Source organism: Panthera tigris, chromosome B4 (genome assembly GCF_018350195.1).
Source record: "Panthera tigris isolate Pti1 chromosome B4, P.tigris_Pti1_mat1.1, whole genome shotgun sequence".
In the NCBI taxonomy this organism is placed as follows: Eukaryota; Metazoa; Chordata; class Mammalia; order Carnivora; family Felidae; genus Panthera; species Panthera tigris.
The window spans coordinates 26,003,886-26,148,064 of record NC_056666.1 but is presented as its reverse complement, the minus strand read 5'-3'; the positions used below and the strand labels follow the sequence as shown (position 1 = coordinate 26,148,064).

The 144,179-nt window shown below is 40.8% G+C and overlaps 2 protein-coding genes and 1 long non-coding RNA gene across 13 annotated transcripts; 1 reads left to right on the top strand and 2 right to left on the bottom strand.

Annotated features, from left to right (window-relative positions):
* Positions 1 to 11,505: 11,505 nt before the first annotated feature.
* BAMBI (BMP and activin membrane bound inhibitor) lies at positions 11,506 to 17,622 on the bottom strand. The gene is made up of 3 exons (XM_042991312.1): positions 17,544 to 17,622; positions 14,016 to 14,303; positions 11,506 to 13,562 (listed from the first exon to the last, which is right to left on the bottom strand). The coding sequence occupies exons 1-3, from the start codon at positions 17,617 to 17,619 to the stop codon at positions 13,144 to 13,146; spliced, it is 783 nt and encodes a 260-aa protein (XP_042847246.1). The 5' UTR covers positions 17,620 to 17,622; the 3' UTR covers positions 11,506 to 13,143.
* A 33,776-nt stretch (positions 17,623 to 51,398) lies between these two features.
* Positions 51,399 to 139,031, bottom strand: WAC (WW domain containing adaptor with coiled-coil). Of its 11 annotated transcripts, none has more exons than XM_042991311.1 (14): positions 139,010 to 139,031; positions 137,556 to 137,592; positions 135,783 to 135,978; positions 89,125 to 89,231; positions 83,323 to 83,438; positions 82,645 to 82,757; positions 78,023 to 78,331; positions 65,171 to 65,440; positions 63,668 to 63,790; positions 62,596 to 62,744; positions 59,700 to 59,818; positions 58,025 to 58,211; positions 56,628 to 56,755; positions 51,399 to 54,610 (listed from the first exon to the last, which is right to left on the bottom strand). In XM_042991311.1, exons 3-14 carry the CDS (start codon positions 135,919 to 135,921, stop codon positions 54,541 to 54,543), a joined length of 1,830 nt encoding a protein of 609 aa, XP_042847245.1. In that variant the 5' UTR covers positions 135,922 to 135,978; positions 137,556 to 137,592; positions 139,010 to 139,031; the 3' UTR covers positions 51,399 to 54,540. The 11 variants fall into 11 exon arrangements, with proteins under 11 accessions (XP_042847245.1, XP_042847239.1, XP_042847240.1 ...); XM_042991305.1 differs by lacking the exon at positions 139,010 to 139,031 and adding an exon at positions 138,599 to 138,883 and having other exon boundaries at positions 135,783 to 135,996; XM_042991306.1 differs by lacking the exon at positions 139,010 to 139,031 and adding an exon at positions 138,599 to 138,883.
* On the top strand, positions 139,011 to 139,829 carry LOC102959895. The gene is made up of 2 exons (XR_446363.2): positions 139,011 to 139,200; positions 139,511 to 139,829. It is a non-coding gene; the product is annotated as an uncharacterized LOC102959895 (long non-coding RNA).
* The last annotated feature ends 4,350 nt before the right edge of the window (positions 139,830 to 144,179 follow it).

Below are 144,179 nucleotides of genomic sequence, written 5' to 3'. Positions count from 1 at the left end.
CAATGGAATATTATTCAGCCATAGAAAAGAATGAAATCTTGCCATTTGCAACAAAATGGACGGAGCTAGAGAGTATAATGCTATGTGAAATAAGTCAGAAGAAGACAAATACCATATGATCTCACTCATATGTGAAATTTAAGAAACAAAACAAACAGGCAAAGGGAAAAAAGAGAAACAAACCAAGAAACAGACTCTTGACTCCACTGAACAAACTGATGGTTACCAGGGAAGAGGGGGGTGGAGGGATGAGTGAAATACGTGATGGGGGTTAAAGAGTACACTTACCATGATGAGCATCAGGTGATGCAAGGAATTGTTGAATCACTATTTCATACACCTGAAGCTAATATAACACAGTATGTTATATATACTAGAATTAAAATTTAAAACTTATTGTTAAAAAGTTTACCAAAACCAACTAATTTCTGCTTCTTTTGGTTAGGAAGGTGGTTTATAGGAAGGTAAGAAGCAAGTGGAAGTAAGAGAAAGGATAAGATTGCGTATTTACTCCATTTCTACGTCCTTTCCAAGAGTCAGAAAGAGGAAAGTTGACAGAGCCCTTTTTTGAATCCCCACAATAAGGGGGTCGTCGGAGAGGAGAATAAAAATCCTCTCCCCACAGCTGCCAGAACAACATATAAAATATGGAATCTTGAAAAATAATAAAATAACACAAAATGAATAAAATGCGGAACGTTGAAGAATAAGATAAGATATAAAATGTGGAATCTTGGGGCATCTAGCTGGCTCAGTTAGTAGAGCATACGACTCTTGATCTCGAGGTTTTGAGTTCAAGCCCCATGTTAGGCATAGAAATTACTTTAAAAATAAATAAATAAAAATAAATGTGGAATCATCCCTCAAGGAATTAAAACTGCAATGAAGAGAACGAATTTCTTCTCATCCCCCAAGCCCCAGAAACAAGCAGGGCAGAGAATTCTCTCCTGGTCTCACTGGGACGGATGAGGCAGGACTCGGCAGAGAGAATGTGGTTAGGGTTGAGCATGGCTTTGCCTTCCTAAAAGGCAGAGACAAAGCGCCACTGTAAAGTTTCCATTCAGAAGTAAAATCGTGTGAATCTGGTTTTATTTTTGCCACAAGTTTTCAGTATCTGTTGGAAGAAAGATGATCCTGGGCAGAAATCCTTGCCCATTGCCTTGGGCAAGTCACTTAGCCACTCTTCCAACTGTGAAGCAGGCAGCAGACCCCCTAAATTTGCAATCATTAAGTACCACTTAAATATCAAACATCTGGTCACAGATCAATAAGCAATATGAATATTCCTTCTTGCTATTCCTAACCGACAAAGTCTACTTATCTTAACATTCCAGCTAATTGTAGAAAATTTTCAAAAACAAAAGGCAAATTTATTGTCACATAATATTTGTCTTAAGTAGGGGAAAAGTACAAAGATGAAGGTTATTTTTAAGCACAACTTTCACCAGGGTTTTTTTGGGGGGGGGGGTTGGTGAGGAGGGAGGTTATACTTTTTTATATTGTTTCATTTTATTCAAGACACTAAGGGCAATCCTCGTGTTTGTTTCAAGCTGTACCCAACAAAGCTTCTCCCACTTTTGTTAATTACACTGTTTGGACTTTTCTGTCTTCTCTCCCTACCCACCCAGCTCAAATTCTAAGCCTGAGGTTTATTGTAAACGTAAATTTAATTACAAACAATAATCCAAACGGGTAGTGCTTTTTTATTGGTTGAAGAAAAGGACAGATGGTCTTACGCATATAACTGCTGTATCCACCACTTTCTGTCTTCTTAAAGCAAACTTTATGGCTGGCTACTTATAAATATTAGAGAAAGGAGACATGATTAAAACCTATATTTTAAAAAGTAATAGAGGGGCGCCAGGGTGGCTCAGTCAGTTGAACGTCTGACTTCAGCTCAGGTCATGATGTCATGGTTCCTGAGTTCAAACCCCAAGTCAGGCTCTGTGCTGACAGCTCAGAGCCTGGAGCCTGTTTCAGCCTCCCCCACTCACGCTCTGTCTCTCTCTCTCTCTCAAAAACAATTAAAAACAAATGTAATTAAAAAATTAAGAAGTAGGGGCGCCTGCGTGGCTCAGTCGGTTAGGCATCCGACTTTGGCTCAGGTCATGATCTCCCGGTTTGTGGGTTTGAGCCCCCACTGGGGCTCTGTGCTGACAGCTCACAGCCTGGAGCCTGCTTCGGATTCTGTGTCCCCTCTCTTTCTGGCCCTTCCCCCCCCTCTCAAAAATAAATAAACATTTAAAAAAATTAAACAGTAGTAGAATTAAAAATATAAACGAAAAATGTGGAGGGGCGCCTGGGTGGCTCAGTCAGTTAAGCGCCTGACTTCGGCTCAGGTCATGATCTCAGTTCATAGGTTCCAGCCCCGCATCCGCTCTCTGCTGTCAGCCCAGAGCTCGTTTTGGATCCTCTGTCCCCCTCTCTCTCTGCGCACCCCACCCCCCGCCCCAAAATAAATAAACCATAAAAGGAAAAAAAAAAAAAAGAAAGAAACCTATGGGAACACAGGAGAAAAAAAAAATTATCTTTATTTCAAAGTAGCATGTTCACAGTAATTCCTATTTTCGAGTGCTTTTTCCCAAGGGCAGCAAAGGGGCTTACTAGCACTCTAGAAAAGTGGTGTTGTGACCGTCATTTTAAGAACAAGGATGAAGCTGGAAGAGGGCGCGACTTACTAAATCTCACTCGTCGGTACCGAATCTTTGAACCAAGGGCTCCTTTGGCAAAAACTGCTGGCTGACTGTTCATCCCCGTTGGGCGGTGGGGCGGCGGAAGCCAGAAGAATGGGGTCAGTAGAGCTGCGGCTGCAGCTGCCGCAGATTTTATTACTCACCTGCCTTGCGCCAGGCGTTGGGCGACGGGGCTCCTCGAGGAACCCGCCAGAACGCGCAGGGAGGCTGTGCAGCTTCTGCCGCTCAGGCCCCACCCCGGCGCGGGGGAGGGGAGGGGGGAGGGGGGAGGGGGGGCAAGTGCCAAGTTGGAGCGTGCGCTCTCCGAGGAGACTGACAAGCCCCCTCCCTAGCGGCGGGCAGCATGGGCCAGGGCGCGTGTGCGCACCCCCACCTCGCAGCTCTCCCAGGAGCCCCACCGTGACGGCCCAGAGGAGACACCCCGGTGGCTCTGGGAGAAGCTCCCTCTTCCATTTTCCTCGTCAAAGGCACCCACTCAGTTTCATCGGAGCTGTATCGTGTTTTTAGTCTAACCAAAGAGTGGATGCTCCTCAATTGTTCTGCCTGCGGCAAGAATTAGAGGAGTTATAATTGGGGAAGTTCAGATTTCAATGAGAGCTATCAGGCAAGGGCCTTGGAGGGATGGACAGTGACTTGTGGGGTCAAAGGGCCCCAGAGAAATTGCCAGTATATTCTCAGTCCCAGGTGTAGTGGCCCCTTCTCTGCATCACCTTCCTGGGCCTGAGCACCCCAGTTTACCTCATACCCCCTAAGTCCCTAAGTTCCAACCCCACGTTCTTAGCAGATAAAGAATGGCCACCAGGAAAGGTAAGGCTATGTGTGTCTGGGGGGTTGGTGAGGTGACGTACAACGTGATTGTTGAATGTGTAGTCAAGGCTGTATCTAGACAACCAGTGCTCCAGGCCCAGGCAGGCAGGATCACCCAGGTCTGGTCCAGGACCTTGACGTCACGGCACAAGGTTAACGCGAGAGAGCTTCCCAATCAAAGCCTAAGTCAAGAGCGACGGTCCAATCAAGTCACTGGAAAACAAACCGGCTGGGCAGAAAAGCAAAAGCCAAATACGTGATCAAGAGAGAAAGGACATGAAGCCAGGGCAAAAGGGGTCAGAACCAGCTTGAGGCAGAACCCAGAGAGACGGCGTGAGCTGTGGGGAGCCATAGACAGGCAAGAAACCTCAAGTCTAAAGGGAGCAGTGGAGATAGGACGCTATCCTCGGCCAGAAAGCCCATGACCAAGGCGGTCAGAAGAAACAGGGGAAAGGGAAAGACCCAAAATGAGTGGAAAGGCTTAAGATTAAGAGCTGGTCAGCTGAGAAATGTGTCTGCAACTGGCTTCCGTGTCTCACTCAGCGAACATCCTCAGCAAGTGTCAGGTGGCTGCTTTCAGATGCTGTGCTCACACGTGAGGCACACAGACAAATTCCCGGGCTTGCAGAAGTCCCGCCGATCTGTCACTATCTCAGGGAACACACACCAGAGGCTAACATACAGGAACACAAAAAGGCGCAGAACCATACGAGTCACAACATTCTTAGTAAGGAATAGGAAATGACAGGAAGTGACAAATCAGCTTTATTACCAAAGCGGAAGGTCGCCTGGGTGCTTCAGTCCATTGAGCCTTGGTTTCGGCTCAGGTCATGAGCTCACGGTCTGTGGGATCGAGCCCCACATGGGGCTCCATGCTGTTAGCACTGGGCCTGTTTGGGATTCTCTCTGCCCCTCCCTCGGTCTCTCTGTCTCTCTCTCTCTCTCTGTGTCTCTCTCTCAAAATAAATAAGTGCACTTTAAAAAAAAAAAAGGCTGAATTGTGTTTTTAGTCTAACACATTTCTTGGAAGCACAGATTATTGAAAGAACCTTCTTTATGAATGCAGTCTGACACAAAATTCTATTTCGCCTCTCGCACTCCTGTGCGGGTGACCTTTGCAGGCCCTTCACCCGAACCCCCAAGCAGCAAGACAGCCGCAGTGCTCCTGCCGCCTGTACTCAATGCAGTGAACTGTGGCTTGGCCCTCTGTCAACTAAGTCAGCAGAGCAAACTAACACGCTCGACAGGTGTGTATTCATTAACAGGATGTGCAAAAACAGGTATTTGCTGGAACAGGGAGCAGATAACGTGCCCTTCCTGATTTGGGACAGTGTTAGCACAAACTGTCCTGTGCTGATGTTCAGCACGATAATTGTTCCTAAGGAGCAGCATTTTCCTGCAAGGGATGTTGTCGTTTCAATATTTTCGCCTCAACGTTGAGTACTTTCCTGCTGTCTAGAGCAAAATATAAGCATGGAAAGGTGAAATTGAGCAAATGAAAGACACTCACAAATAAAAGAGATTAAGCATCGCTAAATCTTTGAATCTATTCAGTCCGTAAAGTAAGAGTGATGACCGCTGACCACCTGTGTGTCTTTTCTAGACGGTTCGAGGGCCCTTAAAGGAATAGTATCTCGTAGGAACGGCTAACGTTTACAGCTTTGCAAAGAATCGAGCTAAACCTTTGTTTGCATCGTCTCATTTAATCCCCCCAACAACTCAAAGTGCTGATAATATTATTATCCCCATTATGTAAATGAAGAAACTGAACTTGAACCCAGGTCCCTCTGAGGGCAAAACCATACACACCCACGGCGGCTATAAAGACTCTAAAAATGTTAGGATGAGCACTTCGAACAAAGGCTTTTGACTTAAAAAGTTCATACGAAGACACAAGCCAGTGAGAGACTCAATGGCAGGTCTTTCTTTTGGCCTAGGAGGGAGGTGCTTTTTCCCGGAATAGGTATGAAGACGAAGCCAAAGGAAATGGCCGATTTATTTTTTTCCAGACGAGGTATTTATGTGATGGATATTCTGAAGACAGGAGTATTTTTCCTTTCAGTTGTTTGCTGTTCTGGTGGCTCAGCCCTAGCCAGGGGACCTAGAGAAACTCCAGAACGTTGTGAGCCCATGGCTTCCCAGCAGGTTACCCCCGTCTGGGTCAGTCTGGGGACCAGCAGTGCACTTCCGCCCCTGAAGCCCAACCTGAGTTAATGACAATGCTGGGGCCCTGCTGGACCTAATTCAATGCTGAGAGCCATGAAAAAAAGAGCTCCATAAATCTTCTGCCCACGAAGAAAAGGTCGGGCTTCCCGCTTTGGGATAAACAAATTCAGCATTTCAAAGCAACCTGTTAGCTACTCACCACAATTTGCATACAAATGCCAACAAACAACCTCCCATTGTTAAAACAAGCCGCTTAAGGCGGTCGGACTTTATTGCCCACCAATAGCGTTTGTCACAATCCAGGAGGGCCTTGCAAGATTTACCTCCTAACCTGCTTCACAATCAAGTGTCAGGCTGGGAAATGACCCTTGACATTTAGCAATCCCGGATGGACAGACAATCCCCCCTCCCTTCACCCCCCCACCTTAGTCTCCAAGCAGCACCACCTCCAGGCTATGTCAGCCTGTGAATTCGGTAGCCAGAAGCGAAGAATCCCAGGGGAAAACGAGCTCCAGCGCGATCAGTGCTGCCCCGGATTTTGCACAGAGAATAGGTACGTTTCCTCTTTCCTGCCAAACAGTTTGCGTTTGAATGTTGACAACACTGCTGCTTTTAAAGAAATGGGGCTGCTCTTTTCCACACTTTATTCATATTTTTTTTTAAGGTTGGTAAGGAAGAATACATTTTTTAGATGTTTTGTATTTATTTTTGAAAGAGAGCGCACGCGAGCATGCAAGGGGGAGGGGCGGGGGGGGGGGGGTGAACAGAGGATCCAAAGCCGGCTCCACGTTGCTGACAGCCCCAAGCCCAATGCAGGGCCTGAACTCACGAACTGTGAGATCATGACCTGAGCTGAAGTCGGCCTCTCAGCGGACTGAGCCACCCAGGCACCCCATACTGGTATTTTTAACACACGCTACCGGAAGCCTGTTGACGGTTTGATCCAGCGCTCGTAGAAAATATAAATGTATGTTTATACATTATTATATAAATATAAATATAAATAATATAAATATAAAATACTTTTAATAAATAAAAGGCTTATGGGAAACTAGAAACAATAGTTAGGAAGTCATGATCATCCCCCCCTCCCCACGCACACGTTTTTTAACTTGCACTTCATTATTTAAAGTTACCTACGCAATAAGTAATTTTCTTGAGAGAACACTGATAATCAAAGAAACATATATAAAGGCTCAACTATAAAAGTACAAATGGATGCATAAGAGCCATTTGGATTTTGAAGTAAAAGGTAATCCTTTAATGAAGATGCTAGGTGTGTGGAGAGGGGTGGGTAATGTGTAACTAACCTTTGGTGTGACCTTGAATGCAGGACGCAGCAAGATATTTGTTGCTTTTATTATAGCCTCTGGTGAGAGGTTCAGTTCCGGAGGAGAAAAAAGGATCCGCCCAAGTTACCCCTGTGTGGCTGGGACAAGCAGGTTGAAGATGAAATAGCTTGCGGATTTCAGGTTCTTCACCTATTGGCCCAACAAAACTCTCAGCGGCTTATTTTTTTTAATTCCTTGGAGAAACACCGTGTGATGACAACTTTGGATACTTCGGAATACCTAGAATGAAAGTACAATTCTTAGCTTGATGGAGAATAAGGATATGCTTCTAGGTGAAAAGTAGTATCCTTAAATCAGCTTGGAGATGGGCACCAAGTTTAAAAGGTGGGGATGCATTTGACCTTAGCAATGCTTCATTAATTTTCAGATCCATTTCAATTGCTTCTCCTTAACTCCCTTCATGAGCAACTTGTTTTCCTTTGGACTTCCCATACGACATTGTAACTCTTTAACACAATAGTTCAGGAGTGCCTGGGTGGCTCAGTGGGTTAAGCATCTGACTCTTGATTTCTGCATAGGTCATGGCTCAGGTCATGAGCTCACCCTTCGTGAGTTCAAGCCCCACATGGGACTCGTCACTGACAACATGGAGCTGGTTCGGGATTCTCTTCTCTCCCTCTTTCTCTACCCCTCCCCTGCTCGTGTGCTCATGCTCTCTCTCCCCCTCTCTCTCTCTCTCAAAATAAGCATTTTTAAAAATATTTTTAAAAATTAAACGATAGTTGAAAGAGTGGGGAAACCAAAGAGAAAGACAGTTGTTTATTTACTGACAGCCTGGATTCAGATGCTTACTGCAAGACATCTCATTCTCCCTTCACTTCATTCTCTCCTTGGATCACAGCAATTTACAAAGGCTATTGGTCTCCAGCCCCTCCCCACTGGGAGCTCACAGTTTAATCCCCAAATCCGGGTGAGAAATACCCCATTTATCGAGGCAACTGTGAGTGAAAGTCTTGGGTATCAAAATCACATCCACTAAATGTAGTAAAAAAAAAAAAAGGAAAGAAAGAAAAGAAATGCCTCGGCGTGGACTCCCAACACTGGAAAAGTAAGAGACTGCTTTTAGAAGTGTGGTGTTTTTCCACTGTCCTCATCAGTTCCCCAGGGAAATTCCAAGGGGAAGAGACCAGGGATAAAGAGCTTTCTGTATTTCTCTTGGTTTTAACTGCTAAAACAATTTTTGTTCCATTAGGTTTGTAATATGAGAGCTTTCACAGTGAATTTACACAACAGCCTCTGACTTTATTAATTCATCACAACGAACTTAGTCTTCACGTGTCTAAAACAAATTGCTGACTTCCCACAAATTCCAACATCTGCTTACACACTGCCTTGAAAACTCGTTCAATGGAAAATGAGTCCAGGATTTCAAAGACTGTTCAGCTAGCATGGCACATATGTATACATGCTATATACATACGTGTATTTATATACATATAAACAGTTATCAACTCCGCTCTTCAGGATTCTGCTCAGGGTAATCCAACATCAGTCTGATCTGCAAGATACAGGCTGCTAAACGCAATCTGAAATAGCCTCCAACAGGCCGGCTGGCTACTAGCTACACTAGATGGAAGGAATCTCCTAGAAGTCTTGAGGAATGATGGATGGATGCCTTGAGATATTGTGTAATTGCTTATCCAAAGTGTCTCCCAGGATAGCTCATCAATGCCTTTCCTGGAATCCCTTTTAATATTCATAGAATGGCGAAAGTTTGTAGAAATATGGCTGGCAGGCCTCCCCCATAATACATACTTTGAAACTCTCCAAAGCAGATCCATTGGAAAATCGCCACTATCCTGCAAGCAGTATGCCCCTAGCTGGCTACCCCCGTCTCCGACACCTCCCCAGGTCTATCTCCAAATTTCCAGAATGGCAGACAGGTGAATTACGCCATCACACCCCAAAATGGGCTACAGCATTAGTCGACTAGCCAGGACATGTTCAGGGTCGAAAACTGTACTCCAAAGAAAGAGTTGTCAAATTTTGAAAGCGCGTTTAATTTTGTTACTTCATTGGATCTCAAATTCTCAGATCAATTCTTAAATCAGCCGAGTGAGGACAACATTGACAGAATGACGAGAGGGAAGAAGAGTGAGTTGGTGTCTAAAACAGTCCTTTTTTCCATTACACTTGTGACCCACAGAGTCACTGACTAAATTAATTTCATCTAGGGAAATGAACTGGATTTTTCGCTAACTAGGACACCCTTCCCCACCCCACACCCCGCCCCCCACAACCCCAAATAGGTACATAAAACCAAAATGTTATCAGTAGCCACTAGATTAACCCAAAAGGAAACAATTATATATCTCATTAGTAGATGAGAGGCTAAAAGCAATAAATTAAAAACAAATATTAAAAATGCTATATGCATTCTGCAGTTCAGCTCGAGTATGCACGATCCGAAATACTACAGTCAGGTAAATAGCCACTGGAAAGGCAATAGCTCTCAAATTTTGAGGAATATTCTGTTGGGCCACTCTGGTTCACCCAAGACCCTCATGTATATTAATAGAAATAACGACTATACCTCCATACAATAATCTTATAGAGATTATCGCCCCCATTTTATGGGTAACAAAACTGAGTACTCAGAGAGCTTAAGTAATTTGCCCAAGTTCACACAGCTGGTAGAGACAATGGCAGCATTGGAACCCAGGCTGTGAGACTCCAAAGTGCACTTGACCATTACTATCCTGTATGAGTTGGGCCTCATCGTTCCGTGTAACTTTCAGAGGCTTAACGTTATTCGGGCGGAGACAGAGAAGAGGACCAATTAGAGGTTATAAGGAAAAAAATCTGTCCTGGCCCCAAAAAGGCTAGTTCCAGACTCATGATACTAGATGTCACTGCTTTCAAGCTTTTAGCCTATAATCAACCCATATTGAAACCAGATTTACGAGCTCTTCAGAGGAGAGCTTTGTGATTTTCTAAAGCAGACATGTTTGGTATTTTAGAAGGTCAAACCCCCTATGGTGCCGTGTTTTTAATAAAATCAGTTCAGCAGAAATTAGAGACACCCCAGTCAATTTCTAGGAAGCCTCTGAACCATTCAAAATAAGGGGGAGGGGGGGAAGAACATAAAAGACATAACTGCGTACAGACCCATTTTTTCCAAAGGGGTAGAACGTAAGGGGTGTAGATATAGAAACATCATGGCAAATTTGGTCCCATTTGTCTCCGGTTTGGGCAAATTTCCACTTGGAAAAAATATTACTTTTGGGGGGAGTTCTATGTCAATATTAAACAAGGGCTGATCCTGGTCAGCCCGGCCTTGTACTGTCACCTCAGAGTAACAGTAAACATCTCTATGAGGGAAAAACCAACAAACCAGTCATCACCTTTCTTACATCACCGAATCAGGTAGGTAGTTATTTCATGAAGGGCCCTTTATCTCCGCGCTTGGCAACTTCCACCCTCTCAGAGGAAAGCAAAAGGAGCGCCTATATTTAGTTCTTGGTAAAAATCAAAGTTGAGAAACCTGTAATATTTTCGTCGAAAGGCTAAGTTCTGCCCAGATCTGACTTTTAAGACTGGTGGCTAGGGCATGTGCGAATACAAGTGAATAAATATCTCATTTAGTATTTATGAATACTAACCATGAAGGGGAAAGGGCTCGTAATGAGGAAGAGACACAAGGCCAGTCTCTTATGCGGCTAGCACCTTAGCACCTGGGACACCCAGTCTGCCCACGAGGGCGGGGGGGCCACAGGGCCACCACCCCACTGAACGGGGAGGTGTCAACCGCCTCGTGAGTTTCCAGAAGGAACAAGAGGCAGCGAACACAGAACACGGAAGTGGAGACATTCGACGTTCACCTTCCGCAAAATGTGATCGCAGCACCCGCCGAGACCCAGGCCCTTCCTGGAGGATGGAGTTTCCTGGTTTCCGAGTGTTTCAAAACAGAAGACTATTTTTTATTCTTTTTTTTAAAGATTTATTTCTGAGTAATCTCTACACCCAATGCCCGCAACCCCGAGATCCGGAATCGTATGCCCTACCAACTAAGCCAGCCAGGCACCCCCAACACAGGAGTTGAAATCCTTCGTTGCCTTATTTAAGGAATTGCCAAGTTCCTGGTTAACTGGTATTTGGAAGAAATGAGGTGAATAGAGAATAACAGCAGGGCCAGCAGGGGAAAACTAACTACACAGAGCTAATACAAACACTGCCTACCCGGAAGAATCGCCGAGCTCGTAGGATGCTGTGCATGAAAGGAGAATGGCAAAGGAGCGGGAAGTCTTCATTTTCAAGCTGCGAAGCTCCTGTAATTTGATCTGGAGTACAAGTGCAGGTGAGGGTAGAAACCCCAACGACTGGCAACTTCAGTGAAGTCTCTTCCCTAGACAGGTGTGCATAGTTAGGCCCCACAATTCTGTGGCTCCCTCAAGAAGTGCCACTCCTAAAACTTAACCCATTTTATAAACTGTAAACCACGCGTGCAAGAACCGTAATTCTCAAAAAGCACAATACGAATGCTGTCATTTATTAAAATGTGTATTTATTCCATAGCCTACTTTGTATGGGGCTGTGGTCTACCAATTATTAAATAATCTAGGTTACTGTTTTTAGACTAGTCATTGCAACTCAGATTCTTCCATGAACGTGGCTACTGCATCTGTCTTCAGGGATCCAAATTATGCTGATCATAAAATATTCCCCCAAATACGCACACACGCAAAGAATCCCTTAACACTTATCAAAGACAACCCCATACTCAAATATGCAGACTATAGGTTAATTTTTAGCAGAAGTTTCAAATATACAAAAGAATCGAGGGGAAAAAAAAAATCCTATGTGGCAAATTCTTCTCACGTGTAAGATAACAAAGACCTATTTGGGGGAAAAATATGCAAATGCAGCATGGGTTTAAATTCAGCCTGAGAAGTGTTGCCAGACAGAAAAGTCCAGCAGGAATGGAAACACAGTCTATCAGTGGCTGAAGTCAATGTCAGGGGCAGGGGGTCCCAGTGGTACTGTGTGTTCTTTAAATCTCAATTGATACAAATAACGTTCACTGTTGAAACCCTTTCTAAACATTGAGAGGTAAAAAAAAAAAACAAAAAACAAGTTAGCGTAACACTGTGTTGAAGGAAGGTTTGCAAACTAGGAGCATGATACAATCAAGTTTGGCTAATTTGGGGTCCACAATATTTAACGTGATTTGACACAAAGTTAACCGATAAATTAATCAACAGCAAAAGGAGACAATGACTAACTTGGACTAGGAGAAGAAGTTTCCTTTAGTGGGTTTGGTCTGGCTTTCCTTTTGGGGTTGGAGGTAGACACATTTTAAAAAGAAGCATTCCAGAGCATCTGGAGTAAGCTGAGAAATATTACCTTTGCTAAGGCAACTCCAGATACTGATCCATCTTATCTGACCTGGTATAAGTAAGTCTAAGATTTCTCGCAGATGAAACCTAAAAACCAGAACTGTCCTAACAAAAAACGGGGGGCGGGGGGGGGGGGGGGGGTGAGACACTGAACGATGGGCAGTACACATTTGGAAATTTTCCACGCTGTGAGAAGATTACAAATACACAAGGAAGAATGAACAAGATCTTGGTCTTGTTTCAAAACAAAAAAAACAAAACAAAGCAAAACAAAAGTCAAGCCCAATCCTAGAGTGGAGACCTTATCAGAATCAGCAACAGTAGAATCAACAACAGATCTTCGTTTGTGGAATGAACGTGTCGTTTCTTACACTTCCCACTTAGTTTGTTTTTAATTTATGACAAGACACGGCTAAATTTCAGACAAAAAATATAGATATATTTTTTAAATCTTTACAATAAATCAGGACGTCGGAGCTGACACAGAGCACATGTCAGTTTATTTAGGTGCTCGATTCCAGCTCGCGCAGATGCAAATAACCCTGGTAACAGTTGAGTGCACAGTCCTCTCTTTGCTTTTTCTAATTTTAAAGCAAAGAATACATCTGACTGCCTTCAAGTCTGTGCAAATAATCCTTCAGAAGAAATATCCAAGATTCTGTCCGCAGAGGTCGTTTGGTCTCTCCCAGATGATGACGTGAGTTTGTTTTTCTTCAGATAAAGTGCTCCTGTCCAGCAGAACTCAAGGCCTTCAAAGCGTCCGAGAACTTGGGTGCGGATGAGGCCCTGTCATACGAACTCCAGCTTCCCGTGCCCGCTGTACATGCCCCAGTGAACGAGCGAGAGGATCTTGTCGTTGCTGAGGTCCGCCTGCCTCAGTTTGTCACAGGTCAGGCAGCAATTCTCGTGCCCGCTCACGGGCACCATGCATTCCAAGTCCAACTTTGCCACCTGCCCCTTTTTGGAATGGTGTCCGTGAAAGCTGTAATGCAAACGCGACAGCATCTGCTGCCGCTGGTCCTGCAGTCTCTTGTTCTCGCTTCGAAGCATCCTCAAGGCTAACATGATAAGCAACACTAAAATCAGGCCGCCGGCGATGGGAACAGCGATCACCGCTGCCCGGAACCACAACTCTTTGGAAGAGGTCAGCTCCTGCACTTTGGTGATGAGGTTCCTGCTCCCGTCGTGCCGATACCGGTTTCCTGGTCCTGAGGGAGTACAAGGAACGAGGAGACTGTGTTAACCCCTCCTGTGGACTGGACACTTATGATCATCTATCCGTCTGGCACGACGCACCCCATCTAAAAGAAGCTTACAGTGACCTCGGCAACTTTCAGAAAATGAATGTTGCAAACACGATGCCCAGAGGCTTATAAAAAAACAGGTGTTTAGAGACTGTCGTTACTGAAGAGCAATGGTCTTCTGAGGTCTTGAACGTGTAGAAAAACCAGGCAAAGCCCATCGTGTAGACAGACATCTAATGCTCAGGCAGACATAAAAGCGACTCAACAGAGATGCATCTTTGCACCCAGCCATGCCTCTCCCTCCGGTGTCTCTAATTACATTCACAGCAAAATCAACAGCAGCAGGCACACCAAGTCGCGGCTGCCACAAGCCCGTAGATCAGGCAAGCGTTCTGGTTAGAAAGGGCTTCCACCTACCTGAGGCCTCCCCCTTGGGAGGAGCCAGGACGTCCTGCAGCCCTCTGTAATTGCACATATCTTCATGACAGCATCCCAGCGTGGGCATGGTGGTGCCAGAGTGGTTCCGTGCCTGTTTGGCTTGGCAGACGTCCGCTGTGCTCGCGAGAGAGTCCAGGCAGCCATGGGTGAGCGGGGAATTTGTGTTCTGGGGATCGAGAAGTCTAGAGAAGCAGGCGCTCAGCTCAGATTTACACATATAGCCAGTGGCCACACAGTGGGCAGCATCACAATAGCATCTGATTTCACCTGAAAACAAGGAGAAATTGCGTCACACTCCTTCAGGGGGCAGATAATGCATCCCCCTAAGCAACTGCTAAATCGCCAAGATCAAAGGCACTAACTTTTAGAATATTCAGCTGAGCGCCTACAATGGCAGTCCCCGGTAGACTGGAAAAGCCCTAGGTGCTTAAGTTTCAATCCAGTTCAATGTAATTTTAGAAATGTATTAATCCCAATTGCAGAGTATCAGAGTTCAGCCACGTCTGATGAGTTAGCAAGGAATTAAAAATACTACTGTTGGTTTTGAAGGAAAACAATCATCACGATAATTTCTACCGTAAGGTAAATTACACTGTTTATTCATCTTAATCCTACGTGACCATACAACATAAAAATGCTAGGCTTTTTGATTTTGTCAGTATAAATATTTGATCGGAACTACTGAATTGTTTACTACCTTAAAGGGCTGTGCCAAGATTTAAGAGCTTTAGCTAACACCTTATAAAGTTATTAACTAGAAACACAACAATCTAGAAATTGCTCCGGTCAGGAGGTTTTAAAACTATGAAACTGGGCAGCTATTTGCAACCTCTCTAGAAAAGGCAAACTTTGCCTATAAAGATCTTTTCATGCAGAGGAGCTTTTAGTCAGTATATTGTAAAACAGGAACTAGGCAGTTTACAATTAGTGGTTTGCTTGCCAAAGTCAATTTCTTTCAGCCCAAATGGAAAGTCATAAAACTGGGGGCGGAGGGGGGGGGGAGAGCGGGAGGAGGGGTGGCGGGTATTAAAAAAAAAAAAAAAAAAAGGCAAAGCTAACTTCTCCGCCCCTTAACTCCCCAGTTTTACATGTAATTCAACATGGGATCTAAAAGGGGAAACGTTGAAACTGAAAATCCTCCCCTGGTTGAATGAAAAATCCTTAAGGAAACCTCAAATTTTTCTCCAGGAAGTGATTAAAAGTTTCCTTTATAAAACTTATTTGGGGAGTTGCAAGTCACTAGTAACATTTTGCTGCATGCGCGCCCTGAGGCTTTTAGCATCAATTTCTAGTTGAAATAATCTGGGTCTCCGAGCTATCCCTAATACCATAGCTGACAGTGGACTCAGGTCACTGTCGTATGCCACAACTAAAGCTACTAGAACGGAACTCAGTTAGGCACACTACCCCTTCCCGGCTTCCCAATCTGAAGTTCTGTCTAGTTACTGAAACCTGTGCTCTGAAATTAAACACCAGGGACTGTGGCTTTATAGACCTCTTCCTACCCTCTCCTTTCTTCCTCCTCCTCTCCCTGAATGCGAATGCCTGAGTAAGGTGTCTCATTTAATTATCTGTCCAGATTCCAGGCCACCGTATGGTGTGCTCAGTTTTCACCAGAGGCTGCTAATGCTTCGGTTCTTAAAAAAAAAAACACAAAAAAACAAAAAAACAAAACCTGCCAGCTAAACACAGATCTTTGGCAATGGGGAGTTTTTAAACCGTCCAAAGCTGGAGGTCTTTCTCCTATCCTAAATCTGCGCTCCCTGTCCCGGGTCTGGGCCCAAGTCCCTTACCGGGGAAGACCTTGGGGCTGGAAACCCGCTTTGGCTGGGTTTTTGTCTCCTCTTTCCAATCTTGATGTTTTGCATAAAGGTCACCACTCCTAGGTGGGGAGGACTACATATCCCTAGTCTAACAAATTCCATGTATAGATTTAAAGTAGAAATAAAACAGATGAAAAGTCCATTCTGATCCTATTCACCTCACTCCTAACACAGAAAAAGAAAAAAAAAAAGTTAAATGTTTATGAGAGCCTATTTAAAATGCTATATTTGCCATGACCTAAAACAGTCTAATAAAATTTTGACAGGTAACTACGAAAGTTCTAACAACTTTTTTTTTTTAATTGGAGCCACATTTGAACAAGTTGAATGGACTTTTGTATTACTGTATTAAAACTATATTTCTGTCGTTTCATAAAGTTTCTTCCTGTGGCATGCGAAAGGCCCAAAAAGGGGACTGGTATTTGAAAACAGTGAACAATGCTCTTCTGTTCCCCCCCCTTTCTTGTTACTGTATGTAGTGATTACACAAAAATGTCTGCTTTAGTCAAGATGGCTACAGGAGAGACTGCTGGCTTCTTTTAAAGCTTTTGAAGTCCGCAGCAGTCAGAAATCTCTGATCCCCTAATTATATCATTATCAGGCACATAGTTTCGGTATCTGTGACTTCATGTCAGCCTCAGTCCCTCCCTGTTCTGCCGGCCTTTGATAGGGCCAGGAGGCTCCCCTCTGCAGGCTACCAGGGCTGTTATTTAGGGTTAATTACACCCTTCCTTCCAAAATAAATAAATACTGTAGCACATCATCCTTGCTGGGCTAGCTTATCCTTTAACCTCATGCCTGCTACATGGCAATTAGAGAAGGGGGGTGGTGCAAAAGCGAAATAACGCTTCCCAGTTAAAAAAAAAAAAATTATCTGTTCACACAACTATTCATGGAGTTGGGGAGGGGGGAGGTGAGGGGAGGGTAACGCTGAAATCTAGGAGTTCTGGTTATTTCGACCTGAAAGGCGAAAGCCTGCAGGGGGAAATAAAGACCCTGACCTGTGCCTCTTTTTCTTTCTTTTCTTTTGTTTTCTCTTTCTTTTTTTGGTAGTGTGTAAAATACGAGGTGAGCGGTAAGTGGGACCGCTGACAGAGCCTACTCGTCCCAGCCACCGCGAAGCCACACAGCACACACTCCTGCACAGAGACACACACTTCGAGCACCTACTCTCGCACAGGGAGTCACGCACACTCGCTGGCTCACAAAGACACTCACACACACAAAGCCACAGTGGCGGACAGGGCCGCACGTGGAGACGTGCGGGGACACCCCCACACTCCAGCGCGGTGCCGCCCGGCCGCCCCCGCCCTCGCCCTCGGGGTGCGCAGGGAGGCGGCGGCCCAGCGCACTCCACCGCCCCGCTCCCCGGCTGCAGACGTTCAGAAGTTCGCTACGGACGGACTTCCAAAAACATTGTGACAAGCACTTGCCCTGAGGTCTGACTCCACCTCCACGCGCCGCGCCCGGGACACCCGAGGGGGCGGCCGCGAAGCCACCGCCGCGACTTCTAAGAACAGGCAACTTGTCGCGACCTGCGGGCTCCAGCGCGGGAGGAAACCTCGCCCGCCGCTAACAAAGCCTTGGCAGCCGCCTTCAAAGGCCCGCGGCGGCGGCCGCCCCGGGACCCCCGCGCGCCCCTCCCCGGGGAGCCCGCGCCCCGGGCCGGCCGGCGGGCACCCACCTTTGGTGAGCAGCACGGCCATGGCGCAGAGTTCGAGCTGCAGCCAGATGAAGATGTAGCTGGAATGGCGATCCATTGACGCCCCCCACGGCCGCGGCGCCCCCGCCGGCTCCCGGAGCCGCGGCGCAACTGCAGCCTACGACTCCCGGAGCGCGCAGTGCATGGGTGCTGCCCGGGGCGGCGGGCGCCGTCAGCGACAGGGCGAGGGCCCCGGCCGCGGCCGGAGCATGGAGCGCGGCTTGAGGGGCGCGGAGGAGCCCAGACGACTTTCGCGACTCGACTCCGCAGCCAGCGACTCCTCCGCTCCGCTCGGCGCTGCACTCCCGCGTGAGCTACCGGCCTCGATCCGCGTTGGCCGGGCACTCCGCGAGGGGAGAAGCTCCCCGAGCGCACGAAGAGACCGCCAGCCGCGAGCTCCAGCCTGCGCCCGCCTCAGCCGGCCCGGATCCGCGCCGTAAATAGCGCCCCGCGCCGGGAGCCGGCCAGACACCGCCCCGCCCCCGGCCCCGCCCCGGCAGCGCCAGCGCCGTCCGATTGGCCGCCAGGCTCCAGTCAATCATCCCCGCGGCGAGGAGGCGGGCCCAGAGGGGGGTCAGGAGGGACCTGCCCCGCGGCTCCTGGCGGCGCCGGCGTCTAGGGCCGCGGGCTGGGAGGCTGCCGTCTCCCGCGCTCCCCCTCGCGGATGCCTGCGCGTCCGTGACCTTGTGGAGGCGCGGGGTCGATCCCAGCCTCCGGGTCTGTCTCTGGCACTCGACACCGAGACCCTCACAACTCAGCCTTGGGCCGGCTTCTTTTTTGTTGCCCCCGAAACACGCGAGAGACCGCGCGGCCGCCTGCGAAAGCCCTCCCGGGCCACGCTGCGCGCTTTCGGAACCCCAGGGACAAGTGGCGGTCCCCCGGCGTGCGCCGACGGCCAAGGCGCCCCTGCCCAACCCTCCTGGCTTGCGTGTGGCCAAGGAGGGGGTTCCGTCGGGAGCCCGGAAGGGGGGCGGCCGGGCGCTAGGGTCTGCTTTCTGCCTTCCCCCAGCCGCCCTCCCTCTCAGCGCATCCGCCTCGAGCCGCCTGCCCTGTGATCAATAAAGCCCAGACAGACAGACTGTTGATCAGTGGGAGCCGCTAAGTTCTCCTGGGTAGACAGGGGACGAGTAGCCGGCTAGAGACACTTAACGAAAATTAGCAAATCCAAAAGCACCCGGCGCCAGCGAGACGACACTGGCCGAGACTGACACTCAATTAACCACCCCCCAAACAATCGCAGGCAAACACACCGGCTGACTCTGATCAATATCAGTCCCGCAGTGATCTCCTTTCTGAGATACTAATTCATTTATTAGGACTTGCAGGGCTGTCGGCCCCAACGTACCCAAAGGCGTTCCTGGAGGTTGTGCTGTTTTTTTGTTTGGTTTGTTTTTGTTGGTTTGTTTTGTTTTGGTTTGGTTTTTTAGGAGGTGAAATTCAACTTAAAACTCTTGATCCGAGGGAATGCTCTTGTATCCCTTCCCCCCATAACCTGAGATTAACAAGTCAACCATTTGCGAAATTTCCTTTTAGGATCAGCCAACATTTCCCTACCTGATAAAAATGTCAAGGCAGCGGGGGGGGGGGGGGGGGGGGGGGGGGGGGGGAGGGGGAGGAGGAAAAAAGCATTTAATTCTAAGGTGGGAGATGTAAAGTCAAACCCTTTAGGACTATTGTACAGAAACGACCTTGAAGACTAAGAAAAAAATGTACATGTCTGGAGGACCGAAAATCAAGGTGAACCTTGTAAATTAAAGTTATTGAAAGTTCACAGAGGATACAGGATACAGTTAATGAAATTGCCATTAAAAAATAATGTTTATATGCAGAAAAAATAAAATAATTTCATAAGTTGATGCGCTGTCCATTACTTCACTAGATCAAAATTGCATCTAAAAAAGATGGGAGAAGTTTTAGGGGGAAATTAACCTGGCTGGAGCACCAGGTAAACTGCAGGCATTTCTCAAATGGTGGGTTGACCCTTGCTCCTGAGGAGTCTGATTAGAACTGCCTGACATCTGCTTCTTTGACAAGTTAACAGTTCTAAGGGGTTCACGAGACAGTACTTTTCACATAAGGACGCACTCTTTTTTTAACTCTAGAAGAGTCCATCATTAGCTAAAAGGAAGCTTTTAGAGTATATTCATTCAACTATCTTGAAGCGCCCACTATAGGCCAGGCTCAGTGTTTGGGGTTATAAAGATGTCAGAACCTAAACAGTAAATCACTAACAATGGAGTGGGGCGATGATAGAGATTTATGTGCACAATGTTATGCTGCATAAAGAAGGAAGAGATAACTAGACAGGAAGTTAAAGAAGTCCACGAGGTCTGCTGGAAGCAGTGACATCAGGCATGACTCCTAAAGAACAAAGAGAGTTGCAAGGAGACCATTACAAGCATAGAGGACCATGGGAACTTAGGCATGAAATTTATTGACTGCATTGGGGGATATAGGTGGTAAGTAGGGGATAGGGAGTTGGGACTTCGAGCAATTCTTTGTTGTTGGAGCATAAAATGTGAAGCAAGGAGTGGGCAGAGATGCACCAGGAAATAACTAGATTTACCTGTAATGCAAATAAATACTTGTTTAATGGAAGGCAGTCTGGGGGATGTGTTGATGAAAGTTCTATTGTAGTGAACGCTTTCTGAGTGCCTTTCAAAGAATATCCGATTTCTCTGTAGTGGGCATTGGCAGCCAGACCAGGGGCCTCTGTCCCTCTAGCCATAGGTAGTCACATGATCCCAGTTGGGCCAATTAAGTTCTCTCTCCTCTATCTTTGGCCAGAGATGCTGGTCAATCTGTAGAGGCCAATTCACAGGAGACATACAAATTCTGAATCCACCTGTGTGCAGAGAAAAAGAAAAATGACAAAGATGTAAGTCCAAATGGATTCACAGTCACATGGTGCCACTTCGGGTCCTTAGGTTCCATATTAAGGTTAACTCAGGCACCTTGGTAAGTCCCCCTCTCCCCCTTTTTTAAAAAATTTATTTATTTTTGAGGGAGAGAGAGAGACAGAGTGAGGTGGGGGAGGGGCAGAGAGAGAGGGAGACACAGAATCCGAAGCAGTCTCCAGGCTCCAAACTATCAGCACAGAACTCGACAAGGGGCTTAAACCCACAAGCAGTGAGATCATCACCTGAGCTGAAGTCAGATGCCTAACTGACTGAGCCACCCAGGTGCCCCTGTAAGTTCCCCTTTTTACTTAAGGTTCTTTTACTTTCAACCCAAAGGGTGTGAACTATAATACTTGTATTTTATTGAATTCATTTTGACTTTCATCATTCCAGGATATCTACTTTTTTTGTTTCAAACACAGAGTAAGAATGTATGATCCATTCTTCAGACAATGATTTCAGCTCTTTTGTTTTTATTATTAGTTTAATGGGCAGGCTTTTTAAATGGCCAGAAATTAGTTTTAAGAAAAACAAGTCTGCGCTTTATCTAATGGTTTTGGAGCAGACGTGGACTTTTCAACTAAGTGAACAAGAGTGTTTGAATCAATGTGGAAAGTAAAAATTATTTTATGGATAATATGTCAATTATAAGGCCATATTCATAGTTGAGAGAATAGGTAACAATTTTAATTCAATTTAAGACTCAAGCAAATTGCTTCTCTATAGAATTTTACTTGCATTTTATGAATAATTCAGTTATTACTTTCCTACACATAGGTCGGTAAGGAGAAGAGAAAATAGTAAAAGCTAATGTCTTTTGGAAATTTAAATTAAGAAATGAACTCAGTGGCCAAAATTCTTTTCACTCTTATGAAGGGAATTACGAAAATATAAGCTGGAATCAGCTATGCATGCCTGAGAACAGAAAGCTGATTCTAGACCTAACAATAATATTAAAAGTTATAATAGTTTACTATTATTACCTTCAAAGAGTGTTCTAGATACGTTTTATCCACAGACATATGGATACGTATTATGTACATTATATATATTATATATAAGTATATAATCACAACATGCTGCTATGACACATTTGTATGGTAGTTCTACACCACAGAATAACTTTCTAAATTTTATTTTTTCTATTAAAAAAAAAAAAGGTGGTGTATGTTCAACCCGTTTTGTTAACACAGCTATAAATACCAGTCTCTGCTTACTCAAATAATGCCATTGTTTTCCAAAGTTATATGTGATCCCCATTTTCAGTAATGACTCTCTCTTCACAATGCAGATGAAAAATAACTCTTGGTACATTTTGTTCGGAGAGAAACCGTTGTGTTCATGTCCCTGGCTAGCATACAAACAACTCTTACAGTCTAGGGATAGAATCTAACATTTCTTCTACCAACTAACAATCCACAGAGGTTAGATAACACTTCGAATTCCCAGTAGCAGCTTTTTAAAAAAGTCATTTGTTCTCAGTAGAAGTTAGGAGTTCAGAACTCAAGTTTACTTTCATTGGAATGAAGTCAAAGGTGAGTGATTAGCCCAGCCTACAGGAATGGCTGTCTAGTGAAGTGTTTTTGTTTTCGTTTTTTTGCTTTGTTTCCCCCCTTTTTTCCAAAATGAACTGACTGCAGAGTCCAGGAGGTAGTGTGATAGAAAAAAGACTTAAGGCCACATTCTGAAATGCCCATCTTCCTGCAAGCTAGCAAAAACACTATGGGGTCTTACAAATAAACCTTGCAGTGTCTGTGGAGTTAAAGTTTTCTTAAGAATTTTATTTCTTTCTTTCTTTCTTTCTTTCTTTATTTATTTATTTATATTTTAGAGAGACTGTGTGAGCAGGGGAGAGGGGCAAAGGGAAAGACAGAGAGAATCTTTTTTTTTTTTTTTAATTTTTTAATGTTTATCTTTGAGAGAGAGAGAGAGAGAGAGAGAGACAGTGTGAGCAGTGGAAGGACAGAGAGAGAGGGAGACACAGAATCTGAAGCAGGCTCAAACACAGCGTCTGACACTGGGCTCAAACCCACCAACTGCAAGATCATGACCTGAGCTGAAGTCAGATGCTTAACCCACTGAGCCACCCAGGCACCCCAAGAGCGAGAGAATCATAAGCAGTGCAGAGCCCTATGCAAAGCTTGATCCCATGATCCCGGGATCATGACCTGAGCCAAAATCAAGAGTCAGATCCTCAACCGACTGAGTCCCCCAGGTGCCCCAGTTTTCTTAAGAATTGTGAAAGCAACTATGTTTAGAATACAGTAAGAAATATCCCTGGTTAAAGAACATTACCTTATGAAGTTAACCATGAGTATTATTTATAATCCAATAGCATCAAATATATTCTGTATGATCCTTGACCATAAGCCATAGCCTTTGTTCTATTCATTTATGTTAATGTAATTAAGCCAGTAAAACTTTTAGAAATTATTCAATAGCCTGCTAGTTTTGCCTACCTGATGTCAAATAACCAGGTTTTTTCCCCCACTTTGGTTCTTATAACTAAAATGGTAAGTCAGTCCTTTAAAACAGAGAAATTACCAGGGCACCTGGGTGGCTCAGTTGGTTAAGCATCTGACTTCAGCTCAGGTCATGATCTCAGGGTTCATGAGTTTGAGCCCTGTGTCAGGCTCTACCCTGATAGCTTAGGGCTTGGAGCCTGCTTTGGATTCTGTGTCTCCCTCTCTCTCTGCCCCACCCCTGTCTGTGCTCTGTCTCTCAAAAATGAATAAATGTTAAAAAAAATTTTTTTAAACAGAGAAATTACCTTAAACAAATTGCTACTTAATTGGAGGAACATTCTTGACCCTGAATGCTGCTCAGTAATGCAGTGAACAGTATTGTTGAGTTCTATCTCCTTAACTGACAGTACTTTGCTTATGTTCTTTTGAATTTTTTTTTTTAATGTTCACATTCAGGGGCACCTGGGTGGCTCAGTCGGTTAAGTGTCTGACTTCGGCTCAGGTCATGATCTTGCCGTTGGTGAGTTCAAGCCCTGCATCAGGCTCTATGCTGATCTCAGAGCCTGGAGCCTGCTTCAAATTCTGTGTCTCCCTCTCTCTCTGCCCCTCCCCTGCTTGCATTGTCTCTCTCTCTCTCTCTCAAAACTGAATAAACATTAAAAACAATTTTTTTAAACATTCACATTCAAACCTGAATTCAGCTTTGATATTTTCATTAGACAGCCAACCATTTAGACTTTTGCTTGAACAGAATTCTTGTCCTCCCTGATATTCAGGGAAGAACTTATAATGCATTCACCCCCATATCCAATAATCATCCTTTGTTCCACCTGGCCACCTAACAAACAAGTTCTGATTCTGCTGTGAATTTGTTTAAATGCAAATAACTCTCCACTGTCCCATTCCTAGTTTCATGTCACCTACCTATATATTTAGCCAGGCATCTCAAAGACATCATTTGAAATATGCACATTTAGAGTACGCTGTTCAGTCAGACTTGCTTAATGAAAAGAAAGAGAGACCTACTTAAGATTAGTTGATTCAGGAGGGGTTTCTTGTACAGATACAATAGGCTTATTGTAGGGATACAGCTAATTGGTAATTGATAAGCATTACTTATCTTGCTGGGAAGCCAGTGTCCATGGAATGGGAAATGAGAAGATTTGGGTCTCATTTTCTCAAGGTTGTCTCTTCCCACATCTCTACTGGCGAGCCGGCATCCTTTCGTTAGCTCTAGTTTTTACTCTCTCGTAACTTCTGCTTGCGTGGTTTTTTCCCCCCGCCAGTCGTAAGCATCCCTTACACAGATGCAATGCTCCTTCTGTCCCTGTGGCACACAACCTCTGCCCTCTGGCTTCTGGATTTCCAGCTCCTAAGTGAATCTGACATGCAAGTTACACAGGCTGCTGTTCAGCTTACGGAGAGACCAACATGTGCACTTTGCAGTCTGTTCGGCTAGGGTAGCGCTCCTGGCTGATATAAAATGTGTCTGCTGCCCCTCATCAAGGTTGCGGGCCAGGAAGAGCAGGAAGGGTGGGTGGACAGGCTGGCAACATAAAGCATAACATATACCTGCTTATATTGTAGCTATGATACACGCATATAAAGTTTAACTTGCTATAAAAAAGTATGAGTGAGTTCCTTTAAGTGATTAATTTAGTGTGAATTTGCCACTTGAGTGTTTTGCTGTCATCAAAAATAAACTTCATGGGGCACCTGGGTGGCTCGGTGGGTTAAGCGACCAACTCTTGATCCCCGCTCAGTTCTTGATCTCACCATCATGAGTTCAAGCCCGGCACTGGTCTCCATGCTGGACAAGAAGCCTGCTTAAAAATGATAGATAGATAGATAGATAGATAGATAAAATAACCATGTTACCAAATGAAGGCAGCCCATCTATAGAGCCTAAGACTCAGCACCTTTCCAAACAAGGACAGAAGGACCATCTTTAACTCTTGGATTATGTTTAATATACAACAATCTTGAATATCCCGTCTTTTTAGTTGACTGCGGCAACTGAAAGAGCTTTTCAGTTTCCTGAGAAAGATGGGTCGTTGGGGTGAATAATCACCTGGCTTATCCCATACATGTAGTTTGGATATTCAAGGCCAAGGTGCCGACATGTCTATGAGCAAATGGTGTTGCAGTCTATACGTAATAGGTGAACAAAACGTATCAACTCTCAACTAAACAGCCAGAATAGTCATTTGCTTCCTTACAGTCCTCCCCCTCTCCCCGCTCCACACCATACCGCTTAGCTTTTCCTCATAAAATCACAGGAATATCATAAGAGTTTTCTAGAGAAGCAGCATGGTTACAATAGTTACTATACTTCTCTTTTCATTCTGGCTCCTCGAAGAGATTATAAATAAAGACCGGAAAAATACCTCTACTCTGCTTTCTATTCCCTTTGATGCCTTTCACAGTGTCATCCAGAATAAATTTCATTTTTTATTGAATTAATGTCAACGAGTGAATTCTGAATGGAAATGATAGAACGTTGTGGACGAGGAAACAACAATCCCCTGGGAGACGGAGACCTGAATTGGTACCCATGCTCCACCATTCAGGGTGTTATCACCAGCAACTCAACTGCTCCCTCTGTGGCCCTGTTTCCTGTCCTAGAAAATGAGGACCGGAGTGCTAGGTGGCCTGGCTGTCTCAGAGATTGCTGAGGGAGTAACTTGCGATCCCATCATGTTAGCCGTGAAACGCTACAGAAACGTTCAGTGATTTTCCTTGGAAACAACGAGTTTATCCAAATCTATTTTTCACTCATTCGAACACGTTTACGGTAGCGTCGGGACTTTTCAGCTGGTTTCAGGATTCTCTTCTCCCCGGAGCTGGAAATCTGAAGTAGAAATGAGGGCACTGCCAGTCCAGTCTTGGCAGGGTGGCGATATCTCTGTAAACACAGCATGGATCTTGGCCAACACAGGTTAGCTCTCACGACGGCTGCTAGTCTAAGAATCAGCAGAGACAAATTGGTCGGCTAAGTTGTCGTTATACGAGAACCGTAGCTGCTCACTAAAGGAGGAGCCCTAATTCATGCCCCTCGTCATCGGGCAAACACAAAAAGTATCTTCTACCCTGTAACTGGGCTCCTTTGGAAGATTATCCGTCTCCAAGTCAATTGCATTTTTCAAAGAACTCTGGTGTTGCTTCCTCACTGTCAGAGAGAAGAATTTCCCAGTAAAATCCTGATTGATTATGGATGTATTTGCCATGAACTGTCCCATGAGCCATACTCTTTTTTATGCATCATCAGCAAGGTTGCTGAAGAGGCTCCTGCCCTCCAAATGCTTCCAATCCTGCCATCCTTCTTTTAGGTGACTATCTAATTTTAACAAAGTTTTGTAGAAAGAGGGGAGGAAGAGGGGGGGGGGAGGGGTGCGGCTGACATTCCTTTTGTCCTAATCCTTGAAATCATCCTGTGGAGACCAGCACAGTTTTCCTGGACATAGGTGAGTTCCGGCCCCTGATTGATGTAGGTCATGCAGAGAAAAGAATCCGTGTTTTGATTTTATTTATTTACTTATTTATGTATTTATTTATTTATTTTGTCAGAGGTAATGTACAAACAAAAGCCCCGTCAGGTCTAAAATCTTCTTGTTTCCAACACTCAGCCCAAGTCCGGCAAGAGTCAGGAGATAAAGGCAGAGGGTGATGGGGATGGGCGGTGGCCAAGGGGGAATCTTCCACATTGACAGATCCAGGGGGTTGGGGCGGGGGGTGGGGGGTGGGGGGGTTAACTCCAGGCCCCGCCCATTTGCCCTGGTTCCCAGTTTCTTGGGATGGAAGCAGAGGTACCTGGGCCTAAGAGGCCCTCTGAAGCTTCGGTAGAAAGAAGCAAGAGCACAGCAGCAGCAGCAGCTCCATTTCGGGCCAATCAATGGGACTCCGTGTCGGCTCCAGGGAGCACCCCCCACCCCCGGCCCCGCGGGGACACTGTCCCGGAAGGGCAGATGGATAGAGGGGAGGGCGAGGCTGGGGGTGGCGGACCAAGCCGGACGGACGGGGCCGGGAGCGGGAGAGCGAGGCGGAGAAACCGGGAGACGCAGCCGAGCTCCCTGGGGGGAAAGCAAACGCGGCAGAGAGGCACCAATTATTATAATTGGAGGTAATGGGGCCGAGGCGCCAAGCAGCCCCGCTCTGTTTTACATCACCCAGCCCCGACCCGGACGCACCCGCACCGGCGCTCGGCTCCTCCCGCGCCGAGTCCACGCCCGCGGGGCTCTCCGGGCCCTTCCCCGCCCGCCCGCGTGGCTCTGCCGCTGCCCCGCCCGGGGCCGCGCTCGAGTTCAGGTGCGCGCCGCCCGGCCGCGCTCCCCTGCCTGACTCACCGGCCGGGTCCTCGGCCTCGCCCCGCCGCCTCTCTCACTTGTGTAGTCACACGACACGACACAAGTCCAGCGACACGGACTTGTCCCAATAGTAAAAGGGGGGCTGTGGGGGGGGGGGGGCAAACCCTTCTGGTCTGGGCAGATTCCCCCCAGGCTAGGGTGGGTAGGGCCGGAAACAACTCTGTCCTCATCATCTCGCTTTGATCCCACCATTACTACCAGCATCACCCCGGAACTTAAGTGGGGTCTTGGAGATAAGCCACGTGGGAAACAAAGCACATGAACATAGGGTGTGGTTGGGGCCAAACATCGTTACATCTCGCTAGAGCTGTTTTGTCACTGATCGGACACGACCAGGAGAATGGTCTCGCAGACCATTTCGAGGTTCGGTGAAAGACAGCTTCAAAAATGAAATCAGGGTGGAACACAGCAAGTGACATTACCTCCTCCAGCAAGTCAAATAAAAATTACTGCTTTTCAATGGGGCGCCTGGGTGGCTCAGTCGGTTAAACGTCTGACTTCAGCTCAGGTCACGATCTCGCTGTCCGTGAGTTCGAGCCCCGCGTAGGGCTCTGGGCTGATGGCTCAGAGCCTGGAGCCTGCTTGAGATTCTGTGTCTCCCTCTCTCTCTGCCCCTCCCCCATTCGTGCTCTGTCTCTCTCTGTCTCAAAAATAAATAAACGTTAAAAAAAAAATTTTTTTAAAAATTACTGCTTTTCAAGAAATGCTTTGAGGAGGCCTTCACAAGGCAGCTAGGTGACCCATCGGTCCTTTAGAAGCGTTGTGTCTTCAAAACAGATGTGAATAATAACACAAGGTTCCGGCAGGGCAACTTGGTGCCGATACGTGTTAAAAAGTCCAGCTCCAAGGGATGACTGTTGTACTGGAGGCTGCACTGATCCGACCATTTCAAAACGCCTGAGCTCAAGGCACAGTGTAGCACCTTAAAAGGCCTTTGATGAAGGAGAGCAATCAGGTAAGTAATAGCACTTAATACCACATCGAACGATAAATGTGAAGGGAAGACTTTCAGTGATTGAAAAGAGAGAGAGACTTGCTTGTATAATCGCAGAGGGCGTAACAAGGACCAGGGGGTGCCAGCTACACCCGCCAGAAGTCGCCAGGGAGAGTTCAAATAAGGAAGAACTTCCTAGCAATAATGCCACCCGGAGGCGGACGAGGCATCCTGAAGAGACCGTGTGGTTCCCAAGTGCGGGGATGAAGTCCCGGGATGGGGGTGTGAAGTAATTGTTGGAGCAGGTGACACTTTGACGTCCCTTGCAACACTGAGATGCTCTAATTACAGCTACAGCTCGAATATTAAAGACGACGACGCTGTGTCATTTTCCAGAAGTAAGAAAAATGCGGGGCGCTGGAACTCATCTAAAGAGTAAGGACCTAAGAGTGAACTCGGGCTGCCCAGAGCTGTTCAAGACTGAGGCTGTCCCCCTGATGGGGGGGGGGGGGGATTGGGGGGGAGGGAGGGCTGAGGCTCAGCTGTGACTCTCAGACTTGGCTGTGTACCCCGAAGCTGGCTGTGACTGCTTGAGGGGGTGCCTCTTTCTAATGTACAAAATGAGCCTAGTATGAGCTAGTCACAGTCCTGAGACCCAGCCCTTACTAACGTTAACAAGACTGGTTCACAGGCAGGAAATGATAGCCTCCAAAGGGCAGATGGCCCACGTGAGGACAGCTACGTAAATATAGATGGTCTTAATTCAAGGCTGGGATCCGTGCAAGACCAAGGAGAAAATCTCAAAAACCACTTTCGACTGATTCAGATTCTCCCCACCCTGTACTGCCTGTGTCACCAAAAGGCATTCTATATCCCTTTCCTGACAAGTGTCTGAACAATGCCTTCTGCCCATCTTCTTTCGGTTGACTGCTGGACAGATTTGACTTTCAATGGGAATAAAGACAAATTGTGCCCGCCAGGCCTTTGCAACCTTCCTCGTAAGTGATTTCATATCATATCCTCATTCCAGACCAAAAAAAAAAAAAAAAAGAGGAAGGAGAAAGAGAGAAAGAACCCACGTAGGTCTCCTGTCTTTCTTCATGATGTAATTGTAGATTTATTTTCTCAGCTTTTGCTAGCACAGTATTTTAAGTTCCTTGGTAAGTACCCCTCGAGGTGTGCCTGGAACTGGACTCCGAAACCAGGAATAGATTCACCATAACTTAGCCTAGAACCATAACTTAGCCTTCTCTTGAAAGCATTGTCCTCCCCAGTATCCTTCCCAGGTGTCCTGCACATCACATGGTCCTGAAGCAAGAGTAACAGCTCTGGGAACAGGGCCTCTGTTCCCCATCACCAGACCCTCTCTTTTATCACACATTTGAATTCTTACCCATGTATCCTTAAAGTGACCTAAACTAATGTGTTCTTTTCTGGAGGAAAAAAATGGGTTAAAAAAAAAAAAAAACTCCCACCAGGGTAACCCTTTTTCCCCAAGCCAGCACTACATTATGCACATCTGTTGTCACTTTTATTTTTCGGAGAGTGGATTGCATTGGTCCTTGCAGCCCAGAGTCGGTTCCCCTGTCGGGTGGACATCCCCCCCGGGGGGCGATAGGGAGCTGGCCGGTGGCGTGTCTTTCTCGCCCCCTTGTGGTGAGAGGGAAGTAGCGCCCAGCTGGGAAGACAGGAGCTGTGATTTGCTGTCGGGGCAAGTAGCGAGGTCACCGAGGGGAAGATTCCGAGTCAATATTTTAATAACTGTGTCTCAGTGTCATGTGGTGACCTCAGTAAGAGGGCTGTGAGCCCTATTTCCAGAATCTTCTTAGGGCTTTGGACAACAATGAACAGGCTTCTCTCTGTGTGTAAGGCCAGGAGAAGGTGGTGGTTGCAACTCCAGGTAAGCCGTGGACAACAACAGTGACCACTGTTCTAAACAAAACACCCTTGCCTGTGTCACCCACCGGCAAGCCAGGACTCTCCCCGCAGAGGAGTCCATACTCTCAAAGACTTTGGTTCATTCCTTGGTTTCTAACATTTTCCAATGGAACTGTGTTAACTGAACAGAACCACCACAGAGCATGACTCCTAATCTCTAAAGTCTAAATGTGTGCATTGTTTCTACAAATCCACAGACTTTTTTTGGCCAGCTCCAGCTTTAAAAAGCAAACAGACAGAAACCCTCCACGCAGATGAGTTAAACGAAAATCCCCTCCCCTCCTGATCTGTATTCCACCAAAAGATGGGTGATGGACGTTTCCCCCAGAACCAAGCATGGCAGTATTGTATCGAAGTCTGGAGCTACCCGACTCTTCCCGCCTTGGGGCATGAAAATCTGACTCTCATTTGGGTCAAGATCAAAGCCAAGGGTCTAACAGGATAATTCAGTCTCCAACTCTACACGAGTTGCCAGTCTCGACTGCTGAAATTAACCAAACAGTTCCTCTGGGTACTAAGAGCTGCATGAGGCCACGCCAGCCACTGTTTATATTAAATCATGAAAATGATCACTTCCGTCTCTGATTTTACAGCGGAAGAAACCAAGAGAAGGCTACGTGGCTCTCCAAGGTCACACCAGCTGCACTGAGACTCAGGGCTCAGGGCACGACCTTCTGGCCCATCCAAAAGGTGGGAAGGTGTGAGGGGCCATTGCATTCACTGGTAAATCGGGGTCAGTTTCTCCTTGAACAAAGATACAGAAGGAAATTTGTTAGCGTTCTGAGCTGAGATTCCATAGAAACATTTCGGCCATATTATAAGGTAAAATCACCTCTTGCCAAATGGAGTAATTTGAAGGAGACTGAGAAAAGGAGGAGAGAAAGAAAGAGAGAAAGGGAGGCATTTGACTGCTGAGAACAAAGGTTGTTTATAAGTGGGTTGAATCACTGCCGCTCCCAAACCTCTCTCAGGTCCTATGAGCCTGAAGAGAGGATTTCTGGGAATGAGCTTTGGGGTCATTCTTGGGCGTCAGTCTTTGCTGCAGGAACCAACCTGCCTAGGCAGCTGTCAGTGATTGCTTTCCCCGATGGCTTGATTGTATCTGCAGGCCCCTTCTGCTCAGAACTTGGCCATCCTCTGCGGAAATCTTCTATGGGATCCCTGACCTTCACCCTCAGTGCTCGTTAAGTGCATAAGCAGAAACATCTAGGAATCCCAGCCTTCCTACCAGCCAGAATTTTCACACCAATCAGGGAAGTGGCTTCCATTGGAAGAGACAGGGCCTCCGAAGTCCATACCTCATTTGTGTTTTGAGGACAATGGACGGGAGAGCCACCAATTACGAAGAACGTACAGATAACTTCATCTTCCAGACCAGGAGCAAGGAAGGCAGCCATGACTTCCCCTGGAGTCCTGCCCTCTGGGCTGGAGGTAAGTGGGTCTAACCAAGCCGAGCTTCTCCACCTGACTTTGCTTCTCTGTGCTGGACCCCCTTCTTTGAGTAGCAACTGCATGGCATTTGTGATCTGGACGCAAGAGGGAAATGGGACGGAGGAGAAGAGCACCGGACTGAGTCGTCTTGACATCACCTCTCGGCCTGGTTTGGGGTCAGATCTCGCTTGACCCCTCAGGGCTGCAGAATCCTCAGCTATGGAATGAGCCAACCGGACAAATGGCGTCTCACGTCCCTCCTGGGTCTGGAATTCTAAGCCTCCTTTGTCCTGCCCGCTCACATTGTGAAGGATGAGTAACAGGCTGTTAAAGGGGCCCTTGTTCTTGGTTTCTGCAGAGGCTCTAAGACCTAGTTCAATGGTTCTCAAACTTGAGCAAGCAGAAGAATCATCTGGAAGGCTTGTTAAAACAGATTCGTGGGTTCCTCCCCCAGAGTTCCTGATTCAGAAACGCTGAGGTAGGGCCTGAGAATTTGCATTTCTACTAAGTTCCCAGGTGGCTGCTGATAGGAGACCACACTTCGGGAACCTCTGGCTGAGCTCTGTAACGGAAGCACCAAAGTACCGAGGCTCCAAATGACAGACTGACGTACGGCTCAGAGAGCTTGACCTGCCCTGCCAGCCAAGAGGGAGGCTCTTTCAGACAGACACCCAAACCGACCCCTGTTGACAGGTCCCTAAATAACCTACAACCTGTTTCCTAGAGTTAACCCCATGGAGAAGGATGTAACGGTAAGCATTACAAAGCCAAAGAGCTTTGGCTTTACTTCTTTTGTTCCTCCTGGCAATCCCGTGATCTGGATAAGGAAGATGTTACCATCCTGTTTCAGAGGCTGAACCCGCAGTTCTAAGTGGTCACGTGTTTGATCAGTATCACACAGCCCAAGAGCAGCGGAAGGGGGACTCAGGACGGGTCATCGAAAGCTTTCGAGTCTTCTCTGTTCTTCATGCTTCACCAAGCTGCCCATGAGTGTACTCTTTTGGGTAATTGGGGCACTGTTTCTACCCAAATAATCACTTCCTTGAAGTGCTAATTAGGTATCGCTTTAACACACGCAAAGCCAGATGATTCAGAAAGCTGTTTTCTCCCGCTCCGTTGCCATAACGCAGCAGAAACCTGAGCCGAAGGCCCTGACTCTCGCTCAGTGTGGCTTTCCAACAGTCTAGGGAAACGGTGAATGAATTTGCATCGTATTTCAGTCACCGCCATTAGTTGTACCAGATAATTTTTCTGCACAACCCAGCGTCCTAGACGAGGACTCCCCGGATAAGACGGACACAAGGCCGCTTTCAGCACTTAGCTCTCAGTTTTGATTTTAGAATGTCTGATCACTTGCTGGATTCCTTTCTGTCGTCAGTTAATGCATTTCACGACAAGTCCTCGGAGAGAGTTGGCAGTCTGGTAGTATAGAGTGATGGCTGCTAGCGGACAGAACGAGGCCGCACCCCTTCACCGTCAACAACGATGAGCTTCCCGAACAACGTGACTGAAGTGGTTCATCAGGCTCATTCTCCATCACCCGTCCTGGGAGCGCTGCCTGAGAAGAGTCTTTCCTGCCGAACACTCCGGTGCAGCTCTAGGGAAGTCCGACCTCCTTCTTAGGGTAAAGGAACGAAAACCCCCGCGTATCCTGTTAAATGCTTCCCCCGGAGGACACACGGACTCTTACACCGATTCGACTGTGCTTATCGTTTTGTCAAACAGTGACTCTTGGAACAGAGCTTTTGCAAGAGAGATTAAAAACCTTGCTCACCTACCCCGAGAGCCTCAGCCCAGAGCAGGGGCCTGCCGCCCTTGTGAGTGATACTGGGAGGTGGGGGGGACACGGGGAGTAGGTGCTGCCCAGTGGGGAGCTCCCAAGCCGCAGGGCACCGAGTTGGGCTTTCTGCTCTTACACCCAAAACCTGGTCCACCAAAACCGGATCCCTTGAGACAGGTGTCTAAGGACAGAGGGATGGAAAAATATTGTTGGCCTGCTGGCCTCCATGAAAGTTGGATGATTAGTCTCCCAGCACCGGCTGGAAGGAGATGGGCCTGGGAGAGCAGCAATGGCTGTGCAGAGCAAGGACAAAGGCCGGATTTGTCTGCACTTGGAGGTGAGCAGTGCTGGCCATAGGGGGAGGGGCAAAACATGCATTACAAAGTTTTTAATAAAAACTTAAGAGAGTCTTGGGGCGCCTGGGTGGCTCAGTCGGTTAGGTGACCGACTTCGGCTCAGGTCATGATCTCGCGGTCCATGAGCTCGAGCCCCGCGTCGGGCTCTGCGCTGACAGCTCAGAGCCTGGAGCCTGCTTCGGATTCTGTGTCTCCCTCTCTCTCTGCCCCTCCTCCGCTCATGCTCTGTCTCTCTCTGTCTCAGAAATAAATAAACCTTAAAAAAAAAAAAACCAAAAAACTTAAGAGAGCTTTGCCAACGTTCCTAAGTTGGCAGAAGGGTTTTTAGCAAACTGAGAGCCACCCAGAATGGTCAGCTGGTCTCTCCCTTGGGATCTTCCTGGCTTGGACTTGCCCCACGCAAGCGACTACCTTTCCAGCTAAACTAGGTGGGAGTCATGCCCCTTCCTCCACTATTACATTGGTCCGAGATACAAACTACTGGCATCTGAGATAACGGCTCAGTAATGCTTTTCCGCCCACAAACCTCCTGACCCCACATCCACCTAACACTTTTTCCCTGGGGGCCGATGGAGGCCGTGGCCTGGGGACGCGGCCGCTGGCTGTGGGCACACTCTGGACTCAAACACTCACTGGTACGCTGGCCAAGCCAGGACTGGGTCTGTGGCTCCTGTAGACTCCTCCTCCTCTGTCTCTTTCACCGACCTCCCTCTCCCGCCCCCCTCCCCTCCCCTTTATCCCTTCCCCCCACTTCCTTCTCCCCACTACTTCTCTTTAAGTTTGTTTAACGTTTATTTATTTTTGAGAGACAGAGAGACACAGTGTGAGTGGGGGAGGGGCAGAGAGGGAAGGAGACGCAGAATCCGAAACAGGAAACAGGCTCCAGGCTCTGAGCTGTCCGCACCGAGCCCGAGGTGGGGCTTGAACCCACAAACCACGAGATCGTGACCTGAGCCGAAGTCCGATGCTCAACAGACCGACCCACCCAGGCGCCCTTTTACCCGCTACTTCTTTTTAAATTATAGTGGATTTAATGGATCGATTTGTTCAGAAGACACTTGGTTGAAGTCTTCAAATCTTCCTAAGCCTCCATTTTCTCATTTTATAGATGGGAATAAAGGGGCACCTGGGTGGCTCAGCCGGCTAAGCATTTGACTCTCGGTTTTGGCGCAGGTCGTGATCTCGCAATTTGTGAGTTCGAGCCCTGCATCGGGCTCTGCGCGGCCAGGGAGGAGCCTGCCTGGGATTCTCTCTCTGCTCCTCTCTTGCTTGTGCTCACTCTCTCTCTCTCTCTCTCTCTCTCTCTCAAAATAAATAAAAATAAAGATGGCAATTAAATAACCATTTCACGAGGTTATTGGGAGGAAAAAAATGAGACATTATATGTAAGGCACATGGCATAAACGACTATCCAGAGTGAGCCCTCAATGCATTTGGCTGTCATTACTACTTTGGTTACCTGATAAGGGAAAATCTTAGGATTTGAGGTTCTTGGCCAGAATCTACACGTTGCCTGGGTTATATGATCTAGGAAGTTACATGATCTATGATTTTGATGCCAAAATATGTCACCTGACTCAGTGTCTCCTCCACTCCCGCTTTCTCACCGATGAAACAGAGGTCACAATAATTCCCACCTCCTAGGAATGTTGCAAGGATTAAAACTAAAACATCACTGGAAACTCTGTTTGGTGAGCTGTGAAGATTAGTTCCCAGAAGGCTAAGGGACTGAAACCTGAGGACAGACCATGGACGGGAGAATGAGATCGAAAGAAGGATACCGGAGAAGACCCTGAACACAGACTTCTCCTTCTCGTAATTATGCCCAAAGGCTGCCACGGCTGCCGGAAAAGTCTGGCTCTCCAGATGTGGTTCCATCTGGGGCTTGTGTGCTGGGGCTTGGTATGTTCCATAGGCAACATTTTAATATTATTTACTCTTTTTTTAATGTTTTTGACGTTTATTTTTGAAAGGGAGAGACAGAGTATGAGCGGGGGAGGGGCAGAGAGAGGGAAACAGAGAATCGGAAGCAGGCTCCAGGCTCTGAGCTGTCAGCACAGGGCCCGACTCGGGGCTTGAACTCACGAACCGTGAGATGGTGACCTGAGCCGAAGCTGGGTGCTTAACTGGCTGAGCCACCCAGGCACCCCTATTTGCCTTTTTATTTATTTATTTTTTTTAAAGTAATCTCCACAGGGCACCTGGGCAGTTCAGTCAGTTGAGCGTCTGACTCTTGATTTCGGCTCGAGTCATGATCTCGGGGTTGGTGAGTAGGGCACACGTCAGGCTCCGTACTGACAGCGTGATGCCTGCTTTGGATCCTCTCTCTCTCCTCTCTCTGCCCCTTCTCCGCTTTCTCTCGCTCTCTCTAAAAAAATGAACAAACTTTAAAAAATACAAGTAATCTCCAGGCCCAACTGGGGGCTAACACTCATGGCCCCAAGATCAAGAGTCACCTGCATGAACTGAGCCAGCCAGGCGTCCCTGATGGTGCTTGCTCTTTGAATTGAGATGCTGCACACTCACTGCTAACATTCCCCGGGTTGCTGACAAACAGAACACAGACAAGGCCAAACGCTGCCAGCCTGTGGCGGGAGGGGGGGGGGCAGGGGTAGCGGGCTGCAGGCCCCACTCCCGCTACAGGACAGCCCCTCCCCACCCTCAGTCCGTCAGCACCGGAGAGCTGAGCTGGGGGTGTGGGGGGGGGGGGGGCTGGAGGGCCGGATAGTGATTTTCCCTAAAGCCTGTCCCTCCTCTCAGATGCCCACCCAACAAAAGATCTACTTGGCAAAACATACGGACACTCGCTGTCCTACCCAGACCTGACCTCTGAACACGCGAGAAAATGGATAAACACAAAGGAGTGAGGTTATCACCAAGTTCAATTTCTTGTGGAGCCACAAACGTCACCGCGTGTGTTGAAGTCGGATACCCTCTCTGCTCCCCGCCCCCACCCCCCCCCACCCGCCCCCACCCCCGCCCCGGGCTTCTCACTAATAACATTAGGAGCTTGGGCTGGAATGTCAACTTGAACTTTTAGCATTTGTGGCACAACCATAACGCAGTTTAAGCACACTTGTTTTATTTGATCGAGGGCTCAAATTTACTATGCACTTCCTGAGGCCCCTGGGTTAAAACCACATGATCTAATGCAATGAAAACCAGCAACAACAAAAAAATATATTCTTTATTTCCAGTAGCACAAGGCCAATTGAATGTACCCAAAGCGTACTTAGACAGTGTTAATCAGCCTAAAGACTAAATGGTTTTCTCTCCTTCCTTCGTGTCCACACGCCCAACTCAGAAGCACCCCCACGTCCACACACACAGTCTTCCGATGGCACACAAACATACGTGATTTTAGGAATAACCAAACGCCTCTGGAGGCTAAAAGGTAGTGTTCATAGTGAGTGCCCAAGGAGGTGCCCGAATCGTTTTGAGGCAGATGAGACCAAAGAGAAAAAAGTTCAGTAATTCATTCTAATTCTACATCTCCTGCCAGGAGTGTGGGGTATAAAGAACTTTATAATACTCTTGAGGACATCAAGCCAGAAAAGCAGCCAGGAAGGAGTTGCTGCTTGATTTGAGTTTCATTTATTTATTTGTTTGTTTTATTTTTTTAATGTTTATTTATTTTTGAGAGAGAGAGAGAGAGAGAGAGAGAGAGAGAGAGTACAAGTGGGGGAGGGGCGCAGAGAGAGGGAGACACAGAATCCGAAGCAGGCTCCAGGCTCCGAGCTGTCAGCACAGAGCCCGACGCAGGGCTCGAACTCACAAACAGTAAGATCATGACCTGAGCTGAAGTCGGACGCTCACTCAATTTACTGAAATACCCAGGCGCCGTTGATTCGAGTTTTAAAGCAAGGACAGGACCTGGTTGATAAAAGGGAGAAAAGATGACATGGCAGCAGACGAAGTCACACAAAAGCGAGGCAGGTGTGCACAAGTGAGCTCAGCGTGTGGGTCCTCAACAGATATGAATGGTCACGGGCTGTGTGCCAGGAACCAGGCATCTGGGATGCCTCAAGGAACACAAATATCTCCTGGGACTTACATTCTCATGAAGGCAGACAGACAACAAAAAACAGCCAAGGAACATATAAAGGTGCCAGATGGTAGTAAGTACAAAGGTCCTGAGGTAGAATTATATGCAAATAGTGAAAGTATGCATTCCCAACAGGGGAGACATCCTCCTAAGGGGGTGAAAAGTCATTCTTGGGAGGATGATGAAAATCTAATTCTTTAAAAAAAAATTTTTTTTAATGTTTATTTACTTTTGAGACAAAATGCGAGCAGGGGAGGGGGAGGGGCCTAGAGAGAGGAAGACACAGAATCCAAAGCAAGCTCCAGGCTCTGAGCTGTTAGCACAGAGCCTGATGCTGGTCTTAAACCCACGAACCGTGAGGTCGTCACCTGAGCCGAAGTTAGTCGTCCAACCGACTGAGCCCCTCAGGCACCCTGAAAATCTTACTCTTTTAATGTATAAAGCACAGATACAGGGGTGCCTGGCTGGCTCCAGCCATCCATCCATAGAGCATGCGACTGTTGATCTTGGGGTTGTAAGTTTGAGTCCCACGTTGGGTGTAGAGATTACTAAAAAAAAGCAAAATCTGAAAGAAAGAAAGAAGAAAGAAAGAAAGAAAGAAAGAAAGAAAGAAAGGAAAGAAAGAAAGAAAGAAAAGAAAGAAAGAAAGAAAGAAAGAAAGAAAGAAAGAAAGAAAGAGAAAGAAAAAGAGAAAAAGAAAAAGAAAAAGAAAAAGAAAAAGAAAAAGAAAAAGAAAAAGAAAAAGAAAATAGGAAGGAAGGAAAGAAGGCAGGCAGGCAGGCAAGCACAGAAACGGGCCGGATAGTGATTTTAAGTAAGTTAAGTTACTTTAACTTTTTAAGTGATTTTAAGTAAGTTAAGTTATTTTAAGTAAGTTAAGTAAACATGTATATAGTACAGTCATACCTCAGAGAGATTGTGGGTTCGGTTCCAGACCAACCACAATAAAGGGAATATTTATCTCAATAAAGCTAGTCAAATGAATTTTTTGCTTCCCAGAGCACATCAAAGTTACGTTTACACTATCGTGTCGTCTGTTAAGAGTGCAACAGCATTGCGTCTAAAAAACAACGTGTATGGGCTCATTAAAAATTACTTCATTGCTAAAAAATGCTAGCCATCGTCTGAACTTTCAGCAAGCCGTGATCACTGATCGCAGATCGTCACAACAAATATCGTAGCAATGAAAAAGTTTGCAGTATTGTGAGAATTCCCAAAATGCGACACAGAGGCACGAAGCGAGCAAATGCTGTAGAAGCTCGACACAGGGCTGCCACGAACCTCCGATGTGTAAAAGCTGCAGTAGCTGCGAAACACAAGAAAACAAGATGTGCCCGTATGTCCGTGGTATTAAAATGTCATGGGGTGAGGGTAGGGCTGATTAGGAAAAATGTCTAAAAAAAAAGACATTTTCCTTTTTGCCCCTGACGGGGGCAATAATGAAAAAAAGTTGCAATACGCCGAGGTACAGGAACAGCGAAGGCGGCTAGAATGGAGGGAACAAGGGAAAGAGTGAAAAAGAGAGAAGAACAGAAAAATAATGGGGAGCAGTCTTATAGGTCATCATAAACCCTTCCCTTTTTCCTCTAAGAAAATGAAGGGCATTGCAGGCTTTTAACAGAGGAGTGAAGTGACTTAACGTGGCTTTAAAAAGAATCCTTCTGGCTGCCATGTTGAAAATGGACTTCAGGGAGACCAGTTGGAGACCATTGTTATGGCGCAGGTAATGGCACTTGGTCTGGGATGATAGAGGCTGGTGGAGCCGGAGTGGCTGTGGAATGTAGTGGATTCTGGAGATACTTTAACGACAAGACTGACAGGATGTGCATGTGTTGAATGTGGGGTGTAAGAGAAGGAGAAGGGCCAAGTAAGACCCCAAAGTTTGGCTGGAAGAACTGGAGAGAGCTGCCATTGTCCTAGAGGGGGACCCCCGGGAGAGTTAGGGAGGGGACTGTCAGGAGCTTGGGTGTGGTATGTTAAGTTTGAGATGCCTGTTGTATATGCAAACACAGGTGTTGAGTAGCGAATTGAATTTCAGAGTCTGGAGTTCAAGAGAGAGAGACCCAGGCTGCATACGTGAGACATGGCGGTGATATTAAAAAGAGAGTGAGGAGAGGAGGTGCCTGGCTGCCTCAGTCAGTGGGGCGTGTGACTCTTGGTCTCCGGGTTGTAGGTTCGAGCCCCATGCTGGGTGTAGAGATTGCTTAAAAAACAAAAAACAACAACAACAACAAAAAAAACCTTTAAAGAAAGAAAAGGGAGCGGGGAGGTGAAAAAGACAAATAAAAAGAACAGAGTAGACCAAGAGAAAAGTCATGCAACAATAGATCCAAACCCAAATGTATCAATAATTACATTAGGCATTAATGAATTAAACACTCCAACTGAAAGGCAAGCTCTGGGGTGCCTGGGTGGCTCTGTTGGTTAAGCGGCCGGCTCTTGGTTTCAGCTGAGGTCACGATCTCATGGTTCGTGAGATCGAGCGAGCCCCGAGTCAGCTCTCTCAGCACAGAGCCTGCTTGGGATTCTCTCTCTCCTCTCTCTGCGTCTTCCCCACTTGAACTCTCTCTCGTAAAATAAATAAATAAACTTAAAAAAAATAAAGGGCAAGCTTTGTCAGATAAAGATTTTACATATGTATGTATTATGTATATATCTGGGTTAACTACTTAGACGTGCCAATTAAATATACAAGCACATATGAACAGAAAGCAAATGGCTGAAAAAAGATACGCTATGCAAACAGTAAGTATGAGAAGGCTGGAGTGGCGGTCACCATCCTAAATAAACTCTAAATGAGGAGATGGGACAATAAGGTTCTGAAAACTAGAAGGATGTGTTTTCCCCAGCTCCGGTCTAGGTACGTCACAGTTTTTTGGCTTTAGGTCCAAGCCTGATTCGGTTTTCTAGATAAATAAACCCTCCCAAGACCCGATCGTGTAGCTTTGCTTGAGCAGACCTCCTCATCTGACGTCAGCAGAAGGTCTGCCAGAGTGAGGACTCCACAACTGAGGCCTGAGCTAGTATTTGTCAGGCGCATACAGGCTTCGGGGATGGGCCTATGCTTCTGGAAGGAAGATAGGGCCTCAACAACTATGCTGCTCAAGGGTCACCGGTGATAATTATTTGCCAAGGCACAAGTAGTTTCTAAGTACAGTATCATCACAAAAGTAGTATTTCTGGGGCGCCTGGGTGGCTCAGTCGGTTGAGTGTCGGACTTCGGCTCAGGTCATGATCTCACGGTTCGTGAGTTCGAGCCCCGTGTCGTGCTCTGTGCTGACAGCTCAGAACCTGGAGCCTGCTTTGGATTCTGTGTCTCCCCCTCTCTTTCTGTCCCTCCCCTGCTCATGCTCTGTCTCTCTCTGTCTCTTGAAAATGAAAAAAAGGTTAAAAAAATTTTTTTGAGTCATATTTCTTTTTTTTTTAATTTTTTTGAATGTCTATTGATTTTTGAGAGAGAGTATGTGAAAGTCAGGGAGGAGCAGAGAGAGAGGGAGACACAGAATCCAAAGCAGGCTCCAGGCTCTGAGCTGTCAGCACAGAGCCCGACACGGGGCTTGAACCCACGAACCGTGAGATCAAGACCTGAGCCGAACTCGGACACTTAACCGACTGAACAACCCAGGTGCCCCAAAAGGTAATATTTCTGACTTCTCCTCCAAGTGACAGGTGTCAGGGTTGACTCGTTTTGCCATTTCACACACATTTCTCACCTGCCTGTCAGTTTCCACACGCTCTTCTCTCCCCGCCCCCCCGCCCCACCCCCGAAACCCATTTCATTGTTAACTCAAATAGAGCGAGAGACAGGCCCTCCATTCAACAGGACACCAGGCCTGGCCCTTGGGCTGACCCCAAGGAGGTGCTACCTCCGTCTACATCCCTTCTTGGGCCTAATGACCTTCACGACCCAGAAGGTCTCCCTCTCATCAGACCTACACATTTTACAGAATTTTTGAACTCCGTTTCCTGTCCGATCATCCTTAGGACAAAGAACAGTGGAGCACGGCCGGTGACACCCCTTCAGGTATCAGAAGACCACCGTGGGATGTGGTCTGACCCTTTTCATTGCGTTAATCATTCCAATTCCTTTGCTACCACGTTAATCACCACTGTGGCTGTCCCTTGACCTCTCTTCTAGCTCCGGGGATCGCTCCCGTCTTGCAGAGTTCAATGCTGCGTGCCGTCCGGTCTGGGAAGGGTCTGACCAGCACAGAAAACTGGAGACCCCGCAGCTAACTGGCCCGCCCTGCCTTCCCCTTAGCCGTTCTGGGCTCCTGGCGTCCGGGGCTACTGTTCTTTCCCCCTGTGCCACCTGCCTTGAGGACTCTGGTCTTTCGGAGCTGTGAGGGGCAGAACTGTTGGCAGAGGTCGGGAGACGGGGAGTAAGGGAAGAGGGAAGTTGGACGTGTCCTGCACAACACGAACCCCATCTGTTTTACTTGACCAGACCTTAACTTTCGTGTGGAAAACCCTGCATCGTATCTGCCCCAGAAACGGCCTCTTCTACTCAAAGCACAGGTGGGAAGGCAGGTCCCCAGCTGCAGAGGTAATTTGGGGTCCACCGTCTCAGACTTCAGGTAGAATCTCCAGAGCGATGGGCAGGGGCGAGGCGGCCCGAGGCAGGAGGGGCGGCTAGGACTGCCTCTGCCGGTTTCATCCGCATCCACTGGGCCCTGGCCACGCCGCGCACGGAGGACCCACCGGCCTGGCACCCCCAGCCTACCGCCAAGGCGACTCCACCCACCAACGTTTGCAGCAAGAGAAGCCAGGGCAGAGCTCGGCCCCCAGAGCCGGGAAGACCCAAGGGAGGCCTCCCTCCCACATTCCAGCACCCCACCTCCGTCAGGGAGCACCCCGGGACCACTGGAGGGGTGCCCTTCCCCAGGAGACGAGGTGCTGCTCCCAAACACTTATTTAGCTCTTCAGCAGGACAGCCAGAGGGAAGTTGCTGGAAAGGTCTGCATCCTATGGAAAAGCAGCACAAAGCCCTGAGTTCAAAATAGTTCCCCCAAACAGCCTGTAATTTCAGGTTATAAAAATGTCATCGAGGCGTGCCTGAGTGGCTCAGTCGGTTAAGCGTCCGACCCTTGATTTCAGCTCCGGGCATGATCTCACGGTTTGTGGGTTCGAGCCCCATGTCTGGCTCCACACTGACAGTGAGGAGCCTGCTTGGGATTCTCTCTCTGTCTCTCTCTCTTTCTCTCTCTTTTTTAGAAGTTTTTTTCAAGTTTGTTTATTTTTGAGACAGAGAGAGACAGAGCATGAACAGGGGAGGGTCAGAGAGAGAGGGAGGCACAGAATCTGAAACAGGCTCCAGGCTCTGAGCTGTTAGCACAGAGCCCAACGCGGGGCTTGAACTCACAAACCGTGAGATCATGAACGGAGCCGAAATCTATAGTGGGACGCTTAACCAACTGAGCCACCCAGGTGCCCTGCTTTTTTATTTTCTCTTATTTCACAAGCCTTGCTTTGCAGTCCGGCAGGTACTGGGGACCCCTGTCCAGAGCAGCCTTCGGCACATCAGGACAGAAGAACCCAGCTGCCCCCTCATACCACGAATCCTCTCAGTTCTCGCGGGCCCAGAGGCACAGATGAGGCAGCTTCTGGGGTCACTCCTGGAACATCCTTAGTTTTAGGGGAAGATTTTTTTTTTTTTTCCTTTCCATAGACTGAGAAACTTACCAATTGCTTGTGGCTAACACAGTGCTGAACGCCCACAAAATACTTTAAAAAAAAAAATCCGTTTGCTTGTTTCGTTTATGTATTCACTAAATGTTCACTTATTTACAAAGTCGTCTGCTTTATGCCAGGTATTATACTTAGGGAGACAGAGAGAGAGCACAAGCAGGGGAGAAGCAGAGAGAGAGCGAGACGCAGACTCTGAAGCAGGCTCCAGGCTCTGAGCTTTCGGCACAGAGCCTGACGCGGGGCTCGATTCCACGAACCCTGAGATCATGACCGGAACCGGAGTCTGATGCCTAACCGACTGAGCCCCGAAGTGCGTTCATTAAAATAAGTTCTCTGTCATTTTCCCCCTTCCTGCCTCTTCAGGGTCTGCCTGCGGTTCTAACATTGACTTTGAAAACGTAACCGTTCTCTTGCTCCCTACCTAAAGTTTCTTGGGGGGCTAGCTCACCAGTTGGGGTGAGCTGGCTGACGGCAGCCCAACACCGCCACCTGGTGGCGGCAGCAGGCGTGCCCAGGCCCGCGAAGCACCCAGAGCGGCCACCAGACACAGAAGCTACCGGCCCTGATTCCCCCTTGTCTTTGTTTCGGTTTGCTTTTCGGACTGCAAAAGAAACACGCTCCTTGTAACACTTGCGAGTCTGCTTGGGAAGAATGATTCTAAAAGCTCGCTTCTACAGTGGGAAGCCAAGTCGGCCCTGCTTTGACCTCTATTCCCCTAATTTTCCTTAACCCCCAGTTCCATGAAATTGTACCTGTCCTTGTGACAACGGTGTCCTGGTTATGTAGGATAACAGGCTCGCTCTTAGGAGACTCACTTTGAAGGGCGTAGGGGTAAGTGCCGCAGCGTCTGCGTCTGGCTTTGAAACGGATCCGGGGGACAAAAGAGAGCCCAGGTATTGAATCCAGACGGTGGTAACTTTTTGTATGTGTGACGGTCTTCCAATATAAAGTCACAAGCATCACTGGAGTGGGAGGAGAGAGATTAGGCAGGGCTCACGGGTTAATATCCAAATCTAGGAATGTGGCCCACGCGCATGCGCGCCCTTCCAGGTGAGTAGTGAGTAGAATTTCTAGAGGCTGGGGAGGGCTCACGGGCAAACTGAATCTTGTGGGACAGGATTCCAGCCTACACCCCCCGGGGGTAGCATCAAACCTTCTTGGACATAAGGAATTTTCCTCTACTTGATAAACCTCAGTGGTTCCAGCCCAACCCAACCCAAGTTGACCTGACACAGCGTGGGACAGAAGAGTTGCATACTGTGGTCAATTAAGTGGAGCGAAATTTGCTACCCAAGAATACGTCGCTTGGGCCTGAAGGTTAGTTCGAGCTAAAGGGAATCGAAACCCAGCAGATCCAGGGAAAGCCTTTTAGCAGCGCTCAACGACGTAAATTTACATGAGAAAGGAGACCTAGACCTGGAAGATAGCCTTACCAGAGAGATGTCTTTTTCTTAATAAACTTACCTGCCCCACAGGGCAAACTTTGCTTTCCAAACGTGTCACCTTCCCTCCGTAGGTGGGGGGAACCCCCACCCTTTGCCTTAATTCCGGATGTTAGATAAGCCTCAATTACCAGACTGCCCTCGGAATCTCCCGTCTTTACAGGGCTCCCATACTTACAAAATTAAAATTTGGTTTTCTCCTGTTAATCATTTTTTTTTTAATTTACATCCAAATTAGTCAGCAGATAGTGCAACAATGATTTCAGTAGATTCCTTAGTGCCCCTTACCCATTTAGCCCATTCTCCCTCTCACACCCCCTCCAGTAACCCTCACTTTGTTCTCCGTATTTATGAGTCTCTTCTGTTTTGTCCCCCTCCCTGTTGTTATATTATTTTTGTTTCCCTTCCCTTATGTTCATCTGCTTTGTCTCTTAAAGTTCTCATATGAGTGAAGTCATATGATTTTTGTCTTTCTCTGACTAATTTCACTTAGCATAATACCCTCCAGTTCCATCCACGTAGTTGCAAATGGCAAGATTTCATTCTTTTTGATTGCCGAGTAACACTCCATTGTATATATCTACCACGTCTTCTTTATCCATTCATCCCTCGATGGACATTTGGGCTCTTTCCAGACTTTGGCTATTGTTGACAGTGCTGCTATAAACATGGGGGTGCATGTGTCCCTTCGAAACAGCACACCTGTATCCCGTGGGCGCCTAGTAGTGCAATTGCTGGGTCGCAGGGTAGTTCTATCGTTAATTTTTTGGGGAACCTCCTTACTGTTTTCCAGAGTGGCTGCACCAGCTTGCATTCCCACCAACACTGCAAAAGGTATCCTCTTTCTCCACATCCTCGCCAGCCTCTGTTTTTGCCCGGATCTTCTTTTTTTTTTTTTAACTTTATTTATTTTTGAGAGAGAGAGAGAGAGAGAGAGAGAGCAAGTGGGAGAGGGACAGAGAGAGAGGGAGAGAGAGAGAGAGAGAGAGAGAGAGAGAGAGAGAGAGAAGGAGAGAACCCCAAGCAGACTCTGCTCGGTCAGCACAGAGACGGACGCGGGGCTCAATCCCAAGAAGTGAGATCACAACCTGAGCCGAAATGGAGAGCCAGACTGAGCCAACTGAGTCACCCTTTCTTTTCCATTTTTATGCTCAACCAGGAAACGTTAGAGCCTAGCAAAAGGAATCAAAAACAAAGTGGAAAAGAACAACAAACGAAGGGGCTGAATGAAGGCCCCGAAAGTGTAAGTTGGTGTCTTTTTCTGTAGGGTGTGGAGGAGGGGGAAGGGTACAGGCGGAAGGCGGATTCGAAGGGCCTGGCCAAGCCGATGGCACCCAGAGTTGGCCATCGATACTGAAGCTAATCACTCCGGTCACTTGAAAAATTCTTGTTGTGACCATAATATTTAGCTAAAGCAAATGTTTGCACATCTTGGCAACTTCTATACATAACTGGATAAACAACCGAAGGACACAAAGGCAGGGAGAGAGGATTTTGTAAGCAAGCTTCTCTCTACCCTCACCTGCACTTTTTTGTCACAAGACTTCTCTCAGGGAATTCATATTGTGTTCAAAACTGGAAAAGCTTTGGGGCATCTGGGTGGCTGCGTGGATGAAGCGTCCAACTTCGGCTCAGGTCATGATCTCGCGGTTCATGAGTTCGAGCCCCGCGTCGGGCTCTCTGCTGACAGCTCGGAGCCTGGAGCCTGCTTCGGATTCTGTGTCTCCCTCTCTCTCTGCCCCTCCCCGCTCACACTCTGTCTCTCTCAAAAATAAATAAACATTAAAAAAAGGAAAAAAAAAGAAAAAAATTATTTCCAATAATTTGTACGTTGATTTTTCCAGGTGAACATAGGTATCATTCTATCAAATTCCCACCAAAAAAAAGTTGGTACTTTATTGAAATTACATTGAATATATTGAGGATTTTGACATTTTAAAAATTTTATTGATTGATTGATTGATTGATTGATAGGGAGAGGGCATAGAGATAGGGAGAGAGAATCTCAAGCAGCCTCCAGCCCAGCACAGAGCCTGACATGGGGCTCAATCTCATGACCTTGAGATCATGACCTGAGCCAAAATCAAGAGTCAGATCCTTAACTGACTGAGCCACCCAGGCACCCCTAAAGTTTTTTCACACAGGCTTACGCATATCTTCCCCTCTCCCAGTTTTACTGAGAAATAGTTGATGTATAATATTGTGCAAGTTTCAGGTGCACAATATGATGATTTGAGACATGTATATATTGCACTACCATAATAAGATTTGTCTCACATGATTTTGGGTTTAGTGTGTGTGTGTGTGTGTGTGTGTGTTTTCGGTAGTTAGAATATTTAATTTCTTAGAAACTTCCAAGTATTCACTACAATATTAACTATGGTCACTATATTACACATTAGATGCCTGGACCTTATTCATCTGATAATTGCAACTCTGATCAACATCTCCCAAATTTCCTCACCCCTCAGTCCCTGGCAACCACCAGTCTCATCTATTTCTATGGGTTCAGCTTTTTTAGATTCTACATAAAAGCGATACCATACAGTATTTGTCTTTCTCTGACCTATTTCACTCAGCATAATGCCCTCAAAGTTCACCCATGTTGTTGCAAGTGGTAGGATTTCTTTCTTTTTTATGGCTGAATAATATTCCATTTTATAAATACATTTTTTTGGGGGGAGGTCCCTTCAGCCATTGACACTTATTAAGCACAACACAGTAAGCTTCACATGGCTGTCTTGTTCTCACTCCTCAGATCTTAACTCAAAAGTCATGCCTTAAGAAGTCTTTAAGGGTTTTCCTAAACGCATGATCTAAAATCGCTAGCAATCCCTCCCTTGTGGGTCTCTAATTTAGTACCTTGTTTTATATTCTTCACAATTATTTCTGCATTTATCATGCATTATGTATTGAATTCCGATTTTTTTTTTTTTGCATGCATTTGCTTTTTCAACTTATTATTGTTCTGCCTTCACTTAAATGGAATGTCACTAGAGTGAGAACCTGGTGTACCTTGGTGCCACTTTATTTCTTGATCAACTTTGGACTTTCTGACTAAAACAAAAATGAAGGCACTTATATTTCCTCACATCTTCTGACCATTTCCCGTTTTATTTCAACATTGCCACATTTTACTGAATTCATGCACTTTTCCCATTATTCTGAGGTTGCATATGTAAATTGCTTCTGTGTCATCAGTAATGCTTTTATCACCATTCACCACTCATCTCTTAGCTTTTGTCAGTTGTTTTCTTCAAGGACTCAAGAGTTCAATAACAGTCTTTGACCCTTTCATGTTTGGGAGTCACTGTTGCTTTTATATTTGAACAGCTTACTAAATACAATATTTGGGTCCCAATACATTTTCTTACACATTTCTTAGAACTTCATAGACGTGCCTCCATTATTGTCAGGAAAGGTGGCTTGAATTGACATTCTTTCTTCCCTTTGTCTGCTGGTAGGGTCAGAGGTTATGCTGGGGGTTTGCCCTCAGATTCATTTTTCTCCCTTCATTCTCTACCCTTCTCAGCATTGCAGGGACTGTCCCAAGCTCTCTCGTCCTCTTGCTTCTGAGTAAGTTCTGCCAACGTAGGCAGAACTAGAGGACAAAAAGAGGGAAAGTCGGGGTTTCTCCCTCCCTCTGCTTCACATGGCATTTGGTCAGAAGCTCTGTCTTTTCCTTGGATCCTGCTCCCTCCCTCCCTTCCCTCTATCTTCCCAGGTCTCTCCTGACATTTCCTCGAATAAGGCTGCCTTGTTTTCATTCGCCATTAGTTTCAAACTCTCTTTTGAAATAACTAAGGTGACCTCTATTTTCTGACTGAACCCTCACTAATTTGGGGATCATTTAACGTGGTAAATTATACCAAAATTTTCTATTTTCCGTTCTCTCCATCACCTTTCAAAGATCATAGAAGTTTTGTTTCTTTCATTGTTTTGATGTTTGTGGAGAAATATTTTGCCTCTTTAAATACTTTTGTTAAGCGTTGGGTGAAATTTCATCAGCTATCTTATCCTCCAATTCCATTGTCAGTGTTTTTACATGCTATCTTTGGAAGTTTTGGGCTTCTGAAACTGGCATAGAGAGATGTAGCCTGAGACTGCACTGGTGTCTTAAAAATTAGAGCTCATGTCCAACCATGGTAAAATTTTATCATTTTAACAGTTTTAGTTATTAAGATGATATTCAAGGCATCAATGAAAAAAACATTAGGCAAGAGGCTTGTCGAAGCTTCAGAGTGACTCTATTCAAAGCTCTAGTCAATAATTTCAAGACTTTATTTTTAACTAATCTCTACAACCAACATGGGGCTTGAATTTACCCCCAAGATCAAGAATCACATGCTCCACTGACTGAGCCAGGCAGGCTCCCCTAATAGTTTTTTTAAGTTTATGTATTTTTGAGAGAGAGAGAGAGAGAGAGAGAGAGAAAGTGTGAGTGGGGGAAGGGCAGAGAGAATCGCAAGCAGGCTCCGCATTGTTAGTGCAGAGCCTGATGTGGGGCTTGAGTTCATGAACCGTGAGATCACGACCTGAGCTGAAATCAAGGGTTCGGCGCTCAACCGACTGAGCCACCTAGGAGCCCCCTCTAGTAACAAACTTTTAATTTAAAAAATATTTTTGAAAACATTATGCCTAAAAATTAAATACAAGTTTGAGCAAACTTAACAGAGAAAATATTTAAAATGTGTATTTCACTCACTGATTCATACAAAAATTCTGAGCAGCCACTATGTGCTGACCTTTCTAGGTTTGGGAGGTAGGCAAAACACAAAAGACCCGATTTTGTCCTTGCATTCTGCCTTTCACATCCAAGGTAATAATCCTGTAACTACCTAAAAGGGATAAGGAAACGTATTGTGATGCTAACACAGCCACACAGGATGATCAAACTAAGCGATGGTACCCACCTTAAAAAAGGAAAAAGATCCTGTTTATAAAGTGCATACAATGGTGTCAAGGGCCTGTCAATCTTAAATCTTCCCACCTGTCATAAAGGCAGGCCATTCCCACACCCCAGCCATTTTCCTGTAGGATATATACACGTGGTACAGATGTTCTGTGACACACCTTAGTGTGTGGTCAAGTGTTTTCTGCCTACACCCTTGTCCTAAAAAGTCGGAACGGATTCCTTGGATGTAAAGGCGTCATCCGAACCAAACAGGCCTGTGAAAGCATCCCTACCTTGAGGGGCCTCTAATGATTACTGGTTCCATTGATTAAACGTCTAGAGACCACATTTCACAATAAAAACAGGTACGGACTTAGGTTTTGGTAACCAATAGTAAGTTGCAGTAAAGGAAAGAAAGGAAGGTAGGGAAGAAGAAAAGAAATGAAGAAAGAGAAATGAAAAAAGCTAGTTGCTGTTTCATGCCTATCTCCCAAGGTGTAAGGACCAAAATCAAAACCCTTGAAGAAAAAGTTTCTTTACAAATTGTAAGTTGATTTTTTCCACAGCCCTTTTTCTTAATCCCTTTCAACAAGTATTTCTGGGGTACTTCCTATGTATCAGACACTGTTCTCTCGAAGAAAATGAACAGTGACGGTGTTCTTTTAGATGGGAGGTCAGAACAGGCTTCTGTGTATCCTTCGAGAAGAGACTGAATGGGCGGCAAGCTGTACAAGTCTCCAAGAACAGAGCTTTCCAGCCAGGTATTTTAAAAACCCTGAGGTGAGACTGCAGGGAGAGGGAGAATCTAGTGGGTATTCAGGGCCTTGAGCACAAGCTACAGGGAGAGGTTTGGACTTTGTTGTATGTGAAGTCATCGACCAGAATGATACATGCTTCTCATTTCTCTCTGGCATAGAGAACAGACTGGGTACGTGTGGTGGTGGTGGTAAGCGGAGTAGGCGATCATGCCAGCAGTCTGGTTGGTTCATAGATGATCGTGGATTGGAATAGAGTTGTAAACATGGAGGTAATGAGCGCTCAGACCCAAAATATATTTTGGAAACCAGGTTTGATGGATTAAATACAGGGTGCTAGACAAAGGATGCTTCGTCCGTTTGGGTCTCAAGCAATGGGGAATGACGGGATCAATTACTGAAAATGGGGACACTAGGGAGTGAAGTCTGAGGCACAAGGCTTTTGTTTTTTTTTTTTGAGAATTTGCCATGTTGAGGCAAGTATCTACACTGACTGCTGTTTGGAGCTGAAGGGTTCAAGACTGGAGGTTAATGTGGATGAAACTGACCGAAGATTGGGATTCTCAGAGCCAAGGGCCAAGATGACATCACCTAGGCAGACTGTACTTTCAGGGCACTCCCAAAACTCAGAGGTCAGGAAAAAAGGGTTACAGCAAATTAGAAGAGGATCTCAAGACCTCAAAAGATTAAGCTAAATTTTTCATCACAATAGTGCAATTAAATTATATGGAAACTACTGAATCGTAGTAAAACTTTTGCAGTAATTTGGTATTTTCTTACTCAAATGCAAATTATGCATTCTAAGACTAAGACTTTCAAAAGACTGTTCTGAAATAACTGCACAATATAGTCAAAACATATTTATTACTTTGAGTGTCATTTTGTACACTTCAGTACAAATACAAGAATATAGCCATATATACAGGTATTGAAAAGAAATCCGTATATTCAAAACCCACATCTAAATACAGTAGCTTTAAGTCCTCAACTACAATAGTTCCGGTTTGCAGAATAAATTACTTTGTGCCCCCCCCCCTTTGAAATAATCCCTTAAAGCTAGTTATGTTTAAACAATAGATTGTTGGAAATGGGATAACAATTCACTTTGCAAAGTTTTAAGCACCTCCTTTCCAAGGTTTCAGAAGTGTGAAATGTATATAAAATTGAGAAGATAAAACCATTCGTTTGGGTTATTAAAAGAAGCATCAGGTCTTTAAAAAGAGCTGAAGAATGGAGTTTTCAGTGTGCTTAAAATCTGGAGTCATAGTCCAAGGTTTAAAATGAAAAATTAGTCAAACTAGTTAAACAGAAAACAATGTAAAAGTAGGAAATCTGGTTCTTCAGGGTAAAGACTTCCTAACAGACTCACCTTCACAAAATACGTTTTATGACGACACCAGTTTTTAAGGTTTGAATAGAAGACTGCTAATGTCCTTTTAAAATAAAAACCCTGAGGTTTCCTAGGGACTCTTTGCATTCCTATTTTCAAATTATCTGAGCCAAGGTGCCCATCAAAATGAGATACGTGTTCCAAGCCATGGCAACAGGCCGACTGTATGAAGAATATTCTTGGGTATCATGCCTATCTTAAGAAATACTCCCTGGTTATCTCAAGAAGGTTTGTAGCTGGACACAATGTATTAAACGCAATGATTGAGATAATTTACTACAGAATAATAAGTGAATCAAATATTGTAAAAATATTTCCACAAAAATTTTAATTGTTTAAAAATTCACCAGGAAATTTCATATTAGGCATCTTCTCATATATATATATATATATATATATATATATATATATATAAGCAATTCATTTAGGGATGTAAACATTTTTTCAAAGCAAATGAATAAGGTGACATAGATCCATAAACTATTAGCAAATAAAATTCCAATTTACCTTAAACCACAAGTCAAGTTGCCATCTGACCAGGAAACATTTGCCTACTACATCACAAACTGCTCACTTCTTTCCAGGAAAGATACAGGACTCCATCAGTTAAGAGTTCTCGCTTAACATTGCCCTTTGGAGTTTCATTTACATGCACTAATCAAGCCCAGCAAATGTTAACAATCTTACAGGTATGAACATTCCATGAGGATATAATTTGACAGTCGTCTTTTCTTACATTTTTAAAAGGAAGCTCAAGTTACAACAACAACAAAGAAAAAATCAGTTTCCAGTAGAAGATTGTGATTCCTCTTAATTACACTGGAACATTTATGTATTTTCGAAAGTATCATCCATACTATCACTTACAGTTTACTTTTTTAAAGTTTACTGCAAGGTTTGAGCATTATCTTCTATACTTTAAATATGCTTGAAGCACAAGAGCAATTTTGGAATTTTCGTATCCCAGAATGCAACAACATGTCTAACATCACAAAATAAGCCCTTGGTGCTGGCAGTTCTGAAAGCACATAAATACATCTGCCTTAATAGGAAAAAAGTCTCTAAATCGGTTAAGATTTTTGAAATTGAAATTAAATTTTCTGCACAAAGAAACCCTTGTGATTTGATAGAATACTGGCAGTGTCATGCTAAGGCCATGTGACCAATATTTTAGAAAAGAAAAAAAAAAAAAAAAGCCAAGGTAATTTTATAGTAGCAATAGTTTCTTTTTTTATTTTAATATACTTTAGGAAACAATATACAAAGCTGAGCTTTCCCACCATTTCCAGGTAACAGAAGGAAGCTCCAATGACACAAATTTAGCGTTTTGTGATGGCTAAGAACAGCAGTCAGCACCAGACTTGAACAGTTAGCTACAACACAAACATCCTTCAAAATGAAATGTCATAATAGCAAGACAGGTTAAACCAGGGTTTATAACAAATGACAACCACTTGGGAAGTGACTTAATCATTCTTGTTGAATTTCTTAGTTCATTAAATATCTTATACACAATTTCCTGTTAATATGCTTTAAACAAAACCTCCCTTAAGGAATTATTTCAATTAAGTATAAATATTCAACAAGAATAGTTTTGATAAAGAATCCCCAGGTAGTTCAATTTCTAATATGCATTGACCGAAGGAAAAGAAAAGTAACAATTTTTGTTTGTTTTAACATGTTTATTACAACAGATACAATTCACATCTGACTAGCTCTGTTTCCTCTTTCCCCTCCCACAACCATGTTCATTGGGCCATTTCTTTCTAGTTGAGCAATCAATGTACTTTCAGCACACATGCCCAGCAGTACTTTTAAGTCCATTCTTACAGGGTGCAAATGGATTTCAATAATTTATACAAACAAGTGGGTTATGCTCAATCACTGCAATTTTAAGCTACTGTACACGGGAATGAAAAGGTTATAGAAAAGTGCCATAGCAACAGTGCCTTAAGAAAGGAGAAAAAGAGGAGCCTTAAAAAAAAATGGATAAAATCAGATCGAGGATTTCAGAGGGAAATGGAACACACTGAGGAAATGAAAAACATTTCTCTGCAAAACAAATGGAGAAGCACTGCTCTTGATCAGGTGCAAGTGTGGAAACAGTTGTTTCATGATATTTTGTACACTGCCCATATGGTTCAAAATCGTATCCTTAGACACAGATCGCCTGGCGCTTGCACTGAATTTTTGAAAATGCAAGATTTCTGAATGATAAATTAACCCCCCAAAATTTTTTTTAAAAAAGCTAATTTTGCAGACAGGTTTACATGTAAAAGGCTAGGTATTTAGCCACCTCAGCATTGATTAGTTTTGGATGTCTAAGCTCTGTTACACATGGCTTCCCATGGCTTCACTCTACAAAACATATTTACAACGTGAAGAATACATCTACAAGAAATCTACATTTCAAGGGTTTTACAAATCAATCTTGTATCTTTCCCCTGAATTGACTCTCACAGACCCCATCCCCTTGTCATTTCCTTTGCCCAGCTTAACGGTCCAAAGTCTACTTAAATGCAGCTCAAAAATGTTAAGATCGGGCAATAGAGATTTACAGTTCCTGTACGCAAAACCATGTGCAATTATTCACATCTTCACACCATGAAGGAATTCTGATTTTTTAGCTTTTCGAGTTCCTTAATTTGTTGTCTCAAAAATAGTATCCTGAAAAATAAAAGAAGGCATTAGAACTCATGTAATTCATACAAATGTTACCAAAAACCACATTTTTAACTACAGATATTATCTTAAAAAAAGATAAAATGAGTAACCGCAGTTCAGACTAAGTAATTAAATATGGGTTTGTTAACACAAAATGACCAGTGAGTATATGATACGTATTAAAGTATTATGATGACAAAAGTTAGAATGTTCCTAGCATCCTAAAAATTCCAATTAATTTGAATATAAAGATTAACAAAAAATTTTTTTAAGTTTATTTTGAGAGCGAGAGTGCGAGCGTGTGTGCACAAGTGGGGGGTGGGCAGAAAGGGAGAATCCCAAGCAGGCTCTGCACTGTCAGCACAGAGCCTGATGCGGGGCTTGTACTCACGAACCAGGAGATCACGACCTGAGCGGAAACCAAGAGTCGGGTGCTTAACTGACTGAGCCAGCCAGGTGCCCCGATATCAAGACCGACTTATAAAATGTACTTTGTTTACTGTATCATCAGAGACCCACACACAAGAGGCAGCGGAGATTAAATAGGAGATAAACCTAGACTGCATGACTTCTGGGCCACAATCCAGTAAGCCTACAATTAACTAGGTGCAGGAGGCTAATCGTTTTGAAGAACAATTCCCAACATAAATACAGACCCTTAAAAACGGAGCCACGTCACAGTCCAAGTGACACATAATATTTAAAATAAATGTTAGTAAAACATCAACTCCATGGGCAACTAGATTTCCAGGAGCTTCGTGAAACTGTCCCCCTTCTGGCCCTCTCTTCTGTGAAGTGGGCCATTTACCGCCCGTAGCAGTGGACTAGGCATGATCACAAGAGGGACGGGCTGGTATTTACCCGTGTACACTTGTGTCAACGGTTGAGGCTGCAAGTTCCTGCAAGTCAAACCGTCTATCTTACCAAGCCAAAATGAAGTCAAGCTTTGTGTCTATTAGAAGTACTTTCAGAGCAACCCTAGAGTACACAACTGTCAAGTGATATTCAAAATGTACCTCCAGATGCTTTAGTGACTGCAAGATGCGTTACTTTTCCAAGTTGAGGATAAACTCCAATTTAGTGTTTACTAAATATCTGTGGTTTCATGTTAAGAGTAACTCTACCTATAAACCAGTGACTTACACAGACAGGATGTGAAGCCATTAAAAGTTTGTCCTTCATTCTGTAATCGGCATTTAAAAAATATCTATACTATTTATTGGGATGTAGGTATCCTTACTGGAGTATGATACTAGATTAAGAAATAGGAGACAGGAAGAGTTTAAGTGAAAACAATTCAGAAAATAGATATACTTGTTGGGACAACTATAGTCTTACTGTAATTCCCAAGGGATCCGCAGATGATCCGAACACCATGTAAATAATGATTTGAAATTTCAGCTGAAACAAGCATCCTCAGAATCCCACGCTCAATTAAAGAAGAGACCCTTGGTAATCAGCTGCTGCCAACATTTCACTTTTAAAAAATATTTTTATTTTTTAAAAATTCCTGTATACTTAACATGCAGTGTTGCAACATTTCACTTCTTTTTTCTTTTTTGAGAAAGAGAAAAAGCGTGCAAGCACAAGTCGGGGAGGAACAGAAAGAGGAGAGGGAGAATCTTAAGCGAGGTCCATGCTCAATGGGGAGCCCCACTGTGAAGCTTCATCTCACAACCATGGGGATCATGACCTGAGCCGAAATCAAGAGTTGGCTTAGCCAACTGAGCCACCCAGGCACACAAACATTTTATTTTTTTAAAACTTACTGTACCTTACAGAGTCCTAACATAAGGGGAAAAGAAGTCTATCACAGCATTTACCATGGGTTAGAGAATTAAAATCTAGATGCCATTACCATTCACCAGGAATACTATTAAACTATAAAAATGCAGTTACAGTATTATGGAACATGATATAGCAGAAGGAACTTTAAATTTCAGAAGTGAGATGTGGTTTATATTCTTCACGTGAAGATATACAACGCTCACACAAAAATGGATTTCAGTGAAAAACTTACCTTTGCTCTCGCAAAGTTGCTTGAATTTCACATACTCGGACTAAAGATCTTAAATTTTTTAATTCAGTACAAATTTCTGACATGTGAACACTTCCCATATTATGGGCTTCTTCTCGCAATCTTGATGCCTATAGTTAAAGAAATACAAATCGTGGAAAATATGTCACAATCACATACCAAAAAAACATCAAACTGCTGAGTAGAACTTTAAACCAAGATTACAAACTAATCCTTTTATTTTTTTAAAAGTTTATCTTACTTATTGAGAGAGAAAGGGTGCGTGTGCAAGCAGGGCACGGGCAGAGAGAATCCCAAGCAGGCTCTCCATGTCGTGCTGCCACAGGCCTCGATCTCACAAAACCAGGAGATCATGACCTGAGCCAAAATCAAGAGTGGAACGCTTAACTGACTGAGCTACCCAGCCGCCCCTAATTCTTTTCCTTTAAATCCACACCTCTCTCTCTCTGCCCCTCCCCCACTTGTGCTCTCTCTCTTGAAAATAAACATTTAAAAAATAGTAATAAAAATAAAATTGAATTGAATTAAATTAAATTAAAAAAAAGAAAACCCATCGCTAATGGTGGAAAGTACTTTTCAAAGATTTCCCCTTCAACTGCTTGAGAAAACAGTATTTCCAATTTCAGTAATGCACAGCACTAGGATAGATCTCGTGATTTGTGGTTAATAAAAAGATGCTGAGTCAGCTCGAGTAAAGTTCAGGTGTAACACTGATAAAAGGGCCTCACTGTTTTCTTGTGTCATAAGACACACAACATTATCTCTCTGAACTGAGAGAAAATTTCAGACAGTCAGTGATCTGCTCAAAGGGAGAAGCCAGTGGCAGTTACCTGCACTGTCCAAAGGTCCCTCACTACAAAGCAAAACTGTTGCCTCACTTCTAGTTGCTAGTCTAGTGGAGAGAACGACGGAAGACTAGCTACATGAACGGGTTCTAAATATCAGAGTGGCCAGCTGAGTGGAAAAAACACCATGGCTTTGATGTGAGCTCCATCATGATTTAACTGGGTGACCTTGATATAGAATTTATTTGGTCGTAAGGGACTCATTGGTAAAATGGGAAAACTCCTTACCTGTACCGGTTAACAGTTTTGAGAAGTGGAGAAAATAAAGGACTCAGCACAGGTGCTAACTGCTGAGTATCTGATAACGGTAGCTGTAACAGTAATTATTTTAATAGGATAAAAAGTCACCTCATAAATACCCTATAGTTATTTATCAAATATTTTATAAAATGACTACAGACAATCTAATTAGAAATCAGTTATTTTAAAATGTAGCTTAAATTCAGTGATTTGGATTAGATTTTCTAAAAGGAGAAGTTGTATTTTCGTCACTCACCCAAAGGTAAAACATCTTCTGTGAATCATGCAACATACCTGCTTCTCTGCATGATCTGCAGGCCATCCTTGAACATGTTTTATGAGATTTTCATTGAAGTGTGCTGCTAGCGTAGGTGTTAATGAACATGTAGGTCGAGCAGATGAATTCTGTGGTACAACTGTTGCATTTGATGCATTACTACTAGAAGTATGATTTGGACCAGGTGATGGACTTCTCTGGCTACTGGAAGAGAAAACAAAGTTGAATGTGTAGTATGTTTAAAAAAGTAGGTATCCTAGAAAGTGTCAATACCTTCTACTAATTTACAGATATCCAAATTCCTAAGAAAAATTTGTTATTTGAACATCAAATAAATAGAATTTAAAATCCAAACTGTATTTATATCGTGTATTCCTCTCCACACTTTAGGGGGAAAAAAGAGCCCTTTTAACACTAATGTCAGTTAAATTTAAACTACCACTGCTCTCTAAATTTGACAACAGAAACTGTTGATTTCGTATACCAGAGACACTAATAAGAATGTTAGAAACGGTCCAGTTTTAACCGTTGTAGATACAAGGAACTGAATATTCTATTTTACATACATGTAGATAATGGAGGGGAAAAAATCTATTGCCTTTGTTTAACATCAGAACGAAATACTCAATCAGAGGGTAGATAATGTGAAGCAAAATACAGGCATTTTATTGGAGAGCAATGAAGGAGTTTAGTGGCAAAATAAGACCAAAAAAGTAACACTCTGAGATTGGTTATCTTCTTTTAAAACTGTATGGTTTGGGCTAGGGTTTGGGGATATGGTGGTGAGAACCAAAAATTTAATCACCCAAGTTGATTTCCTACCTGCTTCACCAGACTTGGCTCTGAATGAATTTCAGTTATTTCCAAAAACTAAATCTCCCAAAGGATGAAGAGTTTTCATCACTGAGGATATTTAAAATAATACTGCCGCCTCTAAAGACAATTTAAAAGAAGAGTTTCCCAAAAATGTTCTGAGCAATGGCAACATTGCTGGAGTAAGAAGACAGCTTCCCAAGGTGATTATTTTGAAGGGAACAACTCTCATTTGGATGTATAAGTTCTGAAATGCTTGTTTAGAAAACAACAATAAAAACAACAGTTGAATTATTTTGCCACCTCATAGCAAGAAATAAAAATAGGAAAATCAATCAAATGAAAATCATTTAAAGTTGTATTTGTTAATTAACAAAGAAAGTGACAACACAACACAGCCCTATCTGACAAGCAATCCACATAGGGGTCAGAGTTAAAGCTATCAGGAAAACCTGACACAGACCAGTTGGGAAATAAATACTGGCCCGAGTCTTAGATGTAACATTTTTGGCTTCGTCAATACACTCAAAATCTAAAACTGCTATGAGGTTAAAAATGATGTCATTTCCAACAAGTAAAGTATTATACACTCATGTGCCCTCTTTATACAAGTATCACATATTGTTAATCCCATCATATTCCACTAAGTAAAATTCTAAAGAAAGGAATCACTTTCTTCAAGAATAACCCAGCTTCAATACTAGAGATAAATCACCTAGTTGTAATAAGATTTCCCTTTATAAATCTTATAATGCACAAAACAAAGGCTATCCATGGATTCTTCCAAGATCAAGTTCTATTACACATATATATTTATAATATTCAAACAGTGCAGCATGCAATATTAAGGAAAAAATGTTTCAACACCTATCAACTTACTTTGAGCGCTGAAGACTTCGAGGAGAGACAGGTTCATGACCTTGCTGCTTGTCAGCAGTTACAGGCTGCTGTGTGGCCGATTGTGAAACCGGTCCTTGCTTAACTACTGGAGTACTAACCTGAAATGTCAAAATCTGGTGAGATATCCTTCTATCACATAAGACAAATACCATGGAAACTAAATAAAAGCAAAAGTACTATCAACGAAAAGTACCTATTATTTCTATTCTTTAGTAATTTGTTTAAGATAACACAAACTGTCCTAATTCTGTTTCATAATAAAATTAGTATTAGCGATACAGACATATTTAATAGTATAAATCATGGTAATTTAAGGCCCCCAAATCCACACACCCCTCCAAATCTGGTTGAAAAATCTTAAACTGTGAAAAATCTAGAGATTTAAAGAAGTGAACTCAAGTAAGTTCCCCAAGTTCATGTAGTTAGAAGACAGTCAAGTTCTGAGACTAGGATCTAATTTCTTCATAAAACAGCCCAAGGCCGTTAAAGACTACTTTCTGGGTGCCTGGGGGTTCATTTGGTTTAGTGTCCAACTTCGGCTCAGGTCATGATCTTGCGGTTCGTCAGTTCGAGTCCCGCATCGGGCTCTGTGCTGACAGCTCGGAGCCTGGAGCCTCCTTTGCATTCTGTCTCCCCCGCTCTCTCTCTCTCTGCTCCTTCCCCCTCCTCTCTCTCAAAAATAAATAAACATTTAAAAAAATTATTTAAAAAAAGACTACTTTCTTAGCACAATAGTCTAAGAAACTAGTTCTCCTAATGTTGTGCCTACTGTTGTGGAAAGTTTTCTTTCCAATATGCTAAAATAGCTTTTCTGATTTACTGTTACTTATAGATCAAGAAAAATTAATGTTAACACATCACATAAAATACAGCTGGCTCAAATTTCAACATGTGCAGAAAATGTATAGTTTGGCCTATATATTGGTATAGGTATGGCCCATGCAAAATTCAACTGGAGTGGTCTTCAAAGAGATGTTACCCTGTAGAGGTGGAACAAGAAGAGGTCCATAATTGTCAGTGGCGATATATATACTATGCAGGTTCAGATGCCACTGAGAGGGAAAAGAAGTAGTTTTAAACATAAGCCCCAAATTAAGGCGCAAAGGCAACAACAGCCATTTGTGATTAAGTCACATCCTCCGATAGCAGTTATTTTTTTCTTTTCTTTTTTTGATTCATTTTCTCCAAAACAAATCTGTGGATAGCCTGGCAAACTTCTGAATGTAAAAGAACATGTCCTTTTATAAAGACCATTTTTAGAAGATCTATAGAATACCCAATGTCCACTTAAAAAAAAAAACAAACTTGAAAAAGTTTTTTTTTAAATTTTGTTTTAATGTTTATTTTTGAGAGAGAGAGAGAGGGAAAGAGAGAGGGAAAGAGAGAGAGGGAAAGAGAGAGGGAAAGAGAGAGAGAAAAAGAGAGAGAGAGAGAGAGAGCGCGCGCGCGTGGGGGAGGGTCAGAGAGAAAGGGACACACAGAATCTGAACTCACGAACCGGAGATCATGACCCGAGCTGAAGTCGACCGCTTAACCAACTGAGCCACCCAGGCACCCCGAAAAAGTTTTTGAATGCAAAAAATTGATAGCCATATGCTTAAGGGATTTGAAATGCTAATTTTATAACTGACTATAAAACTAACACTACCACTTCCCTTTCAGTCATCATTTATTATACTCTTAAGACACCACCCTGAAGTTAAGTTTTAAGCTCTAAGGATAAGGCCTAAGAATAAGGTCTCTTTAGCTGAAACTCACAATTCTCCCATGAAAATACAGGCAAACAATAAGAAACTGCACAATAAACTAACAAGTTTAAGTCAGAATTTTAAAAACTCAATCCAGATTGACCTTAAAACATGCATAAAGGACTGAAAAAGGAAGGGATAAGCCAACAGGAAGACCTAAGCTGGCCTACCATCAATTTCAAGTTATGGATCAAGGCACTTTTATTTTTAGGCTTCTGCTTATGATTTTATTTCAGTAAAAAATTCCTTGGCATCAAGGACTGAAAACAGCCCGCTTTTTACAACAACTAAAAAGAATTTCCTAAATTTACCATTAAGAAAAAACAAATGCAATTTGTACATACCAACTTCCAAATCTCTTAATGTGTTGCTGGTAGTAGGACTACAAAGCCAAGAATGAGCATGGACTGGGATTTACTTATGAATCTGTAGGCAAGACTCAAATGATGTAGTACAAAATTGGGGTGCAGCACTGTTGTTGTTAAATATATTCCAAAAGGAACAGACCAGCAACTTTCTAACTGTGCCCTGAGGAGCCATCTAGAGAAAATTTCTCCTGGACAAACACAGGCAGTATAGCTTAGTAAAATGGGTTCTGTGTTCAGAAAGACCTAGGTCTCAAATTCTGAGTCCATCACAAAAAAACTAGATTTAACTGAAGGCTTAGTTTTCTTATCTATTAAATGAACCAAACAGTCGTTGATTCTCATGTGACGTTAAATATATACGTTAAAGGCATTAGCACAGAAACAGACTCATCTCTGAAATAAAAGTATGGGGTAGGAGGAGCCACTGGAAAACATGTTCTCTCCTACCTTTTAGAGTTAAACAATTCTACAAACATTAAGACAATTAGCATATCCTTCTTTATCCCACTCTCCAGGTCAGAAATCCCAAAGCGAGTAAGAGAACAGAATCAGTGTGTAAAGAGGAAGCACAGATGAAATTCCCTAATCTAGCCCTCAGTTTACCAAGTCTAACCTGCATCTATTCTCACCCCTCATTCATTCCACCACTGCCTACGTTCTCAAAGAGAGCTTTTTCGACACTACAGATTCTAAAACATTAAGTTGGTTTTTCCAAAAGTGAGTGGTTTCTTTTCCAAATTTCCCTCAAAAGCGACATACCTTTGGCTGTGATGAAACAGGAGGAGTACTAATCAAAGGTTTGATAGGGACTGTGTTAGTTTGAGGTGTGCTTATTCTTGGAGACACATACGATCTTGGGGACGATGCATCAGAAGTTAAAGACATTGGAGACTGATTAGATGGCTGGGCTGTAAAAAAGTGAAGCAATTAATTTCAAAGAAACCAAAACCTCTGCAATGTATGTGAAGAGGTCTTTCCATCTCTTCACAGGCCCCCTGCCCCCCAAAGAGAACACTTAACACTTACCCGAGAAAGTCAAGAACCTGAAGTACTCACTGGGGCCACATGGACTACATTAGCCGCGGATTAGACAGGCACACCTAATGTGTGCCTCCCCTAACCCCTTTCTTAGGCTGGAGCAAGAAGGTAAGCCTGAACCTGTTCTTACATGGGAAGCCACCCTCACCATCCTTATTTCCTCTTTCTTATTCTACACGTAAGCCTGGCTATCCCCCTGTATCTCCTGCTTCATGAGGCTAACCAGAGGAATAGAAGTCTTTTCACTATTACATTTCAATTTCAGAACAAGTATTCCTGCTCAGTTTATCAATTTTTTGACCTGGGGTCGGGGGACAAGTCAAAGTGACCCTTTCACTTCTCTTTTTTCCTATGTATGTCCCTCTCCATTGAATACCTCCACAGAGAAGAGAAATGGCTGATTCAAGACAAGACTTGAGCATTTCTGTATCCTCTGGTCAAAACCCATCTACCATCAAAGCTGAAACCAAACGTCAACTCTTAAAATACATTCAATGTCTCACAAAGATTGAGGGCATCAGTTTACATTTATCTTTGGAGTAAAATATTTCACTGGCAACTTAAATTCTGAATTAAATATATATAACAGGTTTAATGGCAATACTGCAAAACAAATGTCAAAGCTTGCCTCATCTCAAAAAGAATCAGTAAGTAAAAATACTGTATATACTGGTGTTAAAAAAAACCCAAATCATTATTATAGCTAACTTCTTCAAAGACTAAAGAAAAATTTGCTATGAAACCCTCCTCCAAGTTAATATGCAATTCTCGTGATACCTAAGAATATGAATACCTTGTGTAGAGAGCTGAGCAGCTTGAGAAATCAAAGAAGTTATGTTGAAAGCGGATGGTCCAGCAGTAAGAAACTTATGAATTATAGACTGCAATGAGGCTTGTGTCACAGCTGCTGTAAGAACTAAAAACATATTATACCTTAAATTAAAATAAAAACACAGAAGCATTTATGGCATTAGTAGTAACTTGAAAACTCAAAAGAACCCACAGAAAACTACAGTGTTTCAAACTTAGAACTCTAGAAGATAGGAGTAATAAAATGGATCTAGAAATGTGAAATGACAAGACAGAGGAAAAGAAACTTAATCAGTTTATAGCAAAGGAAAACAGTAGTTTCCTTCACACTAAAATTTAGGTGTTCAGTTAAAGAAACTCCTCCAAGACTTGATAAAAACAGTAAAGCATGTTCCCGGGAATTTGCTTATATAACCAGAAAACTGTTCATCCACTGCTAAAGTGCTCAGTATGTTACTTGGAATTAACTGGATAAATAAATGGTAGCTATATCATGCAAATGCTTTATTAGACAAGCTGACCATTCAAATCCTGCACTGATACTCCAACAATCTTTTAAAGGCAGACATTAAAAAGCTAGGTAATTTAGGAATACCATGTATTTTCGACATACAAGATTTTTTATTGTTGGCATTTTTTTACGCTATCATTTCTTCAAACTGTTGAAAAGCCCCACAATCCCTAATAACACAGTTACCTATCACACAATAAAATCAAAATACAGAAAAGTACAATAAAGACAGAAGATTATTGACCAACTAGCCTGAAATAGCTACATGTTTAAGATAAAGGAAGAAATTAACCACTTAACACTACTATTAAATATATTCTGGGACAACAATGGACACAAGTCAAAACTGACTATTTTAAACAGAAAATTTTGCAATGCCTTTAGGACTGTTTGAATGGTTTGTGAATTAAAACTACATCCATTTTTATTCAGACTTCTTTGAGGTGACTACCTAAATAAGTAGCATGCTGACAAGCAAAGTTGGAATACTGCAATTAACTAGAAAAACAAGAAAAATGTTATTTCTCACCTCAAAATTTTTTTCAAGTATTATAAGGAACTACCTGAATTCCTACTTTTATTAATTAGCTTAATATCTCAAATAATGTACTCCTATACAAGAGGTTTTTTTGGAATTCAAGAATTTTTTTGAAATTCTAGAATTCAAGTATTTTCATATCAGTTTTTGGAAATGCTGTTTTTACTTAAAAAAAAAAAAAAAAAAAACAAAAAAAACAACTCACCATACACATTACGCAAACACAGAACAGCTCATCTCCACTAACTACCAGGTACACAGCAAGTCTTAAATAATATACAGAAAAAATCCAAATATTGCTAATGCAATTACAATACCAAAGGCCTTGGATTATGGGGGATATAAATCCTAGCAAATGAAGTTCAAATGTGAATTTCAAAATGAAACAAAGACCAATGCAAATGAATTTTTAAAAAGTTTTGACTATGAAAATTTACCTTCATTTATTTTGGATATGTCCACATTAGAATTATTAAGTTGCAGTGTGGCTTGCAAAGCAGGAAGCAACTGTCTAAGAAGGTTTGGGTCCTGGAGTAATGGAGGTATTGGGGACTGTGGAACAGGAGAAACCGGGATTGCTGAAGCTGATGTTGGAGGTGCAGACGTGGGATTCAGTCCAGAGGCAGAAGATGTGGAAGGAGTTGTGCAAGAATGTGATACAGATTTGTCTCCTGGCGTAGACTCTGGGTAAAAAGGAGATAACAAGGCTGAAAAAAGTTACTTGAATAGAGAAAACTGGAACCGACAGCAAAAAAAACAACTTTCCTGCGTCAAACACCTAACTCAAGTAACCTCATTTAATCTTTCCAAGGTAGCACAGAGGGGGCTCAGTAAATATTTGACTGATTAGAATAATGAGGGAGGGCATTTTTATATCCCAACTTCATAGGTGAGAAAACTAAAAAAGAGAGATTATGGAACTTGCTTGAAATCACAACACCTGGTATAAAGCAGTGATTCAACCACATTCATGTCTGATTCTGAAAGTACCATGCTCTGTTTACTGGTAATGCTGTTTCAAAAAGTTATGAATTAACTACACCGTTAAATAAGCTTCCATTGGGATAAACGGACAATGTAATTCTCCTGAACTTAATTTAAGATGAAAATGTTTATGACCACAGTAACAACCCTCCTAATAAACACAATGGCCTGAATACAAATCAAGATTGGCACCATGATGAGCACCTCCAGAATAGGGGAAGGACAGATGAATGAGGAGACTCCCTACTTTGAACTTTTATACTTAACAATTGAGTTTTACGATTACATACTTTTAAAAACATTCATGGAAAATTATCATCATTTGAAAGCAGTCCATGCAAATTATGTATATAGATTCAACGTAATTGCAATCAAAACCCCAATAGCATTTTTAGCAGCATTTGACAAGATGATTCTATTAACTTACTTAAAAAAGACAAGGGCTGGTACAGCCACAAAATTCGTGAAGAAAAAGAACATAGCTAGTGAGATGTGTCTTGCCAGTATAAAAACTTACATTTAAAACCAATTTAAGGAAGATCAAGCTTCTGTATACATATTTAAGTCTTTAGAACTAGTAAAGGAAAATAGGAAAGTATCTTTGAGATCTAGATACAGAAAATTACAAAAAACAAACCAATTGCATTCAAAGTATTGATAACCGAAGTACTTTACCTAGAAATCAAGAAAGAAACCACATGATAGAAAAATGAACAGAAGACCTGAAATAAAAAGACATTTCACAGAAGGAACTTGAATGCCTTTAGAAAACACGGGGTAATCAACTTCACTGATATTCAGGAAAATGCAAATCAACAGGATATCCTTTTATGCTTACCAGATTGACAAAAATTTGAAAATCTGACAATATCAAATGTTGAAAAGGAGTAACAGGAACATTTCTGATGGACACTAAATTGATGTACCCACACTGCAGAATGATTGGGCATTATCTAGGAAATGTGGAGATGCACACACCTGATGACTCAGTAATTCCCTTTAGGAAGAATACCCTTAGAGAAACTGATGTATGTAAATTGGGAGAAATATTCAACAATATTTATAATAGTACTATGCTTGTTTTCATTTTAGCACAAAACTAGAAACAAACTAAATGTCTACCAACAGAAAGATGAACATAAACTATTTTCATATCATGGAATTTTACTAATACAGTAACTTTAATGGACGAAAAAATGAGTTAGAGGACACCTGGGTAAAAAACATTAAGACTCAACTATTCAAGATATTCATACACGCTCTTACAATACTGGCCTAAAGACTAAATATGAAGATTTGCTTAAGTATCTTTAGTTTCCCATACACACCCATTTCTTGAAGATGATTTTCAAGCTCATATATACATTGTACAACCCAAATTAAGACTATTACGAGGCATGAAAGTTTCAGGAATATTACACTGGTAGTAACTGTAAATCCTCATTTCCAATTCTCAGAACTAAACATTCTTTAATCTTCATGTCCCCAAAGAAGCTGGGAATTACTAGCAAACTTACTGAAAAGGGACTCCTCTATCAGCCTTTTTACACCACCACTGTAATAGTAAAACACAACCAGGGGCAATAGCTCTCTCAAGTATGGACCTCATAGCTGCTATAAATACATTTCAAGGCTATGCTGATCAACTACGACCAATTCATAAAGTATAAGACATTTTAATTTTTGTAAGGCACACATTCTAAAGGAGGATTATTAAGCCTAGCAGACCGCTTATCATGTCTAACCCTGCTGTTCTGGATTCACAAATATACAGAAACTTGAATGAAGTAAGGTTTTCTCTGTGAAAACATGCTGTCAGTTATTACATTTTCTGGGGTAAAGACTATAGTAACAGTTTTCTCCAGATCATATTCCACAAGGGTCAGCTTAGTCAACATATTGCTGAGGGGCAAATTTTTTTTTTTTTTTAAGTTTGAGAGAGAGGGCCCATGAACAAGCACATGTGAGAGCGTGGGAGGCACAGAAAGAGAGGGGAGAGAGAATCCCAAGCAGACTCCAGGTCATTAGGGAGCCCAACAAGGGGCAGGATCTCACAACCCTGAGATCATGACCTGAGCTGAAATCTAGAGTAGGATCTTAAACCAACTAAGCCACCCAGGTACACCCCCCCTTAGGGCCATTCCTGGTTAATGTTTAAAGAATGTTTTTAATGTTTATTTGTTTTTGAGAAAGAGAGAGAGACACAAGGAGAGGCAGACACAGAATCCGAAGCAGGCTCCAGGCTCTGAGCTGTCAGCACAGAGCCTAAGGCGGGGCTCGAACTCGTGAACAGTGATATTATGACTAAAGAAGGTAAAAACGGTCTCCAACTGTATTTTGATGCTGTTAAATCTATCCAGACTTTAAAAAATCAACACAACTTAAAAACTTTTCAGTGTTACCCTTTAATCCAAGAAAAGGAAACACTCCCAAGATAGAAAACTAATACACATCACTATAAAGAAATAAAGTAACAAAACATAAATATCCTTACCTCCTAGTTTTAATGTTTATTTACCATAAGAATAAATTTCTTTTGAAGTTTTGTGGAAGATTACTGATGAGCAGTATAAAACTAGCTGGTACTACTAAATACCTATGAGACCCTTAAACAAGTAACATCTCGATCGAAAGGCCAGGATTTTTCTATTAAAAGGTTTGATTTTGAATATTAGTTTTCAACAAAATGCTGATCAGAATCATCTATAAAGCTGAAAACAAAATTAAAACAAAACAAAACAAAACAAAAACCTAGATACTTGGACTCCACTCCTACTAAACCTGGGGAGGCCCAAGCATATGTTGAACTTGTGAGAATTCTATGGGTGATTCTGACATCCTTGCTGATTTTGAAAAAATAGATTAGAGAACTTCCGAGGTTCCTTTTAACTTTAAAAACCAAAGGAAACAAAAGCAAAACAAAATTAAAAAAGCATACCACAAACATACAGGAGTGAATAGAGTTAAGGATAAGATGCAAGACAGGGAAACTAAATCTTTTTTTTCAAGGCAGGTCTTCAGTATACGATTGTTTTTTTTTTTTTTTTTTTTAAATTTTTTTTTTTCAACGTTTTTTATTTATTTTTGGGACAGAGAGAGACAGAGCATGAACGGGGGAGGGGCAGAGAGAGAGGGAGACACAGAATCGGAAACAGGCTCCAGGCTCCGAGCCATCAGCCCAGAGCCTGACGCGGGGCTCGAACTCACGGACCGCGAGATCGTGACCCGGCTGAAGTCGGACGCTTAACCGACTGCGCCACCCAGGCGCCCCACGATTGTTTTTTTTTAATTGAAGTATAATTGACATACAATACTGTATTAGTTTCAGGTGTTCAACAATCTTTATCCATATATATTGTGAAATGATCAATTACGAAATTATTTTTCTTGTGATGAGAACTTTCAAGATTGATTGTCTTGGCAACTTTCAAATATTAACTGTATTAATAACTATAGTTGCCATGCTACACATTATTGTCCCCATGCTTCCATTTTATAACTGGAAGTTTATACCTTTTGACTTCCTTTACTCATTTCCCCCCTGGCAACCACCAATCTGGTCTCTGTATCTATAAGCTTGGTTTTATATTTTTAGATTCCTCATATAAATATTTCCATGCTATTTTAAATAATAGCTCCACCCTAAGACACATACCCATGCAAACGCCCTTCCAAAGCATGTTACGTTATACATTTAAAATATTAGTTGCCTCAATCTACATGTATAACTGAAAATAATGGAGCTTATTAATATAAATATGCTACCCCAAAAGGCAGTCTTAGTTTTATCATTAAAATATCACAAAAGGTGGGGCGCCTGGGTGGCTCAGTCGGTTGAGCATCCGACTTCAGCTCAGGTCATGATCTTGTGGTTCGTGAGTTTGGGCCCCACGTCGGGCTCTGTGCTAACAGCTCAGAGCCTGGAGCCTGCTTCTGACTCTCTCTCTCCCTCTCTCTCGGCTCCTCCCCCACTCGTGCTCTGTCTCTCTCTAAAATAAACATTAAAAAAAATTTTTTTTAAATATCACAAAAGGTATTAGTTGGGTACCTTTCCTCTGAGTTCTGACTGTCCTAACACAGATCTATCATATTACTCAGCATCTTCTATTATATAGTTTATTATCTTTATGTTTCCCTCCTACTAGAACTTGAACTCCTTCAAGAGAGGAATTTTGTTGTATTTACTTCTGTAGCCCTGGTACAAAAATAGGACTTGGCAACAAGGTGGCATCAACAAGTGTTTGTTGAATGGGTGCCTGATTCTGTCATTAAGGCCCAGGTCCACATACATGTGCTCTCCCTCTCCCTCTTAACCTCTAGGTGTAGAACTTATGATAATGGGGTGGAAAGCCTAAGGTCTCCAAACAGCCAATTAACGGCTTACTTTATGCTATTTTCAAAACAGGGATTAACAGTATACAGTCTTAGAGATAAATTTAACTTCTTTAAACTTATTTTAAATAATCTTACATTCGGGCACCAGGCTGGCTCAGTCGTTAAGCATCGGACTTCGGTTCAGGTCATGATCTCACAGTTCATGAGTTTGAGTCCCACATGGTGTGAGCTCATGTTCCCCTTCAGGTAGAAGGAACACAAGCCCCACTTCTCTTTCTCTCTCTCTCTCCCTCTGCCCCTCCTGGGATTCTCTCTCTCTCGTGCGCACTCTCTCTGTGTCTCTCAAAAATATCTTATACTCAATCCCCTTTTTAAAAAAATATAAGAAATTATATTTGGAACAGTCATCTAGTTTTTTTTTTTTCACTATTAATATATGAAATTTATTGTCAAATTGGTTTCCATACAACACCCAGTGCTCATCCCAAAAGGTGCCCTCCTCAATACCCATCACCCACCCTCCCCTCCCTCCCACCCCCCATCAACCCTCAGTTCTCAGTTTTTAACAGTCTCTTATGCTTTGGCTCTCTCCCACTCTAACCTCTTTTTTTCTTTTTCCTTCCCCTCCCCCATGGGTTTCTGTTAAGTTTCTCAGGATCCACATAAGAGTGAAACCATATGGTATCGGTCTTTCTCTGTATGGCTTATTTCACTTAGCATCACACTCTCCAGTTTCATCCACGTTGCTACAAAAGGCCATATTTCATTCTTTCTCATTGCCACGTAGTATTCCATTGTGCATATAAACCACAATTTCTTTATCCATTCATCAGTTGATGGACATTTAGGCTCTTTCCATAATTTGGCTATTGTTGAGAGTGCTGCTATAAACATTGGGGTACAAGTGCCCCTATGCATCAGTACTCCTGTATCCCTTGGCTAAATTCCTAGCAATGCTATTGCTGGGTTATAGGGTAGGTCTATTTTTAAAAACCTCCAAAATATAGTTTTTTCTATATAGCCGTTTAATTTTCTTAAGTTTTATTTAAGTAATCTCTACACCTCATTTAGGGCTTGAACTTACAACCCTGAGATCAAGAATTGCAAGCTCTTCCAACTGAGCCAGCCAGGTACCCTCAGGTATTTAATTGTAATTAACATTTCTATGAGACCTTTTAATCTGGAATCTAATCTGTTAGGAAGTAAGGCTGATATACTTAATAACATGCTCATTACAAGTGTGTATCAAACATAAATAAAAACTATTTTGCATTACAAAGCCATTCCTATAGGCTTTCAGTTTTAAAGAATATCAGCCTGGTCTCATTCCTTTAAAAGCAAACTTTCCCAAGCATTCAAACCAACCTAGGTTCCTTTGAGCGTTTTTTTTAGTCTCTTCCCAAAGCTGTTTTAAACTTAAATTAAGTCACTTTCCCATCTGATATTTCTATGATTTACAGATCTCTAACCAATTATTCCCTTTAATATGAGCCTTAAAATAAGTATGTTATCCTCTGATTTTAACTTCTGTATATATAGCATTGACAAAACCTTTTTCTTTCCTTTTATGCCTGTAAATATGAATTATTCATTTATATTTCCAACGCTTACCAGTAGGGGGCGAAACCTACTAAAGACTAAACTGCACATACAAATCACACAGAAATCTGTTACTACACTCTGAGTTGTTAAGGTTAAAAGTAACATTCACCTCTTCTAATTCTAGGCACCCATTCAAAATATCCAAGAGCATAAACCAAAGTCAAAATCTATTTCTGACCTACATTTTGCTGGTATGCCAAGTAATTCCTTTTTGAACTACACAGTAAGATCTAAACAGATACGGCACTTAAAGAGTAAAAGGTACTATATTGCATTTCTAAACATTAATCTCCTATGATGTCTGGACAGTTGCTGTAATGCCACTCCACCAGGACATGCAAACAAGTACAAACCACCGATGCAACAAGGGCAGTCTGTTTTGTCCTATTTTGTAGTAGTGGTGTGATACTGAAAATTACAACATGGAGAAGTTGCAAAGGAAACAAAGTATTCAAGCGTAGTAGAATAAGAAAACAAAACAAAACTGTAAAGTAGCTTGTTGACAGCAATATAATCTGTGACTTTCATTTATTTTTACTTTGATAACTCATGAATACTTTAAATCATCTATCCATCCACTAAGGTACTTAAGTATGGTGTTGATGTGAAATATATTAGGATATATTTTTGCAACTTGCTTTTTTATTCAACTGAGAAAATCTTTAGGCTAACAGATATAAAGGATAAACATTTTAAAACTTTTAACAGATTTTATTAAAATGACTCCTGCAATAACCAACTTATATATTCCCACCGATTGTGCTTCCCCACATTCAACTGTTAACTGTCACTAATCTTAAGGATGAAAAATCTCATTTTACTCTCCAATTTGTATTGACAAAGCTTTCTCTTGAAAATTTTTATGCTGTTAAAATACATACAATATAAAATTTACCACTTTAACCATTTCTAGGTTTACAATTCAGTGGCATTAAGTATATACATTGTTGTGCAATGTAAACATCACCACTATTCATCTCTAGAACTTTTCCATCTCTCCAAACAGAAATTCTGTAACCAATTAAACAAGGATTCCTCACCATCCTGCTCCCTGGAAGTCACTATTCTACTTTCTGTCTCTGAATTTGCTCACTCTGAGTACCACATAGAAGCGGAATCACAAGTATTTGTCCTTTTGGGTCTGGCTTATTTCACTTAGCATAAGGTCTTCAAGGTTCATCCATGTTGCAGCATGTGTCATAAATTCCTTCCTTTTTCAGGGTAACGCTGCATGTGTCACACATTTTGTTTATCCTGTTTCAGCTGATGGACACTTGGACTGTTTCCACCTTTTGGCTACTGTAAAGAATACTGGTAAGAACAACGTCCATGTATTAATACCTGTTTGATTCCCTTTCACTTCTCTTGGCTATGTACCTAAGCACAGAATTGTCTGATCCTATGGTAATTCCAGGTTTTGTTTTTTTGAGGAAACACTGTATCCCAAAGGAGCTGCATCATTTTGCAATCTTACAGGAAATGTACATGGGGTCTAATTTTTTCCACATCCTCAAAAACACTTATTTTCATTGCTGTTTTTATAGTAGTCATCCTATGGGTGTGAACTATGTATTTCACCGTGCTGAATGCCTTTTCAGCTTACTGACTAGCCACTAGAACATCTTCCTTGGAGAAACGTCTTTTCGAATCCTTTGCCCATATTTGAACCAAGTTGTTTCATTTAATTGTTCAGTTACAGGATTTCATATATTCTGGACATTAATTCTGTATCAGACATATGATTTACAATTTACTTCCTCTCATTCTGTGGATTGTCTTTTCACTCTAGAGTGTCCTCTGATGCACAAGTTTTTAATTTTGATGAAGTTCAATTTATTTTATTTTGCTGCCTGTGCTTTTTGTATCATAATTAAGAAATCACCACCAAATCCAATGTCCTAAAGATTTTCACCTGTTTTCTTCTGAGAGTTTTATAGTTTTAGCTCCTAGGTTTAAGGTCTCTGATCCATTAAGTTAATTTTTTATAACTGTAAGCCAAGGCTGGCAATTTTAAATTCCTCTTCTATAATTGCCTGTTCATATCCATTGCTCATTTGTCTTACGTGTTCAAATCTATCAACATTTTTTTCAAAGGCAAATGCATTTTGGGTCTTGATTTAAAAAGTCCTCCCCTACTCTCAAATTAAAACTGTATTTTCTAATATTCTTTCATCACAGGTACTGCATTTCTCCTGCACCACTGTTCAAAGTGCCATCGTAGGTTGACTAACATCATTTTAAACTTATTGATTAAAACAGACTAAATTCTTCCACTAATGTATTCAGTTATTCAACAAAATTTGAGTAACTCTATGGCCAGTCTTATTAATTTTCATGAATAGTTATTAATCCCAAAAATTATTATAAAGCAAAGCAACTCAGGGCTGAAGGTGGCCCACTACAGCTGGTTAACGACCAACTTAAGTCTTCAGGTTCATTCAGGTTTCACACTGACTACAGACACCATCAAAACACAAAAGGGAAATGTATTCCAAGTGCCTAACTCACACCTCATGTTAATGAAGGACTAATCTCCCCTCCCATTAGATTAAGAGTGTGGAACCAAGTAAATGGTTAGATATGCTAATCTCCTAAAAGCTATCTTGTACATCACTGAATAGATCTGCTTCTGTGGCCATTTTGCTTTACTTTTCAAGTTTATCTATGCTAATAAATCAAAACTCTAAATTACTAAATAAGAAACTTCATAATTAAGGTCATTAAACTCCTCTGGACTGGCAGTTATTTGGCCAAAGCAAAGGTCTCTTGCTCATTTTGTCATGTCACAAATCCAGAAGGGAGGGCAGAGTTAGGACCGATTTAGAATGGTCAATGGGGTACCAACCGATAAAAATCAAATTTTAGGTTTTTAAGCACATCACTATCTCTGTTACTTTGTTATACGGTTGTTCAGGAGAGTAATCTTGCCAGCAGATGTTCAAATGTTACCCTAGCAACAGATACAGATCTAAAGATACACGACCTTATTTCACTCTACTGAACACCAGGATTGTTCCCTATAAAACGGGAGCTTCAGATTCTCCACACTCTGGCTTCTCAAGCAAGTATTTGAATTTATCTTGGGCTCTTTTTCTCAAAAGGCACACTGGCATTTTGGCATCTAAATCTATTGCTGGTATCTTTTAATTAGATTCACAACAAATAGAGAATACTTTATTTCTGCAAATACATTTCTTAAAACATGACCACTGCAGGTGTTTCCCCAACTTTTAACACACTCATTACCCTTCTTTCAGGTATCATCTACAACAAATATTTACTGACTGCCTATTATTTTGTCAACAACTAGAGACAGAGAAGTGGTAAACAAAACAAAGACCTTGCTCTTGTATTACTTAATACAGCACCCTACCACTGATATCCCTAGATAGAGCTTAGCTATACTATCAGCACTTATTACCAAGAGTCCAAAGAGTCTGATCTTACCAGAACCATCAACCTCTCAATATAAATTTATTTGTTAGGGCAAATCCAAACAAGGAAATCACTGTATTGATGAGAAGAGTCAATAGGAAGCTTAACTTAAATAACATGGATGTCTCCATTGAGGAAAAAAAAAAATATTTCAAATTAATGAGCAGTTCACAAATTTAGACTAAGTGCTAAACAATCCGAAAAGATCCAAACAGTCATATAAGAATATTGTCTTCAATTCGGAGGCAAGGAGTACCTGCAAAGATGATACGATTTTCCCTCTATCAATAGTCAATTCCAAAGTAATCAAGGTTCTTCCTATAATACCTATGATTTGTCAGGAATTTTGAGTTACTGGACTCCAAATTAATATAGATTTGTGTCTTTCATTACCTACAGTTTTAATGGAAACAATGGCGAAGCTGCCTCTAACACCAGGTGGCAACATTCAGGCTCTTCTTAGCTAAGAGATACATCACCTTCCCGTATAATTATGTTTTAAGGAATAAACTAAATTGTATGATAAACACTTGGCCCCAAACCTGGTACACAGTTAATTTTTAATGATGTTTAAAAAGTTTGTCAGGAATGGTGCTTATAGCATGGAGGGAGAGGGCAGAAGGTGAAACAAGTTCAACATGCAATTAACATCTAACCCTAAACAGTTTAATTAAAGGAACTAAAATTAAAATGTGTAAGTGCTGTAATAAATAAAAGCACCTGATGTTTGGGAAACACAGAGACTGGGAGAGACATTGAAAACCCAACGACATTAGAGCTGGCTCTTAAAGAAAGAGTACTGAGTTCAACAGGATGGAACGGAAGAACAAACATGTCCTTCTTTTAAGCAAAGGCTCAAAACATGAAAGAATATAACATGCCCTAAGAAATGCACAAGTTTGCAAAAGATGAAATATGGGGAATGGTGGAGATCAAGCCAGTCAGACAGGCGGCAACCAGACTATCAAGTACTTGCTATGATCATCTTACTAAAAAGTATGGACTTTATCCTGTGGATAATGGAAAACTATTAGAAAATTTTAAACAAAGAAGTTAACACAATCCAACCTAAATTTTATGATGATGCCACCATAAGTCTGGGTAGAAGGAAGCAGAGCGGTTCAGATAGTTATTTCAAAAGAGATGCCCTGAGTTTCAATAACGGTAGTAACAATAACCAGAGAAAGGATACACACACACACACACACAAGATACAGAAGGCAGAATCCAGGATTTGTCAATAGACAGGTAAGGGTAGGTGCAGATGAACCTTGTTGAAGAACAAGGAATAGCTGGGAGAATAGTGTAGTTACTCACTGAGAACCTAAGAATAAATTGTGGGGAAAGGGAGGAATCTGGGACACATATATGCAGTAGGAGTTAGAAATAAAGATTTGGGAGTCACCTTTGTAGACAAAGCAGCCACAAGAACAACTGTTCAGCAAAAGAGAACATGCTGAGCAAGAAAAAAAGAACAAACCACAGGAAAAGGCTGAACGATACCGATATTTAAGGAGGGCAAAGAGAATTAGTAAATTGAAGAGTGGCAGTATCCCAGAAGCTAAGGAAAGAAAGAATTTCAAAAGGGAGGTAAGAGCTAAGAAGTAAGTGTTAAATGAACGAGAGAGGAAATGAGACAAAGACTTTTTAAAGGCCACAGGATTTTAACTGACAGGATTTTAAAATAAAATTTCTGTGACCAAATAATCAAAATTATAAACCATTAACATCCTTTAGAAAGTTCTATCACATTAACAATTACTGCATTAATTCAGATTTCATCTCTCAAGAATTCTCTTCACCAACTTAATTCTGCATCAAGGTAAATAGGACTTACACGTATGAATTCTGGTACAAACCACCTTAGCGGAATCTGACATTTGGAACAACCTGCTTAAGGTTTAATGTATTAAAAAGACTATACGATCAAAGTCTGTGGCTTAATATGTAACCACTACTACAAGAGAAATTCAAGTAACATGCATAAAAGGAAACAAGAAGCAAAAGAAACCAAACTATGAGAACCCTTTGTCAACAAATTAATGTGAAATACCGAATCGGGTGATAGATTAAAAGCTTAAAGACTCATCAGATCCATGTAGCATCTCCCAAACTCATAGGACGTTTAAAAGTTTCTCAACAGTTACTGATGCTAATCTGCCAATTAGTCTAATGGGTCTTGCCCATAATTTACTTCCTTAATGCCTTTTAATTGCCTTTATGTCTTAAAACGCGTTATTACGTGTGAAGTTTAGTAGAACTGTGGTCCACGCAGATATAATTATCTCATCGCTCTGCTTCTGTTGTGTGTTACCTCCCGAGTAGTTGTTGCCACAATTTTTCTCTTAACTCTTTTAACAAGCTACGGTTATCAGCACTGAGTTGTATAAAAACACAATTTGGGTTGCAAAGTTTAACTTCTACTCTTCAGATTAAAGTTCTATTTCAGACATTAAGACTCTATCTTATGGCCCATGACACAGTTTTCTAATTCACAAATTAAAACCAATAGTTGCACGGTATGCAGAAATAACAAGCTTTAAAATGTCTATTCATATTATATTCATATTAAATTTTAATTAACAGAAAATTGAAACCATATCTGAACTAAACCATCATGACAATTATTACAAAAACTGAAAATTATACAAATATGAAGGGACAGTCCTTTGACTTTGAGAAGTTATTTAAACCATTACTGTTATAAATTAAGCACGTGACTTCAAAGTGTCAAAGGCAAAAAACAGTGCAAAAGCTTCATAATTAAAAATTAAAAGAAAAAGCTAAATATGGCTAACTCTAGACCTAAATCTATGCAGTAACATTCCAAAAGACTTTTAAAGAGTCTTATTCAAGCTAATGGAGATAATGTAATATAATCAAAAACTCAGAAACTATAGTTCAACGTGCATCATCTGGTAATAATGGCATACCTTTTCTTTCTGTTTTCTGTGCAGGGACAGAAGATGTGGGTGTAGGCAGTTTTGATAAAGTAGATGCTCCATTAGCATCAAATGATTTCTTTGGCTGGTGATCAGACTGTAGCGTAAATGGACTAGAAGGAAGAGTGCTTGGGGTAGCAGTTGGATGAACCACTGGTTTGATGGGGTGCTGTACTGGCGTAGAACTACTGTGAGTCTCTGCTCTTGGCAGTCTGTAGTCTCTGTCATTGTGTCTGCTTGTTTGAGACAAAATATTCTGTGGGAGCAAACTACTGGCATCACTGGAATGCTTGTCTTCCACTTTAGTTCACAGTTCGAAAAAAGAGATGTTGGAATGACGGAAGGGGGAAGAAAAAAGATTACGTTAGAATCCTGTCTTTAACATCAGCTAATTTAGCAACATACCTGTACTTGTATCTTGATATAAAACTGCAAGCCCAGTTAGTATCTGCAGTTTTACCACTAGCATATATAAAAATCCGAATACTGAAAGAGAGAAATTTTAGCTCAATTGTAATTAAGCATTAATCTATACTCAGACTTCAAGTGGGCTACTAGTTTCGGGCGATTCTTTAGAACCACACCACAGTTCACACAAAACATGGAAAAAATAAATATATGGAGTTATAACATTTTACTCAAATGAAAACCCTTTTAAATATTTTAAAATAGAAAAGGGAAATGGTCCATTCCTTTAAAATATGGACCACAGGTTCTAATAATTGAATTATCCACAGTGGTTCAACGGCAAAGGAATATCAGCTTTATTAGCCTGATTGTTCTGAATAGTAAAGTAGCTAACTAGTGGTCTCTAAAGTAGTTTGTGCTAGGGCTTAAATGACCTTATTTTGGGATGGCTGAATTTATGATGTACTGTGCTTTCAAAACATAAATCAGTTCATATTTTTAATAATGCTAATAATACCATTTAGTTATAAACTCAAGTTATAGATAATGCTACCTGAAAATACAAAGCCTACATCTGGCAGCACAGTCAGAAAATTCTACTCGCTATTTACCAGTTCTATTAAAAACATCTCCTTCCGATTTAAAGTCACAAAAATATTGAAACCTCAGAAATATTCTACTTCCAAAAAAGAGTACAAGGAAAATTTCAACAATCATGATAACAAAATTTGGATTTATCAAAAATTCTATAGCCAAAATTCTAATAGTCTAATTTATAACTAAAAAATTAAGCAACTTTCAAGTAGAGAAACATCTTAAGATTCAAGCACATATGCAATGATAACATTACCAAAGGATGCCCTCCCTGTTGAATATTTTAGTTTTTTTCCAATTCGTGGTTCCTCTGAGTCTAGAGATCAAGACAGTGCAAAGAAGGAAGTATACTGAAACTACAAGTCAGTTTCCAAATCTTCAGTGCACAACTCCTACGTGTTATGCTAAACAACATGTACTGGGAACTGCCAAAAAAACCTTCAGTTGTACGAAAACACAGTCTTTTGACTTAATAAATGAAATTCAATGTTATAAGTTACACATATATTAACCTTAGCAAAAAAAAAAAAAAAAAAAAAGAAATGAACACACAGATTGAGCTATCAGAGCAGAATACAAACATCTGTTGCATGATATTAACTCATCATTAAACCATCAACTTGCATGCAGCACATGAAACTTAAGAAATTTTGTTCTAGAATGTCTTCCTGGGAAGAATACCGCTACAATAGAAACTTTTCGGGACTGATAAAACAAATAACACCATGCCCAATTCCCCCTAATCATGTCACTTGATTACCAAGAACTTTTTTTTCCTGGACACCAACAAAAGTCCCTTTCAGTTCTGTATGACTGGAGTCAAAGTACAACAAGCAAATGCATTCAGATGAAAATTAAAGCTGATACTTCTTCACTTCTAAGCTTTAGGGAAAAAAATGGCAGCAGGATTACAGGAGCTAAGGAAGTAGCAGCTGCAACAACTTTCTATTATTCACAACTCTAGACAAAACACAGTTAACGCAATGACTCTGCTTGCACACCCCCCACAACAAAGACATTTGGCAAATGTCTGCAGACATTTTTGGTTGTCACGACTGGGGAGAGAGGAGGTGTGCTACTGGTACCCAGCAAGTAGAGGCCAGGCACAGTATACAGGTATGGAGGACGGCGTCCCACAACAAAGAATCTCCCAAGCCAAAATGTCATCGGTGCTACTGTTGAGAAACCCCAAATTAAGGTTTCTCTAAGCACAGAGCAATCATTCTATGAGGCACAGATTAAAGACAATGAAAACCTAGCAGCAATAATGTCAAATTAAAAATTTTATCCAGAAAGTTTTCAATGTCAAGTTCTGGATAACATTATTTGCTATAGTGCAAAAAACAAATCTATTTTCTACCTTGATGTCTTTACATATAAAACCTTTCAATCTTGCCCCGCCTCGCCCCACACATTTTATCGGCATTTATGAACTACAAAGCTTTAGGCCTTATCCTATATGAACACCAATGCACTGGACATATGGGAAAGTTGCCAACATTTTTTGGATAGACCAAGTTAAGCACTGAAATGGCATAATGACTTCATTACTACCACACCTAAGTACAAATCAGTTGATCAATTAAGGAAAAATAAAAGGAGAAAGTCAAGGTTTTTCTCAAACATTACTTAAAACTGAAAAGGTGTGACTCATGACTCTATTTCAACACAAAGTCAGACCTACTGACTCATCATTTGCACTTCGAGGAATTTGGCTGAGGAAGTAATAATAGGAATCGCAGCACTGTTGACATTAGGAAAAGGCAAAAAACCACCTAAGTATCTTATTTATATACGAGGGCACAACCAAAAATGGAAAACCATGCAGCCAATTTAACACATATGGATTTATAAACTGACAAAGAAACATTTCCTTGAAATACTAATTAACAAAAGAAAAGACTAAAAGCAGTAACATATCATCTCATATATATCTATATATATATATATATATATATACACACACACATATATATGTAGTTTTTATAAACATTTGTAAGCATATAGAAAAAAAGTATAACCCCAAATGTTCCTGGCTGACGGAATTTAAAACTGACCCCTCTAATTTTTTAACAATAAACATGCCTCACTTGTGAAGTTATGAAAAAAAGGAAAAAACTATTTCATCTTTGAAAGAAAAAGATGCACACAATTTAAAAACTGATTTTATTTCCTTAAAGGTGGTTTATTAAAAAGACAAAAAAAAATAACATTTTCACTTCCATCATTATTTGCATCAGATCTTTAACTACTTCTCTCATGTACTCTACCCTCAAGGGAGGAAAAGAGACTTAACTGATAAGAGTATTTTGTTTTGGAAAGAATAAAGCAGACACACTACGCTCTGTTTTCCTATCCGGGAACCATGAGCCACTGAGAGGCTTGCCCCAATACCTTAATAAAGTTATTATTTTTACACCCATGTGCCACTCCTTCTCCATACCTCCTAATATCCCTTTTTCTGCAGTTTGTTCGGAAGGCCCATAAGCAGGGTGCTATTTTTTTTTAACCTGGAAAGAAAACCCTTTATCTCATTTTTGATTGTTTGCCAGAAGTCAGTTACTTAAGGTAGTAAGTGAAATGGACCTAGAACCCAAGCCTTCTGTCTCAAAATAGTTTTAATTTTACTTCAGTACTTTAAGTCATTGTTTTCTGAGAATTAAGTACAATTTCACGAATATAAAAAAATTAAATGTTCCAAGGAATGTAAATTAAACATTCAGTGCTGAAGAACTGTTAACTATCTGTTTCACCTTAAAGTTTTTCCCATCAAAAAATCAGCATCCTCTGCTGAGACCAAACACATCCCCTACATAAGTTACAGGAGGAAGATTCAAATGCTGAAGTCCAAGAATTTCCAGAACACATCTTTTTAAGATTCTTCTCAAAATTTCAAATTTGACAAAGAGCCTAAAAATTCTACAGTGGCATTTAAATTCTATTCCAGGCAAGGGAAGCCACTGGGAATAGACTACCACTAGTAAAAAGCTTCAAATTCAAACTCAATTTGAATTAAGAAATAAAAGTATAGGACTCATACTGTCCCACTTAGACATAATCTGACCTCAAAAAATATTAAGGTATGCCCACATTATGGAGACGTTATACAGATCTAGGATTATGACAAAATCAGTATCCAGCTATGAGGATAAAAAAGTTACTCCCTGATAAACACAAAGCACCGATATTTGGATGTCACGATCTGTGTGTGGCCACAAATCAATAATTAGATGGAAACACTGAGTTTTGGAAGGGATTTCACTGTCCAGTTTAATAGGACACAATTCAGGAAAGGTGAAAAAACACAAAACTCCTGCCTCAAAAGGCAGTCAGTCCACATTATGAAATTTTATTTCTCACCAATTCGGCTGCATTATAGCCATTATGAGGAGTGATGAATACATAGATGTACTATTCCTCTGTGCACCCTTTTTCTTTTCAGCAATCAAAATGGTGGAGGTTAAGGGGACAGATCTGACATAAAAGAAACCCTGTATGTTACTATTATTTTAGTTTACATGTGTAAACAGTTATGCATACAGAGATAAATACATGATCTACAGGAGTGAATCAAACATTATACTGTTGCAAAGAAAATAATTAATACTTACTTCCACTGGCAAACCCACTAGTGGCTGTTGCTTGCATCACCTCCCTTCTGTAATCCCTATCTTTTGGGAAGCTATTAACTGCCATCTTGTTTGCTTCTTTTTGTCTCTGTTCTCTAAAAATAAAACATGGATAAACCCATAAAAATAATATCAAGTACAATGAGTTTACATGTGCCACTTCTCAACAAATGGTCAAAACAAAATGGTATATGGAAAATAAAAGAACTGAACACAGCCATACTATCAAGTGGTGTGGAAGATGAGAGAGACATAGCTAACAGAACATTAATGTTTCTCAGTGATGGCAATATTATAGCAATTATTTATATGCCATTAACCCTACAACCAAAACTCTCCAATATTAATTCTACATATATGAAGGAAACATATTATCCTTTAAGAATTATAAAGATCTCTATTACAAATTATAAGACACATAAATATAGGATGATATAAAATTATAATTAAATATACTGTTTACAAAGTCCTTGGGGACAGCTGCTTATCTGTCCAAGTTATTTTTTTTATTTTAAGAGAAATTATAGAAAACACAATGGGCCAACTCCTACAACTAAAGAGGAGAACGAGGAGTTTCACTATAAGAAATCTAAACTCAGAATGTTCTAAGATATTAACTTGTAGAATCAAGAAGAAATATTTTTCAATAAGAGCAAATACCTTTCAAGCCACTCTTTTGGTTTTTCCCATTGTGAAACTTCTGTTCGACAATTGTAGTAGTATTTTTTCCCAGAAGAGCTAATATGCTCAGACCAGTCATCTGCAGAATCATAAGGCTTAAAAATACATTTTTACAAGTTAGAAAATGTTAATGCTAATCAATCAATATCAAGAATGCCAAAGGTTTTCAAAGCATATATATGGAAAAAGACTTATAAAACAAAGGGATCTTGATCTAGAATGTAATTCTCTGTATATATATATCTTAGGAGACCTTGGTCTACTGAAAACCATCAAAAATAACAATAGAAAATCCTATAAAATTAAACAGATTACATTAGATTAGGCACAGAATAAGAAATGCAAAATTAACACATCTTGACTGTGGAAAAGCATTACAAAAAGTTCCCCATTATTGTAATTTTAATTGCTGAAATCCAGTCACACGGCAGCGGGAGGGAGAGTGTTTTAGAAAACCCACTCAACTGACTGATTTGATGACAGGACAGTGCAGCAGTTCTAAACTCATTATGGCACAACAGTACTCACATACAATGTAAGAGAGAACACCCTGCCTATATTAACTTACTTAGTGGAAAAAAAAAAAGGCACAAAATTAAAAAAAGAAATGTAAACACAGCCTTGTGCTATAAATTTGTTTCACCTTCAAAATCCATGAGATGGGCCAAGTGTTAGCTAAACCTTGTCTAATACACAGGGTCAGCAGCATCACTCATTTCCCTGTAACAAAAACCAGCCTTTCAAAAATTCTCACATTCTCTAGGTATTTTATAGATACTGTTAAATTATAAAGAAATTAGAAAAGTCTGAAAGGAGGCCCCATTTCCATGGAACTGATCTCAAAAAGTATGAAGTCTAAGTGCCTGCACTGGCCCCAGGAAATCGGATAGGTTTCCAAGTGTACTTCTAGATGAAGTTGACTATTTTCTCAAAGGAGCTTTGAGATCAAAATGAAACAATGTCATACTCTGGTAGTCCACACTTCTTCTGGGGTCACCGGTGTAAAGTGAACAATTTTAAAGCTTGAGGAACAAACTCTCATGCCCTGCTTTAATTTCACCAAGTAGGAAATAAGCCTAGAGAACGAACTTACAAGTTGTCCATAGGTCACAAAACTAATTGTGACAGAAAAAAGGGTCAACACCTATGTTTCTGGATGCCCATTATTTCCACCAAATCAACTCCAATTCTAAATAGGTCACAATAATTTTGAGGGTAGATGAAAAAATATTGCAGATTCTGCCACATTTATGCTCTTGGGAGTATGCTCCCCAAAAATGAAGCTACTGGAAATCACCCATGTGCCTCCAAACTTCTGATACCAGTGGGAAGTTAACTCTCAATCCTTCTAGTTTCCAGAAGTAGCCTACAAGTACCAAGCTGCAGGAACCCAACCATGGGAGATTGAATGCAGAGCAGATGTGAAGTTCTAGGTTATCTTCTATTAAGACAAGTGTCAAAGAGATAATTCGATTCTATTTTTTTGTTTTGTAGTTATTTTTCATAAAAACATTACATACGCTAACATATAAAGGGTTTACAATTGACCAATTTAAAAATTATTTTTCATATTTATCAAGTTTTAATTTTTAATATGGCAAATACTGATAGAAGATAAACAAAAAACAAAGCCTCTCAAAACTCATGAATGTAGAAAGATCTTGAGAAAGAATGAAAACAACTGCTCTTAACGAATAGTACTAAACAGTTAGTACTCCATAGGCACCATCTGTTCTCCAATTCAAAATGTCTTTTACCTCTTACGCAAACACTGCTTTTCTCTTTTTAAAAAAGCATATCCCTTTCTACTGTCTTTCTTGGAATATAGAATCCCACTACTTCTTGCCCAAGTGAGACCATGGGAAAGAAATGGTTAATCTTGCAATTAACCTACGAATGGTTATTAAGGAACAGTTCACTGAACAACAGCATCGAAGATAGCATTTACTGTAACAAAGAATTTCATGGAGTCCTAAGAATTCTCTGATAAATTTCTAATTTTTAAAAAATTAAGCTGTGGGGCGCCTGGTTGGCTCCGTCGGTTAAGCATCCGACTTCAGCTCAGGTCATGATCTCACGGTCCGTGAGTTCGAGCCCCGCGTTGGGCTCTGTGCTGACAGCTCAGAGCCTGGAGCCTGTTTCGGATTCTGTGTCTCCCCTCCCCTGTTCATGTTCTGTCTCTCTCTGTCTCAAAAATAAATAAAAACGTTAAAAAAAAATTGTTTTTTAAATTAAGATGAGTATCTTTGGGCAAGGCTGATTACAGAAACTAGATCCTGAGGGCCTCGAACTGAAAAGCTCCAAAATATGCAGAAGATACTTAAGCCATAACAGTAGAGCTGATATATAAATGCAAAGTCATCTAGGACTGAATTCAAACTAGGACTGAATCCCTAGCAAATCAAAATTGGTGGACAGGCAGAAGGGAAGATACCAATTATGTATTTAAATGGGAATAATTTTTTCCCTAAATGAAGCAATTTAGAGGCCTCTTAAAAATCACAAATACGCGTAACTAATCTAAAATAATCTACATGAGGTAAATCCTATTATGATTTAGATCAGGAAGGAGGACGCATTCAAAAAGCTTTTCCTAGTTACCATGGGCTCGGTTCTGTGTTAAACCACAATAAATGTTCATCATCACAGGACATGTGAGCATCTTAATCTAATACTGAAAAAATAAGACAACTTCAATTTGATTTTCAACAGTTTATAAATATAAATCACCCAACAATAAAATGTCTTTGTAGATAACTAAATAAGATTTTCAAAGACAGATTTAAAACGTGAAAACTTCGAAGAGAAAAAAGAACTACTTTTTTAAAAAGTTATTCCATATCGTGTTGACCTAAGTTACCTAATATTCATCTTTTCTTCCATTATGAAAATACTAAAAACTAATTTTATGTTTTATTTTCTACTCAAAAGCTTCCATTAGAAGTGATTTGAAGAGAAAGTCAGTTTACAACTAAGTAACATGCAGAAGTTTGAAAAGCTAACTTCTCAGGTAAGATTAAATTTATACTTTATAAAACATGTGTCATGCCCACTGGGTACATTATAATAAAAAAGACACCTGCTTGGAGATTAATTATATACCTATAGTTGAAATTTACCAAAAGGGAAATCCTGATTCTGAAAACATGTAACACTTAATTCATTCCATTTCAGTACAGTCTTCAGCATCCACCCACATAATGAAATCCCCTAACATGATTTGGGTTGATGAAACTTCTCTGACTGCTCATTGTCATCTTGGAAATCAAAATAACCAGAATGAGTTTTCCTTGAATAAAGATTCTGTTTAAACTAATGTCCACATGGCCTGCCACTCTAACTGTCAGCAAGTACCAAATCAGAATTGTGAGTGATAAATGGAACTTTAAGTTATTGCTTGTTACTTTGTAAATTAATGGAGCCATTTTCCACAAAAAAGATTCATCCTAAAATCCTGACTATACACCTTAATGGAAATGACTCCTCACAAGTAGTTTGGTAGACACCGCTTAAGGTTTACCAAGCTGTTGTCTCAGTCTCGACACCACGCTCCTAAATTTTTTTTTTTTTTTAACGTTTATTTATTTTTGACAGAGAGAGACAGAGCATGAGCGGGCGAGGGGCAGAGAGAGAGGGAGACACAGAATCCGAAGCAGGCTCCAGGCTCCGAGCTGTCAGCACAGAGCCTGACGCAGGGCTCGAACTCACGAGCTGTGAGATCATGACCTGAGCTGAAGTCGGATGGCTCAACCGACTGAGCCACCCAGGCACCCCAACACCAACACTTCTATGCTGTTCTGTGATACTGCAAATTACATTCTATTTAGTCACCTGGCTTCCCGTTAGATTCTGCCAACAGTAGGCACTGGAACAGGACTGAAAGGCAGGAGAAAGGAGAAGCCTAGCAGCCACAGCTGGCTCCAGTTTCTGGCTCTCTGCTGTCTGAAACCAGAACTAGCTTCATACCACTGAGGTTCTAGCCAGATCTCTGCAGGACTCCTCCTCTAAACTACTAGCTTCTAATAACCACAACGTCTTCTTACTGTACTCTGGCCCTAATGGTGATTACTATAGATGCAATAGCCGAATGTTCCTTTTTGTTTCTTCAGTCCTCAAAAGCATGCAGTATCTGCTTAATCCTATATATAAAATTCTTTGCACTATTAAATTTTCTGTGAAATATCCAGTATTGTTTTGTTCTCCTACCTGGACCCTGACTAACACAATATTTAAAACCATTCTAAATCTACCTTTATGAAAATACTACCATTTATGTTTCGACTTTCTGCAGAAATGTACTATCCACACTGCTTCAACAAAGGACAAGAAATAATCAATCCCAAGCACCTTTCAATGCTGATTAAGTCATGATGATCACCAAAGCAAAATCTGTTGGATTCAACCTCCACTTCTATAGTCTTCTAGTTGTTCTTTCCTTCCTAGATTTTCCAAGGTACTACCGGATAGAATTTTGTAAATTGCAAGTATGAGGTTACCTCACCAATTCTATGCTTCAATAGCTCTCCACTGCCTTTCTATAAAATTCATATTCCTTGGTAAGATGTATTATTTTTTTGTGATCTGGCTCCCACTCACATCTGTAACCTGAACTCTTGCCATTCTTTCACACTATCAAATCCTTGCCGTTCTCCAGATACACTGGGCTATCTCACACTTCACTGTCTTTGTAGATGCTGTTCCCTTTGCATAGCACACAAATTCCAGACCTCTTCAACTGGCTAAGTTCTATTCTATCTGCTCAGTAGTGTTACTTGTACTTTAATATCTTACTCTCATCCAAGCTGGGAGTTCTCCTTCTGAGTGCTCCCAAAGCAACTTTAACTCACACTGTTTAAAAAAAATTTTTTTTAAGGTTTATTCATTTCTCAGAGACAGAGAGAGACAGACTGTGAGCAGGGGAGGGGCAGAGAGAGAGGGAGACACAGAATCCAAAGCAGGCTCCAGGCTCTGAGCTGTCCACACAGAGCCTGTTGCGGGACCCGAACTCACAGACTGCGAGATCACGACCTGAGCCGAAGTCGGACGCCCAACCGACTGAGCCACCCAGGCACCCCTAACGCACACTGTTTTAACTGTTCACTCTTCGGTTTTCACCACAGGTCCAAAAGTTCCTTTAGGATGGGCCACATTTTCTTAGTACTATATAGCTACAACCTAGCATATGCTTGGCAACTTTTGTAAAATGGACTTGTTACAACTTTCATTTGAACCCTGACTTTAAAAAACGCAAGCTGAGTTATTATTACTTCAGTTTAGAAATATCTAAAATTCCTGACTTAAATTCCCTTGAGGACAGGAATCTTCACATCACTAGTGTTTAGTACAGTGTGTAACCCAGGAGATGCTCTTAACAGATGTTGTAAGACGTGTACATATTATAGAAGGAGAACAAGCTCAAGTTAAACCACTTTAGGTAAGTATAGAAGTTTCATAATCTACAGATCTTTATATCTCAGATATTGCAACGGTAGATTTTGCTCTGTACAGTAAAAAAGTGAAGAAATATCAAAATGGTGTCTCCCAAGTATTCTCAATTCTACTAAAAGGTAAGCTCATTACTTCAAATACATTTTTAAAAAGGTCAACATTTACTTAAAAAAAAAAAAAGACATTAGATTTAACAACAACAACAACAACAACAACAACAACAACAACAACAACAGACTTGGTTGAAGGGGTGGAGAGTGGAGGTGGGTAGGGCAATAAATGAAACAAACAGAAAAAACCCAAAACCAAAAGTGAGCATGTTTATATACTTACTGTGTCTGAAGTTTTGCTTGGATTATTGCTTGGATTAGAAGAATGTGAATTTGAACTATGAAGAGCACTGTGGTTGTGTGAATTTTCTTGTGGAGAGTAACTGGTCCCTTAAAAGAAATAAAGAGCAAAGTGAATTATAAATCGTATTTCATGTTTAATTTCAACTGGTTTCTACCATACTACAGATCACCGTGTAACCCTAAATCATTTTACATAAGCATCAGGAATATATACATATTCATACTTCTTGCAATATTAAGCATTTGTGAGCTAACTAAAGATATGGCTTGAAGAGCATGTATCTTACATGGCTGACAGCCTAAGGAAAAATGTTAACTATATTTAGATGAGCAAAACCTAATCTACATCATTTCTGGCAACTTGTTTTTGTTTTTTTTTTTAAATAAGTTATATTAGGGAAAGACAGAAACACAACCACACATAAAGAAAAAAGTCACAAAATTTCAAGCGATACACAACTAAAAGTCACAAATATCCAATATGTTTTTGCAATTATTTTTAAATTTCTTTTTAAAAATATTTTTGAACATTTACGTATTACTGAGAGTACACGCACAAGTGGAGGGAGGGGCAGAGAGAGGGAGGGGCAGAGAGAGGGAGGGGCAGAGAGAGAGAGAAGCAGGCTTCACACTGTGAGCACAGAGCCAGATGTGGGGATGTAGGGCTCAAATTCAAGAACCGCAAGATCATGACCTGAGCCGAAATCAAGAGTCAGATGCTTAACTGACAAGCCACCCAGGCGCCCCTATTTTTCAATTTCTTAAATAGCTCCTACAACTTTATTTTAAAGAGTTCTGCCAATTTTTTAACTAAAACAATATCAAAAAAACTAAATCTTAGGGAAAGTACTTCCCTTTCAAGATGGTGAAATGTTATCAAGTCCCCTAATAACAGGACCAACTCTACCTAAGAATGGTTTTTAAAGTAATTCATAAGTTTTATGAATAAACCACACATCTCAGAGACCATCAGAGATAAGTGTTCACGGTCTTTTAAAAAAAAAAAAAAAAAAAAAAAAGAGGGGCACCGGCCGGGGTGGCTCAGTCAGTTAAGCGTCCAACTTCGGCTCAGGTTATGATCTCATGAGTCATGAGTTCTAGCCCTGCGTTGGGCTCTGTGCTGACAGCTCGGAGCCTGGAAGTGCTTCGGATTCTGTGTCTCCCCCTCTCTCTGCCTCTCCCCTCTTGCTCTCACTCTCAAACATAAATAAATAGTAAAAAAACCAAAACAAAACAAAACAAAAAAAAAACAACAACAACAAATTTTAAAGCCAAGGTATAAAAACATAGACTTGTAAAAATGCTGGTAAGGATATGAAAAGGCTCATCATAAAAGTCTAATTGCTAGTATTTCAAATTTCATTCCACATGTTTATTTTTCAGCAACAAGGTACCATAATTCAACTTTTGTTAAAAAAAAAAAAAAAAGAAAAAAAAAAGAAAAACAACTACACTGTCAATGGTATGGAGGGTACCCTATAATGAACAAAAAAGTGGGAAGAGTAATTTAAATGGATGACTGGTCTAGGAATTAGCACTTAGAACCAGAGTTGTTATTAGTAGAAATAATTAAGAATTAACTATATCAGCAGAGGAAACTAGGTGGATAAGAAAGTGAACTGGGGACAGAAGGGGACTATAAAGTTTTAAGATACCCAAGTGGAAGTGGTCAGCAGATCTACACAGAACCAGGAATTCAGAAGGGGATCTGGAAGTCTCCTCCATTAGAAGTGAAAGGTAGGAGACTCTAACTTTACCTTGCATGATAATATAAACAAGCACTATGAGCTTGGAATGAAGTAAGAATATGGCAAGAGCAAAGGCAATGACCAACACTTAACCTTGGATAAGGGCCAGTTTGCAAGGGATGCCAGAAGCAGATCCAAAGACCCAAAAAAGCTAGTGAAGTGACAAAAGAGGGTTACTTAAGAACCTGGCAAAACGGAGGTGGTAGAACAGGAAATTTCTCAACAAGGCTACTGCTTGATGACTTCTTCATCTACTTGTTTTTAATTTTTTTCTTGCTGTATGGCATGTGTTTATATAAAACACCCTAAACTTTAATACAGTTGGCTAAACATTCTTCAATAAACAACATAAAACACAATCAAGACGAAATCAGTCAAGATTAATTTAGTGTGCAGAAAAGTTACAGAGCCGGGCTAAGACTGCTATCCTTAGAAAAGCCCGCTTACACAGTTGGCCTTTGGCTCACATGTGGGAACCTAGATTTCTGGAGAGTTCCCACAACAGCTGACAGTTGCTCATTGGCTCTAAGCTGTTTGTGCATGCAATATGGTTTATGCTTAACATATGCTTTCCTATTGGGAATCCAGATTTTTGGTACGTGCTAGGGAGAGGTGCCTATGTAACGACAAGCCAAATCCAGTAAAAATCTTGGGTACTAATTCTCTAATAAGCCTCCCGTGTGGTCAACATTTCACATGTATTGTCACAATTCACTGCTGAAGGAATGAAGAAGTAGGTCTTGTCTGACTCTACTGGAAGAAGACTCTTGGAGGCCCACACCTGGTCTCCTCCAGGCTTTACTCTGCATATCTTTTCCCTTAGCTGACTATGCTTTGTATCTTTTCACGATAATAGGTCACAGCCAGGGTAGTAATTACACACTGGGTCCTGTGAGCCTCTTAGACAATCACCAAGTCCCAACACACTCAGTTACAAAGAAAAGGCAATACTCCCAGGTTTTTAAGAAAACCAGATCTATGCCAAAATTTGCACTCTTTACAACTCTTATTTTAAAGTCAGGTTTACAAATAAAAAGCAGATTAATACACACTTGGAATGTCATATTTATACATCCCTAGTAGAGATTCCCATTGAAATTTCCAAAGGTATGTTGAAAATAAAGAAAATCAAGGCCAATTTTAAAGACTGAAAAGAATCCTAGAATAATCCTTTAAGAAGCCAGTGTTAGATGCCCTGACGTTTACTTGTATTTATTCGTAAGCAAGAGAATCTATGCTTAAATCTATAAAATAAAAGACCCAAATTAAAGATTTGTTGAAAAGACATGCTAAGTGAAGTACTCTATAAATGTTAAGGTATATTTGGAGTGCCTGCGTGGCTCAGCTGGTTAAGCATCTGACTTGGTTTCAGCTCAGGTCAGGATCTCACGGTTTCCTGGGTTTTGTGAATGCGAGCCCTGTCTGGCTCCACGGTGACAGCGCTGAGCCTGCTTGGGATGCTCTCTCTCACCCTGTCTCTGTCCCTCCCCCACCTGTGCTATTTCAGTCTCTCTCAAAATAAACTTCAAAAAAACAAACATAAGCTATTTTAGGAATGAGGTCTACTGACTGAGCCTCCCATGAGGTTAAAATCCATGAATCTACTCCACTTTAATGTTATTCTTACTATCAACAAAAATTCAAAAATTGACAACCACCCAATTAGCTAAGCTCTTGCCTCTGAAGAAACAGTGTACTTTCCACAAGTCTGACACAGATGGTATCAGAGAGCTTTCAGGCCTGATGTATGTGTTTTCAGAGGGCATAACATAATCGCCAAAAACGCCAAGTACAGAGGCACACCAGTCTAAGACTTGAGAGAGAAGAGAAAACTGAATCAGCTGTTAAGAGAGATGGCACTTTCAGAGACAGGAGCTTTTTCAATAGGGATTAGAGTCTACATCCTGTGAAACAGATTTATCTAGACCACTTAGCAAAACAACTGAAACTTAGAAGTGAGAAGCAAGATTAAGACACAGATATTTTAGTAAGAGACTAAAAATAAACTGACATTCTTAAACAGAATTCAAAACTAAGTAAAAGAGGTTTTTATAAAAAGCATGATATGATATGGTAGGCAATAAATCCGTACATTCTAGCCAGAAGGGTGTGCTTAAGAACTTAAGGCAGGGCAGATTTGCTTCTGAATAACATGATATTAAGTTAAAACTAACTCTCTATAATAAAAGCTACAATTTATATTATCTTCTAATGCAGTTTTGGGGGGTATGCCATTTGAGTCTTCATTTCTCCACGTAGTTCTTTCCAAACTGAAGTAACACCCAAGTAGAAAAGTATAGTGATGATACACACCCAGCATCAGAGTTAATGGGGATGGTGGTTATGATTTTCAGAGCTACATTTGCCATACCTATACAAAAAGTGCTACATCACAAAATTTCTTCTAAATCTTTTATCTTAAAAATTCACATGAATTTTTGTATACTGCCCTACAATGAGTTTGTGTGTTTCAGAGTAAGAACACAAGTTTTCCGTTGTTTTTTAATGTGTATTTGTTTTTGAAGGAGAGCGAGCAAGCAAGCAGGGAAGGTACACAGAAAGGGGGACAGAGGATGCGATGTCGGCTCCACACTGACAGCAGAGCCCAATGCAGGGTTTGAACGCATGAACCAAGCTGAAGTCGGACAGTCAACCGACAGAGCCACCTAGGTTCCCCGGAACACAAATTTTTATTAGTAGGTTGCAGAGTCTAAGACTGAGAGAAAAAATAAGTGATTTGTGGATGGCAATATATCCAAAGATGCATAAACCTTGAACTCAGAATTTTAATACTATATCCAGTGACTATTCAAGTGCACAAAGGAAGATTATATGCTGGTGAGGAAAAAAATGCGTATACACATACACACACATATATATAATAATTAATATAATATATAAATATATATATAAAGCCGGTTAAAGACAGTCTCACGGATGCTGTCTGGCCCAGGAAAATAATAGAAGCAAAAGCTGTTTATATGGTCTGGTACCCTTTATGGTCTCTGTATATTTAAAAACAAAATTTCTTTAACGTTTATTTATTTTTGAGAGAGACAGAGTGTGAATGGAGGAGGGGCAGAGAGAGGGGGAGACACAGAATCTGAAGCAGGCTCCAGGCTCTGAACTGACAGCACAGAGCCCGATGAGGGGCTCGAACTCACCATCAGTGAGATCATGACCTGAGCTGAAGTCAGATGCTTAACCAACTGAGACACCCAGGCTCCCCAATGCTCTCTGTATATTACCAAAAAAGGGCTCACTACTTAAAAAACCTGAGAAAGGTAGATTTATGGATAAGCGGGATAAAATCGACTTTAAATGATAGCGTTAAAAAATTAAAAGTGAGGGGGCGCCTGGGTGGCGCAGTCGGTTAAGCGTCCGACTTCAGCCAGGTCACGATCTCACAGTCCGTGAGTTCGAGCCCCGCGTCGGGCTCTGGGCTGATGGCTCGGAGCCTGGAGCCTGTTTCCGATTCTGTGTCTCCCTCTCTCTCTGTCCCTCCCCCGTTCATGCTCTGTCTCTCTCTGTCCCAAAAATAAAATAAACGTTGAAAAAAAAAAAAAAAATTAAAAGTGAGGACTGGTGAAGCAAGTCTTAAAGACCTCTAAGAAAAGGATATTACTGAGATTTAGGTTTAAAGGTAGGGTGGGGAGTGGAATAAAGGGGTTATAGGTCTATGCTTAACCAAAGGCAGAAATGAAACAGAGATGTACCAACATGATTAGATGCTAATGTCAGACTAGAATCCAGGTATCAGCAAAATACAACCTGCTGGATGTAAGTTTTCATCAATAGTTTTATCAGAACACAGTGAGAGCCAACCATTTAAGTATTACCTATGGCTACTGTTTCTCTTTTAATTGTAACAATGACTGTGAGACCTACAATACTAAAATATTGCTAGATTGGGCTTTAATCTAAGATAAAGTAGCGGCGCCTGCGTAGAGGAAAAACAGCAGGTATAAACTTCTATATGATCAAACAAGGCTGGGAAATGCAACCAGCTTTTCAAAAAGTGAAACAACAGTTTTCATTCTACTCAGGGATAAATATCACAGCATTTGTATCCTTATTCAGAACAACCGTTATCAGATCCTCAGACTTAGAAATTAAGTCTTAATGCCTTCAACAAATAACTGGAATGGGTAAGGTATACCTAGAATGCTAAATGCAAGATTTCAACCACCCTAAACTGCTATTCAAACTAATAAAAGCAGATAGTAAGTATGCCTGAATAAGGTTCAGCAGATCTCAAACTTTAGTATATTAAAAAAATATAGATTTCAAGGTTGAATGTCACAAAGATTCTGATTCATGGTATATGGGATGAGACCCCCAAGACATAAATTTTTCATAAGAGGGTTTTAATATGGTCAGTATCCGGGCCACACTTTTATTTTAAATGCTCTACTGCCTTCCACTGTCTTCAGTCTTCCTTTGAATAGTTCAAAGAAAGAGGCCACAAACAGTTAAAAATAAGGAGATTTTACAAAGAAAGCCACACCTATAATGAGTAATTTTACCATAACATGACAAATATTTTCCTGAAAAACCTTAAATTCTGCAAACTCACACTAAAAATAAGTCTTATGGGAAAAATAGAATAAGAGCAAATCACTCAAAATTATGCAACTTTATTACAACCAGAGCATAAACAAAAACTTGAATAGCACAGGCAAGCAGCTCAGCACAGTTGTAGATTGTTTCAGGGGATATTAAAAACGCAAAAAAAATTAGGAAAGAAATGCAGCTTGCTGAGGCGGAGAACAGAGAAGTGAAGTTCTGAGCATTGAGGCTACAGTTAAAACGGACAGAGAAGAAAGTGCAACTTGCCACAGACAGGGAGCCATGAAGGCTGGGGGAGTAGACTTGACTTTAGGGGTCTTGCCTGTGCAGCAGCTGGTTGAGGGCTTTATCCTTTCTATTTGAAGGTCATAACCTACTCCTGCTATTCTGATTCTCCCTGCCTAGAAAAAAAAAATTTCACATATGAACGAACACAGTTTCAGTTTATATTGATGTCATTCTCCAATTTACTACTTGTACACGAGCTCAATGGTGGTGGAAAAGCAAAATGTAATCAGACTACGTTTCTCGTTTCTCGGTGAGGGTGGAAATGAATAAGATAATGTGGCGACAACAGGCTTGCACTGGACAGTCCCCTGTAGTTGAGTTACTCCTTCGAGATCTGTGTTATACAAGTGATAGTTCACTAGGCCACACACAGCCGTTGAGCACTTGAAATGTGGCTACTCTAAATGGAAATCCGCCGTATGTACAAAACACACACTGGATTCAAAGACTCAATACAAAAAGAATATAAAATAGCACAATTAATATTTTCATATGGATTACATAATGACCTGTTTTCGATATGTTGGGTTAAATAGTATATATGATTAAAATTAATGTCAGATGTTGGCTGGTAGAATAAAACTGCATACATGGCTCACTGGACAGCACCGTTCTAGATGAAGGTACCCACTGACAATTAGTGAAAGAGGGCCAGAGATGCCTAGTGTACAGAGGCCATTTCTCAAAGATCTGTCCCATCTAAAAAATTAGCTTATAATTAGCTAAACCTAGAACCTAATTCTGCTTAACACAATATGCAAATTTTTCTAGAAATTTAGATTGTACTGTACAGTACTTAGTTCTGTTTCAAACTCTTACCAAGATGCTCATCACTTTGAAAAACTTCATCACCAACAACGTCATACAATATACCTGCTGTTGTATCTATCACAAACAAATGATATCAAAGAGATTCCTTTGTTAAGAGTAAGGACCAGGGGCGCCTGGGTGGCGCAGTCGGTTGAGCGTCCGACTTCAGCCAGGTCACGATCTCGCGGTCCGTGAGTTCGAGCCCCGCGTCGGGCTCTGGGCTGATGGCTCGGAGCCTGGAGCCTGTTTCCGATTCTGTGTCTCCCTCTCTCTCTGCCCCTCCCCCGTTCATGCTCTGTCTCTCTCTGTCCCAAAAATAAATAAAAAAAAAAAACGTTGAAAGAAAAAAAAAAAAAAAAAAAAAAAAAAGAGTAAGGACCAAAAATTAAACTAGCAGAGATAAATGAAAGATGCAGCTTTCACTGAATTTCATTAATAAAGCTTGTTTTAAAAGCAGTACTGCTATCCTTTATGTTTATCCCAAATGAATATGCTACCTATTTTCCTGCAGTGATACAAACTACTTTGTGAAAAGTATGTATTACATACTTCCTTTAGAACTACCCACATCTTTCTTACTCTAACATGTGTAGGTAACATTATTTATATTTACCTACAGTCTAGAAATGGAATTTCACAACATATTTTAAGGGAAGGTGTACATGCAAAAGAATAAAGTTGAGTTGGACTCCTTCCTCACCCCATACATACATTATACACTATACATACATATAATACAAAATGAATCACAGACCTAAATGTAAGAGATGAAACTAAAACTCTTATAAGTAAATGTAAGCTCAAATCATCACCAAAAGTACAAGTGAAAAAAGAAAAAATATAAATTAAACTCTGCCAAAATTTAAAGCTTTTGTGCTTCAAAGGACACCATCAAGGAAGTGAAAAGTCAATCCACAGAATGGGAGAACATATTTGCAAATCATATATATGCAAAGGACATTTACCTAGATCTACTAGTAGGAACTCTCACAACTCAATAAAAGACAAACAGTACTTTATTTAAAAATTTTTTTAAACATTTATTATTGAGAGAGAGAGACAGCATGAGCATGGGAGGGGCAGAGAGAGAGGGAGACACAGAATTTGAAGCAGGCTCCAGGCTCTGAGCTGTCAGCACAGAGCCCGACGCAGGCGGGGCTCAAACCCACCAACCACGAGATCATGACCTGAGCCGAAGTCGGACGTTTAACCAACTGGGCCACCCAGGCGTCCCCAAACAGTACTTTTTAAATGACTAAAAGATAACAAACATTTCTCCAAAGACATACAAATGACCAAAAAGCACATGAAAAGATGGTCACCAACATTAGCTATTAGAGAAATGCAAAGCAAAGCTGCAATGAAACACCACTTCACATCCATGAGGATAGCTATAGTCAAAAAAGATGGACAAGTGTTGAGGAGGATGTAGAGAAACCAAAATCCTCATACACACTGGTGTTGAAAATATAAAATACTAAGCTGCTTTGGAAAACAGTCTGGCATTTCCTTAAAAGGTTAAACACTTTTAAACCTTTTAAATAGTTCTTTTTAACACAGAACTATATGACCCAGTAATTCTACTTCTAGGTATATATCCAAGAGAAATGAAAACATGTGTCCACAAATGTTCAGAGTCCATAACAGCCAAAAGATAGGAACAAACCAGGGGCGCCTGGGTGGCTCAGTCGGTTAAGCCTCCAATTTCAGTCAGGTCATGCTCTCATAGTTCTTGAGTTCAAGCCCCGTATCAGGCTCAGTGCTGACAGCTCAGAGCCTGGAGCCTGCTTCAGATTCTGTGTCTCCCTCTCTCTCTGCCCCTCCCATGCTTGTGCACTGTCTCTCTCAAAAATAAAACAAACAAAAAAAGACAGGAACAAACAAGATGTCTACTTGATTGACAGATAAATAAGATACAGAATATTATCCGACAATAAAAATGAACAAGTACTGCCACAACGTGTAACATGGATGAACTGAAAATATTATGCTAAATCCAAGAAGCCAGTCACAAAAGGCTGTACCTTGTAGGATTCCACTAGGATGAAACATCCATAATCGGCACATCTATAGAGACATAAAGGCTGCCTAAGACTGGGGGCAAGGTGAAAGCTATAGGGTTTCTTTTTGGGTAATGACATTGTTCTAAAATGGGTGGTGGTGATGGTTGCACAACTGGGAGTATACTAAAAACCACTGAACTGCACCCTTTAAATTAGTCAACTGTACAGGAGGTGGATTACACACCAATAAAACTTACCAAAAAAAAAAAAAAAAAAAAAATCTGCCGTAACTTAAATGTGACTTTGACTTGTCTAGCTTAGACAGAAACCCTTAATTCATCATTTCTTAAACTCTAATTCTATGAGATGCTTTGAATACAAAATGTCACATGGTCATGTAAATCTGGAAAAAGTTGTATATGATATTCTCTCATAGAAAACTTAAATGTACTTTAAAGGATCTAAGAATTACTGAAGTAAAGAAACTTTAACCTGGGTAGGTGGGGGGGAGGGAATTAAGTACTGACACATGACACATCATACATGATCCATGAAAACACTATGTTAAGTGAAAGAGGCCAGTCACAAAAGACCACATGTAATCCATTTATATGAAACGTCCATAACAGAAAACTCTCTCCAGACAGAAAGCAGATCAGTGGTTGGGGAGTGGGCAGGGAGGGGAAGAAATGGGGAGTGACTGCTACTGGTGGGGTGGTGGTGATTGTGTGGTATGCGAATTATACCTCAATTTTTAACGTTTATTCATCTTTTGATAAAGAGACAGAGCGTGAGTCGGGGAGGGGCAGAGAGAGAGGGAGACACAGAATCCGAAGCAAGCTCCAGGCTCTGAACTGACAGCACAGAGCCCGACACGGGGCTCAAACTCATGGACCGTGAGATCATGACCTGAGCTGAAGTTGGATGCTCAACCGACTCAGCCACCCCGGTGCCCCTATACCTCAATTTTTAAAAAGACATTTAAAATTGAGAACCATGTGGGGAAAACAGCACTCAAGCAGGTAAATATAGGCTTCAGTCCAGACTTTGCCTCTGCCTTACTAAATAAAAGTGAGGAGGTCACCCACCTTCTATAATTATCTTCACTTGTCAAATAAGATACTGGTTGGACAGTGTGCAGAATTACTTCTACTTGTTTAGAAAAACTATCAACACAGGACTCTGGACTCTTCAATGATCTCAAGCACTTGATTCAGTACGACACAGAGCAAACAGCAAGACAGCGCTGATGTAGAACTAATCTTGAAGTAAGGATCTCTTCATTCTTATGAATTCCAGTAGAAATTCACTGGGTTCACTGTAATATTCAAACTGCTCTCCCACTTTCATTCTGGTCTCCATTTGAAAACAGTCTCCACAGAGCAGTCGAAGTAATCTTTCAAGCCTGTATCTTCAATCATGACAGGTGTCTTGAATTTTAATGGTTACAGTGGGAAGCCATTCAACTTCTCTGGCCCTACTTACCCTTCCAGCCTTATTCTGCAGCACTAACCACACCTTGCCCTCTACACCTGAGCTATCCTGGCCACTTTCAAGTTTCTGAATACATGCCCAGTTCTTTCCTACCCTAGATCCTTCATACATTCTATCTCACCTCTATCTCCCATTCTTTATCTGCCTATCTCTTGGTCATCCATTTCTTCGGTCTCAGCTTAAAAGCCACATCCTTAGAAATGCCCTTCCTAATCCTCCAACCTAAAACAAGCCCCCTCTCATAGCACATATCTCTCCTTAACGGCTATTTGTATGGAGTGTAATTAGATTACAACTCACATTGTTCTGTTTTCTTCTATTTATATTAACAATGTGGCTAGCCAAAGTAAGGAACGCATTCCTTTGAAAGAGAAAAGAATATAGCATAGGTTAGCATGAAAAAAATTGAGTTTTAGGAAACTTACCAAATTATCCTAAGATTCTGAATAGGTGGGTAGGAGACTATGTAGTTGGAAACTATCCTTTCCCAAGCTGATGCCTTTAGAGAGAGTACAGCAAACACGGCGAAAGAGAGGCAGGTCCTGTCATGCCTATGTGTCTCCAAGTAATTTTACCTCCTGACTATAATCAATTGAGCAAAGTAATCAGTTTCAACTTTGGAAGCCTCATGGTATTCTTCAATCTAGAAATGGTCGAAAAACGAAAACAAAGGAATCCTCAAGTATGTGCTACGCTCTCATATGTTTCACACACTTGTAACTCTCAGTTTATATTAAGATAGTAAAGGAAATTACAAAGATCATCTAACAAAAGATTTAACTGGATAAAATGAAATGAAGAATAAACTTCAGTCAAGAAAAACAATATGAGAAATGGCGTAAGGAAAGCACAGGATGACAAGGGTTCAGAGAGCAATAACGATTCCCACTAAAATTAGTGGGATAGGAACATAAACTTTCTATAGATGAGCTAAAAGGGGTGTAAAGCTAAATTAAGAAAAAACTACTGAAGGACCTTGGAAGCAAAACTAAGGGAAAAACAGAGTTTATCTCTCAGACAAGGAACTCTCAAAATATTAAGAACTGTTACTTGCTTTTGAGTATTTTGGTTTTTTCCCCCCAATGCTTTTGAACAGTACTAGGTACACCATGAAAAAAGGAGACTTAAGAGTATTTATCTTTAAGAATAACACAAAAGATTAAAGAAGAATATTCTTTCAAAGAAATAGCTGCCTAATATTTTCCCAACTTTAAGCCACCGAATTCTTTCCTTACATGGCTTGCTGCTCTTCCTGCAAATGTCAATTCACAAGTTACCCCCTAAAAGAGCCTTTACCTGACCACCTCCTGTCACATTCCATTACCATGTCAAATCACTATTTCCTTTATAGCACAGACCACAATATGAAATTATCCTGTTTGTCTATTTCATATTGTCTGTCTCTTCTACTAGGAGAGAAAAGCTCCCTGAACACAGGGACTTTGCCTCTCATGTCACAGCTAGAATACCTGTAACAGCGCTTGGGTCTGTCAGTAGACTAAAATAAAACACATGCACGAATGAAAGCCCGATATGTACAGCAGGATACTCTCTTATTGTGATGGGAGTATAAGGGGTTGAAGACATGCTCAGTCCCATCCTTGGAACCTCTAGCCTCCATACAGTATCATTTAAAAAGTAATGACACAGAATCCTGAATGGCTCAGTCAGTTAAGCATCCAACTTCGGCCCAGGTCATGATCTCGCAGTTCATGGGTTCAAGCCCCGTGACGGGATCTGGCTGACAGCTCAGAGCCTAGAGCCTGGAGCCTGCTTCGGATTCTGTGTCTCCCTCACTCTCTGCCCCTTCCCGGCTCACACTTTGTCTCTCTCTCTCTCGCTCTTAAAAATAAATAAAACAAACAAAAGGAATGATACAGATAAATTCTATATATTAGCTATCAAAAAGCTAGGTAGTAGTAACAAATCCTGTGGGTTATATATAAGTATATAAACTTCACTTGTTAAATGTAACTAATATGACACAGCAAAAAAGTGTTAAGATGACCTTCACTACCTGCCAACACCCACTAAAACTGTATAATTAGTACATATTAGTAAAAAATTATTCTACCCTCCTCCCTGTACACCATTATATTAATCGGAAAAGTGCTTTCCCAAAATTATGAGGTATTAAAAGAAAAAGGCAGCACATTACAGAAGAGTAACCTCAAAGAAAACATTGGGTTTTCCCTTACATGTAGAACTTTTTTTTTAAGTTAGGATATCTCTCTTTTAAAGTTTATTACTTATTTTGAGACAGAGTGAAAGAGCATGTTGCACAGGGGAGGGGCAGGGAGAGAGAGAATCCCAAGCAGGCTCGAGACTGTCTGCACAGAGCCCGATGCAGGGTGCAAACTCACGAACCGGTAGATGACCTGGGCCGAGACCAAGAGTCATGGCTTAACCGACTGAGCCACCCAGGAGCCCAGGTAAGACATTTTTAATATTGCTCTTCCATGGCTCCTAGTGGAGACGCATAAACAGACAGCATTTATTCCAAAACTCCCATCGGTTTCTGTTGCTAAGTCATCCTGCTTTTGCGTTGAGACAGGGCTGAAGTTTTACATACAGCTACTGGTAATGTAACATTGGACACTGTGTCTAGGTGTTCTCCAACTGTGAAATGGGTGTCTATTAAAGGGAAAAGTAAACACTGACACATTGCCTAAACCAGTTTTATAAACACAGATGCAAATGCTGCTTACTATGAGGTATTTTAAAAATAAAAACAGGAGCGCCTGGGTGGCGCAGTCGGTTAAGCGTCCAACTTCAGCCAGGTCACGATCTCGCGGTCCGTGAGTTCGAGCCCCGCGTCAGGCTCTGGGCTGATGGCTCGGAGCCTGGAGCCTGTTTCCGATTCTGTGTCTCCCTCTCTCTCTGCCCCTCCCCCGTTCATGCTCTGTCTCTCTCTGTCCCAAAAATAAATAAAAAACGTTGAAAAAAAAAAATTAAAAAAAAATAAAAATAAAAACAGAAGCTCAATAATTAGAAGAGGAGAAGTTCAACAGATCACATTTGCTGATGTTTAACCGACGTATCCATTTTATGGCAACATTTTTTTGGATAAATATTACAGATCTCTTCACTCTCCCTTCAGTCTCATTGTTCCATCTCTCACCCCCCTCCCTGTCCAATAACAGCTCTAGCCAGACTTAGATTACAGAGGTTGATTTAGGAACTGTTTCAAACTTTCAAGGAAAAAGAATTCCTATAATGTATCATGTGTTCCAGAAACAGACTCAATCATAAAAGAAACCCATTACAAAATTCTAACAAAGACAACAAGAACCATAGGGCGTTACAGAAGTTAGAATTCACAACTATATATGCACCTCAGGCCAGGAAAGCACAATATCTGAATATCGAACTTGCATGAATATAAATCTTGAATGCACCGATTTTTAAAAACAGATTGAGAGGGGCGCCTGGGTGGCTCAGTCGGTTAAGCATCCGACTTCAACTCAGGTCATGATCTCGCAGTCTTTGGAGTTCGAGCCCCACGTCGGGCTCTGGGCTGATGGCTCAGAGCCTGGAGCCTGCTTGGGATTCTGTGTCTCCCTCTCTCTCTGACCCTCCCCTGTTCATGCTCTGTCTCTCTCTCTCAAAAGTAAATAAACGTTAAAAAAAAAAAAAAAAAAAAGATTGAGACAGCATTTGATAAATTTCAAACAGACTTTTAACAACAAATTACCAACTGCAGGAATAGGTAGTTTCCTTAGTATGAAGAAGATAAACTTCAAGAAGGGATGATCTTTATACATAATGATCATTTATCACCAAGTAATACGTTTTAATACCAAGAACACTCCCAATCAAGACTTTTTTTTTTTTACTTTTTTTAAAATTGCAATAACTTATCTGAAACAGGTATTAATACTAACTATACTCATAATCTTAAAAAAAAAATCAGGAAAAATAACTCTATCCTCTTAGATTTTTTTCCTACATGTACATATAATACCCAAACACAGAAGCATACTACTTATTTAATGTGTGGATTTTCCCCTAAATATCCAGAAACACTTTCACTCAATAAAAAAGTGGTTCTACATCACTGTTTCTAATAGCAACATTATACTCCATATAGCATGCAAATACCCTAATAACCAATCAGAGAAATATTTGTGTCTTCTAGTGACCACTTACCTAGGTGTCAGAATTCCCAACCCATACAAAAATGGAGTTAGCAATACCTTAACACTGAAAAGAACCATGAAGAGTCATCTTAAGAGACTACTTCCAAATTGATTTTAAAAGCCTGTAATTCAATGATTCAAATGATAAATATATTTCAACAATTAAATGATTTACGTAGCACAAAAACTTGGTAATGAAAATTACATTAAAGACAGACTTTCAGAAGGATGACCACATGAACAAGTTTCTATATTTGCCCTCTATAAAACCTATCAAAATCGGAGGGGGGTGGGGGGGACAGAAAATTTAATCAAATCCAACAATGGAATGGTCACAACCCAACAAACTGGCACTGACAGATGGTTTCAAGAGAAAATTAAAATCAAATCCATATTCAGTACAGAAAAGTGCTAAAGACCAATACCCAGTTCCTCTAAAGTCTGTTAGGATATATATTTTGAAAACTACAGCAGGCAGAAGAGCTGGGAGAGAAAGGTCACTTGGCCCATTTGTTGACTTTTTGGCCCAATTAAGTACAGAACAACCTGAAACAGGAAGGAGGGCCCTGCCACGCTAAACCTTTGCACTGACCCCAAAAGTGAGCTCTGAAAAGAGAGTTAATCACATACAGTGTGGGTTGAGAAAAAAACAAATGAACTGCCTTCTCATGACACTCCTTTCCATGACTCTCCTCCCAAAAGACACTTCCCATACCCCTTTCCCTAATTGCCAAGCATTTGATAAAAAACCAGTTTCTAAGGATACAATTAATGTAGTGTCCAGGAGAATAAGAAACAGAATCGAAGAGAAATGAATCACAATTTACACACACACACACACACACACATACACACACAGATACTCAAATTCACTCAAGTACACAGAAACCACCCTACACAGAACCTATACACAGACCAAAGTAATGGTATATACCATTAGTAGGGTGAAGAAAAAACTTTGAAAAAAGTTAACTTTTAAACAAATTCTGTTCTATCTCAGAGTACAAAGAACAGGAATTTTATGAAACAAAAGCAAAACAAGAAACAAAAGGATACCATAAAGGGGTGGGGGAGCTGGAAGAAGTAAGAGGAAAAACTTAAGGATGCAATCATCAAAGAAACAAATACAACATTTGAGGTAATGAAAGAATCAACATTGCTGAAAGTGATGTCATCCATAAGGAGGTACACAGACCTGAAAAATAACACAAAGCACAGAAGACAAAACAACAGGGATGCTAGCACTTAGAGATAAAATGCCACAGATGAAAAATGAAGCCAACATACATAAAACTGGAGGGTCCTGAAGAAGAGAACAGAAAACAGGACACTGAAGTATTTAAAAAAAAAAAAAAAAAAAAAATCTTTCCTGAAATACAGGAAGATCTCATTCTGGAGATTGAAGGGGGTCACCATACAGGAGGAAAAATAAAAAACCGATAAAACTGATGCGTATCTTCCTTCACAGTCTGGTAAAGCTGCTGAATTTTAAGCATGAAGAAAGAATTCTTAAAGCATCCAGGCAGCAGAAGCAGGTCACTTATAAAACAAACAAAAAAGGGCTGACCTCATACTTCTCCACAGAAACCTTAAATGCTAGAATACAAAGTGATAATGTCTTGTGCTAAAAGAAGAAAATGGATGTGACCCAGAAAATTACCTCTCTAACCAAGACGTCATTTATAATGAACAACAGTAGGACATTATCAAATATTTAAGAATTCAAAAATTAAAGTACTCATAACCTGGGGAAAGATGGGGTTAGATTAACACAGACTAACAATCGTAAGAAAAATCGAACTAATAACAAATCTCAAACGGAGAGAAGCTGTACTGCTAAGATAGCAGTGTGCACTAAATGCAGCTAAACGCACCTGCTTAACATCTGGAATCAACAGCCACTTATGATCACTGATTATTTTGAAAACTTTTATGCCAAATGACATTATACAGCAAATATTCATTTACTCAAAATAGACTTTAAATGTTTCCTTTGTTGTAATTTTATTTCATAAAAGCACTCGGCTACACCCCTCACCCTGCTGCACACAGTACTCACATTTGACAAACACTGAAGAGCAAATACCAAAGATGGTACAAGACACTAACAGAATAAAACAGAAATCATTCTTCCCTGGAGTTCTGTTTAGTTTCACAGACTTAACTATGTATCAAAAGAAACGATGGGATTTCTAGTCCCATACCACCACTTTTAAGAACGAGAATTTTCAAGTTCGTTTGAGCTTCCCAGGTGATTGATAGACACGTGCCAAAGGCTACAACATACACTACAATCTCTTTAAGTCTCCTAAATCTTCCAAGGCAGATTAAATAACATCCAGTAATTTTACTGCTGACTGTATTTTATATTACGGTGTGTTTTTTGACAACTGCAGTTTAGTAGGTATTGGCACCGTGCTACGTCTGACTCTAGAGTATGTGACTGCTTTTTGAACACAATTTTTAAATGTGTTAAAAAGAGAGTAGCAGCAATATGTACCTCTGTGAAAATATAACAGCTCGAGTTTGACAGGTTAAAAATTGCCTTAAATCTATTAAATGAATAGTGTTATTTGTTCCAATAAGTATAATGACCAAATATGAAAGTACAAGTTACCCAGGAGAGTTGCTTATATTACATTCTAAGTAAAACAGAAGAAAGCAAATCTGATACATTTAATATCACTCTACATTAGATATAAATATTGAAACATTAAATTAGCATCCAGTGATTAAAGGCTTTCCTAAAAAACATGCAGGTATTTGTATCATGACTCACAGAAGAATATAATTACAGAGAGAACAATACACGAGGATTAAATTCTGGCAACAGTAATTATAATAACACAGTTTGATGACTGATGACCATTAAGTGAAAATTTTTCTACTTATAGTTGTCATTAAAAAACTAAGCAGCTAAGGCAACCTGGGTGGCTCAGGCGGTTAAGCTTCCAACTGCAGCTCAGGTCATATCTCACAGTTCGTGAGTTTGAGCCCATGTCAGGCTCTGTGCTGACAGCTCAGAGCCTGGAGCCTGCTTCGAATTCTGTGTCTCCCTGTCTCTCTGCCCCTCCCCTGCTCACGGTGTCGGTCTCTCTCAAAAATAAACAAACATTAAAAAAAATAAGAGTTAAATAAATAGCTAACCTACCATATGATCCAGCAATTGTACCTTAGCTATCTGCAACAAAGAAAAGTTATTTCACACAGAAGTCTGTACGTGAACGCACAGCTATGTTGGTAAGAGCCCAAAACTGCAAACCACCCAAGTGAACGGTTAAACAAACGGAGGTTCACCATACCATAGAATACCACTCAGCAATACAAAAGAAATGCATCACTGATACACAGCCCCTTGGTTCTCAAGGGAATTATGAGGAGTTAAAAAATTACATACATACTGTGTTTAAAAGGTTACATACATACTGTGATTCCATTTATATAATACTCTTCAAACAGCAAAATCGTAATGATTGAGAGCAGTTAGCTTGCTAGAGGTTGAGTGGAAGGAGGGAAGTGGATGTGGCTATAAAAAGCACAAGAAATTACTGTGATGAGCTGTTCTGTATCTTGACTGTGACAGCAGTCATGTTAATCTACTCATGTGATAAAATTGCATGAAACACACATATGCAATGCATGTAAAATTGGTAAAAATCTGAATACGGCCACAGGAGACCGTGAAGGAGAGCAGAATACGTCACCCAAAAATATGCCACTTCAGCATGTGGATATTTTTGAGCTAAAGAAAATTAAGACCCTACAGACTCAGGAAAAAGTTCTCCCTCTCCCATAACTACCTAAAAGAATTTAGATAGTCTTTTTCTGGTACGAGCTTCCTAATTACCTGAGATAACTTTTTAAACTAAAAGACCTATTTGTATGGCAGGGCAAACTTCTAATTACAAACATCTGCTTTTATCATCCTGTGAATTACCTTCCGCCCCTATGAAGCCCCAGGCCCCATCCCATTCCTTGACTCAAGACATCGTATGTGCCTCAACTGATGGACTCATGAGTCCCTGTTTGGGGCTCTTGTAGATAGGAAATCAAATTGTTTTCTCCTATTTATCGGTTTGATGCCAATTTAATTGTTAGACCAGCCAAAGAACCTCAGAAGGGAAAGGAAAAGTTTTCCACACCTACAACTGTAACAATGTCAAATTCCTGCCAATGATAGTATACTATAGTTACAGAAGATATTATCTGCATGCATGCAAACTAGATAAAAAGTACACTGGGCCTCTCTGTAGTATTTTTTACAGTTGTAAGCAAATCTACAATTACCTCATAATTAAAAGATTTTTTAAAAAAAGGAAACCAGCTAAAAACAAACAGCTGGGATTTAAACCCAAGTGTGACAGCTCCTTCTATATCCTGCTTGTTGATGACAAGTAGAGGGGACATTGTGGCTTTCTTCTCTCACAGTCCCTAATCATAAAGCCATTCTTGTTGGAAGGTGACTTTCATCATTGCTCCTCACTATCCCCACTAAACCTCCTCATCTCCACAAAGTCTGTTTCATATTTAATCACCCTGTTCACTTGTCTAACCTCCATGTTCTCATTCTATCACCTTCACATAAATCATCTTGCCTTGCAGAGACAACACCGACACCAGCCAATCACATCAATGAACTTCACACCATCCTTTCCTTTTTTACACTTCTATATTTGATGCCATTTCACAAAGACTTTATTTTAGTCAAATAAGGTTTTACTGTAATTCTTAAAAATAGAGAAGTCTCTTGTGTTGCTATCATTATATTGCCATAAACTTTTAAAAGTAGAAGGTAATCAAAAAGACTTCAGACAGTTCAGCTCAAGCTCGCTGTAAAATTCTGAAACCTAACTGATTAAAGCTATAAAATACAGCATTTTAAGAATTAAATTTCAAGAAATATTTTCAATAAAAAACAGTGCCACATTAAACATTCCCTTTTTTTGTTGAAATCCAAAATCTCATGTGTTCTACCTTCTAGAACACAACTAAGCTTGGGCAGAAGCCAAAAATAAAGACAGAAATATTAGGTACAAGTAGAGAGGAATAAGAGATTACTTAAAAAGGGTAATGCTGAAAGAATAGGGCTTTTTGTGCCTAAATCAAATAGATTTTTACTCAAAACAGAAAGTATCACAAAACAGAAAAAAAAACAAGGTAACATGTTTTGATTACCTTGTACACGTTAGGGACTGTTACAGATGTCAGGTACATTATTCCATTTAATCCTCAAACAAGTCTTTGAGAGGGGTAGTAAAAATACCTACTTTACAGTTCAAAATCCAAAGAAAAATTTTAAATAATGAGCCCAAGGCTACAGAGTTAATAAGGGGAAGACAAACATAGGTTAGAGTCCTTTGCCCTAATGTTAAATTTTATTTCTTTTCCTTGTACCACAATGTCACTAACTCACTGGTATTAACATAATTGACTATCCCCACTAAACTTTTTCCTATCCTATGGTATAGGAAAACCAATATTCAATTAGTCTGACCCCTTCAAATAAGGAACAGGAAATGCCTAAATATTGTCAATTTTATTAACTTTTGTTACCTTTATCTCCTAAAAGTATATTCTTAAGTTATATTCAAATTCAAAAACTATTAACCATAACATTATTTTCTCATTAAATCATATTATTCAGCATCTATTATATGCAAGGACAACACGTACCAGACAAAAGAGCATGCTATAAAAGGTGAGATCACTCTATTTGAATCAGATTTTCAACTGATGTCATTGTCTTTAAGGAGCTTGGGGGGAAAACATCTAGAAAATCTACTAGAAAACAGAACTCGGACTGCCTAGATGGCTTAGTGGGTTAAGTGTCTGACTCGATTTTGGCTCAGGTCATGATCTCACAATGGGGAGATTGACCCCAGGGTCGGGCTCAGCACTGAGCGTGGCGTCTGCTTGGGATTCTCTCTGCCCTCCCCCACTCACACTCTCAAAATAAATAAATAAACTTAAAAAAAAAAAAAAAAAAGAAAACAGGACGCATCTCAAATGTCTGCAATATATCTTGTATCACGATCAGCTCTTGTTCTCTGTTCTCCTGTCGTCTCAATGTTAACCCTTCCCCAACCACCCCACCGACAAAAGATTCTGATGCAATAGTCTAGCAGAGAAAGCCAGAAAGTATTTCACTCACCATCCCCCCCTAACGAAAAAATTTAAGTTTTGCAATCTAGGGTCAAATCTCATTAAAACACACATACATCCACATACCCTACCTAATACAGACTGTTTTGAACTACTGTTTTTTCAGTTTTTTTAATGTTTATTTATATTTGAGAGAGAGAGAGAACAAGCCAGCATGAGTGGGGGAGGGGTAGAGAGGGAGACACAGAATCTGAAGCAGACTCCAGGATCCAAGCTGTCAGCACAAAGCCCTGAGAAGTTTACTTTTAAATATAAGTGTTTTTAAAAACAGTAGTTTAGTGGCGCCTGGGGGGCTCAGTCCTTTAAGCATCCAACTTCAGCTCAGGTTCTGATCTCACAACTCCAGAGTTTGAGCCCCGCATCAGGATCTGTGCTGAGCTCAGAGCCTGGAGCCTGCAGCCTGCTTCGGATTCTCTGTCTCCTTCTCTGCCCGTTCCCTGCTTGCACTATCTGTCCTCTCTCTCAAAAATAAACATTAAAAAAATTTTTTTAATTTAAAAAATAAATAAGATAAAGGTAAACTTTTCATTTCTGTCAAAAGAAAATTTATGAAAGTACATTTTAGGTGACACAAAATCAAAAGAAGACAAATTCTTGGGAACAACAAATACCAAAATCAGGGTAATTCTAGGAAAGGAGCAGGACAAGGTTGAGAGTGTGACATCCAGAGGATACTATGATTGAAAAAGGGCAGTTACACAAGAGGCTTCCTTTATTTTTAATGATGTATTTCTTCAATTAAGTGGGGAGCATAGAGTTCTGAAGAGGTGCAGATCATCACCTTCCATTACTTTTTTAAAAATATTTTTAAACATTTATTTAGTTTTGAGAGAGACAGATTGTGAGTGGAGGAGGGGCAGAGAGAGGGGTGGGGGAAGACACAATCTGAAGCAGGCTCCAGGCTCCGAGCTGTCAGCACAGAGTCTGACACAGGGCTCGAACCCATGAACCCTGAGATAATGGACCTGAGCTGAAGTCTGACACTTAACCAACTGAGCCACCCAGGCGGCCCTCTTTTAACTCTGACATTTATCACTTCATATTAACAAAATATAAAATATTTTGACAAGTGGTTTTCAAAACCTTTAAAGAAGAATCTTTTTCCAAAAACAAATCTTACCCAGAAGAGATATATAAAACAGATACAAATAGAATTGGTCTCTCTTCCCTTGCTAACAGTGACCTGGCAAGGTACTTTTGCAGAACACCAATGGCACCAAAGGATGCAGTTTGAAAGCATTAAGAACACCAATTTAGCAACTATAGTTTCAAATAAATCTTCCTATGATTTACTTAAAAAATGGTGCTATAGTGATCTCTCCAGCTATAATTAAACGACAAAGAACAATCAGTATATACACTCAAATACTAATAGGCTGTCCTCTTTATTTATTATCAATGAATAGTTAATGCTATCTCAGGTCAACCCTTTATTTTGTATACTAAATCTCAACACTGCTCCAGCAATAGTCCCTCTGCAAGTTCTTCCACTACTAGATCGGTTCCATCAGCCTATCAGTATATTTTAATGACTCTTCAAAAAAAGAGAGAGGGAGGGAGCGGGGAAGAGGAGGAGGCAGGAAGTGTGGGGGGGGGGGGAGAAGGAAGGAAAACCCTTTCCTTTAACCCACACATCCTACTCTAGCCATACCTCTGTTCTCTACTCTTTTATAGCAAAACTCCTGTGTTCATCAATGTCTTCACCTCTTCTATGCTCTTAAACACACTCCAATCAGGTCTTCATTCCCCCATGCCCACTGAAACTGCTGGAGGTCAATACCCTCTAGGACTCACGTTACCCAACCTACTGACAGACCTAGACAGAAGTCATCACAAACATCATGTAACACTTTCTTCACTTGGCTTCCAGGAGATACTCTCTCTAAGGTTCTCTTTTACTCCACTGGCTGTTCCTTCCCCATCTCCTTTCCTAGTCACTCTCTGATTTCTAAACATGGAGAGTCCCTGACTTCTAAACACGGTGGCACCACCAGATAAATTTGCAGCTATATCTTAATTTGTTGATGGCAGAGGTGTGCAAACTTTTTGCTAATCAAATCTGGCCATCTGACCACACTCATTCCTTTGTACGATATCATAGTTCCACTGCACTACACTGGTAGAGCAGAGTATTTGTAAGAGACCATATGGTTGCAAAGTCAAAAATATTTACTTATCTAGGTCCTTTACGGAAAAGAAAGGCTGCAGAACCCTCATCATTACTCATTTTCTAGTCTGGGTGAAATCTAGTCTCCTAGTTTTTAAATTCACTCTATATGCCGAGGACTCAAACCCAATCTCCTCCTTAAATTCCAGACCCAGCCATCTGCCTACTCCTTTGATGTCTGAACAAGATCTCAGATTTAAGACAACCCAAAACCACAAAACTCGCAATTCTATCCAACCCCAAACCTTTCGTTCTATAGTCTTCTTCAGTGCAATAAAGGACAATTCCAGCTTCCAAATGCTTAGGCGAAAACTCTTGGGAGTCATTCTTCTAGTTTATCTGTTGATTCTTTCACAAAATACATCCAGAATCACACCACTTCTACTGTTTCATCCAAATCCAAAGCCACTATGGTCTCTTTCCACTAATGCAATACTGTCCTAATGCAATACTGCCTGTCTTGTTCCTACAGATTAAGTCACTCAATATCCTCCAATGGTTCATCTGAGTAAAACCCCAAATCCTTTCAAAAGCCTACAAGACCCTGCTTGATCTGGCCCTTGCCTCACCTCTCTTGAGCTTCTATCACCCTCACCCTAAAAACATCTGTAGCTATCTTGTTCAAACAAATATTCCAAACACATTCTCATGTGAAGCCCTTGCCATTTACTATTCTCAGCCTGGAACATACTTCTTCCCCTCACAGTCATATGCCTACCTTCCTCATTTTTTAAAAAAATATATATATTTTTTTAATGTTTACTTATTTTTGAGACAGAGAAAGACAGAGCATGAACGGGAGAGGGGCAGAGAGAGAGGGAGACACAGAATCCGAAGCAGGCTCCAGGCTGTAAGCAGAGCCCGAAGCAGGGCTCGAACTCCTGAACTGCGAGATCGTGACCTGAGCTGAAGACGGACATTTAACCTACTCAGCTACCCAGGCATCCTACCTTCCTCATTTCTATACAGCAACCCTTACTTTCAACATTTCTTTATTAACAACCCCTACACTTCCCTAGATTATTTTTATTTCCTCTTCTTCAGCTTTTTCTATGAGGCAGCACTTTTCTCGAACTCTCTAACATGGTAGACGTCCAATTTATTTCTACCTGCTATATCAGTATCTTATAGAAAATATCACTTTCCCCAGTATTTTCTTACAATTACATATTCCATTTGTTACAGTAACAAATTCATGTTCGTTGATCTGTACCAATGCACTACTACAGATTCAATTTACAATTCCTTGAAATCTTCTAACTTCTTTTCTGGTCAACCTTTGACTTCTAGGTGCCTACCAATTTCATCAACTAAGAAGCCTGCAATGCATAAATATTATGCTCCACTCTTGGCAGCGTCTTTTTAATCCTTGGGACAGTCCTACCTTGGGATTCCATGAAGTTCTTGAATTTGCCATGTTTTATTGATTCTGAAGCAAATTCAGTTATTTTTTATGTGCTTTCATTAATATAACTACAGTCTTTTAACACAATGGAGTGCAATAATGAAGACCAAGAAAAATAAAAATTCCTAACTTACATAGGTTGGTCCACTCACAAAAAATTTTTTACAATTTATTTTTATAAAAGTAGACTGCTGCACATAACACTGGAGAAGAAAGTTAAAGTGGCAGCAGGGAAAAAAATGAGTAATTTCACAGAGGTAAAGTTTTCTCTCTAAAGACTGAGCTTTCTAAATTTCGTATCCTTCACATAGGTAACAATAATACTAAATGACATTAATACAATTTTATAATGCTGTTGTTATATTGCCTCAATAGGATTTACACCAGCACTGAAAATGCTTTAAATTATGCCTATAAGTCAATTACACAGATACTCAAAGCTAATTTCCAAACACCTTAGGGTATAACCACTTGTTTTTACTAGAAAAAGACTGTTTCAAGTTGAATAATTTTGACTTAAGCAGCATTCACAGAAATATAACCAAAGTATGCAACTGCCAGTCCCAAACGTTTAGGAGAATCTCCAACTTAACACTGTTATACACTAAAAGGATTAAAGCAACAAAGTTTTCACATAACAGAACTACTGCTAGCACATAGGAAAAAATAGCCATCCTCAACCCAAAATAACCCATTCACATTCAGGCTAAAAACTGAGTGCTAATATAAAAAAAGTTCCCAATTCCTATAACACACACCTAAAATTTGTTGATGCAACCAAAGCACTAAGACAAAACAGGCATTTCCCTAGAAAGAAGGAGTTGTATAAACTCTCTTTACCAAACTGTTCATGCTGTTTCTTTGATTTGAATCAAAGAGTATTCCTCAAGGTTCTCTAGTGTAACCCTCAAGTAACAAAATGTCATTCAGAATCAGAAGGCACAGGAACACCGACAAGTTGTAAATTAAAAGTCTACCCCAAACTTTCTGCCACTGACCATGCCCTGGAATCCTTAATTCCTCTATTCCATTGTAACTCTACCATTCCTAGAGCACGAAGTACTGGTTGTCAAATTTTTACGTGCCCCAACATGCAGACATCCAGGTTTCATCACCTAGAAGTTCTGATTCAGGTAGTCGTTGAGTGGGAATGAGTGGCATTTTTAAACACTCCGAGTGACTCTTTGAAAGGGAAAAAAAGCCATAACGTTTCTCTAAAAACATAATGAATATAGGTTTCTCCAAAACACACTAAAGTATTCTGAAGAATACCAAAGGCTTGTTAAGGTTACTGGGAATATATTTGATAGTGTATGTTCACTTTTTGTTAAAAAGAAAAAAACTATAGACTCTAAATTACCACACTGAATTTAGTCTTTAAGATTAGAGATTTACTCCTCTGGCAGGAGAAAAAAAGATTCATGAGAAACCCAGCATTTGAACAATCTGTTGCTGGCCTGGGTAAGAACCACGGTACCACAGATGTCACTGTAATCCTTTTGATAATTCCATTCAATTCAGTGTTATTACTCGGATACGTATTCTTAATCCACATTTTGTATGTCATTTTCAAACTTACCTAAATGACAGAAGACATCTGAGATATCCAATAAAAAAGAAAGCAAAGACAGACTGTGAGGCAGGAATGTGCATAGAATGCTCAAGGAACTACAAGGTCATTGTGGTTAAAGCCAAACAAATGAAAAGTAAAATCTAGAGACATAAAGTCAGAGGTAACAATGGAGAGAGTAACAAATCACACCGGGCCTGTAGGCCATTGTAAGGACATGTGAGAAGGTTTTGAGCAAAGGGGTAACTTGATATGATTGCTGCGTGGAGAATAAACTGAAGAGCTAGAAAGTAGGAAAGCAGAAAGACTGGTTTAGGAGGCTCCAGATTATTGGCCTGAGCAACTGAGAGGCTGTATTTTCTATTTAACAATATACAGCAGACTGTGGGAAAAGCAGGCTTGGGAGGGGAAAATGAGAGGCCAAGCTTTGGACACTACCATACAATCACCAGAAATAAGGTGTTACATGTGGTAACAGATGTGCTAACTAACCGAGACTGAGCACTGGAGGTGAGAGGAAGTAACTTCTAAGGTGAACCCTAAAAAACAGGAAGGAATTAACTAGGCTAAAGGAGGTGGAGGAGAGACAATATCCTAGAAGGAAACGGCACGTGTGAAGTACCCATGTGTGACAGAACTCATTATCCTCAAAGAACTGAAGCATGTAAGAAAGCAAGAAAATGAGAAAGAGATATAGCAAGCTGTTCAGTGAAACATTTGTACCTTATCTTAAGGGGGTGGAAGACACTGAAAGATTTTTTACATAAAGAAAGAGCAAATGTACTTTCCTTAAAGGGTGATTCTGGCTGTGCTGGGGAGAATGAACTAGCAGGGAAGGAAGGGGCAGTATCCCACGTCTTTAGTTCAGGCAAAAGAGGATCAGGGTCCGAGAAAAAAATGAATAGATTCAAAAGCTATTTCAGAGGCTCGATCTAAGAGACTCAAAAACTGGATATTGGGGATAAGGGAGGATAAGGGCATTAAGAAAATCAAGGGCTAAGCAAAGGAAAGGAAAGGAAACCAAGACGCAAAGAGAACTGAAGCTCATACAACCATACAAATGCACACCCAGGATGCTTCACCCAAGCCTCAGTGCTCATTCCATTCCCCAGCTACAGAAACACACACAACATTATAAATATTGACTCTCAATTTTCACTGGAAATAAATTGCCAAATTTAGGAATTAACATTTACACTTCACTTACAAACTTTATATATATTTTTAAGTAGGCTTCAGGACCAGTAAAGAGCCCAGAACAGGGGCCTGAACTCAAAACCTTGAGATGAAGACCTGAGCTGAGACCAGGAGTCAGATACTTAACCAACTGAGCCACTCGGGGGCCCATCACTTACAGATTTTAAATGTAAAATTTTAAATGTAAAAATTTAAATTTTATATTTTAAATCTGTAAGGACTCTTCCCACAATGTTAAATGGCATTATGTAACTATATAATGCCTGTTTTATAATACCCATTTCTCACCCGTTAAATAAAAACCAGAAAGGCTCCACTTTTAAAATACAAAGACTACAAAAGAACTTCTAGAATATGCAAATATTATCTTTCACTTTTTTTAAAAGTAAACCCACAAGAAACTGGTGTTAGACCAGTAGATTAAGTTTAAAATGTTTAATACTCTGGAAAGTCAAAATAAGTAAATACTTAAAGTAAAAAAATGAATTCTGAATTTGGTGGGCAACTTAAGACTTAATAAACTAGAAGCTTATATTGACAAGGTTAAAAACTAAACCACTTTTTATATAAACAAAATCTGATTTCTATATTATATATAGCATATACAGTAAAAACTCTAGGACTTCTGTTTATACTAGTCTTCAAAAATGTCAATCTTGTTTCTCAATTTAAACTTCATAAATGCAGGGGGCACCTGGGTAGCTCAGTCAGTTAAGCACCTGACTTCAACTCAGGTCATAATCTCATGGTTCTTGAGTTCGCACCCTGCATCAGGCTCTGCACCGAAAGTGCAGGGCCTGCTTGGGCTTCTCTCTCTCTGCCCTTCTCCTGTGTGTGTGTGCAAGTGAGTTCTCTCTCAAATAAATAAACAAATTAAAGCACAAAAATCAGAAAATTCTCATGCACACATCTCAAGCCATTTATTTGGAAAGGACCTTGGAGATTATCAATCCAACCTTGTTATAAAAAGGGGAAGGGAAAAAAAAAAAAAAAGCAGTAGCCAAGAAGTTATATGAACATGATTTGCCCATGGTTAAAAAAGCTAATAACCAGTAAAAAACAAAAAACACAACTACAACCCATATCTCAAGATATGGGTATCTCTTTCCGCTTTACACGTTTCCCCCTTAATTCTTGTTATCAAGTTAACAATGATCGATCTCTAGCAGCACAGCATCCCGAAAATATATCCAAACCCCAAGAGGAACTTTTCTTTAAAAAAAATTTTTTTAAACATTTTTGAGAGAGTGAGAGAGATAAAGTGCGTGGGAGGTAGAGAGAGAGAGACACAAAGAATCAAAGCAGGTTCTAGGCTCTGAGCTGTCAGCACAGAGCCCTATGCAGAGTTCGAACTCACAGACCACGAGATCATGACTTGAGCCAAAGTTGAACACTTAGCTGACTGAACCACCCAGGTGTCCCTAAAAGGTACTTTTCTTATAAGACAATTAGAATCCAGTCAATATTCAGAGTTCTGGCTCTGTGATCCGACAACTTTACGTTGTAAATTTTATTTGGTAGTAGTTCCTTAACATGATGATTTTGACATGTATATTCAAAGGCTAACCAGTAAGAGTCTTTGGAAATAACACTGCACATAATGCAAGTTCTCTATATGCCTCCCTGCCTTCCTCCATTGATACTTATCTTAGTGATACTGAAAGCGTTACAATATGTTTACAAAAAAAACCAAAATAAAACAAAACAGGGCTAACAAATCAAAACTTAAGTACCACTCTGCCCAGCAAATGGACTTTCTCCACTTAATTTGATCAATTCTGAGCCTAGAGGAAAAATCTTATGATACACCATTCCAACATCTACAAAAATAAATCAGCGCTTTTCAAAGCAAGATAGCTTTTATATTTTTTAATGATTATTTATTTTTGAGAGACAGAGACAGAGCATGAGCAGGGGAGGGGCAGAGAGAGAGAGGGAAACACAGAATCTGAAGCAGGCTCCAGGCTCTGAGACGTCAGTACAGACCCTGAAACGGGGCTTGAACTCATGAACCGTGAGATCATGCATGACCTGAGCCCAAGTTGGACACTGAATCGACTGAGTAACCTAGGTGCTCCTCAAAGCAAGACAGCTTTTAAAAACCACACACATCCTTTAAGACTAAAGACAAAGAAAAAATTGGAAAAGGGACAAATACGTGATTAAAAAAAAAATTAGAATACTCACATACAAAAAAAGTAGAAACCTTCAAAGTATTCACCTTAAGACTCTCCAGTGTCACTTCTCAAACCATTTATCACTCCTCCTCGAGAAACCATTTCAAAGCCTATAATATATTCACTCAAATATCTTAAGCTAATTCTTCAAACATTGGAGATGGGTTAAAAATAGTGAGTAATTCAATTAAAATACTGGTAAATATGGTAGAAGGAATACTGGCTAATGTTTCATATCAAAAACAAAATGAGTTATTAAAGAGAAATTAAGAATGATCTGCTACTGTGGCTCTTGGATTTTCAACAAAATATGTATTCAACCCCAAAAGACTTCAACTGAGCCACTGCTGGACTAGAATAGCTTATATTCTTTCAAAGAGTTTACTTTTTAAAAGTCATAGTTTTATTGTCAAGAGGCACAAATTCATGAGCCCAAATATGCCACGTTATAGCTGCACTCTTTTTTTCCTGATCCAAAATGATCTTAACATTTTAATCATTTTAGGAATAAAAATCACAACACAATGAATCACTAATTAAAAATAACTAGAGCAGTAATTCTCAAGGGTTTACCCTTGAGAAATGGAGCACCACCACATATGAGAATTTCTGGGGAAATTCTTAATTTCAATAAAGCTCGAAAAACTGAATATTCAAATATAGGGTTATATTTGGAAAAGAGACTATGCTTTAGGAAAAGAACAGTTAAAAATTAGTAAAAAGTCTGTAGCATTTAAAATGTCAGGGCACATTGGTGGCTCAGTAGGTTAAGCATCTGACTCTTGATTTTAGCTCAGATCATGATCTCACAGTTCATGGCATCGATCCCTGCATCAGGCTCTGTGTTGACAGTGTAGAACCTGCTTGGGATTCCCTTTCCCTCGCTCCCTGACCCTCCGTGCTCACTTGCACATGTGCACGCTCTCTCTCTCAAAATAACTTTTTAAAAAGTTTAAAAAAATAAACTTAAAAAGTGCTTTAAAATGTCATTTTATTCTAATTATATATATATATATGTATTTATAGAATATATTTATATAGAATATTTATAGAATATATATATATTATATATATATGTATTTATAGAATAAAGCTACTGGTACCAGTCTAAAAATCAGGGCTACTTAAGGGATTGGCAGTATTGTGATGGAATTAGCACATCAATTACAATTTGTTTTTAAATTTATAACTAAAACTTTATATATTTTCCTCAAGATCTGAATAAACTATTTGCTTTCTTCACAAATAGTACAAAAGCAAGTTCAACCACTTTAGGAATTCTAAAATAGTAAATTCTTACTATTTTACTCAACTGCACTTGAAAAATTAACTCACTTGAACCCAAGTAATTCCCTGAAGATTACTACCACTTACCTATTTCTGACATGTGTTAGACATGTCAAATGTCATACCAGACATTAATTTAACATTACTGAGCATATACATTTATATGCCAGGCCTTGATACAATAAAAATTAAAACGGTTTCTGCCTTCTAGGAGCTTACGGTATAGCAGGCAAACCACATATGCAAACAATTAACCTCCCCATAAAAAAAAACAAAAAAACAAAAAAACAACTGTAATATAAAAAGGTTCAGGCAAGTCTCCATACAATAAAGAGCCGGAATCTTGAAGGATTACCAAGAGGAAAAAAAATGGGATAGGAGAGGACAGTTTTGGCTGTGAAAATGTACAGAAGGACAACAGCATTTGATGTTCTAGGACTGGGTAAATAAATTTACATGACAGTAGTACAGAGAGAGGCAGTAGGTTGAGAAGAGACAGAAATTTGGACTCTTGGCAAGGATGACTTAGATTTTAAATTCTTCAAATTTTCAAGCTATATTTACAAGCAAAACATCTACTCTGAGATGCCAGTTAGATTTCTGGCATGAACATAACTGTTCCCTTTTCGTTTCAGTGTCCCCTATGTACACCAGACAGATTTCCCAGATAAGTACATGACAAAGGAGGAAAGCCATATACACAGGCAATCGTGTTGGCAATACAATATTAATGAAGACTTCTAAGGGTTAATGAAGGCAATATGTTTAAAATTATAGTCTAAAATTTTTACTCAGATAGCAATGCATAGGAATGAGACAAAAGATCTGTTAAAAGGATGCTGCAATACTTCAAGAGGATAATGAGGTCTAGAATTCCCCACGGGAGGAAAAAAAAGGAAATCAAGGATGCATTCCTAAGCATTAACCGGGGAATAATCAATTTAGGAAGAGATTTTAGGAAAGTAACTATGGAAAATATTGAAACATGCCTAATAAGCAAAAAAGACATGTGGGCCTGGACACCAAAGGGTAGGATTTACAGAATGAGAAGCAGCAAGGACAGAACGTGTCAGGGAATAATAACCGTTCAGTGCAGGCAATGAGATGAAAACAGCAACAGAGAAAGGAAAACCAACATCATAAGAAACATTATAAAGAAAGAGAAAACTTCAAAAAACTAATGGACTGAAAGGTTTTCAGTGGACTTGTTAAACAAAGAGATCATAAGCAGTTGCAAAAAAATTTTTAAAAAAACCTCAAGTGAGAGAGAAACAGCATATGGGCAATGGGCTAAATTTAAGTAACACTAAAACCTGAAGTTCACAGTGGCACTAGTCACATTTCAAATGTTCCACGAGCACATGTGGCTAGTGGCTACCATATAGATAGCTCAAACATCAAACGTTTCAACCATATATTCTACTGAACAGTGGCTAACCTAGATTCTCATTTCCAAATGTGAACACTCAACTATAAACAGCAAACATCCATGGAATTCGGGGAGCGCCTGGGTGGCTCAGTCAGTTAAGCTTAGTCTGACTTCGGCTCAGGTCATGGTCTTGTGGTCCATGAGTTCAAGCCCCGCATCAGGCTCTGTGTTGACAGCTTGGAGCCTGGAGTCAGCTTCAGATTCTGTTGTCTGCCTATCTCTCTCTGCCCTTCCCCCGCTCATGCGCGCGCGCGTGCTCTCTCTCTCTCTCTCTCTCTCTCTCAAGTATAAACATTAAAAAAAAAAAAAACTAAAAAAAAGAAAAAAAAAATTCATGGAGCCCAATAATGTGGAAGAGATGCACTAAACTCAAACAGAGGAAAACATTTGACATGGAAAAAAAACGAAAATATAATTTAAATTCCCAGACTACTTCTATTGAATCAGATTCATAAAATTAAAAGCTATAAAAAAAAGTAGATTGTGCAAAATAGAACTTTCAATAGGTAGATGATATGAACACATCTTTAAATATAATTAGTGTGCTGAAATATGCCACGGGAGTGCAATGTATTCTCACTCAAAAAGCATCTGAGTAATTGGCGTGCCTGGGTGGCTTAGCTGGTTAAGCATCCAGCTTCGGCCCAGGTCATGATCTTGTGGTTTGTAAGCTCGAGTCCTGGATCAGACTCTGTGCTGACACCTTGAAGCCTGGAGCCCACTTCTGATTCTTTGTCTCCTTCTCTCTCTGCTACTGCCCCGCTCACTCTCTCTCAAAAAAGTAAAAATAGACATTTGAAAAAAAAAAAAAGGATCCAAATGTCTACTGTTTATCAGAAAAGAGGGAAGTAGAATATAACCAAAAAACATATAACAAGAATTCCAAAAGGTGAGGAGTCAGAAACAATTTTAAAAAAGAGGGGGAAAGTAGCAGTAGGAGTAAGGAACAACTCTAAGGGCTCTCTTTAGACTAAAAGAGCCATAAGCAGAAGTATGAAAAAAGACCCCACTTACAAGAGAAGACTGGTGAAGTTTTACATTTTAGGATGAAGACAAAGAAAAATCTTAAAGGCTCCCAAGCTGGGGGGTAGGAGAATTAAAGTAAAAGACACACATCACAATGGAAAACTACCTATAGATAACAACCAGATTTGAGATCAGACTTCTCATCTGCAACAATGAATGGTAATCGCCAATTTAGAAGTATCTTCAGAAAAGAAAAAAAAAAAAAAAAGATTTGATTTTTTAATCTAGCCAAAAGATCATTCTTCTTGTATAAAGACAAAATGAAGACATGCAAAGCTTCAGATTACCACTCATAAAAAATATCAGTTATAAATCTCCATGCAAACATATAGAACATGTAAGGCAAAAAATGTTTTTAAAAAATGAGAAGTGAAATCAACTATCATAACAGAAAACTTTCTCACCAGTCAGAAAACAGATCAAAATTAAAATTACTAAGGACTGATATTATGTAGTTAGGTGTTACACAACTAAAGAACTTGATCTGACAGTTCTTTGTACCAAAAAGAAGATTATTTTCAAACATCCACAAAATACTTAAAATAATTACCCTGAGGTAAGGAAAAAATAATTCCACAGGCCAAGAAAATTAGAATTTAGCAGAAAGTTAAATAGTAATTTTTAAAATACTGGTTTATAAAATTCATTAAACATTTGATTTGAGAGAGACAGAGAAAGAGAGAGAGGGAGAGAGAGCAAGGGCGAACATGCCCTCAGGAGAAGGGCCAAGGGAGGGGGGGAGAGAGAATCTCAAGCAGGCTCCATGCTCAGCCCAGAGCATGACACAGGGTTCCATCCCACTACTCCAGGATCATGACCTGAGCCAAAAACTCAACCAACTGAGCCGTCCAGGTGCCCCAGCATTAAACATTTTTAAAACACACTCCCAAATACTCGGGCTAAAAAACAGAAAAAAGACAAAACTGGAATCACATCGAGATATGAATAAAAATGCAATCACTCTGCATCAAAACCTATGCAGTATGAACAAAGCAGTCAAGCTGAGAAAATTTACAAGTTTAAATGTTTTCAATAAACAAAACATCAAAATAAACTATCCAACTGATTCAACTGAAGAAATTAAGGCCAAAGAAGAATCCAATAAAAAACGAAATAAAAATAGAAAACAAGAGTTCTTTCTCTGTAGCTTGTTTAAAAATACCAATATAAGAAAAGAGTCTTTGGTTAAGTCTGATTTTTGAAAAGTACAGGATACAATGTTAATACAAAAAAAAGAGAAACTGTTGTTAGATACAAATTTTAAACTTTGTATCAATACATTTTCTAATAAAATATTAAAGGAAGCAGGGAAAAGGAAATCAATAACCGCACAAAAAACGTGAGAAGAGCTAAAGTTCTACCACTCATTAAGGCATTAAGAGCAGAATTTTATAGCAGAATTCAACTACAACTTTCATAAACAGGTAATTCCAATTATTATTTAAGCTGCTTCAAGAGGAAAAAAAATATTTCTCACCTATTTTAAACAGTGCTTCTCCTCTCACTTCTGGACATAAAGAAATGGGACACAAAATTAAAAAATAAAATAAAAACTAGCACGTCAGGGCAGCTGGGTGGCTCAGTTGGTTACACATCCGACTTCTGCTCAGGTCACGATCTCACAGTTCCAGAGTTCGAGCTCCGTGTCAGGTTCTGTGCTGACACCTGGGAGCCTGGAGCCTGCTTCAGATTCTGAGTCTCCCTCTCTCTCTGCCTCTCCCCTGCCTGTGCTCTGTCTCTCTCTCTCTCAAAAATAAATAAACATGGGGGGGGGGGAACACTAGCACGTCAAAACCATGAAGACCATGACCAAGAAAAGGTGCTTCAACATGAAGAAACATACTGTAGTTTATTATATTAATGAACTGAAGAAAAAAACAAAATCATCTCTCTTAACGGCTGCAGAAAAGCAGGAGATTCAAGGTCCATTCCTGACAAATACTTTGGCAAAGTAGGAAAAAGAAACCGTCTTATTTGGTAAAATACCCACAAAAAAACTAAAAGTACTCTTACAGGTGAAACTACAGAAGTATGCCCATTAAAGTCATGAACAAGGATGTTCATTGTCAACACAATAAACATTATTTGTTTTTCGGGTCTTTAAGTTCATTTATTTGGGGGGTGGGAAAAGGGGGGGGGAGAGGGGGAGAGGGGGAGAGGGGGAGAGGGGGAGAGGGGGAGAGGGGGAGAGGGGGGGAGGGGGGGGGAGAGAGAGAGAGAGAGAGAGAGAGAGAGAGAGAGAGAGAGAGAGAGAGAATGAATCCCAAGCAGGCTCCATGATCAGCATGGAGCCAGATGCAGGGCTCGACCTCAGAACTGTGAGATCATGATCTGAGCCAAAATTAAGAGTCAGATGCTTAACCAACAGAGCCACCCAGATGCCCTATCAACACAATGAGTATTATCTGGATACCCATCTTTGGCAATAAATATAAAATTAAAAAATAAAAACAAAAAATAAAAAGATTATCCAGGCAGGAAAATATATTTAAGTATATCCTGGTATTTTTGAAAACATGACGACTGCCCTAATAAGCAGTAAAATATGCTATAAATCTATAATAACTTAAGTGGAACCACATGAAATTGAGGATCCTTTTTTTTACTTACAGAAATAGCAACATTATACAAATTAACCTAATATAAAACTACAGTGAGGGGAAGCAGCTGAAATGTACATCATTTCATCAACACTGCTGTTCTAATTTTAATGAAGAAACAAAACATATAATTAGCACAAACTACATATAATGGCAACCTTGCACAGGCCTTTCTCTTTGGATACAGTCCTACTGATTTTGTAAAAATTAAGTAAACCTGTTTTAAAATAGAAAATGTGGGGGGACCTGGGTGGCTCACTTAAGCGCCAACTCTTCTTGATCACAGCTCTGGTCATGATCTCACAGTCCGTGGGTCCAAGACAGGCTCTGTACTACTTGGAATTCTGGCTCTCCTGCTCTGCCCCTCCCCAACTCGTGCACACATGCTCTCTCTCAAACAAACATTTAAAAAATAAATTAGGAAATTTAAGGTGTTTTTAACTCAACCCATTCTACCTTATCAAAAGAGAAATGAGAAGTGTCCACGTGACTGACACTTTGATGTTTCCCATATTAGTAAAATTCCAGAAAAGGCCATAAAAGCAACCAAAGTAACCCAATAACACATGTCCAAAATCTAACTTTCTAGGCCTCACTCCTATATGAATAAAACTAGTTGTTTCTTGGATTCACCCAGACTATCAGGTTCAAGCTTGAGCTGTTCTTTAGCATTTCTAACCATTTTGATGTCAAAAGTGTTCATACGGACCGCAATTCTCTTTAAATTCTACTTCCACTATCTTAACCCAAATCCTAATTACCTCAAATCTACAGTACGACAAGCAATGCTAGTAACATAAGACTTTATATAACCAAAACTTAGCCAATGTGCCCCCAAATCAGCAAAGGACAATTTCAAATCCTAAATGTATAATGTGCCAATGTACAAGGGCATGGGGGGGACAAACTAGTGAACGGTATATAATCCCCTCACTGTGCTAATAACATGTGCTGACAAAGTCAAGTTTTGAACAGTTAGGAGTCACAGCTCCAGTCGTTCTGCTCTAGACTGACCATACTTAAGTCTTTCCACGAACTATGGCAATGAAAATCCACTAATGGATTTAAACACAGAAATACTAAAATGACTGCTGCATTCTGAAACCTGTTCTTCCCAACACATCAAGAACATCCCAAAATTATGAGTCAGTGTCAGGGACTCACCCACTCCTTTTCAAGGTAGTAATAAAACTGGCCCAAATCAAAGGGGAGACTGAGGGGCTAAGCACTTTTTCCTCTTTCTTCAAAATAATCAACATTGACATTTAGCAGTTATAGAAAAGAGGAACTATCATAATTATACAAAAATATAAAATTAAGGTTTACAAAGTATAGCTCTGCTTTGTGACTTTAACATTGTTAATAATTTAAACGTCCCATGATAGGGGCGCCTGGGTGGCGCAGTCGGTTAAGCGTCTGACTTCAGCCAGGTCACGATCTCGCGGTCCGTGAGTTCGGGCCCCGCGTCGGGCTCTGGGCTGATGGCTCGGAGCCTGGAGCCTGTTTCCGATTCTGTGTCTCCCTCTCTCTCTGCCCCTCCCCCGTTCATGCTCTGTCTCTCTCTGTCCCAAAAATAAATAAAAAACGTTGAAAAAAAAATAAATAAATAAACGTCCCATGATAAATGAGACTCGGATATTTATGCATACAATACTATATATACAAATGCTTTAAAACCCTGAGAGGAAACCAAAAAAACGGCATAAAAGAAACTGGACCAAACCACCACAGAAAAGGCAACAGGCAGTATATTAGGTGAAGAAACTTTACCATGATCCTCTCCCATATGAGGCTCTCCCATATTTGGCTCCCATATGAGCCAAAATATTTCAAAATACCGCATTTTGCTAGCGTTACGTTTTGGCTAAAAACAACTAACTCTATTCAGACAGCACAGGTCAGAATCTTTCAGAAGAAGCCAACATATGTCACGCTCTTCTGGTATACGGTCACACGATTCAAAAGTAATGAAAGATTAAACAAAAGACTAACACTAAGTAAATATACCAGCCACACTCAGATCCTAAGTTTCTTTTAAAATGCACTTATTCCCAAAAGTCAATTTTAAGAAAACGGTTTATGAACACCTGAAGTCAGCCAGAGTACGCCAACAGGCGAAACCTATTTCGCAAACAAAAACTAAACGAAGTTCACCATTCAACGGTCTCACGACAACGTGAACGCACAGGGACGGCGTGGGTGGGTGGCGGCAGAGGACATGGAGTATCAAAGACAGTTTTACCTCACGCAGTGATAGTGGCTCCTGGTACCACCCCAGTAGCTTAGCAGCCTGCCCAGTCACTGATACTGGTTAGAAACTTGTCTACTGTCCAGCACGAATTCTACAGTAGGGCATCAGATGTATGTGCCGCAGAACACTAGGTTAGGTATTTAACGTATAACTACAAAGAAATTGTACTATTTATAAATTAGGAAAGATTAAAGAGAAGAAAATTCTTTAAAACTCAAGGTAACACGTTAACGTTATGATTTGGCAAATAAGCACTCTAACTTCTAGATTCCTGAATCTCGCTCAGAGTTCCTCCTCCTCTTACATGTACTCTCTCCAGACCTGCACTTCATAAATAAATTCATGTTTATTTAAAAATTCAGTTTTCTAGGCTACATCCTAGAAACTGCTCTGATTTATAGTAATTCAGAGGCAGTCAAGGAACTTGTAGATTTAAGTTTCTCAGGTGATTCTAATAAGCAGCAATATCTGGGGGAAATTATCCTTACATCTATCCTACCTTAAACTGCAAAGTTCTGGGTAGGAGCAGGTACCAAGTTAGAATTGCCGTGTCGTGTCGCCCTGCCCCCGACACGGCTCTCACTTGCCAGGCTCCTCAGTCGGCAACTAAAATATCTAGTATTTTCCTTCCTGACTCTAAAGAAAGCAGTAGCCTGAGACCTACACCTGCTGATCTACCACTAACTTAGTGACAGGAATACGCGTAAACCTAATCATTTAGGGTGCCACAGTCAAGGCACTCACCTAACTGCTTGGAAGTGTTTTAGATACATAATAGGCACAACAATCCTAGGGGAACAGGACACAAAAATTCAGAGTATGTAGTGTGCCTAACATCACCTAGCTACAAGTATCAGAGCCTAGACTTAAAACACTAATCTAACTGAAAGAAGACTTCAATCTATTAGGTAAGGATAAAAGATAAATATGCATATTCTCTAAGAACTAAAAAGTATTCCTGATCAGTCCTCTGAGACTGATACCATCAACACCAAGTGTCCACTGAATCCACTACACAAATCTTAAATACAAGCCCCCAAAAAGGGCATAACAGAATATGGAATATGAAACCATTTTAATAAAAATTCTGGAAAAGCTACCTGTGGAACCCTACTGACATTTTAGGACATAAAAATGTATACTGTGAAAACTGATTAACTCCAAGTGACAGCATTTAAGGCAATTTTATTTTCCCCCATTCTCCACATTTCCTAATTCTTCTATCACAAACGGGTCCTAACAGAGAAAAATTTTAGTACAGGAGCACTCTATGGCTCAAGGATTCATCAACTCTAACCATACCTTGCATTTTACATGATATTTCAATCATCAGGCATATGAAAAATTTCTTTAGTGGGGCACCTGGGTGGCTTGGTCGGTTAAGCAGCCGACTTCGGCTCCGGTCATGATCTCACGGTCCCGTGTCGGGCTCTGTGCTGACAGCTCAGAGCCTGGAGCCTGTTTCAGATTCTGTGTCTCCCTCTCTCTCTGCCCCTCCCCTGTTCATGCTCTGTCTCTCGGTCTCAAAAATAAATAAACGTTAAAAAAAAAAAAAAATTAAAAAAAAAGAAAAATTTCTTTAGAGAAATAGGAGTATGTGTGAAGCTAGATCATTCAACAGAATGATCATATTCTCCAGAATATGGAGAATATGTGTTGTCCAATTCAATAGCCAATAATCACATGTGGCAAGTAAGCACATGAAATGTGGCTAGTCCAAACTGAAATGTGCTACAGGTGTAAAATACTGGATTTCAAAGACTTCACACAAAAATAGGAATGTAAAGAATCTTAAGTGTTTTTAAAATATCAAATACATGTTGAAATAGTAGTATTCTGGACAAATTAGTTTATAAAATATACTAAAATTAATCGTACTTTACTTTCACTTCATTATGACTATTAGAAAACTATACGTGGGATTTGCATTTGTGGCTCACAATCTTCTTCCACTGGGCAGAGCTGCTGTAGATCCATTACTCACATGCAGCCAGCAACAGGGGCACCATGTGGGATCTTGTTAAAAAGACAGAGCCTTGGAACCAACCCCAGCACTACTTAACTAGAATATGCATTTTAGCAAGATCCCAAGGTGATTACTATACACATTGAAGTTTGAGAAGCACTGTTTCAGAAAACTAGAATATTCATTTCCCTTAAATTATACTGACAATCCCACTACTATCTACCCATTTACTGAAATGTTATAAGGTGTTATAAGGTGTCAGGCACTGTTCTAAGCAATAGGAATACAAGTTAACAAAACAAACTCACTCTCTGTTCTAGAGCGTATTCCACAGAAGATAAGCAAAAATAAACTAAAATACAGTTAGTTCTGCTATTAACACTTATTTTGAAAACACAAATTTGTCCCAGCACTATTGATAAATCAGGAAATTATTTGAGCATAACAAATTTCCCACTTCTGAGTGGTTTCACCTATGAAAAACACCAACTGCACCCAGCTGAACCAAGCTACGCAGGAATTCACAAGCACACCCCAAACATCTGCCAGCTACCTCGGTTCATCCTGCCAGTAGGAGTCTTTCTTATCCATCCACAATTTGTGTTACAACTTTACAAGGGTTATTTCAGGTAACCCTCTTCCCATCAATTCACAATAACTCACAATCTGCAACCCTTTCAAAAGATGCCCACTTCCACAAGCTAACTCCAGGTCTTTGTCAAAGTACCATATGTACTGCACTATTAATGGACTCCTTAACCATTTAATGTTATGCTAGGATTTGTTAGGTTTCTATCTTTTTAATGTGCCCCTAACCACATTTTTCCCGTAGGTCCTGTGGTGCTATTTTGCATAGCATGAAACCTTTCAGGAACACAGGTCATGTTATAGCAGAATGACTATAAATAAATAACATCAAGTCATGTTAAATACGAGCAAGGAACAAAGCAATGAAAAGGATAAACAGTGCTGGGGATGGCTGTTTCAGAGCGACCAGGAACAAACACTAGGGAAGGCCTCTGGGAGAGGGTGCCATTTAAGCACATTATTGAGTGAAAGTGCACCAGGAGGACATATAGAAAGATGAACGTCCCAGAGAGGAGGAGCATAACATGCAGTATCCTTGAGATAAGAACGAACTTCTTCCTGTAAGGCCAGAATGGAGAAGCACAAACAAGGGGGAAGAGTGGTAGGTGAAGAGGCTGAAGAAACTCAGACACCAGATTACACAGAGTATTTTCATATAGGCCTTGTAAGTAACAGAGAGTCACTGGAGGGTTCTGAGCACGAGTGATGTGAACTGACCAGTATTTTAGTGGACCACTCTGGACTGTGGGGGGAAATGATTGTGTGAAGCAAAAAGAACACCATTCAGCAGGCTCTTACACAGTCCCGGTAAGAGAAGATAGTAGCTAGGAGTATAATGGTTGCATTTTAAGTACTAAAAACTGGTTATAAGTGCAATCCAAGTGAAGTATTTAGGCTACTATTAATTATTGAAACTGGAAAGCAAGTTTTTAGCACTATATGAAACCTTAGCTTGATCTTCAAATTATATTTCTAAGAACAACCACTTAAACAGGAATAATCCTCATCAGCCTGTTTCACAAAGAGTTGTTAAAGAATGAGATGAGAAACAATGTAAAAGAGCTTTCAAAATTATGATTTATCACATAAATCATAAATGGAAAGGAAACTCTTCTTAGGATACATTTGCAAGACCTAAGTAACTGGTTTTGAAATGATTAACAAAGAGTTATCTCCAGTTCTTAGGACAGAATCCCAGAAGCGGAATAGTCCCACTTATAGAATGCGAGTCCCACTTACAGAAACCCTGTAAAGATGCCCCAGCTCATTGTTATCTTTACTCTTTCAAGCATAACATGATAAACTACATACACCACAACCATTCTGCACAACAGAAGACAAGAAGCAGATGCTTAACAGAGACAATCTAGAATAAGTTTCCTGTGAATTATGGACCAAAAATCCTAAATATGTTACACCAAAAACTTTAAATATATCTTACACGACTAAAAAACATTTTGTTCAATCAAGACAGCCTTTAAATATCAAAGCAAAAACTCTGGTCAACTTTCACATTAAAACTCTTTCTAAAACTAAAACACTGATTTGATAACTTGGTCTAGAACTACACACATATATTGTACCAATGTCAATGTCATGGTTTTGATAATGTACTAAATTAGGTATGATGTAACCACAGGGGATGCTGGGTGAAAGCATTAAGAGGATACAAGCAAACTGACTTTAAATTAATTAGTGCTATAGTAAACACCCACCAAATAAGCTTCCAATATGCTTAAATGTTTCATCTGAGAGTGTGAACAATTTACCAGAGTATAGGGGACCAATTTCTAGAGTCCACTATTCAATTTTATACAAGTAAATTTTCCCTCATTTGTAGAACTGTAAAACAGGGATGCTATCTGTTCTACCTCCCAAGAGCAACATGAGGATCAAATTAAACTGTTTATTTTTATAATACTTTCTAGCATTATAAGTGCAAAGCATACTTCCTTTCTATTCAAAACAAAGTTATCTGAGTAACTATAAGGCCATGTTACACAAGTACCAGTCTATCATCCAACATGTAAAGCTTCAAACGTTACTAAAGTATATTTTAAAACCTATAAAAGTACCCATTATCCCCAAATAGTTTCTACTGAACAATTTCAAATGTTATAGTATCCTTCGTTTGAAAATTAGATGAAAATACATTTCTGAATATCTCCAAATATATAGCTAAATGACAAAACAAGATAAAAGCTTTCACTATGCAGCTAAAAACTTTAAAATCTTTAGAACAATAATTACTAAACCACTAAGGGTACTTTACTTTGTACTCAAAGATATTTGAATGCTAACTAAAAAGCTATGCAAATTCAATGAAGTCCAACAAATCAGAAAACCAATAAAGATTATTCTGCTATCAGTCAATTGAGCTGTCTCCCCAGAAAAGAGGTTTCTAAAAAGTATTCCAAATGTATCTTGTAAGTTTCTTAACAGTTAATTCTGAGAGGAATAGTGTGAAAAATGGAACAACTCCCACGAGGCTGAAGTTTTGTGGAACAGCTTTCCAGAATCCTTGTAAAGATACCTTTCCCTCCTAAACTCATCTGTACTATCATCATTCTTAAATTTAGTTACTTGGTAAAATAATCATTTGAAACTTGTTCTCCAGAAAAAATACTTTCATAACCAAACAGAAAGTGTTTTTAAAATTCCACGAAAATACAAATTCAACCTGAATCGTATGCTCATACTTCTAAGGTCTGGATGTCAGCTGCACTTTTAAAACATGTCTAAGCTATAAAAAAAAAAAAAAAAAAAACAAAAAACAACCTTAAGATTCTTGTTTTTGGTTATTTTTAAACAAAACATTTTAAACAAAAGACTGCTTTGCAAATAAATCACAGAATACATAAAAAATAGCTTGATTCATGAAGTTAAAATATTATCCTCTCACAGAACTTCCCTTTACTTACAATAAACCACATTCCCTTTAATAAATCCTAAAGGACAAAATTTAACTCTTAACTGCACATATTATGTTGCAGTCAGTCTTTTAGCTAAGGATTTCTAGGACAAACAATCCAATAGACAATCCTTCTCAATAATTGCTTTCGTACTTTCCATGGTAAATTACTTAAAGTCATTTTATACATCTGAACTGGCACTTTTCAAGGAAATCCAAGGTGCTATAGAAGACATCTAGTAATTACTGTAAAAAAATATGTTGCGATGTGGATAGATGCCAGTAAAATCCAATCTCGGAAAAAAACACACACATTTTGTAAGTTCCACATCCGTTTGTTTTGTAAGATGCAAGTTACAAAGCATAGCACATAGGCTTTTACGTTATTAGGTATTTACTAAACTCATTAGATTTTTTTAAAACACTAAAATGAAAACACATCTGATATTAAATCAATAAACAATGCAGTAACCCGTTCTTATATCAAGTTGTTTCTTAACACATGGGCAGAGAACCCAGCTCACTTCCATCTGACTTTGGGTAATGGCTTTGCGTTTAAATAGACAAATACCTATCTATGTACAGATATCTATACATAAATGTATATTTAAAAATTAAAATCTAAAAAGATACAAATGTTTGTAATAAGATGATACTTATATACTTTGAAAAACTCCATTTCAAACACGTATCAGCAATCAAGACAAACACCTGGAGTCAATGTATAATGACAAAATAAGTATTAAAATGAGAAAATGACTTCGTATCTTTAAAAGAATGGACACCAAATCTGCACTCCAAACTTCAGAACACAGCTTCTATTAGTTAAAGTCTCCAGAGGAAGACAGATAAGCAGCTAAAAAGCGAATCAGAAAGTGGGGCCTAACTCGGCAAATGACTATCAGAAAAACAAGGAAGTTTCTTACAAATGGAAGAATCAGCAAACAGATGGAAATAAAGAAAACTAAAAGCCTAGAAAAGGTATCTGGAATTCATATAAGAAAATTAAAATAAAAATGAAGAAAAAAGGAGTACAGAGAAAGTAAGCAGTTAAGCTAAAACCACCACTAGCTGACAAGAGTCAGTCTTCCAAACTTGGTTCCAGGACAGGATCACATTTTATCTTTACTTCCAGGAATACAACACAATTGTTGCCCCATGTTTGTTGAATAAGTAACAGAATGGTCTTGGGATTATTTCACCTATAAAGGAATTATCAGGTACAGTTAACTATAAATGTTTGAAAGCACTTACAGAACTTTCCTAGAGTACCTAAACTGACTTCTTCCTGGATTTAGAAATAGATGATACATTAAACCAGATCACAATCACTAAAAGAGAACCCAAGATACTTATCCATAAGGAGATGAAGTGCCACATCCTATTTTGTCACAATCACCAAAATTTGAAAAATAAAGCACAGTACAATGCAAACAGTACCTGCCTTCCAAGAGCTAATGTTTAAGATGAAATCCACTACATAAGAGTGATTGAGAATAGTATCTCAGACTGTACGTAACACTAGGGAAAATTTATCCACAAAATTAAAAATATTAATAGTTTAAGTAATTTTGCCAAAGAACTTCTAACACTTAATAACCAAACCCACCTGCTACTGGTTACTTACAAACAAAAATAGTTTATCTGCATAAGTAGCACAGAACTACAGCTATGTTCATCAGAACTATATTCACCTCCCATCCAATAACCCATCTAAATTCTTCCATCTCAACACAATCTGACCATCTTCTGACATCGCTAATTTCCTCAACCCAGTAACTATGTACAGAGGAGACCCATGTTTCCGAGTTATCTGAGCACACTGAACAAAGCAGTTCTCCATCCCAAGAGGCAAAAAAGAAGACCAGAAGATGCAGGATATTTTTTAAAAGTAAGTATTGAGAAGGTAGTTGGCAGTCAGAGGCAGAAAGCCACATGGACTCGAGTTTCCTTAGTAGCTTCTAAAAGCACAATCACTGCTGAATATTTGTATATCAAACATGTTACCTATTAAGGAGAAATTTTATAGTGGGGAAAAAACCATGTTTTAATCACCTTAGTGAAATTGGTTTGTTGCTCAATACATGCTTTAGACATGAAATTGCATTTTTTGATAAATTCTGGGCAAATTAAATCTGAAGTTATTGAATTTACTTCATTTACTTTTTCTTAGCTTCCCACCACAACGAACTTAAGATGAGGTAAGGTAGTAACTTAAGGGTAACAGCACTATACAAAAGAAATGAGGCATACTTTTAAAAAGTTGAATATTTGTATGAACACAGCATAGAAATTACATTAATAAGACCCTGTAATTAATAATTACATTAATAAGAAAGTAACATTTTAAATCCTTACAACAAAAACCCGTAAGAATTTTATAATCACAACTGGTTTTTTAAACCTGTAAACGATCTCAAAAACCCTACTGAACTTTTAAATTCATAATGTATCAGTAGGAAATACATTTGAACGCCTTATAAAAGTAAATGAAGCAGCAATAAAAATTTTAAACTGAGCCAAATAAACTGAAATCTTTACTTGAAAAGGTGAAAATTCCTTTCTTGGAAAAATGTTCTGCATTTCTCTCATCATTAATAAAGCATTTGATAGGTTATATTCATAAAGGCATTCTCTTATTACATGCCATTGGTATCCATTTTAAAATGCTCGTCAGATCAGCACCTTACTTCTATAGTGACTTGTTTAGGGATTAATTGATGGAAATAAAATATTTTGATGACACAACCATATGGTCATGTCCACAGGCTGGAAAGATCACTGCTACCTATTGTTTTACAGAGAGCTATTGTTAAATATATGTGGAAGTTTCATTAAAAAAGCTACTCACCACCATCCCTCTCTCTAACTCTGTGAATATGCACATTTTTGGCCTTACTGTGACCTGTGCTGTCACTATATTTGTTTTCAGGACTATCAGATCTCCGCAACATTTTATTTGGTGGTGAAGGATCTGCGGCGTCTCGCATTTTTTCATGTCTGTGATCACCACTACTGGGGTGACTCTTCGATGAATACTTAAGTGCCTGTAAAACATCACCCCCCCAAAAAAAAGAGAGAAAGAATTGAAACTTTAAACTTAACAATAAACCAAATCAATTTTAGCATATGGTGTATTAACTTCAGTTTCGTGAACTTTTATCAATAAAATTAAAATTTCCATTTTCAATTCTGCCTCTAAGTTATTCAGACAAGACTTAAATGCCCCAGAGTTATAAGGCTCCTCATACAAATCATGTTCAAAAAAGGAAACAGAAAAATACTTCATTAAATATACTGTAAATACCAGAAACCAAACACCTTGGCACATTAATTCCACAGTAAGTTTTTCTGCAAATTACAAAGTTTAGCCCAAAGTAGAAACTCATGTACTAGTTCCATAGTCTGTGATCTTGTATACTAGTGTAATCTTGTGTTCTACAACTGATAGGCATAAATAAGCAGAAGCAGGTTTCTGAAAACCTACAAAAAAAGAAAGCATCAGGTTCTCCAGCTTTCTGATTCAAATAAAACATTTCAGGCCTAACTCACCTACTCTTGCAGGTGTGGAAAAATAATTTTAAGGCATAAAAACATTGGTCAATACTTCCTACTTCCTAACATAACTTAATGGAACTCCCTCAGAAAAATGGTTCAGTTTTATTCTAACACACACTTAAGACAACCATAATAGACCAGTCTTTCACAGTGTGTAATTACAATGTTTCAGAGGAGCAGATTCAAGAGAGTTTAATCTCTTGACTATCCAAAGGTAATGAACAACGATTTTACACTTCAAGGGACCTAAGGCTTTTAACTTGAGCTTTAACAACTCCGGCTAGCCAGTAACAGAACTATCAGCTTAGAAACCCTTTAAGCGATTAAATGTACTAAGTAGAATGTATTTACTTCTGGTGTCATCTGATAGTTACCGTTTATGAGATTCTTCCCCCTCAAAACAGGGCCCACTTCTATAATTTTTAAAAACTTGATATGCAGAAACCGCAGTAACAAAAAGGAACCTTACATACCTAGAGCCATCTATATTAGAATGAATTATCCAAGTATCCAAAGATCTCAACTCGTACAAAGAGAAAAGCACTATCTCTCGCTAGTAAGGCAATTCCTTGCGCCAAAACCATTCAAACGGGGAGGAGATAGTTTAGGACATACTAAGAGCTGCAGATCAATTAATCATTTCTTCCTAGGCTCTCCTAATTTAAATATCATTACGTTATTTTTAGTGCCCAAATACAATAAATAAATACTGCTTAGAAGTCACCTATCACCTCATCCCATCGATTCCTTCACACTGAAATAATCGAGTCAGGTCCTTCCTGGCTACGAATATTTTTCCAAAAAAAAAAAAAAAAAAGAAAAAAAGAAAGAAAAAGAAAAAACAAACCCTGAACTTCCTCCAGTCACCTGTCAAAATAAGTCACTCAACGTTGTTGGAGAGCGCTAATGGCACCAAACACAAATTTTAAGGGGACCCGCGGTGCTAGTTTCAGATTTGTTGCACCGAAGGGCCTGTAGCGACTTCTGAAGCCTGCGCTCGAGTAGCAGTTCCTCCCTTCCCCCTCCGTCCCCCCACCCACCCCTCCACCCCGGCCTCGGCTGGTACCTGGTAAGGCTGCGAGTCCCCCCTCCGGTCGTGACAGCTGAAAAACAGGAAGAGAGACGGCGATATGAGACACCTCGGGCGGGGAGGAAGAAAACGGGTGCCCCCCCCCCAGCGCCCCTCCCCGCGGGAGACCTACCAAACGTACCGGCAACGAACACACACACACACACACACACACACACACACACGACTGAAAGGCGGTAACGAGGGCAAAACGCCGCGAACCCGGCCCTCCGCTGCCTCCACACTCACTCAGTCCTCGCCTGCTCGCGCGGCTGCTCCTCCTCCCCAGCCCGATCCGGATCAGGGTTAACAACAAAAATGGCGGCTCGGCCAGCACCAGATAAGGAGGAACAGCCCCCCCCCCCTCCCCGCGCCGCCGCCGCCGCCGCCACCGCCCCCCGCCCGCGCTGCGGCCCGGCCCGAAACGAAAAGACAATTTACCCATCACTGAGTCTCTGCTGTTTCCTCGCATACATTACCATCAATGCCCGGCCTGTGAGTGTGTGTCGGGGGAGGGGGAGAGCGGCCGCGAGAGGCGGGCGGGCGGGCGCGCAGGCGGCGGGCGGGCGGCAGCACCGGCACCAGGGCCCGGCGCGCCCTCGGCGACTCTCAGCACCTCCCCGTTAGTGGCGCCGGCGTTCCCGGGCCATCTCCCTCCGCCGACACCACGCTCACTCTCAGCCCGGGCAGCGGCGCCAACTACACGGCGGCAGCGGCGAACCGGGGGGAGGGGGCAAGAAGACGCGTCCGGCTCAGCCCCGCGGAGAGCTACCGCCTCCTCCGCCTTCTCCTCCTCCTGCTCCGCCGCCTCCTCCCCTCCTCCCCCCGTCGCCGCCGCTGCCTGGTCCTTCTCCTCCGCCTCCTGCCGCCGCCGCCGCCGCCGCCGCTGGTGCCGCCGCTGCCGCTCCACCAACTACATCCGGGCAACTCGGACGCCGCGGCCTTCGGAAAACCTCGGCAGTTTCCGCCGCGCCCCTCCTCTCCCACCCTCTGCCTGCCTCCCCGCCCCGCGCGGCTCCGGAACGCCGCCTTCGGCAAACCTCGGCCCGCCCCGGCCTTCCTCTTCCTCTGAGGCCTGGCTCGCCTCCTCGCTACCCGGCAGGTCTTTCCGGTTGCCGCTTCTTTTCCTCACACGCAAATCTGGCCGCTGCCGTTCCAGTTTAGGGATAGTCCCGCTCGGGGACCCGCTCGAGGCTGTTCCCGGGGGCTCCGGGATGCGCGGGGAGGGAGCCGCCTTCGGGAGGAGGACGGTGGGGCGCGAGAGAAGCCATCGCGGACTAAATAAAGGAGTCTGCGGCTGCTGCGCGTGCGCCCAGAGGCGCGGGGGTGGGCGGGTGCCCTTGAGTGAGCTCTTCGGCCGCCGGCCCCCGCCCCTTCGGGCTCCGGCGGGGTGGTCGGACTCCCCCCCCCCCCCCCCCCACTCCCCGGTTAGGCGGCGGGCGGACGGTTACCAAGGAGCTTCCTCGGTTGGCAACGACAGCAGCCGCCCTCGGGGAGGTGGGGAGCGTGCCGCTGCTCCCTTTGGCCCGTTCCCGGGAGCCGGAACCCGGGCCTGGGCACCTGCCTCAGACCGGAAGCCGGGCGCGCGGCCGGCCTTCGGTGGGCAGGGGCTGCGCGGAGCTGGCCCGTCGACGCGCTGGAAGTAAGTGTCACCCCCGGAGGCGTGCAGGAAAGCGAGCTTGCCGGGCGAGGAAAGACGCAGGCGTTACGGGGTGTCGTACAGAATGCGGGAAGACCGGGCGCCCCAGCGGCTGTAAGGCGAAGGTCCCCGGTTCGAGGAGGGAGCGCGGGCGCGCGCGCGCGCGGCTTGGGGCAGTGAATTAAAACCGAAACTGATCTGGAGCGGGATGGTTTCCAGGGGAAAAGGGTTGACCCGCCTCATCCTTGAGTATTTTCCGTCCGCGGCAGTGTCCTCCCCACCCTCACCTGTATTTCCCGTTTTTCTCTTCTAGTTCCTCTTTGTCCTTGAAGTCCTTTGGTGAAAGAAAACTCATTCGAACGTTCTGCATGTGAATAAAGGCATAGGGGGTGCTAAATGGAGCTGCTACGAATTGAATTTTATAAACCGCTACCGGCGCAGTGCCAACTTTGGCGTATTGGGAGGGGAAAAGTCAGGTGTACCCCCCAAAATTAAGCGTGGGGTGGTTAGTGGTTGATATTCAGGTGGGTTTTTTTTCCCCTGCGCTGAATTTCTTATAAGGCAGCATTAACTTAACGAATAGATTGTAATAAACATAAAGGAAGTATATACTTATTTGCGTAAAAGAGAAAGGTAAAACGGGAAACCAGAAAAAAACAAGACCCCACCAAAAACCAGTATCCAAAAGTAGCTGACTTGGTTTCCAACAATTATCCTTATTGCTGGGCCTAATAAAGAGAAGGAATGAAGTGGGGAAGAGGCCCTGAAATCACAATTGATTGAAGAAAAAATGCTTACATACCCTCATTTGTCAAGTCCCCCTGCCCGATGTTAAGATTATTGCTTTTTGTGAGGACCAGTAAAAGCTTAATACCCCTTGTGAGCTATTGGTAACTAAAACAAAACTGCTAGTGACTGAAATGGGGAAAAAAAATTAAAAACCTAGAGTCTTACGTGCAATTTCTAACACGTTTGTAACAAATGCACTGAAGATACAGGTTAGCAGAGTACACACAAATATATAAATCCTTTGCAGAATCTTTTTGAAAACCGGCAGCAAAAATTATTACTAATTTCTTGATGGTAATCATGTGCTGAAACTTTGACATATACCGTTTGATCAAAAGCCGCGAACTGGAGGAAACTACAAGGCAATGTACAGTTTTCATTATTCATAGATTCCATATTTGCAAATTTGCCTACTCACTAAAAATTTGTAACCACCAAATCAGTGTGCATAGCATTCATGGGCATGCACACGGTGGCAAACAGTGTAACATTCCCAGCTGTGTTGAACAAGATAGCACTCCCTTATTAATTCAGCTCTCATATTGTAAATAAATGTACTTCTCATAATATATATACTTTTGTGGTTTTTGCACTTTCCATGCTTTTTATTGGTTTTGCTGTTTTAAATGCCCCTCCAAGCGTAGTGCTAAAGTGCTGTCTAGTACCCCTAGGCACAAAATGTGATGTGCCTTGTGGAGAAAACACAGGCCCTAGATAAACTTTCAGGCTTCTTATTTGTGCTCTTGACTGTGATGAGTTCAGTGTTAAGGAATCAATAATGAATATAAGATGTTTAAATAGAAACTGATGAAAATGTTGTGACCAGAGTGCTTCTGGAACCTAACCCTGTTTTCCCCTAGGAACAGATCAGTGTTCACGGTGACTTCATAGAACTACCTCACAAAATAAGAATCAGTTATTTACTAAAAGGTACATCTAAATGTTATACCCATGTTTTAAAAAATCCCTTGCCTATTTTTAGATTCCATTATCCATTGTTATAAACCCTTTGTGAATACCTTCAGTCCTTTCCTTCTCTCTTCCATTTTATCTTTCTAATCCACAGTCCTGGTTAAGTCACTGTATGCTTGCTGCAGAGCAGTTGAACTTGGCTGGAGAAAAACACAGCCCTGCTAACTCCAGATTGAGCTCCTTGTGTTCTCCCCATACCCTTAGTCTAATTTCCCTAATACGTTTACGCCTGTTCTCTTAAACAGCTGTTTAACTTCTTAATCCTACTCCTCCTGAGTAGATCCTTATTATGCTTCTAATCTCTCCAGGGAAATAGAAAAAAAAATCAGAAATCAATAACAGCTGTCTGCTACTCACCATTGCATCTACCAACCTTTCTATATCTGAATATGCTGCTATACTCCAGTAACTGTGGATAAACTGTCAAAATTACTAAGAGCAAACTTGGCCACCTTTGCCTTGAATTCTGTTTAACTCTTGGAATTGTCTACGATTTTTTCACTCTTAAGTGATTCATTCCTGTCAACTTGAAAACATGTTTTAATAGCTGCCATCATTTAAAAAAAAACTTGGGCCGCCTGAGTGGTTCACACTATTTCACTTTTAGAAAGGTCTTTCCTCTGAAGACTCTGTGTATGGCACCCCACCATTCTCTCTCTGTCATCCTCTTTTTTTTTTTTTTAACTATTTGCCATATAATACATATTTTGTTTATTGGTTGTCCCCCACTATAATGATATCTCTGTGACATCAGAAAAATATGTTGAATGAAAGGATATTTACCTACAAAATTGCTAAAAGAAATAGAAGGGGCGCCTGGGTGGCTCAGTTGGTTGAGCATCTGACTCTTGTTATCGGCTCTGGTCATGATCTCATGGTCATGAAATCAAGCCCTACATTGGTCTCTGTGCTGACAGCATAGAGCCCGCTTGGGATTCTCCCTTTCTCTCTGCTCCTCCCCTGCTTGGGCTCACTGTTTCTCAAAATAAATAAACACTAAAAAAGGAAACTAGCAAAGTATTGTCATCTTAAGAAGAAAAGACATGTGGCTATAAGATCCAGTCTGGCTGTCACAAATAGAGAAAAGCTGGCTTATTCCTAATGCGGATAAAATAGTGTATTAGATAACATTTGAAAATTTACATGTATAACAAATCTTAGACTATTTACATTCCTCTCTATTGAGAGATTGCAAGTTTGTATGTGCACAAAAGATCCATATTTCAACCAACAGATTAACGTATCAGCCAATAGAGAGGAAGAACTATTGGCCCATTAGGCTGTAGGTGACCATGATTTTAATGTGATCCTATTCATGGAGAAGAGTCAAAAAGTGAAGTCCTCAAGCCTCTAGTTGTAAAAGTGACTTAAAAAGGTTTTGCTAGAATTTATTTTTTTAGTTTTGTTTTTTGAAGGGGCGGGAGTTGTATTTGAGAGAGACAGGGAGAGAGCCGGGAAGGGGCAGAGGGAGAGGAAGAGAAAATCTTAAGCAGGCTCTGCACCCAGCACAGAGCCTGACACAGGGTTCAGTCTCATAACTTGTGAGACCATGACCTGAGCCAAAATCAACAGTCAGATGCTCAACCAACTTAGCCACCTAGGTGCCCCGGTTTTGCTAGAATTTCTAAAGGATCACAAAATAAGAATGTATTCCCTGAAATTTTTACCTATTTTCTCTGTCCTTGCCTTCCTCCCATACAGCATAGTATAGTGGTTAAAAGCATGGCTTTTGGAATCAGAATGACATAATGTAAAGCTCTGGCTACATTATTCACTGACTAGCAAGCAGTGTGACGTCAGGTAAATTACTAAAATTTCAGTGATTATGCTTCCTTGTCTCTAAAATTGGCTTGATAGGGTATAAGGCTGTTTGTCAGAAGTAAATGAAATTACATAAATACTTTAGCAGCACCTGGCATATACATGCCCTATTGCTGGTGGTTATTATTCATTCATTAAAAAAAACAAAAACATTATTGACCTGTGTATCATGTCTTGGGAACACAGTATTAAGCAAATTAACTTAGTTTCTGCTCTTACAGAGTTTATATATATATATATTTTTTTTTTTAAATTTTTTTTAAGGTTTTAGTCATTTTTCAGAGACAGAGCATGAGCAGGGGAGGGGCAGAGAGAGAGGGAGACACAGAATCTGAAACAGGCTCCAGGCTCTGAGCTGTCTGCATAGAGCCCAATGTGGGGCCCGAACTCACAGACTGCAAGATCATGACCTGAACTGAAGTCAGATGCTTAATCAACTGAGCCACCCAGGTGCCCCCAAGAGAGTTTGTATTTTAACTGCAATATGTAACTAAAAAGAAACCGTTTGAGTTCTCAGAGTTGTGATGTAAGGCTTTCATTCAAATATGTGGAAAACTAGGAAAGCTGCAACCAAAATCAGTACTTAGAAAAGGGGAGTAAAAATCTCCAGTACAGCACCATATTAGTAAATGGTGTATCTTTTTAAGCAGAGATAATAGTGTAAATAGTTAACAGGTCCAGAGGTCCTTATTTACTCATGTGAGGTCTGAATTTACAAACTAGCCACTTTTCAAAGTCCTTCCAAGTGATAGATGGTAAAATACAGCCAAGGCTGAGAACTGTACCCTAAACCCTTTGACTCTGTCTGGCAGAACTGCGGCCTGAATTAGACCAAACATCTGAGCAATTGCACACTGCCAAAGGCTATTGGAAAATACAGCAGTCTGATTCCACTAAAATTTAATAATCACTAAAATCAAATGAACCCTAAGTACATCTAGACAATCTTCTATTTATATATCTCTTCAACTTTTAACCAGGTTTTCAAACTTCCACTCTCCTCAAATCTACCCCCCTCACTTTACTACCTCCCCGACACTCTCAGAAGATCACATCATCACTTTCCTCCCAAACTGAAGCCATCAAATAGAAATTTTATCTTTCCAAATTTGCAAATCTCCCTACATGCATCCTCCCTACTTAACAACTTACTGAGTACCCACTATGTGCTGGGGATACATGAACGAGCCATACAAAGAAAAATCTTTACTTCCCCCTCACCAGCTTACCTTTTAGTGGGGGAAGATGGGAATAAAACAAATACGTGGTATGGCAATTTAGAAAGTAGTAAATACTATGGAGAAGAGTGGAGGGTTATAAGAAGGACTTGATTAAGAAGTAATCAATAGAGTAGTCATTGAGCAGATGACATTTGAGCAAAGACTCGAAGGTGGTGAGAG

What these genes read in the sequence shown, in the direction of transcription:
- BAMBI (XM_042991312.1), bottom strand. Translation starts at nt 17,619, where the DNA reads ATGGATCGCCATTCCAGCTACATCTTCATCTGGCTGCAGCTCGAACTC. An exon ending in GGCCGTGCTGCTCACCAAAG is followed by an intron (nt 14,304 to 17,543) that starts GTGGGTGCCCGC and finishes CCTTGTTTTCAG; the next exon opens with GTGAAATCAGATGCTATTGT. An exon ending in TCCCAAGGGGGAGGCCTCAG is followed by an intron (nt 13,563 to 14,015) that starts GTAGGTGGAAGC and finishes GTACTCCCTCAG; the next exon opens with GACCAGGAAACCGGTATCGG.
- WAC (XM_042991300.1), bottom strand. Translation starts at nt 138,040, where the DNA reads ATGGTAATGTATGCGAGGAAACAGCAGAGACTCAGTGATGG. An exon ending in CAAGCAAAACTTCAGACACA is followed by an intron (nt 83,439 to 89,124) that starts GTAAGTATATAA and finishes TGTATTTTTAAG; the next exon opens with CCTTATGATTCTGCAGATGA. An exon ending in GCAACTTTGCGAGAGCAAAG is followed by an intron (nt 54,611 to 56,627) that starts GTAAGTTTTTCA and finishes TTTATTTTTCAG; the next exon opens with GATACTATTTTTGAGACAAC.